A 121896-nucleotide genomic window follows, 5' to 3' on the forward strand; every position below is an offset into this window, starting at 1 on the left:
ACTGCTGGGGCACGGGTCTCCTTCCAATGAAGGAAGGGTTTTAGGCCTAGTCCACCACGCTGGCCTAATGCGGGTTGGTGGACGCTGGCCTAGTGCTGAGGAGGGTTACTAAAAAGTAATGAACAAGAGCTGTCATACAATTGGCATGTTTACTACAACCAGATTGAGTTGTGGCTTGCATAGCAGCACTCAAAAACTTTATTTTTCACATATACAGTGACTTCCCAGTCAGGGTGCCAAATGTATAAGCTATAGAAGTGGAATGGCCCAAAAGACAAAACCATGAGCAAGAATCAGGGAATTTATGTGGAACTTCTTCCATCAGTGGAAAACTATAAGGCATACCTACATTTATAGAGGTAGTTTCATTTAAACTGCCACAGATTTTAACACATGCCATACAAAGGAATCGAGATAAATGATACCTTTTTAGTGTGTTCAACTAATCTACATAGATCTGTTGACCTTGAACTATTAATAGGCCAACAAAACAAGTTTAAGATACTTAATAGTGATAGAATATGAACTCAAATTCTCTGAAGATTAACTACAATATCAGTTTTGGTTTTTAACCCTTGAACTAGCTGAATTGGTAATAATCTCAAGTTTTACACAATACCTGGCACTGGTCATACAGTCATGTCCATATGTACTATGGAATGAGGTATCTAGGAATCTGCCAGCTTAGAACTTAAGACTACAGAGAACAGACACACTTGCATGGCAATTTGCACAAGGATAATATTCCCCAGAAGGTAATCTATTGCATGGAAAGATATGACACAGCTGTTGGTAATAGATAATGTACGAAATACATTTCAATCAAAGTTAAGTAGTCCTGGGTCCAGTGTCCTGGGTTCAAATACCAAGCAGGCCATATAATATGTGGTAATATGATATCTGATAAAACACTTAAGAGAATCCAATAGGAATAATATGATACCTTTGTAGACTCTAAAAATACTATTTCTGGTGTGAAATCAATACAGCCCCCATGCAACCTTGAATAAGAATGCACTATGGTATTAAAACATCACAGGCGAGTTATTTCACGACCGTAAACATAAAATTGAGATGAAAAGGCAGCAAAACAGTACGTCGACGTAATCTGGTGATAACACAATCGTCTAACAACTAAACGTTGCATAGTAACCAGCTAAACCCAACTTTCTTATTTGAACGAGCGTTGAACGTAGTTTAATCGTATTTACACACGTTAAATCGACTTCCTGCGGGTAAAACACAAAGAATAGGTGCCCGCCGCGAATCCGAATGGTAAATAAATAAACCACTTACGAAATCCAGTGAAGTAACACACGGTAAGTGGCGCGATACCAGACAGAAATAGAACTCAGACACTACGACAATAAGACACGGTATGACCGACTTATTTGACATATAACGACATGGAATAGACCAAGCGAGACCGCCAGTGCAAAGTCCTGTCTCTCTATCGCGGCAATTGCGTACAAAATCAATCTAAAGAGAAAAATCAGAGGAATCCAGCACGTGTTACCTGCGTAAGCAGATGTTAACAACAAAATGTACTCACTTGTAAAACACTTTTTATGCTCAGTTGGGTTGAAACTATTTGTCAATGTCTTCCAGGCCCGTTTAGCCGATATTTGTCCACAAATAACTATTGAATCAACACTATAACCTCAATTTTCACAGTTCCACACAACGTTTCGGCCCCTTTCGTGGCTCTAATGGCGACCGACCTGAACTTCGTGCGGGCAACAAACGGACTTTTCGGATTTGTTTGAAAATAAACGAACTTCACGTGTATTGAAAAGCCGGCTTTTTGATTTCGCGGAAAAATATTTTATTATGCAGGTAAATATGAAAAATAATTACCTTTCTAAAAGACAGTCATATCTTGTTAATTTTGCTTTGCCAAATAAACATTGTCAATCAGAATTTATTCCTTTTTGCACGACGTTGTCAAGTTTAGTAAGAGGATTTTACTCTAAGTGGCCTGTGGCCTGAAACTATTTAATATGTCTAGGTATTCATATCGATTTTACTACTGAAATCATCTTTCTTTTCGACAGTAAAATAGTTTTATCAAATAAATCAATAAACCGAGACTTGGATTGTAAATCGGTATACTTATTGATACTTATTCTGAGATACAGAAGGCAGTAGCATAAATGACAGTTCTTTGTTCAAGTTACTCTGTGATCACTGAACCAAATGTCAAAATTACCAAAAATCAAAACAAAACACGATTTTGTAGCTGCAGTCGCCAGTAATTTATTAATTTTATCGAGGAATAATATAAATAAGTGATTAAAATGTCTGCAACAAGCTCTGGAGCAATGGAAATTGATCCCTTCTCGGTTATATGCCGCGGGTGCTTGGCTGTGGGCGGGAAAATGAAGAATATTTACGAGTGGGGCCTCTCCGATGATTTCTACAGATTTACAGAAGTTCCGGTAAGAATTTCCCTAGTAATATGCACAACAGGATACATATTATAATTTAACAGTCTGAGGAGATGCTCGTAGAGTTTCTGAGGACTCTTTTTAACCACCCAATAGTGCCGAAAGCTAGTTGAGAAACTAGTAAACACACACTAATTCAAAACATTCAGAAATCCATATTCACACTTATTGCTCATTATTTCTTCCTTTTTTCGAGCTTGGTATTCAAAATTACGTGTAAATTTCTTCCACCATACAAGTCATAACGTAATATTGCTAATTTGCACCTAAAATAAATGACCTTCAGTGCCATTTGCAACCTTGCCCTTGTGTGTCAAGGTGTTGGCTTTAAAAGCAGAGAGGGAAATTAATATTGCAATTATGATGAGCAGAAGTTTCATAATATTTGACTGCTATACCAATTTAGCACATCCTAGAGGATATGCACAATTGTTCCACTCAAGAAAGCCAGGTGCAGGTACTTACACCCCCACAGATAATAGAATAGAAAGAAAATAGAATATACCCAGGCTCTCCCAAGGATATATGTGTCGCAGGCAAATTGTATGATCTCGCCGTTTACATACGGCGTCGTCATTTTACAAACGCTCGCTGTTTTGTAATATGCCGAAGGCAAAATGTATATTGCCGTGTCATTTTATAATATGCCACAACATTCAATTGATAATTCATACGCCGTTTACAAAATACCGCGGCAAATTGAAGAATTTAGTTCTGGTTCTTACCACACGCGGCGCTGTTGATCACAACAACAGAAATGGCGTCAAGTAGTGGTTCTGTGTGAAAACAGTGCAAATATTACGTGTGTAGAGGAAATTTCACCAAATAATTGTGACTTTAAAGATATTTATTACACTGAATTAAAAACGTTTTACGATTCTCAAACGGGAGCAGTAAAAAAGCCGTGGACAAATGACAAAATTTTTGAGGTTGTCCAGCACCTAAAAACTGCTAGGGTAGCCATAGATTCCGGTGCACACGGAGGACTCCTGCAGAATATTATTGGTCAAAAAAATTGCAGTGTTATAAATCTTATTGTTCTGTATAAAGTTACTATGTTGGTTATTTAAATGGTGTTTTTATTACTTAAATATTTAATTTACTTACTTAGGAACCTACTTTAAGAAAACCAAAGTACAAGGTCTAACTTGAAATCTTGCAATAAAGTCTGATTTTGTTTTTTTTTCTAAACTGTGTTTTATTTATTGATTTATTCAGGTAATCAACAGCATGTTACAGTAAATTTAAACCTAATACATGTTTCAAATTGTATAGCCAATAATAGACTACCCCATTTATTATATAAACAAAAGATAAGTACTGAGTCTGAGACTTATCATGGTCACCCTAAAACTGGAACTAACGTCGAAATCAGAACGATTGAACGAGTTATCAATATGCCTTTGGCATATTACAAAACAGCGAGCGTTTGTAAAATGACGACGCCGTATGTAAACGGCGAGATCATACAATTTGCCTGCGACATATGTATAACATAATGCCATAGTTTTATGTAATTTTTAATCATTAGAACCATTAATCTGAATGATGAAGTAGAAATCATCAAGTTACAGCAATACTAGAATTCATTTGCAGTGGTAAATCTATTTACCTTTAATTACTAAGGCCTCTACACACCAAAGCCGCTGACCCGGCGGCTCGGGCCGCCGGCTCAACCCGCCGGCCTCATTTTGTACAATCATGCCTCATTTTGTACTATGTTAGCCCGCCCTAGGCCGCCGGGCTATGCCGCCGGGTCAGCGGCTTTGGTGTGTAGAGGCCCGTAGGTACAAATTATTTAATCAAAAGTAACAATTCAGTGTTTCAATGATAAAAGCTCTCAATGTGTAATTTGAGTTTTGGAGAAAATCTAAAAATTTTTTTTTTTTTTTTACCTCATGAATTCAATGAAAATTTTATTTAGATAATTTCAAAATACAATCATGCAAAAAAAAATAATATAAAGATTCAAACAATAAATAATCCACAACATGCTTCGTCAATATAAAAATAAAAACATAGATTTTTCTGTAATATACATCGTCAAATCACTAGAATAAAAACATCAGCAACGTGCTTCGTCAAAAATATTACATTAAATATAATAATAGATTCATCTATAAATTGTCTATTTGAATGAAAGTGTTGACTGTGTACAACATGATCAAGTGCACATGACAGATTTTTCACTAGAAAGTCTCACATTTAAAAAAGACCTGTAGCTCTTTACATTCTGCAATTATGCTAAAAGACTATTTCGGAAAAAAACTCCACCTAAGAGTTTATCTTTGCAACGACAAAGTAACATGTATGCTCTTCTTCTTCATCTCCAGGAAGCGCGAACAGAGCGCGTCTCAGAGCTGCTCTGCGCGCGCTGCGAGGAGACGCTGGAGGCGTGCCGCCGGTTCCGCCAGCGCTGCCGGCAGTCACACGACATCCTGGAGGCGAGCGCCAAGGTATGGTCAGGTGCAAAGAAACCTGACCCCCCTCTCATACTAACAATGCTTCTGAGGGGGGTCAGTCTGCCCCTTACTGTACCACCACTAGAATTTCATTTGTGCAAGTCTGGCAGGCTCTATTCTAGCTCCATGAAGATGCTGCTAAGAAGCGCTATGACCTCTCTCAAAGCATGCCACTGGATGCCACGGACAACGGTCATATGGTGCTTTTGATATGTCTAGGGCCACTTGCTAGGCCTTCTGGTGAATCTAATATCTGATCACTGTTTTACTTGTAATCAAGGCCGTCATTTTTATTTTATCGTATTTCCTTGATAGATGATTACATAGTAAATGAAATAAACGAGATTATGGCTACTCTTTCTGGCTCTCACATACTATTCTAAAGTAGTTACATAACCCTATCCCATCCATGTCCACATCAGGCATACCATAGATTTAGGATAAAAGGAGGAAGAATTTTATGTTAAACTTCTATTGCTTTTATTTCAGAAAATGGCCAAGGAAAAGGCCGATGCTGAATGTCTACAAGGTATCCACGTCTCAAATATTTACAGTGAAAACATGCTCATCATAAACATATGCACAGGAGACATGACTAGCAAGATCCACCTCAACTGCCCTTTCGACTGTTCATACCACTGCCTGAAACAAAAGGACCTCATGCTACATCTAGTGAAACAACATTCCATGAACGAAAAAACCTTCCTCATAGATGTCCAGTACTACTGTCCTTATAAAGACTGCAGTTACCACTTGCTATCGCGAAAAAAACATTTTACTGGCAGGAAATACCTCAATCAACACCTAAATAAGGTGCATAGAAGCAAAAACATTCAGTGTAAAACGTGCCGTTTAAACTTTAGCACGGAGTCAGAGTTTCTTAGGCACCAAGCAACGTGCAATGTTACTTACGTATGCGCTGTTTGCAATACAGAATATAAAACAAACGAACGCCTTCTTGTTCATCTGAAGCGGCGCCATCCGGACTTGCACGAGCAATATAAAGAGCAGAGAAAACTAAGCCGATCTCTCAAAAGAGTTTCCGAAACTATTACATGTGACACGAAAAAGTTTAAAAGTGATTGTTTTAAGGAATCGCACACAGAGTATGCTTGTGACAGTCCAAAGAGGTCGCTAGCGACACAGACCTTAAACGAAGCGAATATTAAAAACGATGTGGCGTTACCAATGTGGATGAAAACGGATAAATCAGAAGATATGGATAGGAATTTCAGCACAATAGAAACACAAACGGTTTTCGAAGACATGCTTTCGGTCAAATCACAGAATAGCGAAGATTCCTTATTTTTCTCTGAGACGGTTTCACTGTCAGACATTCAAACGCAGACTTTCCCCTTAGAATTCGGTCTTTCTAGAAAAGAAACCAACTCTTCTGAAACCCAAACTGGAGATAAATCACCAGATTTAAGCATCAAAGAGACCCAAACTTGTTTTTGCTTGTGCGATTCCCCGAAAATTAACTTCAAACTATTTGACAGTGTCACTTCTAGTCCCTTGACTTTGAGTCATCTTAATCTGACGTCTACCGAGACCCAGACTTTAGATGACAGATGTGTCGGCAAAAGCGATGTGATGTTAAGTTTTAATTCGGCGGAGACACAAACCTGTTTTGAAGATAACAGTTTGTGAGATTACGTTTCCTGGCAGTAACTTTACTAATAATGACGTTAAAATGGCGGAATGACTTTGCTGTACAGTGCAACAAACTTATCTGTACCGGTGAGAGCTCCCGTAAATGTCTAATGAAGAAATCTTCATTCTTTAAGATGTTAAGTTTTCCCGTAATGGTTATTTACCCTTGTGGTATTAATAAAGCCATCTAATCTATATCAATATACCTATAATTTATTAGTAAATAATGAGATATGGACCAATTTAGTTAACTGTCACCGGAACAGATAATGTCGCACTGTACCTACTTAAATACATTTTCGTCTTTCAATTTAAAGACGACGTTTTGATTTGTTGTTGTAATAGAAGCTATTTATTGCCAGGCAAGACACATGCCAATATACCAATGAATACTTCTTAAGCAGACGTATCATCTATCAAGTCCTTGTAAGTTATTTAATTATTTTGTATCTTCACCGTAAAGAAAGGATCCTCCGACACGGATTTTTTGCTTTTGTATAGAGGTACTTACTTAATTATAATATTTATTATGGACCTAATTGTACATGATCTTTTGATACCGCGATGTAGGATTGCGTAATGCTAGGAATCACTGCCATCTATGGGTAGTCTTCGGTACTTCACTACTGAGAAAGCTATGATTTTATTTCTGTATCTATAAATCAACTAGAATATTGTATATTGTTTCATTATCATTGTGATATATTAGGTAAGGGTGAATAATAGAACGCGACTGTCTTGTATGGCCGTTTATTCAAGAATGCAACACGACACAAAAACCTACCCTCTTATAATAGTCTCATAGTTTCTACAACTACCTGATATACAAACACCACATTCCTCCACACTAAATTAACCCTAACAACTACTAAACATTTCCTTAAATGACAAAGTAGATATATAAAATTCAACAGCAATTCACCTATCACAAGTCTAGGAAACAAGCTAAGCTTAACAGACTTTAATAGACAACAAAATTAACATCATATAACCTTTTAATGCTATCGCTACTTTGCAGAGACAAATAGGTACTTACTTAAATAACAACTCCAAAAAAATCTTACATCTTAAACCCCCATTAATGCAATTAGCGAGTACAACATCCTATCACTTTCGTTACATATTATTATTTCAATCCACTTTTTATAGTGTAATCGGCACTTATAATTTTATTTATACCTAATTATTAGTATTCCCATCACCCAACATCGTTTAACTTATAAGTACTTACTCAACTATGAATAACTAAATCTTATAATTTATTTTCTTATCTATTCTACATTTTCTAATTGGGCGCGGACTGGGCGGCGCCACGGACGGAGAGGCGAAGTGCCACTCCGGCGAGGATGGTGATGATGATGATGGTTCCGAGCGCGGGCTAGAGGCAGCGGCGGCCCGCGCGCCTGCGACCGCGGCCCGCGGCGACCCCGCCGAGCCCGCCGCACCCGAGGCAGGCGACCCCGGTGGCCCCAAGTCATTAGTCGTTTGGGGTTGAGAATTTAGGCCGATACTATTGGGTGTAGGACACGCGAGAGATCGCCTACTGTTCCGCACCTTTAACTGGTCTATGTGTTTATGAACAAGTACCCCATTCCTATCTCGAACCGTATAGTTACTAGGACCTACACAACTAACCACCTGACCTGGACACCACTTTTCCCCCTTTAGATATTGCCTATACCAGACTAGCTCATCTTGATTAACCTCTCTAACTACTCCCCCGGCGGCTATTTTTTGATTTTGTTGAGCCCTCTGTACACGACCTAACCTGTCCGGTTTCAACATATCTAACCGCGTACGTATCCGCCTGCCTAGCAACAAAGTAGCTGGAGTTTCCCCAGTCGTTGAGTGTTCGGTATTTCTATAGTACATCAGAAACGTCCTTAACGCCTTATCTATGTCTTGTTTTTCCTGCACCGCCTTTTTGATAACCGATTTTATTGTTTTAACAGCATTCTCCGCCGCCCCGTTAGACGCCGGGTGGTAGGGAGCCGTAAAAATATGTTCGATACCGTTGCTATTTGTAAATTGTTTAAATTCGCTACTAGTGAAAGGGGGCCCATTATCTGATACCAGTTGCCTAACTATGCCGAAGCGACTAAATAACTCGGATAACCTATCAATGGTACATTTTGCTACCGTGCTAGGTACATTAAACACCTCGATCCATTTACTCATAGCGTCCACCGCGACTAGATATAACTTCCCATATATAGGACCCAAAAAATCGACGTGTACCCTAGACCACGGGCTATGGGGCCACGGCCACGGGCGCGGAGCGTGCCGCGGCGGCGCGTCCGCCTGCGCCGCGCACACGGCGCACTGCCGGCACATGCGCTCCACGTCCTCGTCCACGCCGGCCCACCACACGTAGCTGCGCGCCAGTGCCTTCGACTTCACTATCCCCATGTGTGGTTCGTGCAGCATACCTAACACTCTAGCTTTGCATAGCTCTGGTATTACCACCCTGTGACCCCACATTACCGTACCTAATTCTTCGTATAGTTCCTTACGCCTATTGTAATATGGTTGCAAATTCCTGGACTCGCACGTGTCCGGCCAACCGTTCCTAATATACTCGATTACCTTTGATAAAATTGAATCCCGCCTAGTAAGACACCTAATCTCATTATGATTTAACAAAAGCGCATCCTGTACGAAATGAAAATATGTTTGTTCTGGAACCGTGTTTGTACGTTTTTCCGACAACTTAACCGGGAGTCTAGACAACCCGTCAGCCCCATTATCATTAGTGCGTACATATTCAATATCGTATGAGTAAGCTGACAAAATAATTGCCCATCTTTGCATACGGCTAGCTGCCATGGCCGGTATTCCCGTGTTAGGACCGAAGATTGATACTAATGGTTTATGATCGGTGCGCAAAACGAAACGCCTACCATAGATATACTGATGAAATTTACCCATACAGAAAATAATAGCCAGAGCCTCCCGATGAATCTGTGAATAATTTTTCTCGGCGTCGGTAAGTGTTCTCGACGCGTACGCGACCGGGCGCTCGCGGCCGTCCGGCCCGGGCTGGCTCAGCACGCCCCCCACCCCGCGCGCGCTCGCGTCGCACGTCACGATCAGCTGTTTGTGAGGATCGTAATGCGCTAGTACCTCCGCCCCGCTTAGCAACATCTTTATCTCATTAAATGCATTTTCACATTCAGCTGACCATACCCATTGTTTCCCCTTTTTCAACAGTTCGTATAAAGGTACCAACTTCGCGCTCATGTTTCGAACAAACTTGGCATAGAAATTAACTAAACCTAAGAACGACCGCACCTCGGAAACATTGTTAGGTCTAGGTATTTTAGTAATAGCTTCTACCTTTTCTGGATCTGTCCTAACCCCGAACCGTGACAATACATAGCCTAAATATTTGATTTCTTCTACCAAGAAAACGCATTTACTTCTTTTTAACTTAAATCCACTTTGATGCAACCTTTGGAAAACCGTTTCTAACGCGGATAAGTGTTCCTCTTTTGTTCTCCCGCCTATGATGACGTCATCCAAAAATATCTCGACATTAGGAATACCCTGCAATAAATTGCACATAATTCTTTGAAATATACCGGCACTAGACGCTAATCCGTATACGAGCCTATTGTACCTAAACAGACCCCTGTGCGTATTTATAACTGTATAGAATTTAGTCTCATCCAACTCAACCTGATTGTAGGCCTGTGATAAATCGATCTTAGAGAAGTACATTGACCCACTCATTCTGACAATCACATCATCTATTTTAGGTAACGGGTACCTATCTACCAGTAAGGCGGGGTTTAACGTGGCTTTATAATCGGCACAAATTCTCAACGCACCATCCGCTCTATTGACAGCGACCAGCGGTGACGCCCACTCGGAGCAGTCGACGGGCTCGATGACGCCGTCGCGGAGCATGGCGTCCAGCTCGCGGTCCACGCGCTCCCGCAGCGCGTAGGGCAGCGGCCGCGCGCGCTGGAACACGGGCACGGCGCCCTCGCGCACGCGCAGCCGCGCCGCGCCGCCCGTGAAGCGGCCCAGTCCGCCACTCAGCAGCTCCTTATATCTGTTGAGAATTTTACTTATTTCACTATTCAAGTGCGTTACATTTTCCACCCGGTTACAGTTTAAACTTTTGAAGTTGGGAACCTGTATGTTCATTTCAGCTAACCATTGTCTACCTAACAAAGAAGTAGTACCTTTATCAATCACAAACAATTCTAATTGTTTCTTTACATTGTTGTAACCTACCTCGGGCCTAATAACTCCTAAAGGTTTCACTTTTGAGCCGTCATAAAACTTTAGACTAACACCGATATCTTGAATTGGCTCCTGTTTAAAATAATTATCATAGGTCTGTTTGCTTATGCATGACACGGCTGACCCCGTGTCTACTTCCATGTGAATGACCTGACCATTTATAATAATTGGCAAACTCACCGCCCTATAATCGTTCAAGCACAACTGGTGCAGCTCCTGGTCCAAGTGCTGGTCCGCCTGGACCTCCACCTCCTCGTGGTCCTCAGCCGGCTCGCCGTAGTGCAGCGGGTAGCGAGCCGCCCGGCCCGCCGGCCCCGCCGCCCGCTCGTCACGCTCGGGGCACATGCGCCGCAGGTGACCCGTGCGCCTGCATCTACTGCACACGTAGCTCTGGAACCGGCAGCTGGCATATTCGTGGTCCACCGCGCCGCATCCGGCGCAGCGTCGGAGGTATGCGCCCCTGCCGCCGCCGCCCGCCGGCGCGCCACGTGGTCCGCGGCCGCGTGGTGCGCGCCCACGCCCGCGCCCTCGGCCGCCCTCGCTGCTCCCCCGCACGCTGACCGCGTGCACGTTGACGCTCTCTGCTGCTCCCGGCGCCTCCTCCCGTGGTGGCCCCATTGCCTCGACCGCGGCTGAGTCTCGCTCCGCCGCTTCTAGAGAAGTGGCGATCTTCACCGCCTCCGAGAACACTATTGCGTCATCTTCGGCAAATAGCCTTTGCCGTGTCACATCACTGCGAAGGCCGCATACGAACTGGTCCCTTAGGTTTTCGTTTAGTCCGTCTTTAAAACGACAATTCCGTGACAGCCTTTTTAACTCCGCCACGTACCCGGCTATATTCTCCCCCGCGTTCTGTCTCCTCTGACGAAACCGGTACCGTTCCGCTAGCACCGATGGGGCAGGTTGGAGGTGATTTTCCAACAGTTTCACCGCCTCTTCATATGTTATATCCGCTGGTACTTTAGGGCTCGCTAAATTTACCAGCAACTCATATGCCTCGTCCCCCATCACGGCAATTAAAGTCGGTAATTTCAAGTTCTCACCCACATTGTTCACTTTAAAGTACATATTTATCCGGTCCACGTATGACGACCACGTACCGTTTTTCACATCGAATTCACCGACTCGACCGATAGACATTGTGAATCTTGATAATGCACGCAATTAACACTGGTAATTATCCTCGTTAGCCACTGTGATATATTAGGTAAGGGTGAATAATAGAACGCGACTGTCTTGTATGGCCGTTTATTCAAGAATGCAACACGACACAAAAACCTACCCTCTTATAATAGTCTCATAGTTTCTACAACTACCTGATATACAAACACCACAATCATAATGATATGTCTAAGATTATATGAATAATAAAATATTTTACTGTGATTACACTACTTTCATTTTGTAAAGAGATTTTTAAATAACCGTTAGACTACCTTTAGGTCAAACGACGGACAGTAGGTTTAGTACAGAAACATAGTATCCTAACTAATATAAATGCGAAAGTAACCGTGTCTGTCTGTTACTCTTTTAAGCCAAAACTACTGAACGGATTTGAATGAAATTTGATATACATATGGTCTAACTCTAGACCCTGGGAAAGAACATAGGCTACTTTTTATCCCATAATTCCCACGGGAAAACTTAATAAGGCGAAGCGAAGCTTGCGGGAACAGCTAGTTAGTTATAAAATTCTTGATTGCACATTAAACAAACAAGCAGAAAGTTTAACTTAATGCTAGTAGCGATATCGCTTTTGGCCACCTTTTGTACCCTTATTATAATGTAAGTAGTTGTGGGTAGGTGACGTACCTTTCGGGTTAATAATAACTTAATTACTTCCGATAGGTACTCAAATGTTACGCAATAGAGCAGCAATAGTTGTGACATTTCAAGTTTACATAAGTTTCTGAACGTCAGCGAACGAAAACAATCTGTAGAAAAAAATAAAAATTGACGTCCAGGAGGGGTTGCTCTATACTGACGAAATATGAACTAACGAGAGCTGTCGTGCAATCGGCACGTTTAATACAACGGGATATAGTTGTGGCTCGCACAGTAGCGCTCTTAAACTTAGTTTTTGGTCATAAAGAGTAACCCCCAGTGTTGTATCGATTGCGCCTAGCGCGCAGGCGTCACAAATTCACTACGCTGTTACTCATTGCTAGTACAATCCCTCAGGCGCTCAGACGGTACTCTGGAGCGCTGAATTCACCAAAGAAAAGTCAATAAACTCTCCCATTTCCGCGTTCACTCTGCCAAAATCATAATAAAACCCGAGTGTATCTAAAACTTAACATTAAACAAAGATGTTGGTTCGCAACCGAAAATTGGGCCCGTAAATTTTCTACAAATATATTTTTCGTCTCACCAAAGAGTATTGACCGAAAAGGTTTAAGTACCTCACCTCTTCGATAAAGAAATAAGTTTTTACCAAAAAGGCGGTAAGGAAAGTCGTTAAAACGGCGCCCGCACGAGTCAACCGTTTAAACCCGATGTATTTGGGGGGCCAGGAGTATACGGATATAAAAATAAGTTCCAAGCTATTGGAGTCCACTGAATCTGAAGACCAGTGTCAGAGACCTTCGAAGCCGGCGCCTCCTGATATTGATCAGCGATGTCGCTGCCCCGAGAGTTTATGTTTAACGAGGTAAGTGCATAAAACCTTCGTGGCAAATAAAAAAAAATAAAAAAAATACAGCGAAACAAAAAATACTCCTCGTTTAGCTCTAAACTGCTACCATCGCATTAATTTAATGATTCACTTGAAAAGGCCACGTTATAAAGTGGTATTTCTCATAATGGGTGGGCAGTGAATGCTTATTCTGAGTTATTAAGGCGGTGCAAGTCATTTCCTGTCGATGCGCCATCCCTACACTGCACTGACCTACTTTACAGCCAGTTGAGTGCGGGCATCACTTGTTTTGTGTAACTCTTTCTGCATCTATCTTGCATCTATTGAAGTCATTGAGCACCTATCAGTATGATATCCTAGAAATATGTATAAGTAAGTACTTATACTTTGATGATTGCTACATAATTATCAAATGCTTTTATTGCATCTATTACAAAGTTCAATTCGGGATTCTAGAAAAGGGGGTTTAGTGACCTCAGAGCATTATTTATTCATAATACCGATATAGTTAATCATTTCGTTCCACTATGAACCATCTCTAACGTGACATATAAGTAGGAAATCCGATTTATTTATAAATAAAGTGCTTGAATCTTGCACTGCATGACCTTAGGGACAGATTAGTGACGTGACAGAGTGGGTTGCATCACAGCACAGCCAACAAAGAATTGCTTGAGATTATTATTCTTTGTAGCACCAGGAAATAAGGGAGTGGTGTGATAAGTTTGTTATTTTACCATGGCAATTGTTGCTTTGTTGTAGGATTTTGATGTATAACTATGGTGTCGAACCGATAACTTTAATAAGATAGAATAGATAGATAGATAGAATATTCTTTATTTGTACACAAGAATAGATTATACAAAGCTTAAAAATAAACACATAGGTACAAAAAAGGCGGTCTTATCACTAAAAGCGATTTTTTCAAGACAACCTTTAGGTGGAAGAATATTTATGTTCAGATAGGGTCAAGTGTACTAAAGAATTTATTAATTAACTATAAATACCTACAAACTAACAATATACTTACGTGAAATTATACTTATATACCCATAACAATCATATATATCATATAATAAACTACATATACCTACATAAATATAATTATCAGATTTTATAGGATTATATTAATTCTTGTCTGAGCTCCGATAATAAGACAACGGAAAAAAAAATTTACCTAAACACTAAGAAAATGATCCTTTACCATTCTTTTAAAAGAAGCCAATGACGGCGCTTTACGTATGTGTAGTGGGAGATCATTCCATAAGGTGATGGCTTGTATGGTAAAGGAATCACCGTAAAATTTTGTTGAATGGGGAGGGATATTGAGGCGAAGATTATGTGATGAGCGAAGTGTCCGAGTATGAGATTCGTACCGAAAGTTAAAGCGCTCTTTAAGGTACGCAGGGTATGCTGGGTTAAACAGTATTGAATGCAATAGTGAAAGGATATGGGTATTCCGGCGGAGGCGAATAGGGAGCCACTTGAGCTTGGTGCGAAATTCAGAAACATGGTCATATTTGCGTAAACCAAATATGAACCTTATACAGACATTTTGGAGGCGCTCAAGTTTGTTAAGTTGCTCCTCGGTAAGATCGGTGTAACAAGAGTCGGCATAATCTAGAATAGGAAGAAGTAAGGATTGAGAAAGAACAAGACAGAAGTTTCATTAAAATTAGTGCAGTCGTTCAAAGGATACCTATGCTTATATATTAAACATGGGAGTTATATCTACGTACACAAACAAAAACATCAATAGTAATAGTGCATCAATCATTTTTCAAAAACGCACAATAGAAAAATATGTTTAGCGTTTAAAAAAACCTATTATAGATATTATTATTTTAAGTTCTTTAGAAAAATATAAGAACCTACATTTAATTTGGTCCACTGCAGTAGGTATATTTCAAATTTTACTAGTTCCTTTGCATTTTTACGGCTACCGACCGTCGTAAAATTCTAACGCGAGGCAAAAACTAGGAAGGTATATGTATAACCAGTAGATGGTGTGTCACCAGCACTTACAAATGAATGAGTAACACAAAAAAATCTTGAAACGATGTTTAATCGAAGTTGAACACGGTAACATAAAATATTTATCATATGAAAGAAAGAAAGAATAAAGATACATTTATTTGACACACTGGGACAGAATAATTAAAAAAATTAAATTCATTTATTTCAGATAACTTGATCCATATTCAGTACATGTCATAAAATTCAATAAACAAAAAAGAAAGAATAAGAAGAAAATAGAATAAGACAGAAAAGAAACAATAACAAAATAACGAGAATACTTAATACAGAACAAACAAACAAAACAAACAAATAAAGGATGCTGTCCAGAGTGTCAAAACGGCACCAGCTCAGCATATGCTATGGACAGTGAGGTTTTCAGCTGGCCCTTGAGTTGACCTCAGTCACGAACGTCAAGTTCGAATATGCTCACGACTGTAATCCCCGAAGGGGTAGTCAGACCCGCTTTTCGCAGCACATTTGAACACGCTACCTAATTGGATGTAAAGAAGCAATAGATTTTGTTGTAAGACGTAAATGTTCCCTCAATGCGTGCAGATTTTAAAGGATTTTTAATATTCTGAATCGAACCATAGATCTATGTCAGTTTTCTTATTATTTCGTACAGTATAGCGTCGCTATAGGGAGCATAATAATGAAACCACTTACGCTATACCTACATATACAGGGTGTTGCAAAAAGGGTATACTAAGTCGAAACCTACATGTGCAGCATGTTATATCTAAGCCCGAAACTAAAATCAGAATTTGAAAATTCGCGAAAAAAAATTTTCATTTTCCATAGAAACTTTGTTGGTCACGTGACTTTTACTATGAAAAAAAAAATTTTTTTTCGCAAATTTCCAAATTCTGATTTCAGTTTCGGGCTTAGATATAACATGCTGCACATGTAGCTTTCGGCTTAGTATACCAATTTTGCAACACTTTGTATAATATACATATACATATTATGCACTCACGACTGTAATCCCCGAAGGGGTAGTCAGAGGTGGCTCACAAGCGAGCCACCCACTTTTCGCAGCACATTTGTACTAACGTGATAGGTTGATCGCATTTATACAAACAAATTAGGTAAGTTACACAACTAATAGGTATATATATCTACATATTACTAGTGTAAATTTAGAAACTTATGCTATTACAAGTTATTATTAAAGATTACATAGATGTACTTAATGAAGATATGCATTTAGTGTACTTATAATACTCATTGCAGGTAGCTTAATCTTGTAATAAATGATATTTTATTTTATTTTTTATAGTTTTTTTAGAACATCTTAGTTTTAATATCGCATACGGTATTACGGTATACATACATAGATATTTAACAGAGGTAGGTAAGACATTGTAAAACGTTGCTTTGGCTCTGGATTGCTACGCAGCCACCGTAGCATCGGTACAGCGTAGTAAGCTACGGCGTAGTGCTACGACGTATAAGCTACGACAGTCGTAGGCCAATTTTTACAAAAACTTTTTTTCGATTAGGTTCATTGAGATTATTATAAATTATGATAATATGATAGCAGGTTTTAAATCTAATTCAAATTTGGATAGATAAGGTAAGCGTCTACCTGTCGGCACCGCACGCATTACATCCTAACTAATATTATAAATGCGAAAGTAACTGTGTCTGTCTGTCTGGTATACTTTCACGCCAAAACTACTGAACGGATATGAATTATGTTGGTATACATATGGTCTGGACCCTGAGAAAGAACATAGGAATTTTTTATCCCGCAATTTCCACGGGAAAACTTTTTAAGGCGAAGTGAAGCTCGCGGGAACAGCTCACAAGTGCGTCCACTTCATCAGCATTGACGCCGTTTCTCCATATACAGGGTGTTGCAAAAAGGGTATACTAAGCCGAAACCTACGCCTATTGCCAAATTCTGATTTCAGTTTCGGGCTTAGATATAACATGCTGCACATGTAGGATTCGGCTTAGTATACCCTTTTTGCAACACCCTGTATACATATATGACAATCCATTTCGTGCGATACGTCATACGTACGATACAGATAGGTAGGTGTTTACCTTTATAGTCTTAGGTTGAATCTTTGATGAAAAATAGATAATATACTTGTTTAACTTCTAGTTTTTGCGATATCGAACGAATACTTATTTTATGAAATGTAGCTTATGTAGGTATAGTAGTTTTTCCGCGAAACAAACCTTCTACCTTAATAATATTATATAGTAAGTACCTTTGCATAGCATTGTTGTTGTTTCTAGAGCACACAGATTACCTAGCTCTTAGGCCTTGTCCTAGGTGACCTATATTGTTATTGCAGTGCGGCAATTCAGTGGAATTTTCTGCACAATTTTGCTGCCAAAATGTACCTGAGAACTAATATTACGTAACTAGGTCGCATTCTATACAACATTTGCTATACAGGGTGTTGCAAAAAGAGTAAGCCGAAAGGGGTGACCAGCTCATTGTGAACAATTTTTGACAAATAGCGATGACTAAACCTGAGACACCTACCTAAACAAGAGCGGTGGTAGCTCAGTCGAGTCAGTTCGAATCCCGGCGCTGACATGTACCAATGAGTTCTTTTCTGAATTTAAGTACAATGTATACTTACCATCGCTCTTACGGTGAAGGAAAACATCGTGAGGAAACCTGCATATCTAGATTTAGCACATCTAGATATGTGAACCCACCAACCCGCAGTGGACCAGCGTGGTGGGACATGGTCCAAGCTTAGGAAGGCAGATTAGACCTTGGGGATATGCACAAAGGTTCCACTCGAGAGAGCCAGGTGCAGGTACTGTTACCCCCACAGAGAATAGAATAGAATAGATGACTAAACCTAAAATCTGGTTTTTAATCTCAGATACTAAATTGACAGATTCTGAACGCTTCAGTCGATTGTGTCGGCAATAGAACGTCACTTAATCGCGGGACAATCGACTGTTGAAGAACCGCTCAGAATCTGAAAGAAAGAAATCAATTTAGTATCTGAGATTAAAAAACAAGTCAGGCCCCATTGTTGCGTTCCGTCACCGCAGGGTAATTTTTGGGACTACGACGCGACTGAATGTACCAATGGGGCCTCACGCTTCAGTCCAACGTATGCTGCTTTAAGCTAGCAATAATAAAACTTGAATTCCTATTTCAATGTTGTAAAAATTTGTACTTACATCTTACATGTTTGGAAGCTGTTTCGACCATTTTCAACGTTATATTAAGTATGTTGAATACATTTGGGTGGGCCATAGTAAGTTGGGAGTTTATCAGTGATCGGATTAAGTTATTACCTGTCGTCCAATCACATTCGGTTTGATGGAATTAAATTCGACACACAGCGTTTTTAACCGACTTCGAAAAAAGGAGGTACTCAATTCGTCTATACATATAATGTATATGTATGCTTTTGTCTCCTTTTCCGCAATATATAAGGTTGCCTGTAAGAGATCGATCTCAGCGATAAGGCCGCCTATTGTACCTGATTTATGTGGTGTTCAATAAAGCAATATTCTATTCTATTCTATACTGCATTTTTTTCAAGTAAGTGCCTAAATATAATGTACGAATTTTCCTTTAAATTTTTAAAGAGGCAGAGAGTGTCAGCTTGATTATTGAGAAATTTGTCTGTCCGGACCGAACACTGATAAACGCTTACCCCTGTATATGTAGCATGAAACTGCAGCGGTTACTACAAAATGTAAATTGAAGTCTCGTTTCAGGGTTCACCCTGTGCATAGCGTCTGAAATTCTGTAAAATGTTTAGGGCGATGAACCTTATTGTGTTTTTTACAGGGTGGAATTACTCTCACGAGCAATGAAAAAGTTCCAGTAACAGAAAAAGAAAATAATCCTATCACAGAATTTGATTCTATTTTCGAAACTACACAAACCTATGGAAAAAACAAATGTCACTTTTGGAACTAACAAATACATTTTCGTCTTACATTTTCGTCTTACATATTCTTTTTCCATATGTTTGTGTAGTATTGAAAATGGTATCATATCCTGTGATAGGCGTACAGAATATTATAAGACAAGCTAAGAAGAACTCCCACGGTGAACCTTCGTATAATTCTTTCAGTGTAACATACAACGTATACACGTATAAGTAATAAGTACATCCTAATCCTAACTTATATTATTATATTAATATTAATATTATAAATGTGAAAGTAACTGTGTCTGTCTGTCTGTCTGTCTGTCTGTCTGTTACTCTTTCACGCCAAAACTACTGAACGGATTTGAATGAAATTTGGTATACATACGGTCTAGACCCTGGGAAAGAACATAGGCTACTTTTTATCCCGGAATTCCTACGGGAAAACTTTTTAAGGCGAAGCGAAGCGCGCGGGGACAGCTAGTACTTAATAATACCTACTGAATGTTACATGCACATTCATTCTACTATGAGCAGACCCATAAAAGTAAAGCAGAAGGTAGATTTCAGTTAATTTAATAATTCAAAGGGTGTTAGACAATTTTCCTTGCACGGTTCGTTGTACCAGTAAATGTATTTATAAGGTTATCGCCGTCTTCTTTCCCCGAAGGAATAAGGGTTATTTCAGCAGATTTCGTTACAGGGACAAGCGAATGGTACAGTGTGTGTATGTATTTGTTTAGATATATCAGCGGTCCGATACCCATAACACAGGCTCTGCCTAGCTTGGGGTCGGATGGCCGTGTGTGAGATGTCCCCACATATTATTATTATTATTATTATAGTGTGTAAAGTGCCGTATAGCGCCCCAACTTAAACATTAATTGGTCCTGGGTTTGAATCAGCGGCAGCGCCGGCATAGGTACGGTCAGCTGCTTTCAAGGATTGCTCCAGTCATGTACACCTAGAGATTAAGTATGGTTATTGAAATAAAGAAATTAAAAAAAAAGATTTAGCTGCAAAAGTGATACACATACATTTGTACCTTGTCGAACTACCTACATAACAAATCGTCAATGTCAATGTTTGAATAGGCAGTTTGTGAGTTTGACAAGGTAGAAAAGTGTACAGCTACTTATGCAGCTGACTGTACTTTAGATATTTTTATACCCAGAGATATAATTATGGTATCGGGGTTTTTCGCCCGCCTTATTTTGAATGGTTGAATCCCATACATTTAAACATGTTCACCATTAAATTAATGTTGTGTCTCCGTCTGTTTCATATAGTAAGTACACAAAGAGTGACTGTACCTATCTATCTATCTGTACCTATCTATGTTTGTTTAACCTGTTATTTATTTTTATTAAACCTAGTCGAATACGATATTTAAGCAAACATCATAATGTATTTTTTTATAATTTTTATACTTAGCAGTATTAGAGTAGTCGTAGCTACTACGACTGCTCTAGAGCAAGCAAGCACCTTGAAGTTAAAATCCTAACTATCCTAATCCTAACTAATATTATAAATGCGAAATTAACTGTGTCTGTCTGTCTGTCTGTCTGTCTGTCTGTCTGTCTGTTACTCTTTCACGCCAAAACTACTGAACGGATTTGAATGAAATTTGGTATACATACGGTCTAGACCCTGGGAAAGAACATAGGCTACTTTTTATCCCGGAATTCCCACGGGAAAACTTTTTAAGGCGAAGCGAAGCGCGCGGGAACAGCTATTCAATATAAATTTAAGCTCAGTAAAATTGCAGAGATATTTGACACAGTAACATTTTGGCATTATAGCTGAACGCCAGCGCTCGCTCATGCCAAATAACTTGGTTCTGGCGACGCTTAAAGTTCAAAGTTCACATCTCAGCGCAAAACAATGGGAAGAGAAAAAACTTACCTAGGTATAGCATAGCAGGAATGAATAGGTTAATATACAGGGTGTTGCAAAAAGGGTATACTAAGCCGAAACCTACATGTGCAGCATGTTATATCTAAGCCCGAAACTAAAATCAGAATTTCAAAATTCGCGAAAAAAAAAAAATTTTTCCATAGAAACTATGTCGGTCACGTGACTTTTTAGTATGGAGAATAACTTTTTTTTTTCGCGAATTTTGAAATTCTGCTTTCAGTTTCGGGCTTAGATATACTATGCTGCACATGTAGGTTTCGGCTTACTATACCCTTTTTGCAACACCCTGTATTATATAAATAATACTTTGTTTGAGTTTAGTTATATGGGAGCTGGGGTGTGGCGTGTACGAAAGAAGAAGCCTTCTCGATACGACCAGAGCCGCGAGCACAGGATTCGATACAATTCTCGATACGGCGATCACGAAAAACAGAGCTAACGTATAGAATCGAATGCGAGTGCGAGAACTGTCAATTCTATAGGTAAAAAGTGTTCGAAAGTGCTGTCAAGTTGACAATAGTCGCACTTGCATTCGATTCTATATTTTTCGTGTTGCCCGAGCACAGAGGCGCGAGCACAGGATTCGATACTATTTTCGAATCTACACGAAGGGTCGTCGCTTTTACCAAACGCTAAACGTATTTAAATCAAATTTTAAATACATTTTGCACTAACTGACAGACGTATGACAGGCTACTAAATACGTTTAGCGTTTGGTGAAATTCCACCTAACATGGAACGTAAACGGAGGTTTCGAATCCTGTTGCCCGAGCACAGGATTCGAAACCTCCGTTTACGTTGCGTATCGTCAAATGTCACTGTCAAAATGTAAGACAAATTTGTTAGTTCCAAAAGTGACATTTGTTTTTTCCATGTTAGGTGGAATTTCACCAAACGCTAAACGTATTTAGTAGCCTGTCATACGTCTGTCAGTTAGTGCAAAATGTATTTAGAATTTGATTTAAATACGTTTAGCGTTTGGTAAAAGTGACCCTTCGTGTAGATTCGAAAATAGTATCGAATCCTATGCTCGCGCCTCACACGATCCCCTTCAGGATTCGAAACCTCCGTTTACGTTGCGTATCGTCAAATGTCACTGTCAAAATGTAAGGCAAATTTGTTAGTTCCAAAAGTGGCACTTGTTTTTTCCATATGTTTGTATAAGTAGATCATAGAACAACGCGGACTCGGGTGTGTGTAGATGTATTGTATATATTGATGAACCGTTCAGAATCTGTCAATTTAGTACCTACCTAACTGAGATTAAAAAGCAGACTTTAGAGGCCCTGTTGCTAATATGAAGAGCGCGCCCTGAGCTGTCAGTTGTACTCACAAAACATAAAATCTACAAACCAACACGATAAGTATTTACACAATTTTAAGACATAGTAACTACCTAGTACCTAGTCGTCTAACTGCTACACACGCACTCACGCCTTGTACTAATGTACTCCCTTGCGGGGTAGGCAGAGATGCATTGCTGCACCCACTTATCGCCAGAGTCCCAATGTAATAAGGGGCGGGCCTATTGCCAATTTACGGGCACATCCAAGACCCGAGAGCAAATATCTGTGTTTAAACAAATATCTGCCCCAGCCGGGAATCGAACCCGGGACCATCGGCTCAGTAGTCAGGGTCACTAACCACTACGCCATTCGGTCGTCTAACTGCTAGTGTCTAGACATATTAAATGTAGATATACCGTGACTGCAAGAGGAACCGGAATGGCTGGAGATCAATAGTCACGGGGGGTGCAGCATGGCGCGTCTTGGTGTCGTGGCGGTGACAAACACAAGCGCTAGACTAGATGGATAGGATATTAAAAAATTGTACACACACAAGAACAGAAGTTACAAAGCTTGTATAGAAAGACAAAGGTACAAGAATGTCTTGTCACTAAATGAGATATTTTCAAGACAATCATTGGGTGGAAGGACTTTTAGACTAGGATTTGTCACTGTGATGAAAGGATTCGCCAGTCAGATTTAATATAAGTTTTCCCGTGGGGAATTCGGGATACTTAAAAATAGTCTATGTTATGAATAAAAAAATATAAAACTTTACATACTAGGTATATTACAAAAAAATATACCTACCATATACCTAAGTGTACAAAGGGTAGAATTAGGTAATACTTAATTCTAAAAGCATTTTCTACCAGCCAACCTAGAGGAGGTACAGGAAAACTAGTACAGTGCCACAAACTTATCTGTTCCGGTGACCGCTCACGTAAATGTGTAATATTTCTTAATTCTATAAGATTTTAAGTTTGCCAGTAGTGGTAATGCGCTCTTGTAGTTTCAATAAACCCATCTAATCAATATCAATATATAATTCATTAGTAAATAATGAGATATGGATCAATTTAGTTCGCTCTCACTGGAACAGATAAGTTTGTCGCACTGTAGAAAGGTAGGATGACAATATTGTTTTCCATGTTAGATCCACATGTGTAGTGTTTTGTCTGAAGGGCACAGACCTTGGGGAGTTCACTCGAGAATACGATACACTATACGGGGTGTTCACTTTATGTTAGCTAATATAATACCTACTTATATATACACGTTCCCAAATGGGTAGGTACTTAGGTTTTATAGCTGTGAAAATTTTTAATATTTTAAAATCTAGTTTTATTCGTAAATGTTTAGGTGTCTTGGTGGAAGTCAGACAATAATAAGAGCTTAACCATCATAACAAAATGCCAAAAGCCTTAAAAATAAATGTGTGAAATTAGGATTTAAACACCCATTAAACAAGGTTTCATATATTTTTAAAGTAACACGGTAAAAACATGGATGCTTATTGGAGACGTAGCCTTATTTTACCTTCGCTGAAACTTTCAGTGCTAAGCCTTTTTCAAGGCAATCAATGTCGTCATCACTATCTACCTAATAATTCACGAATGGATCGATTACAATGTTATTTCAAAACGTTATTCTCTTAAATTTTATCAGTGAATGTACCCAACATAAGTACCTAACTATTTAACATTAAATATTTTTTTACGTTTTTAACTCTTTCACCACAAGGAAGCGGCTGAAACAATTTGGATGTAATTTGCCAGAAAACAAATGTAAATATTTAGCTAATTTTCATAGTATCATATGTATACCTATATAGGGTGTTGCAAAAAGGGTATACTAAGCCGAAACCTACATGTGCAGCATGGTATATCTAAGCCCGAAACTGAAATCAGAATTTAAAAAATTCGCGAAAAAAAATTTTCATTTTCCATAGAAACTTTGTTGGTCACGTGACTTTTTACTATGGAAAATGATTTTTTTTAAACCATGCTGCACATGTAGGTTTCGGCTTAGTATACCAATTTTGCAACACCCTGTATACCTATTTTGTTGGATGTCGAGTCGCCTTATCAAATGTAAGAATGTAGAAATGTAATACAATGTGTACGTACCTATTATAGTAGAATTATAGCCATGGTCATTAACATTCCCTTTGGACATGCTACTGTCATTTCCCTCAGTGGCAGAATAGTTATAGTGATAATCGTGTGATAAATCATTATTATGTCTGTAAGTCGGTATAGGTACCTTAAATTGACTATACTAACGCTACAATAGGTAAAGGTTTCATTTAGTTTTATTTAGGTATTTCAGTCTTATATTTGACCCAAAATCTACTTAATTTGAAGTAGGTAAGTACTATTAGGTACGCAATAATAAAATTAAACTTCAGTGAGCCAGATTTCCCAAAATATTTACAGTTTATAGCCGAGTAAAATGTTGAACGTCAATCCGTTACGGAATTCAAACGTGGAACAAATTAAAATGGCGTGAGTAACCGCAATCAAGAGACGGCACTGACAACAAATATCAATAAAAAGAGGATTAAAAATTAAAACTTTTTCATTGAAATCAACTCGGTACCATGCTGTGCCATTGCTTAACTATTTGCGTTCCTGTGGCCGCGGCACGGGTTTGTTATCGACGTCGGTAAACTCGTCTAATGCGCGTTCTTCCAATCACAGCGCTATATTTATGGTGAATCGCGATATAGTGACGTTTATCTCGTAGTTATATGTCTTGGACCCATATTATATACTTATACCTATCTGTGTTTAAACAAGTAGGTATTGGTGCTGGAATGGGATCAACCCCTTCACATAACAGTGGAAGTAATTATCCGACGTGCCATCCGGTCTTCCTAAAATCGGACATAGAAATTCACACAAGTGCGTCCACTTCATCGGCATTGCCGACGCCGTTTCTCCATACATTTTATGAAAATCCGTTAGATATTATACGTACGATACAGATACGTGAACGCTTACCTAAACGGGGTAACTAGGACAGAAATCATCTTTGGTTTTTGGTATGTTCCTCAAAGTTTTTACTCTTTTGTTCCTTACAAAATGCATTGTGGATGTCACGCGATAATTCCTTATCTGCGCACAAAACGCTGAAAACGAATTCAGTCCACAAATGATATGCTAATGGATTTTAAATTTATGGAAATCAGACTTTCTATCTATGTAGGTAAAATATAGTAGGGTTGTGTCTGTCTCTGTGGAAACCTAGGTAGTCTTGGTCATTTATTTATATGTATGTCTATAATACACGTATATATCTATCTATGTATCTGTGTTCATAATATCAGCTTTCCGATACCCATATATTACGGCAGGGTCTACATGGCTTGGGGTCGGATGGTCGTGTGAGAGATGTCCCCACATAATAATTACTATATTTTTATCATTGTGATGATGGATCTTCAAGATTTTCTAAGTTTTCTACCGCTTATGTTACATTATTAAGAAGAAAAGAGAGATTTGCGTATTAAACTCGCACACTCACTCCTGTTATTTCGTTTTTCTTGTTTAACTTATGCTCCACAAACTATGTACCTATATTCATATTAAGTAGTACTACTTGTAATTGTTCTCAGGCATTGTCTAAAATGGACACGACGGTGTTGGGCACGTCGGCCCCAGTGCAGTCCGCGCCGCTGTCCTGCTCCATCGACCTGCCGACTGACACTGTCGACTTCGCTGAGGTGAGAAATGAAATTCAATGAAATGAAACGCCTGTCAACCGTCTACCATATCCATACAAGTTACGTCAGATTTGACAAGCGAGCGACGCTGCTTAATGATTATTAAATGTTAACGTTCGGTGGTGGTAACCCCCGATTCCTCGAGGATAAAATTGTGACTCTTAGATAAATCAGTTTTCAGCAGTGCTCCAAACTGTACGACACTGGATATAAGCTACCACCATAGAATACTGGCCTTCTTCATCTGGCCACTTCTATAAGGTCTTTGGACAATGAAATAGAATATCTGAACTTAAGACTATACATCTTAAATGGTCTTATATTACCATAATATCATCCAAGTATACCACACTCAATTGACCATTTACACGGACCTTTAACGACTATTGCTCATACTGGCATTGTGTTTTCAGGGCCGGTTATCCCCAGAGCTGGGCGGCTCCATGCTGTCAGTGCAGTCGGCGCCGCCGGAGCAGTGCGAGAGACCACACAGCCTCATGCTCGAGCTGCCGTTAGCCACGGTCAGGGTCTAATGACATTATTCAGCCTATTTTATATTATTTTGCTAGCTTTTCCCCCGAGCTTCGGTTCTCTTTAATAAAGGCATAATAAAAGGAAAAACCGTAGAAATTCTTGGATCAAAATTTGCCTCCAGTTTACTACTTACATGCCAAATACCTTTCATGAAAAAATATCCAGCCGTCTAGTAGCCATCTCTATCCGTATCGTCTCTAGCCGTAGCCATCCGCCGCGCCGTGAAAGAGTAACAAAAATCAATCTATCCATAAGTACTTATAATAGAATGTAGATTATTGATACTATGGAAATGAATCGGCTGCGGTATTGATTCTATTTTCATCCACGATTTGATGTCCTTGATCATTTAATGTATAGTGACAGGGTTAATGTACTTTACTACCTATACAGGCTATGTAGTTACAAGACTTGCTTTTTATAGTTTGTCTATAATACCTATATATGTGGCAAAAAATTACGTGCTGCTGTTGGACTGTACAGCCATCAACGATGGTTTGGCCGTCTTAATTCATAACCCACGAGCGCTGCAACAATCATCTACAGGGTGTTGCAAAAAGGGTATACTAAGCCGAAACCTACATGTGCAGCATGGTATATCTAAGCCCGAAACTGAAATCAGAATTTGGAAATTCGCAAAAAAAAAAAAATCCATAGAAACTTTGTTGGTCACGTGACTTTTACTATGGTTTTTTTTTTTTTTTGCGAATTTCCAAATTCTTCCTTAGTATACCAATTTTGCAACACCCTGTATATGTGTAAGTAGGAAATGCTGAGGCCAATGAGGATTAACTTATCTCATATCCCTTCGTCCCTACAGCAAGTAGGCGCGTACCTATCAGCGCTGTCGCCGCCGGAGCAAGAGGAGGACTCCCTGCTCACGCTGTCGTCGGTGGCGGCGCGGCCCCTCATCGCCGCCTCCAGGCGTCTGCGCGACCCGCAGCCTAGTGCTAGTACTACCACGTGAGTACTCGTAGTCTTCATCATCGTCATTAGCTAAGAATTTGTTGATTACTTCATTACCTTAATTTTCGGGGACACCGACTTCCTAGAGAATGAAAAATTATACAAAGTTTTTACGTCACTGGTGGACGCTCCTATTGTGCACTATACTATGCTGTGATAGACCTATGTATCATTCTGACACTGCCAACCAGATAGTTTGTGCAATTTTGTATCTATTCCAGTTCCATCTTTGCTGTGTGATAGACCTATTTTGTCACTGTGAATTGGGTACATAGTGCAATTTTGTATCTATTCTACGTACTTCATAACATTTCTAAACATTCTATCTATATTCCAGCATTCCTCTCGCTTCTCGTTATTTCCCTCTCTAACCAACCCTCCCCCAGCCCGCAGACAGACGGCGGCTACGGCTGGGTGGTTGTCTTCGGCGCCTTCATGGTGCAGTTCTGGGTGGCGGGGCTGTTCAAGTCGTACGGCGTGCTGTACGTGGAGATCATGGAGACCTTCCCCGACTCCTCCGAGTCCGTGGCCAGCTGGATCCCGGCCGTGCTGTCCACGCTGTGCTTGGCTTTAGGTTAGTGGTGTGATTCTGTTGGAAGTTTTAGGGCTTCAATGAGTTGGTAAGTTACCAATTAATGTAAAAATCAACCAAAACAGTGGATCCGCAAAAGAAAACGGCAGCAAATTTAAAAATCTACCTGTGGCCGCATTGACTATACGCAGACTTGATACTTTTATGTCAAACAAGCTGTTCCCGCGAGCCTTCGCCTTAAAACGTTTTCTCGTGGGAATTCCGGGATAAAAAGTAGCCTATGGGTTAATCCAGGGTGTCGGCTAACTCCATACCAAATTTCATTAAAATAGGTTCAGCCGTTTTGACGTAGAGATGTAACAAACATACACACTTGGAAGTAGGATAAACCATGAGGGCAGAATCGATTAAAAAAAAAAAGTAAGTATCAACCCTGTGATGTGGTGGCGCCTCATGGTGCAGTTCTGGGTGGCGGGGCTGTTCAAGTCGTACGGCGTGCTGTACGTGGAGATCATGGAGACCTTCCCCGACTCCTCCGAGTCCGTGGCCAGCTGGATCCCTGCGGTGTTGTCTACGCTGTGCTTGGCTTTAGGTGAGGGGTGTGATTCTGTAGCAAGTTTTTTGGTTTTAGGGCTTCAATGAGTTGGTAAGTTGCCAAATTAATGTAAAAATCAACCGAAACAGTAGGTCCGCAAAAGAAAACGGCAGCAAATTTAAATATCTACCTGTGGCCGCATTGACTATACACAGACTTGATACTTTTATGTCAAACAAGGTGATCCCGCGAGCCTTCGCCTTAAATAGTTTTCCCGTGGGAATTCCGGGATAAAAAGTAGCCTATGGATTAATCCAGGGTGTCAGCTAACTCCATACCAAATTTCATTAATAGGTTCAGCCGTTTTGACGTAGAGATGTAACAAACATACACACTTGGAAGTAGGATAAACCATGAGGGCTGACTCGATTAAAAAAAATTAAAGTAAACGTAAGTATGAAACCTGTGATGTGGTGGAGCCTCATGGTGCAGTTCTGGGTGGCGGGGCTGTTCAAGTCGTACGGCGTGCTGTACGTGGAGATCATGGAGACCTTCCCCGACTCCTCCGAGTCCGTGGCCAGCTGGATCCCGGCCGTGCTGTCCACGCTGTGCTTGGCTTTAGGTGAGTGGTGTAGTTCTTTAGTAATGATAGCGATTCTGAAGGCCACACTTCCTAATTTTAAAATACGCTAAAATCTCTAAATTTAAATGACGAATAATGCGCATTTGATAATTTTAATTGCTTTATTAAGGTGTTACTTATGCAAAACAACCAAAAAAGTTATTGAAATATGTATATGGAAGTTTCTCAGCTACACTGCATTATATACAGAGCCCCAACGCTAGCCGCGTAGGGCAGCGGCCCGCCAGGCCACCCGGCCTAGTCGGAGGATCCTCCCTTTGCAGTACCACTCCAGCATCTCCAATAGGTCTTCAAAGTTTTAAGTAACAAAATTAACTATAAGGTACTCCTATCACGTCATAAAGTTCACACAAAACCCTCACCCCCCAGCCCCCGTCTCCTCCGCTCTCTGTGAGAAGTACTCGTGCCGCCTGGTGGTGTTCGTCGGAGGCTTGTTCTGCGCCACCGGGCTCGCGCTCTCCTTCTTCAGCACCGGGTTACTGCATCTGCTGCTCAGCTTCGGGGTTATGACTGGTGAGAGCGTAGTCTTGATTTAGGGCCTGTTTCACTATGTCTGGATAATGGCTACCTGTGGGTTAAAAGACTTACTGTCGGTGTCAGTATATCTTTTATCCCACGGGTAGTTACTATCCAGATAATGTGAAACAGTTCCTTAAAAATACTTAAATAGTAGTTAAGTATTTAACTACCGCTTATGTTTAAATATGACGACAGTGACATCGTAAACTTCGGTATTGAGATGCATGCAGATTTCTTCGGTAATATCTTTCTGCTCCTGAACCTCCTGCAGGTTAAACAAGATGCCCAGAGCTTTTGTCTAAAGCTGAATATTTATCTTTTCAGGCATCGGAGGAGGATTATCAACTACTCCAGGGATCGTTATCGTGTCGCAATACTTTGACAAGCACAGGTGAGTTCCAGTTAACTGTTTAAAAAATCAATGTAGGTAGGTTAGGTTGTTTTGATTTGATTTGATTTGACTATTCCCATAATTACGCAATGCTATGAGTCACAGTAATGCAGAGGACAATGAAACCCATTAGAGGTAGGTATAGCCATGGCCATGGTGTCATAACGTGACTAATGCTAGAAATAGACGTAGGTAATTATTATCGATCCTGAATGGATAGCTTTGTTTTTCTATGAAATTAATACTTAACTTCCAAATCCGTCACCGATCCACCGCGGGTTAGTGTTGGTTGGGTCCTTCTCCTTAATTTAGGTTTTTCTACATATGATTGTGTTGGTATCCTCACAAACTGACGACGCCGTATGTAAACGGCGAGATCTTACAAATTGCCTCCGACATCTTCACTGCACTTGATTCACATGAACATCGATCACGTTACCCGTTTGGCTACGACATGCCACGGCTCATGAGTCATATACCCTGCTTGAGATATCGAAGTACCTATAGGTAGGTACAGATTTTCTACATGGGAGTAAAAAATATAGCTTGACAAAAAACTGTCTTGTCACTTTTCAATTAGTTGTTGCCACTGTCTTTATTACAATTTAGATTCGTGTAAGTAGGTCGTTTTGGTTTCCTATCTATGTCACTTTTGCTACACCTTGCAATACAATCTCCTGTATTCCAGAGCGATGGCAAACGGCATCTGCGTGAGCGGCACGGCGGCCGGAAGCTTCGTGTTCCCCATGGCCATCGAGGCGCTGGTGCGCGCGTACGGCCTGCACGGGACCGTGCTGCTGCTGGGTATGACGATGATGATGATAATGATGATGTTGAGCAGCTTCGTCTTTCGCAAAAATCACGTCTCATCCAATGTGAACAGCTCCATATAAAGTGTATACCAGAGCATTCGACTTTTAGTCTTATGCGACTTACCACTAGTGTGAACGGGGGTTAAAATGGCGGCGTAAGATGGCGGACTACAGTAAGGCCCGGGTCTCCTATTTACTCCGTAGGTCGCGTCAAGTGTCACCGCCGTAGGCCGCGTCGCGATGCTCATACATCTACGCGCCAAACGTCGGCGTGTGAGGGAGACCGCATCAGTACATTTCTATAGTGAGCATCGTGACGCGGCCTACGGCGTGACGCTGGACGCGACCTACGGCGTAAATAGGAGACCAAGGCCATAATCCAAGATGGCGTCACAAGATGGCGGCCTAACCTAACCTCTATTCTATTCTATTCTGGGAGGGGGCGAAGTTCCTGTGCGTGGCTCTCTCGATTGGAACCTTTGTACATATCCCCTTAATTACAGCTCAGCTAGCCTAGCTCCCGAGTAAACTGGAGCAGCAAGCCTGGGTGTTGGTCCAAGTCCTGTAGAATTTGTAACCTTATCTCTTATCTTCCAGGCGGCGGCATGCTGCACGTGTGTGTAGCAGCCACACTGTACCGCGACCCCCCCGCGCACCCGGACCCCTCCCTCACCCCCGGGACCACGACTACGGAGAACACGATACTGCTGCCTGATTTGCATGAAGGTAAGTCACTAGACAACAAGGCTATATTAGTTAAGTGGAATTTGGTCGGTGTCGTTTCCGAAACCAGGTGAGGTGAATGTCAGATTTCAGCGTTGATTTCGTAATGAAAGTTTGTTGTTATGACGCTGCCGATTACCGCTGACATTGGTGTCCCAAAATGAGGGACTCGATGTCATGATCATGACTCTCATGAGGTTTATTATGGTGGTCTCTGCAGCAGTGGACGATTAATGGATGATTATGATGGTCACCATCCATACTGGTCACCGCACATGGGAAGAGACTTACTGCCAGTTTCTATATCTCTATCTATCTATAACTGGTAGTTACTTTCATACGATTTTGACAGATTTTTACTTTTGATTATGTCAAAATCGTATGAAAGTAACTACCAGTTATGGATAGATAGAGATATAGAAACTGGCAGTTAACGGTCTCAGCACATAATTATATAGGTATAAGCGTAACGTAAAGGGATCGCCTCTCTTTCTTCTTCTTCGTCAACTAGTAGAACGCGAGAAAAAGGTTATCCGTTTACATATCGCTTATATGTATGTGCTGAGACCGTATTAAGCGATATGTAAACAGATCACCTTTTTCTCGCGTTCTACTGGTTGACGAAGAAGAAGAAAGAGAGGCGATCCCTTTACGTTACACTTATACCTACTTATACCTAAATAATTATGTGCTGAGACCCTTAAGTCTCTTCCCAGGAGCACCTCAACACTATCTTCCACCAGCTATAACTATTTTATTAGTTTCCAAAAACCAACCTCAAACACAAGTAACACCATAACCTCTTACCCACCAGTGAAAGCACAAGCCGGCCAGAACAACCGCCTGGAGAAGCTGTTCTTCCCCGAGTCGGAGCTGATGATGAACCAGAGGAACCAGCTCGCGGCCGACGAGAAGCGCGCCGGGCTGCTGGCCGAGATCATACAGCCTAGCTTTGTGGAGGTGAGAGCTAGACAAGAGCTAGAGCTTGGCCAGCGAAAGATGTCCAAAGAATACGGCGGCAAATTTAATAATCTACCTGTGGCCACTTTGACTATATACACAGACTTGATACTTTTATGTCATAAAAACCATGAGGACTGATTTAACAGTAAAAAAACACTGCTTTTCTCAGATGGCGCGTCCGCCGATGCCGCAAGCCGTGTCGGACTCCGAGGACTCGGAGGGTCTCGATGTGCTCGGTGTCGCTGGTAAGATAACCCATTTATTTGTTCATGTAAATTTATAACTGAAGTAAGGGAATTTGTGAAAGATTTGTGTAACTTGTGGTGGTAGAGTGACATATCAATTTGTATAATTTTACGACGAACAAATAATGATTCAATTTAAAAGGGAGTGAGGACCTTAGGGAGCATGCACAATAGACCAAGAAGGAATATGCACAAGAGTGAAGACCTTCAGCACATATTTAAAGCGTAACGTAAAGGGATCGCCTCTTTTTCTTCTGTGAACCAGTAGGTAGAACGCGAGCTCCCGGACGCCTGGTTGACAGAAGAAAGAATACGTTTACGTTACGCTTATATGTGCTGTGAGTGCTGTGACCCATAGATTTTTCCAAAAATCTTGCCACTTTGATCTCGTGCCGTGCATGGATTATAATGTGTTAGTCTGTGTCTAGGTCTACCGCGCGAGGTGGCGAAGCTCCGTCTGCGGCCGACGCGCTCGTCCTCCATCCTGCACTCGGTCGAGGACCTCTCCACCGACAGCACCTGCGTCTACAAGGCCAGCCGGAGGAAGATCAGCAGGTACTGTACCCCCGCTTGAATTTTTCATACAAAAGGATTTTCGTTCCCGTGGGAATTTCGGGAATTCCTTTCTTAGTGCACCTCTACGGTACCTAAGCTACGTCCTTTCCAAGTTTCAAGTGCCTACGTTAAGCCGATTAGGCTGTGCGTTGATATGTTAGTCAGTCAGTTAGACGGTTAATTATTTTATACATATAGTTATTTAGATGACTCACCACTGTACAGGCACACCGGGACATCTTCAATCTTCGGCTCTCCTCATGACAGGAGCCTCCCCGAGTGATTCCCTAAATAGTATACGCATACCACACTTTCTAGGCAGTTCGAGACTAATCTGACTGTCCAAATCGCTGACTACGGTGGAAAACCATACCCTCTAGCTCTAGTGTTAGATATCGTCAATGATATCAAAGGCCTCAATTCCTGAAGCAGACCTCAATCTCCCCCCAGGTCACTGTACATCAAGCCGCCCCTACCACGCGCGCTCATCCAGAGCAAGCTCATCCACGAGGCCGCCAGGGAGAAGCAGGAGCAGAAGATACGAGAAGAGGAAGAAGAAGTGGTTGTCAAGAAGACTTGCGTTGAACGGATTTCGAGGTGGGGTTTTAAGTCTTGATTGTTGCCATAGGTTTTTATAAGATCGTACAGAGTGAGAGTAAAAGTACGTATTGTGGAATAAACTGAAGAGAAACCGGTTCGACAAACTAAGGCGCTGAAGCGAAGGTCTCGGGTTCAATTCCTAGACGGCTTATTCTCTTGGATGTCCTTGTATATTACGGGTACATGTATTGTGTACACACGGCAACGTCAAATGGTTGGCAGGGCACACTAACGTAGTGTATGTGTGTGTGTGTCGGCGAAGTCGACGTCAACGTAATCATTTAGTCCTCGGCACCAACACACGGATATTGTAAACATGTAGTTGTGCCAGTGACAATGATTCATTCTTTTTATGATATGAAGCAAAATTTTGCCGGGCATTGTAACAGATTGAATGGCCAAGTTGGTATGATACAAGACTGACTTAAACCGAGACGGTGGTTCAAATCCCGTTGAACCTTAATTATTCCTTTTTTGTTTTTTTATAGATTTAATTTATCTTTCAAGATGATTAATAATAGTATTGTAGTATATACGAATAAAAGCAACACAGAAAGTAAATGAAACAAGTTACTATGCGTTAAAATTACCAATTCTTTTTTTAAATGAAAACTTTAAGGTTGTTACGTTTTTGTTGTTTTTAGTTATAAAAAATAGTTCTAGTTTATATTATTAATGAAAATTTTCAATTTGCAGTTTTAAATCATAATAAACATCAGACAGTAAGTAAAATAAAAGAATTAAGTAAAATAAAAATACCCAACAGTGGACTCGAACACACGACCTATGTTTCATAAGTCTAACATTCTACCAATGAGCTACGAAGTGTATAGACACATGTAGTGAAATTTTGCATTTCGTCAATTTTATAACTATTTAAATTACACGACCGATTGATATGTTTATTTCAAAGCTGGTGTTCGGGCGTTTGCCTACGCGCAAACTCGTTTGAGTGCTGTTGTGTGTGTGCGGTTTGTTACTGGTGTGTAAACCGCTTTTATGCACACATAGACCACGTTAGTGTGCACACATACACTACGTTTGTGTGCCCTGCCAACCATTTGACGTTGCCGTGTGTACCTAGCTAGATTGTGTAGTCAGCCTTCTATAAGGTACCTAGTACCTACAGTGTAGGGCATACAAACTTTTTTAACCCCTCTAAAAGAAACCTCCGCGAGTGAAACGTCCGGCGCACTGGTTGACAGAAAAAAAGAGGCGATCTCTTACGGACGTTGCGGTTATATGTGCCGTGACCTTACAGTACAATGACTAACCCCCCCCCCCCCGTCTCCCTTTCAGATACCTGGACGTCTCTCTCCTCAAGTCCTGGCGCTTCGGCCTCCTCTGCGCCTCCGTGGCCCTCATGTCTTGCGGGTCCCCGTACGCGCTGTACTACTTGCCCGCGTATACTGTGTCCATGGGGCATAGCAAGGCTAATGCTGGTAAGATTATCTTTCTTATTCTTTATAACTGGGTGTTTTTGTAGTGGTATAGTATGCTGATAGAGGGTGAGTCGGGAGGTAATTTCGGTCAACTTTTGTTTTATGACTTTTGGAAATTAACGATTTAAAAAATGTACCTCACGTGATCAGCAAAGTTTCATCATGATTCTATTGCAAGGGTCATTGCAATTGCAACCTAGCTATAATTTTTTTAACAATAATAAATACTGAGCATCAGGTTAATTTAAGTTAGTTATTAGGGTTTGCCTACCTGTTAAGGTTCGTAACAAAAAATATATAAAAGTTATACATATTATTTAACTTTAAAAGGCATTTGAAATTGTATAACATGAAACCTGACTGGACTAAAAACATATTTCCTCCTATAGTACAGGCTAGACCTAGTTTAGGTGGATTAATCATTGTATCCTACATATTCTAACCATTACTCGTACCTACTTTACTTAAGACTTACTTAAGTCTTAAATTGTGTACTTATCAGCGTTTAATAAAATTTTGTTAGTAAGTACCTACCTATAGATTTTTAATTATTTAAAATTATGTTAATAACGCAGTATAAGGTAAATGTAAACTAACATAATTATGTGTAATATTAATATCTATAATTTTTTAAATAAATCAATTTTAAATACATTTTTTTGAACATCACTGATACAGTGCGTAAATATGAGTCCACTGCAGAAGATGTGCCTCCTGCAACCCTGAAATCGCAATAATCACCGGCGGATTGGAGATATAGTTTCTGCTAAAGGCATTTCGAGTCCATGTTGTTCTATGGCTAAAGAGTACACTATACTTTCTCCAGGTCGGCTGGTAGCTATCAGCGCGGTGCTGGACCTGTGCGGGCGGCTGGGGCTGGGCTGGCTGTGCGACCTGCATCTGTTCTGCAGGAGGAAGGCATACATCATCAGGTCAGGACTTAATGTTGTTACTAACTAGTTATGTATGTAGCTGTTCCCACTTGGTCTTAAAAGGTTATAAAGTGGAGATTCTGGGCAAATGCAGCGTGGGATCCAATCTTGACTATTGACCTTACAAAGGTATCTGGTAGAGAATACTTATGGAAGTACGACGACAGCTTATTGCATAGGACCTTAGCCTAGGTCCATATGCAATATTGGCTGAAGCTGATGACGGTTCTTATTGTATCGTGAGTTCTCTTTTCTCGGGGTTTTATGATACCTTTTGATCGTAACCAATAATGGATGGAGCCGAGGTTTGGTTAATGGTTCTGCTGTTTTGAGGGTCAGGTTCTTTCCCCTATGCTCTTATTATATTGTTCTTATTAATGAATTTAATGATTCTCCCTACTCCTCAGTATCCTGGTGGCGGGTCTGTCGGTGCTGACTCTACCTCTGTTGTCGTCGTGGTGGGCGCTCGCCATCGCTGCAGGTATTTTCACACTCGTGTAGATTATCACCCAAATAAGGTTAATAATCTACGAATAAATCTACCGCTAATGAAATAATCGCTTATTTGACCCTAGAAAAATTACCCTAGGCCATACTTTGAGGGAGAGTAAGGGGACTTATTCCTACTTCGACAGACTTGTTTTGCGTCCGATTCTGAGCAAAATTTCACATGTTTTATCCCTTCACACGTAAAATTCTCTTTCCACTCTTCAGGTAGCTACGGTCTCTGCCTCGGCTGCTGGTTCCTGCTGGTGCCGGTGCTGCTGGCGGACTCGTTCGGCACCGCGCGCATCGCCTCCAGCTACGGGCTCGTGCGCCTGTTCCAGAGCAGCGCCGCCATCTCCGTGCCGCCCGTCGCTGGTCCGTCTTCTACAGCAGATTTATCATTATCATCATAAGTGTCATCATCAGTATTATCATCCAGGGTTGCTATATCTGTGCCGCTTATTGCTGGTAACAATTAAAATGATGTTAGTATTTCCTTACTATCATTCATGGTCGCCAGTTGACGTATCAAACTGTCCAGAGCGACGATAGGTATATCCTGTGCCGCATATTGCAAATGAGATGCTGTTGAATCTGTATTTCATTTAGAGCATTGGTGCGTTGCGTCGTCAGAGAGCCGTCGCTCCCATTTTTTTAATGATCGTTTCATAGGGACAACACGTTGCAACGCACCAATAGAGAGTCTCTTGTTACTATCATGTGGGGGTCACCAGTAGGTATTTCAGCACTGTCTGCATCGCCTCCAGCTACGGGCTGCTCCAGAAAGTGTCCTCGGACAAGGAACAGCGTCAAATGAATGTCCCTTTATCTATATCATTATTAATAATCTGTTATCCCACCCCCAGGCTTAGTCCGCGACGTGACCGGCGGCTACTCGTGGTGTTTCTACGGCATGGGGTCCTGCATGGTACTCGGGACCATACCCGTCATCGCCTTCCACATCTGCAGCAAAAAAGAAGAGGAGGAAAACTCCTCCGCTGATTGAAGTTACAGACGAGAGAATTGAGGTATTAAAATTTAGGAGTTGGTTTCGATATTAACGTTGAGTTTCAGAAAGTAACTTTAAGATTATGTCGACTTTAAACGTAATGTCTTACTTTGGCAGTGTGTGGATAGAAAGAGATAGACATTGATTTAATGCCGACATTAGCTTAAAGTTCCTTCCTGAGACTCGGCATCAGTATTATAGAACTGTTTGAGGTTTGGAAGGGTTTTAAACGGATTTGAAGGTTGACTTTTGAGTTGTAGAGGAAGGGTTATGTTTAAATGACAGCTGGCCTCGCGACACGGTTGCGTAATCTACGACGATAAACTAGTTAAATGAGCGTTGCAACTATCACACAGCCGTATGTATGGCTAATCGCGATGTTGTGAGTTTTATCTACGTCGATATCGGACCCGTGCAGCGGGGACCGAATCAATCCGTTTAAAATATGTTTTCTAATATATCTAATAATAATATGTGTTTAATCGTCGTGGTGGTTATTGTAGAATGTTTCAAAATGGATTGGTAGTTTAAGAATGTGTCAATGTTTTTTTTTTATTTCGGTTTTTGTGTAATGGTTTTAAAAGACAAAACCAAGCTAAATAAATGTCAGCTTAGCAAGTGTTAAAAGTAAAATTGTAAAAGCACTTTTAGGACAGCTTATAATGTAATATTTCTCATGTTATCAGTTTTATTGAGAAAAATAAAACATATGAAAAAAGATCGAAGCACTCATTTATACGTGAGATGAAAGCCTAAAAGGTTTCAAGAAAAAAGTTGTAGTTGGATAAAAATAAGCATAAATTTTCATCTGATGAAGATATAAACTCCATAATCAGTTAAAAGTGATTGGTATGATGATCAACTGGAAGACGAGTTGTCAAAATTATATATATATATATATATATATATATATATATATATAAAATATAAAGCTGTGAATATTTTTAAGGCTTTAGTTGTTATGTATTAATTTAAAAACTGGTCACGCGCCATGACATTTTGTCGCGTCACGTAAAGTTTATTCTTTTATCTCAGACACTAAATTGACTAGTGCAAATTTCAAGTAGGGAAAAACTTCCTCTGATATCAGATTTTGTTCAACTTTACATATTTGTACTGGTCAATTTCGTATCCCTGATAACATAATAGACTTTACCAACCTAAGAAAACAGACCACAAATAAAAATTAATAAGGGCATCATTTTGTAAACATTTTCTAGGTTTCAAATGATCAAAAGGGCGAGAATAAAAAAAAACGGAAATGAAAACGACATTATGTCTGTACACGATGTAATACTAACGTAACGCTACGTAACGTAACTTCACGCATGCAATGTGATTGTAATGCAAAATGTATATTTTAGAAAAGCTTTAAAAGGCACTTAGTTGTATTATCTTGAAGTCACAAGTATAACACTATTATACACTTTTGACTTTGTATACCTATACTACTCTATATGTCCGACGAAATTATGACAAAATTGGAAGGTTATTAACAATCTGAACGGCTAGAATGATTTGACACTTGTCAATTCGTTGTCCTGAAAAACGTTTATAGTGCGACAAACTTATCTGTTCCGGTGAGATCAAACTAAATTGATCCATATCTCATAACTTACCAATGAATTATATATTCATATAGATTAGATGGGTTTATTAAAACCGCAAGGGTGAATTACCACTACAGGCAAACTTTAAATCTTATAGAATCAAGAAATATTAGACATTTACGTGAGCTCTCACCGGAACAGATAAGTTTGTGGCACTATAGAAGTTTAGATTGTCAAAATAGACAAGTGCCAAATCATTCTTAAGGTCTTCGCACATTATAACTCCACGCCAACGCGGCAGCAACTCTACTCACACTCCTTTAGTTTTTCTTGATATTTAGTGTACGATGCGTAGGCCACTCGTTGTACACTACTTTATAATCATTTTTTGAAATTAAACCTTGAACATATGACACAGGGCTTAAATATCAATGTCTAGCATAGAGTCGAGTCGCCGGCGAGTTGTTATGTGCGAAGACCTTTAAGAGATTTTCATAAAATAAAACACCTGAAACAAACAAAAGCTACCCTTAATCCAATGTATGTAATGGAAGAAACGGTCTCTACTTGCCATTCTGTATTGTTGTGAGCTTTCACATTTATCGTAATTTCCACGAGCATATCCTATTATATTTAAATGTGTTCATTCTTTACTAATGGAATATTTTCCCCTTTTTGGAAAGTAATTGTTGGATTTATTGTAACGTATCAAATGTTGGTAAAAGTTTGTAAAATATTTATAAACTAACCTTTACACTGTTACAAAAACCAAACATCATAAACTATAGCATGCTAAAAATATAAGTAACGTGGATGTGGAAACGGGATTCCGTCAAATGTACATGACGACAATTTATTTAGCAATGTTATGTAAACTTATGTTATTATGTAACAGTGTATTAGTTAGTGGTGCCAACGCAATAAAAATTATACTTAATGCAGAAAAAATAATTAAAAGGGTACAAGAGGTGCCTGGAACAAAATCTTCAACGATGTCTATGTCGACGATGTGGTCGTACTTTCCGATAATGTGAGGGATACTCTAAATAATGTATAGAATGGAATCTTATCCATTTATTTAGGGCTTTATGGTTTCGTTTCGTTCAATTTTATTTTTTTACATCATACGAGAAATAAATAATTATTTGCATCATTTGTTCATATTTTTATTAGTATTCTTAAAGAGCTATGTTTAAAATACTTTTCATGATTGAATCTGAAACATAACGCATACTTTGTTATATATTTAGAAGTGTTTTCGTGCGTTTTATTTGCGTATTGAAGCATAGTTTGATTTTATGAAAGTACCTATGTTTAATTTAAGCTTATTGTAGAATGTTTGTTTTAGAGAAGTACCTACCTGTTAATCGTTTTCGGACGAAAACGAGGATAATAAATTGGTATAATCAAAAAATCATAAAAATCATAGTTACTTAAATAACAAGTCAAACATTCAATGGTTATGAGGGAGATACATATTTATATACATTCATAATCTAAAAAGTTCTCAAATAAAAAAAAACACCAACATGTCATCTAAATACATTGATAGTTTTTACACCAAGACCAAAAACTTCAATAAATAATGTAGTTTTACTTTACGTAGGTAAATAAGATGATACATCATTCGAGGTTTCAATATATAATTTACTCGTATCATTATTATTAGATTAGATATACTGAAACAATGTTGTAACTGTATCTTTATTGTTCAATCAATTTTGATCAATATTCATTAGTTTTTTTGTTTTTATATTTCACTCATATGTCATGTTACCTTTATTTTTAGGGTTTTTCTCATAATGTTTTGATAATGGCTACCTATGGAATAAAAGACATGCTGTCACTGTCTACAACATAATTACAGAAAGTGGCAGGATGTATTTTATCCCACAGGCAGCCATTATCCAGACATTGTGAAACAGGGCGTTAGTTTCATATCTATAAATAATAATATAATATTATAATTATGAGTGAAGTGCATATTTTTTAAGAAAGTCATACAAACGTGGCCTTAAAAAAATATGTCAAATGTTTTGTTTTTATAGGCATATCTAACATATTTATATGAATTTTGGTTTATATATTTTCATATTTGATTTTAACTTTGAATATGATTTACCTTTCTTATTTGATATAATTATGTATTGATTTTAGAACAAAGTTAGCATAAATATTACGTTTAGACTACAAAAAAATATTATTGTTTTTAAATAAATTATTTATTTAATTTTGAAAATGCTGAGGAAGGATATACATTTATGTACAAGTATTTAATTTATGGTTTTGAGTAGATTTAGTGTAAGTATAGGACGCTAACCGACATTCCAATACTGGAAATAGGTCTTAAATTTTCGTGATCACAACAGTATTTAAATCTCGGGAAAAAAACACCACTACTTCTAATATTTTTACTAACTTCCACGGCAGACAATTGCATCTACGGGGCAAATGGGGCAAATCTTTATTCTAACGATAGGTACTATTGCCCCAGCCAGGAATCGAACCCCGGATCTTCGGCGCTTTAGTTAAGATACGAAAAGTTTCACATGACGTCTTATTTTTGGCAAATGAAAAATGTACAGGCTGTTACAAAAAAAAAGGTTTTGTGTGAGCTTTTAAAAACAATGCTATGACCTGTCAGAATAATCTCTATTAGTAGACGATGACTTTTTGTTGTATCTCGACTACATGTGCCTAAAATGTATAAGCGACCATCCAAGAACACCATTAGGCATTAGAACATTAGGCATTTCTTTATATAATTATGATTTTTTTCTTACACATAAAAAATAAACCATGTAGCATACTTCTGCAATAAAAATGCAGTGGTAATTGTAAGTTTATTTATTTATTTTTACATACATGTTGTGTGACATGAAGGTGTTACTAGCGCCATCTAGATTTTTTAAAATGAGCTGTCGAGAATCTTTTTTTACGTCTGGGTAATTTCTCAATAAAATTTCTCTTACTTTTTTTTACCCATAACTATAAAGGAAACTTGAGATCCAAATGTATCTAAGTACTTAATAATAACTGTTCGTCATTTTCATTCACTGTGTGTTAAAAAATAGTTTCGAAACTAGTAAAAAAAACAAAATGTACTGAAATATGTAAAAGTAATAAATAAAATGACTGGAATATGTAAAAAATACAATATTGATGTTTTATTTGAACCCTTTTGACCAACGATATTTTATATAATAAATAAAAAATATAAACACTTACACCTTATTTTAATTTTTCCTTTATTATTCTTTAGTACACTTTACCCCTCTTTAATCAAAATATCCTTCCACCCTAAGGTTGTCTTGAAAAAATCGCTTTAAGCGATAAGACCGCCATTTTTGTACATAGTTTATAGTATTTAAGTTATGTAAGTTTCTTTTATGTGTGTGTGTACAAATAAAGAATATTCTATCTATCTATTCTTGTACTAATGTACTCCCTTGCGGGGTAGGCAGAGGTGCATTGCTGCACCCACTTTTCGCCAGTGTTTATGTTAGTCCCAGTGTAATAGGGGGCGGGCCTATTGCCATTTTACGGGCACATCCACGACCCGAGAACAAATATCTGTGTTTAAACAAATATCTGCCCCAGTCGGGAATCGAACCCGAGACCTTCGGCTCAGTAGTCAGGGTCACTAACCACTACGCCATTCGGCCGTCAATGAAATTTTAATTCCAACTAGATGGTGTGTTAGTGCGAAGGAAATGCCAAAGTTTTATGTAAGTCTGTAGGTAATTATGATAAAAAGGGCATAGAAGAAAAAAATACGAAATTCTAGTAAGTACAAAAAATAGGTTTTATTTAAAACTTATTCACCATGCCATCTATCTATATGGCAACCAAATAGAATTAAATGTCCCTTCACCACATCAAATGATTTCTTTGGTATTAAAATTTTGAAACAAACACTGGAATGAATGATGATTGAATGTTATCAAAATTATGCCGTCGTACCTTAAATTTTACAATAAATAATATTTACACCAACTTGGTACGCAGATCATGTTAAAACAGTATACAGGATGTCGCAAAAATGGTATTGTAAGGCGAATTAGATTTTCTAAATATAATTAAAAAGGTTAGAAGGCAAGGTTACATCGAAAAAGCTATGCGATTATTATTCTGAGGTTTACATTAAAAATAATTCGACGACCACTGCAATAAATAAAATGCAGTTGTCATTATATGTAGGCATTACTAGCGCCATCTATGATTTAGTATTTTTATGAGCTATCAGAAACTTCCATTTTCATGTTGTTTTTCCAAAATTGCCACCCAACCCACCTCCTTTCACTTTCTATTCTATTCTCTGTGGGGGTGTAAGTACCTGCACCTGGCACTCTCGAGTGGAACTTTTGTGCATATCCCCAAGCAGTGGCGGATTAACGTATAAGCACGACAAGCACGTGCTTGGGGCCCCGGGCCTCTAGGGGCCCCCGTCTACTGCTGCTGTTTCATTTTAAACCTACATTTTATTCATCCACAATATGTCCTATGTAATGAGTTTGCTCTGATTAAAGGGCCTACCACACGTAAGTATCATCACAGTTTTGCCTGCGCAGGCCGGCTTAAACACGGAATACCGTGCGTGTAGTTGGTAAAGGGCCTACCACACGCGTATCACCACAGTTTTGCTTGCGCAGCCCCCCTACTCTTGAAAGGCAATGTATTGCGTCTGTCTTGCATTCTCAACATAAAAAAAATCATAACTTCTCTTCAGAGGCGTTTTTCCAAAAAGTAAAAATACTCATATGATCAGCTAGGTATAATGCCTATTTTTAGAACCTAGAAACAATAATATTATGCCTACAATTTAGAAGATACTTAGAAATAAGACCAAAAAAGGCTTTTTCGGCCAAAATCTAAAATAAATTCTACATTTGGTTCTTAGTGCTAGGTTCTAAAAAAAGGCTGAATGAACATTTATGTACTTTTTACTTTTTGTAAAATCAATTTTGAAGAAAAGTTATGATTTTTTTAATAAGAGTGGGGGGGCAGGCCGGCTCGTACTGTACATGGAATACTGTGCGAATGGGTGGTAAAACTGTCATATCTCGAGATTTAAACGCCCTACGGACATGAAATAAAATGCTTTTATCCGCAAAAAGTCATCTTTATCCAATAAAAATATCAAAATTTGCTAAAAAGTTACATAAAAAAGTTAAAAGCACCTAATCTAGTTTTTTTGACACTAAAAAACTTACATGAGCTCCGTTAGGTGTGTTTGAACTTTCAATAATTATTGACTGCCTCAACGTAGAGATGCGGTGTTGGTGTCATTGTTTAGCTTAACTCAAATACTTTTAAAATAATACATAAAAATACCATCAAAGGGGGGCTATTTTCAAAGTATTTCAAGTACCTACTTAAAATGAAATTTTTTGCTGTTTTTTATTGTAAAAAAAACTAGATTAGGTGCTTTTAACATATTTTATGTAACTTTTTAGCAAATGTTGATATTTTTATTGGATAAAGATTACTTTTTGCGGATAAAAGCATTTTATTTCATGTCCGTAGGGCGTTTAAATCTCGAGATATTGTTTTTATGAAGGAGAAGAAAAAACTAATTATCTAAAACTTTAAAATGGCCCCCATTTCTAGAATATTGAGATTTGACCCCACATATGGGGGTTTTTTTCGATGAAATTACTCGTAGAATCTACCCTTAAAGTTTGTCGGGTTCGAAAAACAACACATTGTATATTTCGCCGACAAAAATGAGGCTTGCGCGTACTTAACTGTGCCGTGTGGCCGAGTGATAGCTCGGCGTACCTGCGCAGTTGTAACTGTGGTGATACTTGCGCGTGTAAATTTTTTTAAAATGTTACATTTTTTTTTCTAGAAAAGTTATAGGACGTTTTAGCTATTGAACTGTTTTGTCACTCTTTGTCAAGGAACAAATTGTTCTAAATTAGGGGCCTACACAGGCTTTGTGCTTAGGGCCTCCGATGCTCTTAATCCGCCACTGTCCCCAAGGTCTAAACTGCCTTCCTAAGCTTGGACCATTTCCCACCACGCTGGTCCACTGCGGGTTGGTGGGTTCACATTAGATCTGCTAGATCTAGATCTCTTCTTTCACTTTACAATATCACTATAACCCCAAAAACGAATTCTACACAAAAAAATGATCACATTAAATCTTACTGCCACTTCTACTATCCTTCCCACTGACGCAGCACGCCTTCTCTTTCTGACAGCAGGGTTTAACTTGATCACACCAAAAATGAATTTTACACAAAAAAATGATCACATTAAATCTTACTGCCACTTCTACTGTCCTTCCCACTGTCTCCCTTTCACTTTAAAAAAAAGATCACATTAAATCTTACTCCCTCCCTTACTATCCCCACAGCACGCCTTCTCTTTCTGACAGCAGGGTTTAGCCTTATCTCTCCGTCCCTGTCCCGCTAATGGTCGGTCCCGCTCGTCCCACACGACCACGCCGTCGCACGCGCAGACTCGCTTGGGGTTTTGGAATATGCCGGCGGAGCGCGCGATTATGCCGCAGGCTATTCTGTGGGGGGAAATTGTAAAGATTAATATAAAATATATATAGGGAGTAAATGACATGCTCCCGAAAACTGAAACCACGTGATCTACTGGTCAAACTGAACAACTTTCCCCAAGAAACATACCCTGGTAAATAAACTTTTTTTATGGCCAGTAGATCACGAGGTTTGAGTTTTCGGGAGCATATCATTTACACTCTGTATAAGACAGATACATATAATGCTACTAACACACTTGGCTATTCGTATTTGGCTCTGGCTATATTTGCCAAATAGGCAACTTGTAGGCAAATACGGCATTAACTTTGCATTTAAGCATACATACATTAATACAGACAGACGCTCTGGAAGCGACTTTGCTTTATACACTTACGAGCAATGAAAAAGTTCCAGTGTCAATAGCACCAAATTACTCCTAAACGGAAAAGGCTCTATTAGTTTATCAATTTAAATATTTGGATAAAAAAAACATTTGATGTCGACATTTTGACGTCGCGTCTTTACGCAGAAAAGTTTTATATCTTAGAACTAAGTAGGTATATGTGGGTTGACGACCATTTTGTAATTTGAACTTTTTCATTGCTAGTGAGTGTAGTTCTATTCTATAGTATGTACTTACGCGGGCCCACTGTTCCCGTCAATCTTGGAACTGGCAGAGTCTCCTGTTCCGAAGTCATCAGGGCGCTCCGTCACTGCTATGGATCGACCGATTATGTCTGATATCTGGAAGAAAGAATAAAAGTAGGTAATGTTAAAAAAAATTGGATCAGCGGCATGGTTACAATAAGCAAGTAAGTATACACTTTTGTACCTTCTCAAACTACGCACTTAACAAATTGACAATATTTAAATGTATGAAAATTCAGTTTGTGAGTTTGAAAAGGTAAAAAAGTGTACATATGTATAGCTACTTATGAATTTGATTGCGTCTCATGTAAGTATGTCGCGAGTTTCTATGAAGATAGACTATTATTAAGTTAGTTATTCATGTTGATAATAGTAATTTTAAAGCTAGGAGCTATAAAATATTTAGATAATTTATTATTTGAGTTAAACATAATAGTTATGCATGCACTTTAGATCAAATTGTTTAATGGATGTTTAAATCATAATCTTGCCAATTTAAAAAATATAGTAAAGTTTTAAGGTAAACAAAATGATATTCTATTTTACACATACCTTCAACAAACTATCCACAACAGTGAACCTGGCGGTGCCTGTTTCATCAGCTGTAATGTTCCCGAGGTCCCCCGCGTGGCGCGCCGCCGCCGGGGCCGCGGGGGGCCCGTGGGGGGCGCCGTGCGGGTTGTAGTGGGGGCCTAGAGATGAGCAACCCTAGGGAGAATACGTAGGTATTTGAGATACAACTAGCGATATGCAACCCTAGGGACAAAAGGTATTTAATAGAAAGAACTTTAGATAGAACAAAATAAGTTACTGAAAATTGCATCAAAATGGGTTCAGCCAAACGCTACATAATCGCGCACAAACAAATCTACATACATGCATACAGGACTAACTAAGAACCTGCTTTTTTGAAGACAGCTAGAGACATGATGCAGTATCATCAATATTCATACACTAACTGGAACTGTATTAATTCATATACGCTGCATCATTGACTCACTCATACGTTCTTTCTTTCACTCATTCGCTCTTTCATTCACTCATTCATTCAACAGTAATATTCCCGAGGTCCCCCGCGTGTCGCGCCGCCGCCGGGGCCGCGGGGGCTCCGTGCGGGGCGGAGTAAGGGTTGTAGTGGGGACCTAGCGAGGCACAGCCCTAGGGGGGAAGGTAGCGAATAAGTTACTGAAAACCGCATCGAAATCGGTTAGGGCAAACGCTAGATATTCGCGTATAAGAATACGTACAGACTGTCTGTACCAGTAACAGACACATACTCGTACAGGTCAAAGTGAGAACCTACTTTTATGATGCCGGTTTAAGTTCCTAGTGACAGTCAACCCTAGTTGGTAAAAGTAAGGTCTTTAGATTATAATACAGCTATAGATAGAACAATTTTAGGTAATCTTGCTTGCTATGTGTAACGTTGCATCATTCACTCACTCAGTCATTCTTTCTTTCACTAATTCATCAGCAGTAATATTCCCGAGGTCCCCCGCGTGGCGCGCCGCCGCCGGGGCCGCGGGGGCTCCGTGCGGGGCGACGTTCGGGTTGTAGTGGGGGCCTAGCGAGGCACAGCCCTAGGAATAATAGGTATTTAAGATATAACAAAAGAGATGAGCAACCCTAGGCGGGGAAGGTGGCGAATAAGTTACTGAAAACCGCAGCGAAATCGGTTAGGTCAAACGCTAGATAATCGCGCAAATGCTTATAGTAGTTTGCAATAGAAACCAGCAATCATGTAAACAAATATGGCGGACTGACATTGACAGCGTATTGTTTATGCCCATAGTGATGTTATAGTGTTCTATAGATTAAATATATAAGCCATAGACTATAAAATAAAACTGATTATATATAAATAAAGTGTTTATTAAAACAAATTTAAATCTTCGTCTTCGTCATCATCACTATCAGAAGTCGCCGGTGACCGTAATTATAAATGGAACCACTGTGTCATCGCTTGCCGTGTCTAAAATGCCGTCGAGCTTTTTCATTACTTCCTCTTCCTTTTTTTGTTTTGGTTAATTATATTAAGCTCTTGAAAAATTTTTTTTATTGTATTCAAATAATATTAAATTAAAATAATTTATTGAATTAAAAATAAAAGATAACTTCAGATTACGAACAACACTAACTTTTCAATGACTTATAGAGTTCGATGAGTAAAAACCTAAGATGACAGCTTGTCAAATACTTCAAAATTTTTACGTTGCAAATGTTTTAACAAATTTAACTTATAAATACAAGTTAAATCGTGTTGAAGATAATGTAAAAACAATGGTGCGTTCGTTGAAATCAGACTATGTTCATAATTGATCGTCAAATGTATGTGATTACGGAGTAATCGTGACAATTTGGTTTGTTTACATGATTGCTGGTTTCTATTGCAAACTACTATACGCACAGACACATACAGGTCAAACTGAGGTCAACTTTACTGAGAACCTACTTTAGAAGCCGGTTCAAAAGAGTAGGTAGGCAAAGGCAACAGCGGTTGCGTTATTCAATCATTCATTCTTTCTTTCAGTCACTAGTTCATTCAACAATGAACGTGGCGGTTCCACTCTCGTCACTCGCTCACTCATACGTTCTTACTTTCATTCAATCGCTCTTTCATTCACTAATTCATCAGTTGTAATATTCCCGAGATCCCCCGCGTGGCGCGCCGCCGCCGGGGCCGCGGGGGCTCCGTGCGGGGCCGAGTGCGGGTTGTAGTGGGGACCTAGCGAGGCACAGCTCTAGAGGGGAAGGTAGGGAATAAGTTACTGAAAAACCGCGTCAAAATCGGTTCGGCGGAACGCTAGATAATGGCGCATAAGCATATGTACAGATACATACAGGTCAAACTGAGGTCAACTGGGAACCTACTTTTTAGAAGCCGGTTTAAAAGAGTAGGTAGGCTACAGCGGTTGTGTTATTCAATCATTCATTCTTTCTTTCAGTCACAACAGTGAACGTGGCGGTTCCACTCTCGTCACTCTCTCACTCTATCTTTCTTTCACTCACTCACTCATTCATCCAGCAGTAATGTTCCCGAGGTCCCCCGCGTGGCGCGCCGCCGCCGGGGCCGCGGGGGCTCCGTGCGGGGCCGAGTGGGGGTTGTAGTGGGGGCCTAGAGATGAGCAGCCCTAGGGGACAAAAGGTATTTAAGATATAACAAAGGAGATGAGCAACCCTAGGGGGAAAGGTAGCTAATAAGTAACTGAAAACCGCGTCGAAATCGGTTCAGTGGAACGCTAGATAATCACGCATAAGCTTACGTACAGACACATACAGGTCAATCTGATAATTCCTACTTTTTTGGAGCCGGTTAAAAAGATTATGTGCAGCTCTGTTGCATCATTCAATCATTCATTCTTTATTTCATTCACTCACTCACCTGGCTCAGGTCGCCTGTCTCCCTGACGTGCAGTCCGTGGGTGCCGCTGAGCCCGGCCACGGTGCCGTCCGCCAGCATGCCGTGGGCTGTCTCTGTGAACCTGGTGGTGGAGGTAGCATTATTAGCTAATCATTTCGAGGTTTCTATCAAACTTTTCTAGTTATTATTGAACAAAATAAATTGTTACAAAGGCGAACTTAATGCTAGCAGCATTTTCTACCAGTTAACCTTTGGTGATGTTGAAAAAGTGATTGGTAGTGCTTACGATAGAAGATGGTCTAAATTGAGTACCTAACCAAAAAATTTATATAACTATACCTATACAATATGAGTAAATAATTATATACAAAAAAAGAAAGCCTTTGGTCCAAGAGTGGAAAATCCAAACGAGGTCAACCTAATACATCAAAAACAGAATTATCAAAATCGGTCCCTAAATGCCTGAGTAATCGGTGAACAGACGAATTGAGAATTTTTTTTCGAAGTCTGTTAAAAAATGGTTTATCTCACTACGCCGAGAGGTGTGAGCAGTCGATTATTGTACTAGTTAGAAGAGGAGGGCAGTGCATCATCATCATCATCAGTCAGGAGTCCACTGCTGGACACAGGCCTCTCCCAAGGAGCGCCACAACACTCTATCCTCGGCCTTGTTCATCCAGCCACTACCAGCCACCTGCCAAGACATAATTATGTTGGCTATCTTAATTATAACAATTTCATACCTGATGACTCCCATGATGTTTGGTGCAGCACCCTGGCTGGATATCATGGCTACTGCAGACCGGGATGGGTCTGTGGAGAAACACTGTTGTTAATGGGATGTCTGACTAGCTGAGGCTATTTAATATCAATCAAACATCATATTGACCACCACCTGACATTACCAAATATCAATTGTGAAGCAGTGTCTATGCCTGGGCCTCACGTCTGCTAAGGAATTTCGGCTCAATGCTGTGTCGTCTGAATAGTTTTCCGAATTTAGGTATCCATTTTCTCTTTATTAGTGAGTCCCAGTAGTACAATATGAAATACTTAACACTTATTACTGTATATTAACTTAGTTCTTTAGAAAAGATGCAATAAATATTTCCTAAAACACCGATAATTAATACCTATGTACAATAATAAAGTTATACTACTCCTAATTTACGAAACCCATGCTGCCAACACACAACTGTGCCGCCATTCCTTAGCACACTTAAGGGCCTGGTAATAAAAATTGCAGAAGTCGACTTGTCAAAGAGTATAAAGGGACTATTACAGAGAATTAGAACAATATTTACCTCCGAACCCCTGTAGCACAGTCCGTCTTCCCGACACCTTACTAGCAATGTCCACCACCACGGCCGTGGGCAGGCTGCTCTCCACCATGATGGCGCCATCTTTGTACACCGCCTGCAACCATAGACAGATGATAAGTTTCTCTTAATGTACCTTTTCTAAGGCCTATGAATTATCATGGTGTCTACTTTTCCTTTAGTTTAGTTAGTTTTAAAGATTTACTAAGTGATTGATAATGATGACAGCTAGACTAGTATAGCAGTAGAAAATGGTATCCTCCTATTGCCCTGAAAAAACCTCTATCGCTAATCGCTACCTAATAGTAATTTTCTGGTCCAAATTACTGTGATAACTAAATATGAAGGGTTGCATTAAAAAGAGTTTTTTGTACTACCTTTAAAAATAGGCTGATTTCTGTGGAGGGTGGTAAAAATCTATTAAATCATTAGGTAAGTATAACCTTTCAGAGTCTCAGCCTTAGTTACTTAACATGCTTAGGAGGGAAAATTGATAACAAAGATCTTGGGTAATTAGCTATGATTATGCTTATGTATTTTAATACATGATTATAGATTGCATACCTCTTTAACACCTTCTTTGTCTTTCAGTGCCTGCACAGTTTTGTTCACTAGGGCTTGTTCAGGTTTATCACCAAAATCTACCAAAAGTTCCAGCTGAAATAAAAAAAATATTTTTTATAAATTAGAATAGATGTGTTGTTAGTAGATTTTGTGTCTTCTTTAACACCTATACGTCTTGACCAACTTTGAATAAATAGATTTGATGTTGTAGAGTGAAATAGGCTACTTTTTATGTATTACAGTATTATAAGTTTATATTAGGCTATTATAAGTAGGTATATAGTTAGTTATATTATTATTTTGTTATTGTTGGTACACTGCCCTCTAATTTGTCACTTTGTTTCTGCAATATATAAGGTTGCCTATAAGAGATCACTCTCAGCGATAAGGCCGCCTATTGTAAATTAGTTCTAGTCTATAAGTACCTATGTTTTTTTTTGTATGTCTCACTTATGTGGTGTTCAATAAAGCAATATTCTAATCTATTCTTTTTATTCCAGAGTCTTATCAGAAAACCTTTTGAGGTGATGCTAAGTTTGTCCAAAATAAAGAGACATAATTACTTATTCTTTCAGTACCTACTGTCCAACAGTGTGTGGTGCGATCAAAGTATGATTCACTTCAAGGATCTTAAACACTGTATAAAGTAATGTAAAGTATACTTTGTAATGTACACTTTCACACAAATAGGCTTATTAGTTTAGAACCTGGTTAGGTCGCTTAGTTGTTAAGATTCGCCAGCACATTCTGTGACTTAAAAGCTAAATTAAAGCATGCATGTTCTTTAACCAAAAGGCCAAGAGGTAACCTTAGTAAGTTACAGTGCCGAAAGATATATGAAATAATAGCTTACCTTGGTAGTAATCATGACTGTAAATAATTATATAGACAATTTAAAATGATAAGATGTCCGTATTACTCACTAAACCGATAGTTAAACCCGTAATTAATGTATTTTCTAGAATAATCGGAGAAATAAACAAACAAAATTACAGAAATTTTGATACCATTATAAATGTCAATGTCAACTTGACATTCTCAAGGACAGCTGATAAAGCATTTACGAGGACAGAAAAATATTTCAAGTTTGGGAATGTTGTCCGAGGCATTATTCTGAGGCGAAAATTGATCTGCAGAATATGCCCAAATATCGGTGAAGTGCAGTGGACGGCAGTGGTAGCTCAGTCAGTGCGGGTTGCAGTGCCTAGAGCAGAGCATAACCTTTTAGTTTACAGTAGCACACAGTAGGGTTAGTCAAAACCAACGAACGAGAGCTGTAATGCTATCTGTACGTTAAATACAACTTGTTTTTTTGTAAACTAGGGTTAAATCCAGGATCGGGAAAGTTGGGGTAGTTTTAAAGAGGCCTCTATCCAACAGTGGGTGATAGAAGGCTGATGATGATTATATAACGCTGTAAGCAACTGAGTTTGCGGCTTATTGCATATTTTTGAAATGGGGTGGTCACAGTCGGCTAGTTTGACTATCAGTAGATACCTCGCCGGCCTCGCCGCTAACAGTTTGCCTAGTGGGGACACGGCCTACGACAGCAAGAGTAACAACCAGACTGTTATGAGGTGAGAACGTTTAGTATAAGTACTTATCTATTAAAAATAAAACAAAAAAAGTGATTGGAAAAATATTTATTTCTTAAAACTAAATAACCTATGCTTACGTTTATAATACTCTTATAATAGCTATAAAAAATATCAATCGATTCTTATATCTACTGCAATAGTTTTTGCCATTTCTTTCAACCCTTATTATTTCGTAAAGTACATTTTTAAATTGATTTACCTTCCTTTTTAATAAACCTATCTAAGTTAAACATCAGTTTTATTATACAGAGTGTCCCAAAGATATTACTATTGTAAGCCAAGAATTTAGAACTAAACTTAGCTAGAATGTTTCGAATACACTTTCAGAATCACTCTGTATGTATAACAATACTTATAAGTTAAAACAATTTACAAACAAAACGCTTCCAAATCGGTTCATCAATTTCAAAGATACATCTCTATCAATGTGTTACAACAGTGGTATAGCAAGTCGAAAGGAAGTGGCTCTGAGCTCATTTTACAAAATTTTCCAAAAGTCATAGTACAAAACTTGTTTACAATGAGCCCCTGAGTCACCCCTTTCCGCTACTATACCACTTATGCAACACATGTAGACAAATATTATTTTATGTCGGCCGTTTAAAACTAAATCCAGAAAGACACGACTTAGACAACTGAGTAATACAACTATACATACAAAATGGGACAGCTCTACTGTGCTCAGTGTCACTGGGCGTTCAAGACGAAGTTCGGACTTGCCAGCCACATAAGAGCACATAACAGAGTGTAGCAAGAGTCGCTGTTGTCGGATACGACGAAGAGGACATCATCATCAATACAAAGAACTATAAGTAAGTAGGATATAAAATGTTTGATCAGACTTACGAATTTACCTTTAAAACAATTCATTTTAAAATACACTTCAATTCTACAATAATATAAAAAATTGGGCTTATTCATTTACAGCCCCATTCAAACACACATAAGAATCATACGAATATGTATATCCACCAACCCGCACTGGGCCAGCGTGGTGGACCTTCATTGGAAGGAGACCCGTGCCCCAGCAGTGGGGACGTGATGGGTCTTGATGAATATGTACCTATAAGTAGCTGCATAAGTAGCTGTACACTTCTGTACCTTGTCAAACTCACAAACTGCCTATTCAAACATTGACGGTTTGTTGTGTAGTCAATTTGACAAGGTACAAAAGTGTATAGCTTGTTATGCAGCTAACCGTACATTGTTTGTATAGATAGACCTTAAAAGGTTCTAAATTACCCGCTGTTTCCGACAAATAAACCATCGATCAATCACAAATATACAACTTCAATTATATCTTTACACATAAGCAGTCGTTAGCACTAACATAGTTATAAAAATTGCGATTATAACAAATCAAAGCGGAAATTTTACAATTAACTCTTAGTTTAGGTGTTAAAATGTATAGAAAAGTATGTATCACATAGATTTGAGGTGTAATTTTTGCCACTATTGCCAAATTAGACATAGCTACAAATACAAACGACTTATCTTAATTTTATTGTCTTTGCATGAAACTTTAAAGTAAGGTTGAAATGTATTGTGCATATGTATGTATTGCTGCCTTATTTTGATAGTAAACGGGCAGAAAGTGATAGTACATGCCTTTTAGTTTAAAGTTCATATGTGCAACTTGACATAAGGGTTATAGAGTCTAACAACGCTAACTTTGTAACGATAGTTTTTTTTCTACAGGTGTTGCCTTTTGGTGGCATCCTGTATATCTAGTAGCTATAAAAGAAAGAAGAAGAGGAAGACGTACCATGAAAGTTTTAGAAATTACAGAGAATAATAAATCATTTTTTTTTGTTTATGTTGCAAAGTAAACTCTGTTTTTAATCTCAGAACTAAATTGACAGATTCTGACCGGTTCATCAACAGTCGATTGTCCCGCCCTTAGAACGATACGCCACTTAATCGCGGGACAATCGACTGTTGATGAAGCGTTCAGAATCTGACAATTTAGTATCTGAGATTAAAAAACAAACTTTAGTAGTTCAAAAAGAATGAAGAAGAGGAAGACGTACCATGTCAGTGTCAGAAATTACAGAGAATAATAATTCTACATTATTTTTCTTATGTTTACGTTGCAAAGTTAGGTATATTGCCACAAACTTATCTGTTCCGGTGAGAGATCACGTAAATGTCTAATATTTTTTGATTCTATATGATTTTAAGTTAGCCTGTAGTGGTAATTCACCCTTTCGGTTTTAATAAATCCATCAAATCTATATCAATATATAATTCATAGGTAAGTTATGAGATATAGATCAATTTAGTTCGCTCTCACCGGAACAGATAAGTTTGTGGCACTGTAATCAGACTCTAGCTCTCCCCTGCTAGACAGTATCGCTCGTTAGTGTAAAAAGTGCAGTTATAAATAAGTTAAATATCGTAGTTGCTAGTTCAGTCTCTGGTTCGCAGGCCCCAGATGGAGGTGCGCCGACTGCCCACGGTCGGCCGGGCTATGGCACTGGAAATAGAAAAAAAAAATTAATTTCATCAGAGAACTAAAGGTTACCTTAATAGTTCTTAAAATCGGCAAGTTGAAGGGGGCCTAGAGACTAACCCCCTTATTCATAGAGAAGTTACAGAAGTTTATTAGTTAGAACGTCTTGTAACTTTTCTATTAAGGGTCTGCAATAGGGAATCGAGGGTTGGCATTGTCATAGAATTATGTAGTAAATGATGCTCTACAGCCTTGAAAAAAATCACACAGGTAGTTGAAGAGTCTAGCTAGGTGCTGAATCATTCGAATTTAAGTAAATGATTATGGATAACTGTAAATTAATTTCAGAATATCAAGAAAAACCAGTCAATCACACTCCCGTATTGTAACAACTGTGTCGTAATTATTAAGAATTTTCATATGATTTTTATCATATTATAAAGTTAAAGGCTTGGACTAGGCGCTAAATACCTTGTTTTTTAATAAACACAAACTTATTTTGTGTAAATTAATCCCAAACTTGAGCAATTTTTTTCCCTCAAATCTTCATACAAATATCTATGGCGGCTTTCTGTGTTATAAAATCATAAACACAACTGACGTTTGACTCAGTTGGCCGCTGGCCTCCAAAGAAGGGTCACGTCGGTTTAGGCAGCACTGACAGCTCGCGATCTTATCGTGTACAGATACAAAATCACTGCACATTGGTTGTCATTGCACTTTTTCAACTTTTATGACACCAACATAATTTGATTTGAAATTGAGGAAGCATAATTCTTCCAGTATATTCAATACATTAAATTAAATTAGATAGTGTGCAATATTCTCGTGATATTACAGTCTCGTAAAGGTCTGATGAGGAGCAGGAATATAGCGAATGGATCTCATCACGACCCATTACGTCCCCACTGCTGGGGCACGGGGTCTCCTTCCAATGAAGGAAGGGTTTAGGCCTAGTCCACCACGCTGGCCAAGTGCGGGTTGGTGGACCCCAACACAAGCAAGCTTGTGCTGAGAGAGTTGTCGGGTAAGTGGGCAACCCGACTGTCAGATGTTTTCAAGCCGCCCGAAGGCCTCTGACTAGGCTTAACGACTGCTGCCGAAGCAGCAACCGGGACCCACGGCTTAACGTGCCGTCCGAGCTTCGAATGGATCTAAGTGATGACAATACGCACGAACATTAGGTTAGGGATCAAAAATACAGTCTCTTGGTGCTGGTTGAGGTATGGTCTCGTGAGGATCTGATGAGGGCAGTAACACGGTGGCTCAATTTTATTTCAAAGATGTTAATAGCTAAAAGCATCGAGTTTGGGCTATTAAGTATGTTTTTCAGAGAGAGAGAAAGAGATTTTGTTTTTCCTCTGGATGTGTTAGGTTTACTGGGTTTACTAAGTTCATTCTGTTAATGGCATCAAGTTGTTATGTGTTCATAAGTAATAATTATTTATTAACAAAATGCTGTTGATTCTCCACGAAAATGTAAAAATAAAAATAAAATAAATAAAAATAAATTCGTAACGTAAAATTGTCAATGACGGAATTTCTTCTATAGACAGTAGCCACAAAAAAAACAAACGATAGATGGCGTGATTTGAAGATAAAGATACATTTTTTCGACACATAGACAGCAACAACAAAAAAATACAGATTTAAAGAAAAGAAACACATACTTTTTTATTTATTTTATTTTTATTTATTTATTTGGATAAACTACAACAATATGCTAAAGATATCTTAAATATAATATAACTAACATAGGTTAACATATTGCCTTAAATGTTCATCACCATGACACAATGAAATATTAATAATTTCGTGACACACAAAAAGGTTAGGTAGGTATTTATAATATAATTTCGTTTAACATTTTCTTAATTGCTCCTAGTTTCTTCTGAAAAATATCAACCGACAAAAACTTTTCATTATGTGAGTGGCATATTCTGTGTAAGGGTGCGCGTTGGCCAGAATTTGTGCGGGTAGTTGCAAGATAAAATAATTTGTTAGGATGGCGAGATGTGGTGGTACGTGGGGCTAAGTATTTGATCTCATTAACTAGATCGGGGCAGTCATAGAGATTGTTACAAATTTTGTACAACGTAATCTCGTCTGCTATTGCACGTCTACAAGACAATTTTTGTAATTTATAGAGTTCCAGGAGATTATCGTAGGATGATTTAGTGTAAGTGAGCCTGTAATGAATTGATTTTAGTGCTTTCTTCTGTATTGACTCAAGTTTGTCGGAGTAAACTGCGTAGAATGGGTTCCATACTACAGAAGCGTATTCCAGTTGTGATCGGACAAGTGTTTTGTAAAGCATTAGTAGAGTTTTCGGTTGTTTAAATGACTTACTTATTCTTAAAATAAAACCCAACATCTGATACGCTTTAGTACAAATGTTTTCTGTGTGTGCTTCGAAGGTTAATTTTTCATCAAATAGCACGCCGAGGTCTTTCATTGAGGATACTTTATCCAGTGTATGGCCGCCAATATTATAAGTATATTGTATTTTATTTATGTTTCTAGTGAATGTTATTTGTTTACATTTATTGTGGGCAAGCATCAGTTTGTTGGATGCACAGAATTCATTGAATCTATTTAAGTCAGTTTGAATTTGGATGCAGTCTTCTTGGGTAGTAATGGTTTTAAATATTTTTAGATCATCGGCAAACATAAGGATTTTACAATGTTGAAAACAATTTGCTATATCATTGATAAATAGTAAGTACTGAATTGGTCCCAGTATTGATCCTTGAACTACGCCTGAAGATACTAGCTTCTTGCCGGATTGATGCCCATTAATGGTCACCACCTGGTAACGGTTATGTAGATAAGACTTGAACCAGTGGAGAAGCCTGCCAGTAATGCCGTTTTGTCCCAACCTTTTAAGCAATAGTACATGGTCCACTTTGTCAAAAGCCTTTTGGAAGTCCGTATAAATAGCATCGACTTGAATACCTTTGTCCATTTTATTAAATAAAAAGCTGGAGTATAGAATGAGATTTGTAGTAGTGGACCTTGCTTTCATAAAGCCGTGTTGTTGCTGACAAATATTGTATTTTAGTTGAGAGTAAACTGATTCTTTAATTAAAGACTCAAATAATTTAGGAATTATTGAAAGAATGGATATTGGCCTGTAATTTGGAATGTTGTTTTTAGACCCAGACTTATGTAACGGTTTAATATATGCCAATTTCCAGAAATCGGGAAAGGTGCCTTCTTGTATACTTAGATTAAAAATTATGTAAAGTGGTTCTGATATCAGTTCAGCGGTATTTTTTAGAAATATGGGTCCTATTCCATCGGGACCTGCGCCTTTTGATAAATCTAGGTTTAAGATAGATGATTTAATTTGGCTTTTAGTTATGGTTATACTTGGTATGTTAGGAGCCTCAGGATATGTACTGATATTGTTTAAATCAATAGTATCCAGGGCAGTATCACTTGCTTCAAAGACCGAACCAAAGAACTCGTTAAACATATTGGCTATTTTCGGTGGACTGTCCGAGGTGCTATTACCTAACGTCATTTTGGACGGGTAACCATTATTATTTTTCTTTAAGGATGAAACATACTTCCAGAAGTGTTTTACATTTTCGGTTATGTCCGACTCAGTTTTTAAGATGTAAGTATTGAAATTTTGTTTTAGTAATATTTTAGTACGACTGCGAAGTAATGAAAATTCATTGTAATCAGATAAGTTGTGATATGTTTTCCACTTTCTCCATACAGTTTTCTTGCGAATGAGCGTGCTTGATAGCGCTTTAGAAAACCAAGACGGGAAATTACGAGATTTTGGTTTGTCTAAAGGAACATATTTTTTTATTATTTCATAAATAATTTCATAAAACCGAGAAACACTATCTGTTATATTTGTATAATTTAGCTCCTCTACCCAATTTATTTTTTCTAGTTCCTTTTTTATGACACTGTAATCGCATTTCCTAAAATTGTATTTATCAATTTGTTTTTGCTCGATGCACTTGAGTGGTTGAATTTTTTTAAAGGAGAACATTAATGGAGGATGATGTTTATAGTTAGGGCGAGAGAGCTCAAGATATGGTTTGGAACAAATGCAGTGATCACAATTGGTTAACATAAGATCTAATAAACGATTGTTTTCATTATAAATATTATTATACTGCTTAAGTTGCATGTAAACTAGAGTATTTTCTAATCCTTTGTGAAGGTCAGTTACTACTGCCGGGAGCATATAATTTTCCGGTGAATGAGGGGACCACTGTAGATCAGGAATATTATAATCGCCCAAAATTATAAAGGAGTGGGTAGGCAAGTCTGTATATAAGGTTTGTAGTTTTTTAAAATGCGATTCATAGATAATTTTACTTGTTTTCGGAGGTATATAAGATGCACATAACATGAGTTTATTATTATTACGTAAAGGTAGAGAAATAAATAATTCTTCCGCGTTATCATCTTCTAACTCAAAATGTCTTGTAGAGCTTAGTTTTTTGTTAATAGCAACCACCACGCCTCCACCATCTTTTTTATCAGATTTTTCCAAATTTCTGTCGCGACGAAAAATTATATATCTGTCATCTGCAATTTCAGAGTCAAATATGCCACTTAACAGCCAAGTTTCTGTCAATATGATTATATCATAATGAGAAGATTGAATATTCTGCCTAAGTTCGGTAAGTTTAGTTCTCAAACCGCCACAGTTTTGGTAATAAATGTCAAAGTTAGTGTTAGCCATTAGAATTTAAACATTTAATAATTGTTTTTGTTGTTTTATGTTTTAGATTACATATACAGTAACTAAGTACAAAAGGTAAAAGTATTACGTAGTGGCGGCATGCAATTTTTGGTATGATAAAGTTACATAGGGCGTTTTTATTATTTAAGGAGAGCAATAAGTGTGAATTTATGTTTATGAGAACTCTGTGGACAATTTGTACGATTAAAGTGAAGCAATGAATACACATTAATAAGATATACAGTCAGTTAAGTTTCTGGAGGTCTTCATCGCGACGGACTGTGATTACACGGGAGTTTTCATCTTTCCGAACTAAGATAGCCGCGTTCTTTACCCAAGTATACTTATACGATTTTTCAGCTGAACGAGCACGAGTTTTAGCGTATAGTATCTTGTTTCTCAGTGTCAAGTGTTCATTTATATAAATGCGAGACGATGGCGGCACACTGCCTTCAGTAGAAGAGTGGGCGGTAGCGCCCCCCGCGGCCGCGGCCTGCACTTGCGACGCTGTGAGCCCGCGCCGACTCCTACTCGCCGCGATCACATCGTCGCGCAGACGTTTAGTCGACAGGTGGACGATGAAATTCTTGGCTTTTTGGGTGGATTGGTTGTGAGCAACCCTGTGCACATCGGTAATACAGGAGGCCGGAATCGGGACTCCGATCACCTTCCCGATTGTCTCAACAACGTGAATCAAGTTTTCGGGCAGGTTTTGGATCTCGATATTGCATAATCTTGCCCTTTGATCCATTTCATCAAGTCCATCCTTAAGGGTACGGTTTTCCGAGCGGAGTTCCTCATTGGCTTGGTGGAGGTTGTTTGTGGCTTGAGTTTGTTCAGCGAGGTTGTCTTCCAAGGTAGATATTCTATTAGTTAGCTGACTGATTTTGTCAAGCATTTCCTCGGATTTTTTACCGAAAGATATCTCTAAGCCTTTTATGAGTGCCTTGACCTCATCAAACTTTGTATCGAAGCATTTGATCATTTGCTGTAAGTCGATGTTGACGATCGATGATTGAATATCAGAGGATATTGAGTGACTAATAACGGCAGGGCTTGCGGGTGATTTCTTGTTTTTACATGGAATACACTTCAACTTGGGCTTATTCATTGGAAGCACCTTTCTAAAATCCACTTCATTGTACTCGGCACAGTTGTAATGGAATGATTTTACGCATGTAGCGCATTTTAGCAACTCATCATTTTTTATAGCCAGGAAGCATTTTGCGCAATTCATTTTTATAAGATTAGTGCTGCCCTCTGTTATTTATAAACGCAAGCTTGTAAGCGCAAGGTAGTGTTAGATAGCTATCGGCTATTTCGCGTCGCCGCTCACCAGTTGCTTAGACCAGTTCGTCCAAGCGTCGGCCGCAGACACGAAGTGCGCCGGTTCAAGTCACGCAGCAGGCCAAATGTAATTTTTGAATTTAATAAAATTTCATGCAACTTAGCTGGTAGGTATCGGGGTCTATCTTCGGACTTGACAGCACAGCGTTCGGCGACGATCGGCAGAAATGACGTCGAGAAGCGAGAGGTCCGACCGTTTCCAGTATGGCCGCCAAGGTATATGGGACTTCCCACAAGATAGAACAGGAGGGACCGAGTTATTCGCAACAGATATTTAAATAGTAAATTAAATATTTAGGAGCAAAATTTACACACGTCCGCACCGATTCAAGTACCACGAGCGAGTCGAGTACTTATACAAAACAACAAAGAAAAAAAAAGGATACACATCAAAATAACTGGAAAAAATATAAGCCCCAATTTACTTGTGTGGGACAGGGAGTACCATAATATTTTTTTTGGGGTACTCCCCATCTATGCAAAATATAAGCTTGATATCTTTACCCGTTTCTGAGAAAAAGGGCGGTGACAGTCAGACAGACGGACAACAAAGAGATCCTATAACGGTTGCTTTTTTTCTTTTGACGTTCGAAACCCTAAAATTAAGTAAAAATATTATGCTGCCAAAAAATGTACTTACAGGTATTGAAAAAGCGGTATATAAACAAATTATACCAGCAGAGGGTTCACCATTTAGCTGAATGTTACTTAGAAAACGGCCTTGAGTGGCGGTCAAGTTGGTCCCCGCCTGCGATACTTTCCATTAACATTGGGACTCGTTTTCATGTTTTTAGCGTACAGTCAGGTTTTTAGTTTTTTATAATTGTATTTTTTTATTTGTAACTTTTAAGTTGTTTTTATTTTATGAAATTTTACGTCGGTAGGTAGTTCATGATCATTTTTTATTTCAATAATTTTGGTGTTGTTATTTAAATACCTTCAATATGCATATTTTTGTAATGTGAAAATCAAGTCCTTTCATTTGATACCTTACACGGCAAAGTTGAATTATTATTTTTTCGATCATCACGTTATGTCCTCAAGAGGGCGCTATGTACATTTTAATGGAACGTCACATAGCCTATAGCCATCGCGCCATCAATACGCTTCTAACAATACCTCATACATCAAAATCTATCAAGCCGTTTAGGCTACAGGAGGGAACAAAGAAACAGACAAACATACATATATACATACATACAATCAAAAAACATTACCCTCCTCCTTCGGCAGTCGGGTAAAAAGGAGTAAGACAGGGGGTCATTCTGAACTTTTGCTCTACGAGTTTTGGAAATTAACAAAAAAAAACCTTTTTCATAGAAACTTTGTTGGACATGTGACTTTTTACCATGGAAAACGAATATTTTTTTTCGCGAATTTGCAAATCTCGTAGAACAAAAGTTGTTCAGAATGACCCCTTGAGTCATCCCCTTTTGGCTTAGTATAGCCCTTTTGCGACACTATGTATTTACTTTGCTTTGTCGTCGGGGTTCAGTTGGCTGGAGGATGCCCGAAACTTATTATTTGTTTGAGAAAGCTAATCGGGTTCCGAGTATAGAGTAAAGTGGCACCCCTATTAATTTCTACTCTTTCCTGGTGCCTACCAGTGTAAGTAAGAATTATACTTACTTACCCTAAAATCACCCAAAATGTACTTGAACATAATTGTCAATAAAGTTGGCGAGTAAAAGTTTATCGACCCACTGTGCAAACTTACATGTGTGCGTGTCACTGCGTGTGCTGTGTGAAGAGCATTGAAAACCCAAAATTGGCGCGGCACGTCACCCTGTACGGGCCCTTAATAAGGGTAGTAATTTTTAAGTTTTTTGGGGTTTATTTTTGCTCGAGTGAATGTTTAAGCAAACGTAGCGTGGGACGCCCTGCTTCCCACTGTAGGTACTTTTTCGGCTTATGTCTAGTTTCACCATGGTCTGTTGGATCATTAACATCTATTTGTTTTGTTGTGTTGTGTTCATTGTAACATTGGCATTGTAATGTCATCAATTATACATTATACATCATCTCCATATTAAATTTTCCTTTCCATTAATTTCCCTTGTTATGATCTTACAGAGTATGGTGATACTGGGGCTTAATCTATTTTGTAACAGCCTGTATACACACCTGTGCATGAACTGGTTGAGCTGTATCCCTGGTAGCGCCGCCTTGAGCGCTTTCGGCTTACTATACCCATTTTGTAACACCCTGTATAGCTAGCTGTATATTTCTATGGAAAATGTTTTTTTTTTCGCGAATTTTCAAATTCTGATTTCTGTTTCAGGCTTAGATATACCATGCTGCACATGTAGGTTACGGCTTAGTATACCCTTTTTGCAACACCCTGTATAACACACCTGTGCATGAACTGGTTGAGCTGGATCCCGGGCAGCGCCGCCTTGAGAGCCGCTAGTGAGGAGTCCTGCAGCATGCCCCACACTTCCAGGTATTGGAGCGAGGGGAGGGCGCCTAGCTTACTGGAATAGAAAGGGAAATGGTTATTTAGTTGTTAGTTACTGGCAAGTTATTAAAAAAAACTTTTGTGGGAATCACTGGATAAAAAGTACGAAATATAACTTAACACAGTATCTATTTACAAATCTGCATCAAAATCCGTTGTGTACATAGTATACAATACATACTTATAATTATGTATTCAGACAGACGCAGAAAGCGTCTTTGCTTTATACAAGGATAGTGATACTGGCAGTTTATATTGTAGACAGTTTTCACTATGTTAGAGCAATAGAAAAGTAGCTACAGTCGAACTCTGACAATAAAGAGTGCGATTTTGTTAAGACTTTTTATCTTTGTCAGTTATTTACTTACTTTTACATACATTTTAAAAATAAAATACCGGTTGATAATGGCTTTTTAACGGATTTGTCCTTAAATAAATAGGATAGATCGATTAAATACGGTCTTTAACAATAGTTAGGATCCAATTCCGTTTTCAGGACTTTATAGTTTTACTGTAGGTCAGCCGCACTGTTTCAGCACCTTCAGCAATACATCGCGAGCGCGAGTGAGACGTGCGTAGTACAAGTGTGTTCCAGCGCAGCACTATATCAGCAATGGTATTACTATGTCAGCGCTGTAATTTTAGTACTGTCAGCAGCTGACAAATCCATCTTTCTCATCTACACTTACGTAAGTAACGGCGGCGGCATCAGATACACTCTACTAAGCGCCAAATGCTCCAATCTCCGCAGTGTCAGCAGCGGACGCAGCGAGGCGCCGGTGAGCCGCGCGCAGTCCGATATGTCTTATGAGCACTTTCAGCACTACGTCAGCGATTTTATAACTATGTCAGCGCCGACTCAGCGCTATAAGAACTTTGTCAGCGCTGTCAGCACTGTTTACTCGCTGTCAGCACTAAGACAGCGATGGAAGAACTATGTCAGCGCTGCCATCTAAGTACTGTCAGCAGCTGACACACTCATTTTTTTTAATGAATACGTAATACTTACATTAGCAACGGTGGAGGCATCAAATACACCCGACACAATGCTAGATGCTCGAGTTTCCGCAGTGTCAGCAGCGGACGCAGCGAGGCGCCGGTGAGCCGCGCGCAGTCCGATATGTCCAGCTCGGCGAGGCGCGGGCAGCGGAATGTCAGAACTATGTCAGCCGCTATCAGAACGTTGTCAGCGCTGTCAGCACTGTTTCCTCGCTGTCAGCAGTAAGACAGCGATGGTCTAACTATGTCAGCGCAGTCATTTAAGAACTGTCAGCAGCTGACAAACCTTTTTTTTAACATTAGTAAGTAGAAAACATACGTAAGCAACGGCGGAGGCATCAGATACACCCTGCAAAGCGCTAGATGCTCCAATCTCCGCAGTGTCAGCAGCGGACGCAGCGAGGCGCCGGTGAGCCGCGCGCAGTCCGAGATGTCCAGCTCGGCGAGGCGCGGGCAGCGGAATGTCAGACCTATGTCAGCGCTATCAGAACGTTGTCAGCGCTGTCAGCAGTGTGTCAGCGCTGTCAGCACTATGTCAGCTATGGTCTAACTATGTCAGCGCAGTCATTTAAGCACTTGTCAGCAGCTGACACCTCAGTTTTTTACAATCCTCAGTAGGTACTCACGTAAGTAAAGGCGGTGGCATCAGATACACCCTGCAAAGCGCCAGATGCTCCAATCTCCGCAGTGTCAGCAGCGGACGCAGCGAGGCGCCGGTGAGTCGCGCGCAGTCCGATATGTCCAGCTCGGCGAGGCGCGGGCAGCGGGCTGCTAGGGCGGATAGCACTGGAAAGGGAGAGGAGATTATTTGATTAGGATTTGTAGAAATGAACTCTAAGCTATTACGTCATTAAATCTATGTCTGTCTCTTTCTGTGCGTATACTGTCAAAGCAAGGCAATAACACATTTAAGGGGAACATTAGCATACAGTTTATTTCTGCAATTATGCGATAATTTAAAGATATTTTCGTTAAACTTTCGATAAATCCTTATGATATTTTAAATTCTCAAAAATGAATGTGTCTTTTTTGTCACGTTGGGGTCACTCACTCTTTCAGGACATAATATATCCCTCAGACCAGCCTGGGAGCTGGTTGTCAGACTTGTCAGCACTAATAAGTCGGCCGCTATGCGCTCGCTGTGTCATTACTATGTCAGCTGCATCAGCAATATGACAGCACATATACTACAGCTACTCACACTCATCAACCAGTGTAGGCCCAGCCACGTTCAGCTCTAGGCAGCAGTCTATGTCAGCATTTTATTTACCTCTATGGTCAGCACTAAAGCTACTCACGCTCATCGGTCAGCAGCCTGGCCCCAGCCACGTTGAGTCGTGTCAGCCGCTGTCAGCACTATGCCAACACTGTCAGCACGTATACTAAAGCTACTTACACTCATCTGTCAGCAGTCTAGCCCCGGCCACGTTGAGTCGCGTCAGCCGCTGCGGGGCTTTCTGTGTCAGGGCGGTGAGTGCGGGCGCGGACAGGCTGCACCACGATATGTTGAGGGATTGGAGGCTGGAATATAAATATTAATGATTTAATTAATAATAGGTATCTTGCATGAATGAAAATTCTCATATTATTTTTTACAAATATAGGTACTCTTCAACAATTATCATGATGCAAATTGTGTATATTTATACAACTTGCCTTGCTGAATAGTCAACGTATGGCAATAACTCTCCTTGAAGGAGACTCATGTCCTGCAGTGGAAAAGTACCACCTAATCTTCTTTTTTTCAGCGTGTCGGTGACAAACAAGAGATTGTCACCGTGATGAAAGGATTGGCCAGTCAGATTAATAGCATCAGTATCCGACATACATATACAATGTACATTTAGTAGATACGTCAATCGGGGAGGCTCCATTCGTGCTGATGATAATGTTATTAATCTATCTACCACTCACTTGGTGCACTGGTCCAGCAGGAGCGCCAGGCCTTCTGCGGTGATGCCGGTCGCCATTGTTAGATTCAGGGTGTCTAGCTTTGTGCTGAGAGCTGCAACAAAATTGTGTTCATTCATTACATTCAATAATAAACTCTAGGGCTGTGGGTCTAAAATGGCTATATTTTCCACACTGAAATCCTATTTATTTTTATGCACTTAAACAAAATCGTATTGTAGAGTTCATTCAACGGCAATAAACTTGCAATTAATAGGTAAAATGTGTTTTTTTGCTCTAATTTTTTTTTTGTTTTGTTTAATGTATTCCTAAAATTGACTTTTTTATTACACTAACATAGGTTAAGTTTAATTTTTGTAACTGTTTACCAAAAAACCACACCGTTCTGTGGCCTTAAGACTAATGATAAAATATGTAAAATGCCTAATCAAACTGTTCAATTTGTACCACACTCTCTGACAAACTAATTCGATTCAATTCTATGACATTAAATAAATCTCATAATTTCTGTTTATAACAATTTAATTTAATAATAATTTAATTTAATTGCTTACTTTATAATTGTAAATTAAGTAACAATGAATGTTAAATGTAAATTCTGATGTATTATGTATAACTATGGGACCTGTGCCTGAAATAAAATGATTTTATTTTTATTTTTTTTATTTTATTTAATTGTTACTAACAAAATATGGCTTTTGCTGAAATAAACGTTTATTATTATTATTAAATTATGAAGAATGAGTCAGTAACGATAATTATATGCCGATTAGTGTTGGCTTGGCACTTGCTTCTGTTGCGAAGTGAGCTTCATCGGACTTCTCAGAGGAGTACATCTATTCCTCTAGAAAATGATTCCGTGAGTCATCCGATTTTATCAAACCATACCACCTGTAGAAACCTTGCCACTCATGTGACTTTTTATCTTTTGAGTATGTAAAGCACCAGATATCCTCTGACAGACCTATAAACGGCGAGTGCGTCGTGATCCAGAGTAAAGCCTCGTATTCACTAGGCGACAAATTGTCGCAGAACCTGTCTAGGCACATGTCGTCTACGTGTCGCCGCGACGTCGCGCTCTGTTCTGCGACGTCGCACGCGACTATACAGCGACGTTTTCCTGCGACATCAGTCTAGCGACCGCTGTTGCAGAGTGTGGACGCGTGCGCGACTTCTAGCACGCAGCACTAACTGCCACGACTTCCTCGGGCGACATGTCGGCGGAGACTGCTTGTGTGGACAATCAAAATGTATCGCGACATGTTATCAAAATGTTCTGAGAACACGCACCGTAGTTGTTCTGTAACAGTCTCAGAACTTGTGCCCTAGTGAATTCGAGGCTTAACTAACCTATAGCTCTCAGGGCCTCTTCGTCCAGCGCGGCTGCCTCCAGACTGAGCTTGGTGAGCGCGCAGCTGGCCAGCAGGTGGTGTAGGGAGCGCCCGGCCCAGCTGCACATGGACGCGTCCAGGCATTGAACCCGGGACTGTAGGGGCGCGGGCGGGTCCCAGGCGCCTATCTGTGGACGAGGAGATTTTGAGGTTATTTTTTTGTTTACTGGAACAACTTTCTGCGCTCAGCCTTTATTGATATTTCCCGTGGGAATTCCGGGATAAATAGTAGAATATGTGTTGATCCAAGTTGTGTGCTTCTAAATGACAAATTTCATCGAAATCTGTTCAGTAGTTTTGGCGTGAAAGAGTAACAAACATAGTGCAACTTTCACGTTAATAATCTTACCACCGAAGTCATGGAGCTTAGACACTTTACAATAGGTTTAAAATTTACGTTGAGATATACGAATTTAAACTTTTTAACATCTTACGTCAAGAGTCTAAACTTGTGTATTTCAAAGTGAATTTGAACCCCGTTGTAAATTTACAATATGGTCTATGAATTTGAGGGTAAGTGTTATAGGATATTATTGTGGCATGATAGGATTATAATGTCGCTACACGTAAACTATACCAGATTTCTCGGCGCCATCAGAAATGGCAACATACCTCTGACCCCGCCAGCCATACGATGACGGGAGTGCCATCTGGATCTATACATAGACTTGGAATTTTACACGTAGAGGATCGATGTCGCTAGTATTATACTATAGCAAATTTTCTTATAGTTACAGTTTTTGCACCTTTCTACTTGTTTTTCTTTACCTCCTGTAGGTTGGCTGGTAGAAAATGCTTTTAACATTAAGTCCACCTTACATACCTCTGCCCCCGCCAGCCTCCCGCCGCCGGGTGTCCGTGCCCGGGTGTCGCCTCGCGCGCCCTGCTTGATGCCCCGGTTGCCCAGGTCCAGGCGCCGTCGGCACGCCTCGTCGCTGGCTATGCGGCGCCATCTGTCGGCGGCTGAGGTACCACTACAGATGGAGTTGGTAGTTCACGCGTGTGAGCGATAGATGTCGTCTACAATGTCTACAATCATATCTCATCACACTAAGATTGTAAACGTGTGTGTGTGGGTACATATATGTTTCTTACACATTCACGCCAAATTATTATACTTACTGTAAAAGCACAAACCTTAGACTGGTATTTGATGCCATCTGGCGGTGATTTTCGGTAGCTTTATGAATTATCTATGGCTAGACTTGGATTTGTTACTATAATGCTATAGATTACTATAATGCTATAGATTACTATAATGCTATAGATTACTATAATGCTATAGATTACTATAATGCTATAGATTACTATAATGCTATAGATTACTATAATGCTATAGATTACTATAATGCTATAGATTACTATAATGCTATAGATTACTATAATGCTATAGATTACTATAATGCTATAGATTACTATAATGCTATAGATTACTATAATGCTATAGATTACTATAATGCTATAGATTACTATAATGCTATAGATTACTATAATGCTATAGATTACTATAATGCTATAGATTACTATAATGCTATAGATTACTATAATGCTATAGGTTACTAAAATACTATCGCTGAGCTGGAAAAAGGAACTTCAAGCTAATGTCGACCTTAAATATATTGCTGCCTTGCTTTGACAGAATACGGACATAAAGAGACGGACATAGATTCAATGTCGCCATTAGCTTAAATTCCCATTCTGCAACTTGGCATATAGATAACATACCTTTGACCCCGCCAGCCTCACGACGACAGGTGTGCCATCTGTCGGTGGTTTTCGGTATCTCTACACAGGATCTATATCAGGGTTCGAATCCCATTCAAATATTTGTGTGAATGAGCACTTGCGTTTGTCATTTTTGAAGGATCTATAGCTACTGTTGGAAGTTTACACGTAAATAGAATAGATGTCACAACTACATTAACTAATAATATATTGTAATGAACATGCCTCTGACCCCGCCAGCCTCACGATGACGGGTTTCCTTGCGAGGATCTTCCCCAGGGCTCCCTTCTTGATGATCCGGTTGCCCAGGTCTAGGCGCTGCCAGAACGTCTCGTCGCTGGCTATGCGGTGCCATCTGTTGGTGGAGATGTTAAACATTATGTAAAAAAAGAAAGTTGAAGCTGCTGACTGATAATTTTACTTTATTTTAGGGCAACCCCTATCCCGTAAGGTTCAAAAACCCTCATATGGGTACTTATTACCGTAGGGAAAGAATTGTGGCCAGTCAGTTTCATGTGGTCTTCACTTGAGAACACGTTTGCCACACCTGTCATCGGTTCTTCGGCATCTTAGAGTAATAATAATTTTCGGCATACATGTCACCTACTGCCACTTTAGCTTGCCGACTTTGTTCCAGTCAAATTAGTGTCACATTTTGGAAAAAGCTTTATAAATGTTTAACATTTTTAGGTTTAGGCCAAGTTTAAGGGATCTCCAATGTAGCTTTTTCTATCCCAACATATTCTAACAGTGATAGATATAGAGTTTAACAGAAGGGCTAGTACGGGGCGCATTTAAGACTTGACAAAAATTTACATCGCGCTCACTCACATCGCGCAGCCTCATGAGCGAGTGCGACGGAGAACTTTTATCACATCTTAATAGCGCCCCGTGCTACTGTAACAGAAAGCCAGATTAAACCCACCTTTTACACACCAGCATGCAATGTGCCAGCGTCCTCTTCGGCAGCCACTTGAAGATGCTCAGCATCACCTCGTCCGACAGCGCTGCGAAGGCATCAGCTCCGACTGGGGAGAACCGGCCTTGGACTGATGGTTGTTCTTCCTCTATTACTGATAATGCTGTGGAGGGAGAAATTGGAGGGTTAGTTGAAAAGTGAACTGAAAGAATTTGTGGTTAGACCACCACCCTCTTGACTCTGACTGGTCTACCGATATAGGTTTCTCAGCTTACTATAGCTAGATGAATGCTAAGTTACAAATGCAGTAAGTCGTCAGAGAACTAAGGTAAACCAAGGTACAAAAGTGTACAGCTACTTATGCAGCTGACTGTACAATGTACATGCTAAAGTTATATCGCCGTATGTGCGAAAATCTGTTCTACAACGGAAACAAACACATCATGCAGTGATGATTTAGATAAAAGATATAAATATGTATAATCCTATGATGTGTTTTTTTCCAAAACTCCATGTAAGTGTGGCCAAAATCCACACCATAACCTCCTGATGATGACGTCACTACTACAAGTAACTCACTGGTGCTGGGCGGCGGCACCAGCTGCCCCTCCGGAGTCTCCTCGTCTAGCGGGGGAGGTGTCTGATGACGTCACTACAAGTAACTCACTGGTGCTGGGCGGCGGCACCAGCTGCCCCTCCGGAGTCTCCTCGTCTAGCGGGGGAGGTGTCTGATGACGTCACTACAAGTAACTCACTGGTGCTGGGCGGCGGCACCAGCTGCCCCTCCGGAGTCTCCTCGTCTAGCGGGGGAGGTGTCTGATGACGTCACTACAAGTAACTCACTGGTGCTGGGCGGCGGCACCAGCTGCCCCTCCGGAGTCTCCTCGTCTAGCGGGGGAGGTGTCTGATGACGTCACTACAAGTAACTCACTGGTGCTGGGCGGCGGCACCAGCTGCCCCTCCGGAGTCTCCTCGTCTAGCGGGGGAGGTGTCTGATGACGTCACTACAAGTAACTCACTGGTGCTGGGCGGCGGCACCAGCTGCCCCTCCGGAGTCTCCTCGTCTAGCGGGGGAGGTGTCTGATGACGTCACTACAAGTAACTCACTGGTGCTGGGCGGCGGCACCAGCTGCCCCTCCGGAGTCTCCTCGTCTAGCGGGGGAGGTGTCTGATGACGTCACTACTACAAGTAACTCACTGGTGCTGGGCGGCGGCGCGCGGCGCTGGGCGGGCGAGTAGCGGCGCGCGCGCACCAGCTGCCCCTCCGGAGTCTCCTCGTCTAGCGGGGGGCCCGTGTCGGGGAGGTCGGATTTACCTGTAGATAGAGTTTGTGATTAAGTTGAGGTAGAATCCTGCTAATAATAAGGGTCTGTTTCACAATGTCTGGTTAGTGGCTACCTGACGGATAAAATACATGCTGTCACTCTCTGTTATTATTTTTTAGACAGTGACAGCATGTATTTTATCCGACAGGTAGCGACTAACCAGACATTGTGAAACAGGGGCTAAATGTGAAACGATAACTATAGTAAGGATAGTGGGATGGATGGATGTTTGTTACTGAAAGTAAAAATTTGCTGCTGAGCCAATTTTTATGAAACTAAGCATGGAGCGAAGCTGTCATCCTGCATTAACACATAGTAGGCAACTTTTTATCCGGGAATTCCCGATCATGATTACAGTTTTGTTTAAAATTATAACATAATGTTAGATGAAGTTTAGAACAGAATAGACAAATGTAGTGTGGGATGTCGTCCAGAATCTACTCACTTACAGTCATCGAAATATATGTATTAGGCCCGTTTGGACAGCTACACAAATTTGCTATATTTACTCTTGATTTACTTGATGAAATACATAAAAAGACACATCATCTGGCTTATTATTTAATGGCCGAAAGAAAAAAGGACTTTTGAAGCACCAAAAGTTACTTAGGGCCCCTTGCACCAACAAATTAAATCTCGATTTAGTGTCAAATGTCGATTTATGAAACGACAGTTCATATAAAATTTGACACTAAATCGAGATTTAACACTAAATCTAGATTTAATATGTTGGTGCAAGTGGCTCTTATTGTTTAGATTTTTTATGATTTAGATTTGACACCAGCTGTCATCCCATACATTTTGGAGCTGTCCAAACGGATGAGGAAGGCCAAGCAAAGAGAGTTGTGGCGCTCCTTGGGCCTGTGCTCAGTAGTTAAGTTTTCAAACCACTTGAAACTACTGTTAGAATATCTGTTATCCTAACTAATATTATAAATGCGAAAGTAACTGTGTCTGTCTGTCTGTTACTCTTTCACGCCAAAAATACTGAACTGATTTGAATGAAATTTGGAATAGATACGGTCTAGACCCTGGGAAAGAACATAGGCTACTTTTTATCCCGGAATTCCCACGGGGAACAGCTAGTATTTTATAAGTACAAAGTATAAATATTTGAAGGATAGTCACGTTATACATATTATAACGTGCCTATCCTCTGAACATTATTATAACCGTGGCTATCCTCTAAACATGATTATCCTACAAATATTTATACTTTGTACTTCAGTACACAGGCTTTACTCTTAAAAGTAATATCAGTCCTCACCCATATCTTCGCTTCCAGGGCTGGACAGCATGGAGGGGCCGGGCACGGGGCTCCACAGCTTGCCTTTAGGGCTCCTCTTCGGGCTTGTCCTGTAAGCTTTATTAGCACTGTTGACGTTCGGGTTCACATTCTCAATGTCGCGTTTCCGTTTTGATCCTGATTTTATCTGCAATGTTAAAGTTTGTGTTGTTCTGGATTTGTGGTGTTAAGGTGTTAAGATGCATATTAAATTAACTCCTTGTACTAATACTAATGATTTCTACATTGCAGTGTTTTTTTTTTTTATGTAACCTGTGTAGAGTCCCACTGCTGGGCAAATGCAGAGTGAAATACCTAATAAAATGCTGACTGAAATATTTATACTTTGTAATATACTTAATCAAGATTTTTGAAGAATGTACAGTAAACAAATATGTATGCCACTCCAATGCAATCACTTCAATTTCATGATCTGCTGATGTGACAAAAAATAGAGATAGTTTGCTTTGATTCATCTATCTTTCACCAATGAGTCTTATGATCAAACTGTTTGTGTTGGGGTTGCATATAATATATCTCTGCTGACTGCAACATTACTAACTTTTTCTCTCTGTAGTTCTATAATTGTAGTTGTATTAACCCTTTATAAGAGCAGACAAGTTAAAATAATGTAATTTGTAATGTAAATTGTATTTTGACTTAACTTCATGGCATAAAGTTAAAATAAGGTGACATAATTGCCTCTACCTTCCAAAGGGTTAAAGTGGTGGTGATTTGTTACTTACAAGGCTAGCAGAGGTGGCAATGTCACACCCAGCCTCCAGCTCATCGGGGTCCAGGAGACTCACACCCATTTCAAGAAGAACCTAATAACAAGGAAAAAGTATTTTTTAATCTCCATCTTCATACTGCATATTGTAAGTTTAGAAAGGTTTACAAATTACTTTGAACACACAAATTTCTATGCTTAGTAAAGAGGCGAGAAATTCATATAATAATATCATAATGTAATAAATTGTAAACCTCTTTTATAGTGAGAAAAAGCTAAGTATTTTCTAGATTAATGTTTTCAATGTTTCACTCCCTCCATACTGCAGGGATTGAACGTGGATGCATTTGATATCCATCAAACATATTCATTGGTGCATATCATAGCATAGCACTGGTGGAAACTGATTATTCTCTTCTTTGCTGCATAGCAAATATCTGATGGAAAAGCACCCTAACACAGGTTATGTGGAGCTAGGTAGTGCCTATGATCATTACCAAAGTACCTGTAGTAGGTAAACTTCAAGAGGTACATAAAAAAATGCACAGAATTACGTCATGTGAAACGAAAATGTTAATGACCTCACAGGACATTCACCTTTTAACCGTTTATTGCATTAAAGTATGGTAAAAACCGCATAAATTCAACAAAAACTCATAGACTTCTCATTGCACTTAATATTGTAAGGATTTTCTGTAATTAGAAACATTTTTATAGCCGATTTTGACAGGTGAAATCAGAGTAACAGAAGCGGGAAAAACGTGGTAAAAACTTACATCCTCGTCATTTGTTTTCTCTGCTAAGCTCCAACTCGGTCGAGGGCCGTTGTCTAAACGCATACGCTTCCTAAAAAACACAATAACACTTTAATTTTCACTGAAAACTATGTGTATTTACCCTCTCTTGCCCGGTTTGGCGCCTTTTGATTTAACTTTGCCGCTTAAAAACAGCTGTCATGCAGATTTCTTGCAACGTATTTGCAGTCGATTCATGAGATAAACACTCAACTAACCGTGCACTTTCTGGCGCGTCCGCTTGTTTCGGTGAAAGAATTTCATCTTCGACATCATTCAGGTTCATATTGATGTGGTAAATTACAGAAGATTATAATTAATCTGCAGGTCAACTCCGCTCGCAGTATTTTCAGGGATTTGACAGTTTGTTTTTTTGACAGGAGTTATCTATTTGACAGTTGGCTAGAAAATGCAGTTGGCAGCGTGGATGAAGGAAGACATGCATAGAATCTGTGAAATAAAACAGAAACTCAGAATAATATATTTTTATGTAAGGAGCAGAGAATCCTGACCCTCTCAGAAGCATTATTATATTACTATGAGAGGGGGTCAGGTTTTTCTGCACCAGACCGTACCTTGGTCTCCGCGAATCGTATAATGATTACATAGAAGTAGTTTATGTCTGCGATTCGAATGATGCGATCAACTGTATGGACAAAAACAACCAACTATCACAGTGCCTTTCTTTCCTTCCCTTGCACAAATTTACACCCTGCTGGTATAAAGTTATATGCCACTATCCGCCGACATTGTGTAACAGTGAAGACGCCGACACACTAGCGGACGCGGCTTACGGACGCGGCTGTCAGCCGCGAGCAATCTGGCACGAACTGTCCCAAAAGACTTGCAAAAGACCGTGCACTGCACATTATCAGTCGCGGCTGACAGCCGCATCAGTAAGCCGCGTCCGCTTGTGTCGGCACCTTGACACACACAAGTAAATAACACAAGAATCCGTGTCGTTCTGACCTGACCACACGTTCTGAATGTACCATCTTTCCATTCAAATACTTATTTTTACCTACACCTGACGACGTCGATGTAAAAGATAATCGATCGATTGATATAATAAATTTAACCGGAAATACGTCCCTATGTAAAGTTTTCATTTGTTGGAGCAGTCGATTGTCAACCAATAAGAGCTACGCATTATGAATACCACTTACATCTCATTGGCCGGTCATAGTCACGTGATCAATAATCTGTGTAACAAACTACGCTATTTCCGGTTGTCATACGTCGTAAATTGACGACATTGTAGAGAAATCAAAACAGAAAACAAAGTGTGCTGGCGACTGGAAAAACTCCTCGCCTATCTCATCGACGCGAACTAAATCGTCAAAAGTGACTGTTTTGTGTAGTTAAAGACATACACAGTGAAGTGATCGCATCTTGAGTCCACGATGACCACTCGGAAACTGAATACGCTGGAAGATTTGAGCGGTATGTGGTTTCTGATTTGTAATACGTAAATAAACAATGAAAGGAAAACAAAGGCTCGTGGCGAAACTTGATTCAATTTTCAAGGATAACATGTTTATTGGACCGTTATACTGCAATACTAACTGTATAAATCCAAAGATTTATTCAGAATACTCCTAAAAGGCGTGAAATGCAGCAATCTGTTACCGTTCTTTGTTTATTTTGTTCCATTCAAGTTATCGATCTTTACACAAAAGTCTGAAATAAATTAATGAAGAGACAATATTGTATTCGTGCGTCGCTTTTATTAGCAAATCAATAATAACATAATATGCGTCATAATTTCAATCCGTGCATGTAAAATGTTAATTCTCATTACAACGATATTACGCGGCTAAATTAAAAGAGCCACTACGTTTCTCCATACAAAACGCCGTTTCCTACAATGTGATTCGGCCGGTTTATACCGTGTTTAGTAAACAAGTGACTTCCTTGGTCATTATGGTTTCCTGGTACTTTTACCTATTGATTGGAGGACATTTTGTTTACAAATAAAAAAACTATATCGACGGTGGAAAGGCAAAATGTATTATCCGCCACTTTTGGCGAATATGAGTTATATATACCGTTGGAATCGCCTGATTTTTCTCTTTCGAATGGTGCGGGTCTCGTTTCGATCTGAGCACTTTTTGGCGCTTAAGACAACGGTGATTTTGGAAATCTTAATACTTTTTTCTTGTATTAAGAGCCACTTTTTTTGTCATTTGTATGTTCAAACATACTTGATCAAAACTAAAGTTACATAAAACATTGTACCCTCACTAAAACAGTAAAACATTGTGACTTAATTCATTTTGAACTTATGTGAATTTGTATCATTAGTTACTTAAGCGACCTACCTGATTGCGTAATTGATATAAAACAATATGCCTTCTGGTCAAAAATAACATAAAATCACTTAATACATTTTACAATTTTGTAATTTGAAGCCATACTGGCACTTAAACCATTTTACCAGTCAGCCTTACTCGCGGCGTTTGGCGGTTAATACAACTTTACCTAAATCTGTTTAGTGGTACAATTGGCACTTAAACAGCTTTTTGCAATTTGTAGATAATTGATATAAGTGATATAAAACAATTCAAAAGAATCGCAATGAAGCGGTCTATGGTGTTTAAGCTGTTATATCCAGAAGGATATTGTGTGAAAACGCCAATAATATAAATAGGACCGGTTGGAAAGGTGTCGCTTCAGCACCCCGCCGGGACGTTCATTGGGAGAGGACGTGCGTCTATGCGACAGTTGGCGCCGCGTGCGCAGCGTAATTACGTAGGTACAAACTCAGATTCGTTCGCCAGTATAAAACTGTAAATATTTTTTGATTATATCACCGATAACTACATTAAATTATGATATCTATTATATTACTCTTTACACAGGTTCTAAATAATAGTGTTGCTATAATTAATATTTATTGAGTTATAAATATGCACTTGGATCCTTTCGCCTAAATTGCTGTTTGTTAAAAGGATCCAACCAAATATTTATTTTTTATAAAATATTTTTTCTATGACAATATGGTTCTTAATGTAAAATATTTGTATTGTATTAACATGACATTACTTTTTATACAAAATAATAATTATATATTTTATCATAAATAAACTTATTCATAAATAATTTATATCGAAATCTAGTCAGAAACAGGATTTCTTATCTATATAAAAATCTAACCGAAAATGTGTTCCCAAGCGCAAATCTCTGGATCAACTTAACCGATTTTGATAATTGTTAGGTAATTATACGAAATAGAAGACCAGTGACCACGAGTACCACGACCTGTTTGTATCCCATAATTTTCAGAATAAAGTATTTCAACGAAAAGCAAACCTTATAGGAAAAAGTTGGACATGAATTAAATTAACTTTTCTCTAACTTCACTTCATCATCCTCCATCGCTGAAGAGTGCAATATCTGGTATATTCCATCTATCCTGCTTTTTATGCCACCGTAGGAAATCCATCGTTCCCTGGTACTTTGCCACTCTTCAGCGATCGTATGGTCCGTATCAATTCGTCTTATTCGGGGGTTGGATATTTAAATTTCTGTCAAGATGCAGGATAGTCATAAATCTCATCACGAACCATTACGTCCCCACTCCTGGGGCACGGGTCTCCTTCCAATGAAGGAATGGTTTAGGCCTAGTCTACCACGTTGGCCTAGCGCGGGTTATTGGGCCCCAACACAAGCAATCTTGTGCTGAGAGAGTTTTCGGGTAAGTGGGCTACCCAACTGTCAGACGTTTTCAAGCCACCCGAAGGCCTCTGACTAGCCTGTAAGACCTGCCGATTTTATTAATCATAATGATTACGATTATGCATCAAGATACAAGATGCTCCTGGTATATTTGCATCTGCATCCAACTCCCCAGGTGGTGGTTAGGATCATTAAAAACTTCGGCAATGTGGCCATATCATCTTGAAAGTCAATCTTTCATAGTAACAAGGAGATATCCTGGGTTTTGTTGCAATGTTCTTCAAGATGCTTTGTATAGATCCTTCATGTTTCCTATGGCAGCCGATGAGACCATCGCTGGATATAGGGTTACCCCTAGCAGCGTTTGTCCTTTTATAAATTTCTTTTGATATTAAGTTCACAAAGAAAATACTCGTACGCAAGTGCTTCTTTAGAATGGTCGTCTAGTTCGACGTTAAGTCTTCCTTGATGGTTGATCATATCCCATGTTTCTTTAGACATCCATTCTTTCTTTAAGTGTTCCTTGTGCCTTATTATTTCTTCGCAAATTTTTAACAACACGTCTTTGATGCCAGTTGTTGCCGATCTGGATACTAAGTTTTCTTCTAACTTGTGGGTCCTGCAGCTTATTTACACGACACCTTTGGCAGATCTTGTGGCCTGCTCCTAAACTCCCGCTATCTTCAAGCACATTTTTCCATCGACTAAGTGGTGATCACTATTGACATCAGCAACCCTCTTATTCCTAACATCCAGAAGTGTCTCCATTTTCGACTAATCTAGCTAACTAAGTCGGTCGATTTGGTTCTCGGTCCGGCTGTCGGGTGAGACCCAACTCACATTGTGATAGTCTTTTGGGGTTACCACCACTAAAACTTAGCCATTAACAATCCTAAAGCATCGTCGCTTGCTTATCAAATCTAGCGTATCTTGTATGAATCTGACAGATAGTTTAAAGCGAGCGACGCTGCTTATGGATTGATAATTGCTTATGTGTCTTGCCCACACTAACATACGGTGCCGATACATGGACGCTGACCAAGGAAACTGTGCACCGAATCAGAGTTGCACAGAGAGCTATGGAGCGATCCATGTTAAGAATTTCGCTTACAGACCGTATTCCCAGCGTGGTAAATCACCAAAAGACAAAAGTCTTCGACGTCGGTATATATGCAGGTCACGGAACTGAAATGGGAGTCGGCAGGAAACTTGGCTCGAAGGCAGGACGGAAGGTGGACAAAGGCGGTGACAGAATGGTGGCATAGAGACGGACGAAGAAATGTCGGTTGGATTATGATTATTAATTAATGAATAAGTAAACCTGCTGATCACTTGGGTCTCAATCTCAAAGTGATTTCGCGGTGAACCATATGTTAATAAAGTTTATAATAAAATAATGCTTCGAGAAAAGGTACGGCCATGCCGCTTCTTTGCTCGACTTGGTGAGATATTATGTTTTTTTTGTTTTCAATCTAGCTGGCCCGCAGGTACCGCTTCTTACCCTACCCTACCCTATCCTACCCTACCCTACCCTACCCTACCCTACCCTACCCTACCCTACCCTACCCTACCCTACCCTACCCTACCCTACCCTACCTTACCCTACCCTACCCTACCCTACCCTTCTTACCTTTTATACCTTCCCTGGACTTCCACAAATGTTTCTAGACCAAAATCGGTTCAACCGTTCTCGAGTTCTGAGGTCCAATTATAAGTTCATTTATTCTTTAAGTCATTCATCTTAGATATAAATTGCCTTAGTCTGGCGGTTAATTCATTCTTATGGAATGTTTAAAGTAACATAAATTATTATAAAACATTATCCTGGTGTGATGGTTAAATCTCCTTGGTGTTTAAATTGTTTTTACTTGTATTTAATTAAAATGTTAATGTCGTTTAAGCCAATTTTACCTGACTGAGATTTCAGATGCCTATGTCTTATGTCCCCTATTTCAGTAAATAGAATATGTACATTCATTTTATATACAGAATAACATAGAAAACTATTTCAATTTAACGTATTTTAATTTTCAAAGCCATAGCTAGAATAATTACAGAGATATGATTTTTTTTCGAAAATTTCAAACTTTAAATCGCTCTGGTGAACATTTTATGTCATGGCGCTTAAACCATTTTGCCTTTCCACCGTCGATATGGTAAGTCGAACCGTTTAAGTAATTTGAACTTTTGCACTAATATCATGATAAAACCCTTAATCAAATGGATGATTTTTTTTGATAAAAATGTAAAACACGTATGGTTTTTAGGTAAGTTGGGTCCGTAGATTACGAAAAAAATGTTTTAAAATTTTTTTAGTGGGGGGAAAGGGGGGTTTTGCTATGGGAAATAATTTCCCACTATTCGTGATTGCTAAGCAAAATAATATCAAGTGGGAAACTATTTCCCACTATCCGGTACAGATCACAAATTTTAATTAATATTTACTACAGTTTCTATACAAGCTAGTTGCCGCTACTTTGCTTGTTTTTTTATAAATATTTTTTTGTTTTAGAAAAAAAACTATAAAATGATACAATAGTATTAAGAACAATATTTTAATAAGGAAATATGCAGTCGTTAAGTTGTTTGAGGTAACTATCGGAAGGAGAATTAATACTGTTGACATAGCATGAGTCGTCTTCCGAATCTGTGTCTGATAAATCAGAAATGTCAGCTATGTTTTCGACAGTCTCTTCTAAATTCTTCGTAGTAAGCGATATTACGTTTCTTTTTAATAATTGTTTCAAAATGCTGCAAATAAATAAGAAGAATCTGGAGTAATAAACCGCTTATACTTATCAAAAACCATACATATTAGTTCGTTCAATAAAGTAACATTATATTTTATATATAGATAAATTTAGTATATTTTTACTGCAGGAACAAACAGTGGGAAATAATTTCCCACTTATTTGAACCTACGAAAAAGCAAGAAACACCAGTTTTACCGTGCCAATCACCATAAAATCCATTTGTAAAACAAGTTAAGTTTACAATAGTATTGTGGTTAGGTACTTAGCAGATTTTTTTCTCCAAAAATTTTGAAATATCGTCACGAGAACCGGTTTTTGACACAGAAAAATTGAAATCGTGATTTTGACATTGACCTACGATGACAGCTTGCGGTTTTTTTAAAAGTGTTGGCATTAATAAAATTTAAAACTTAATCAAGATTATTTTGTTTCTAATGTTGATATTGATCAGAGTAACCAGTAAAAAAATAAAAATATTTTTTTCGATTCAGACCAAGTGGGAAATAATTTCCCTATATTTGATTAAGGGTTAAATGTAGTAGTCTTGAGTGTTAAATTTAATCTTTATACTAATTATTATTATTTTAAGCTGTTTGTTTCCCAAATAAATAAAACTAAAAATAAAACTAAAACTAAAATAAAACTAAAACTAAAACTAGTCTTGAGGGATGGCATTTTTCAATAGTCTGCTGGAGATAGGCCTCTCCCAAGTAGTGCCACAACATCTGTCTTTGGCCCTCCTCATCCAGCCTCTACTGGCTACCTGCAAGGTTGGTTAAAGGGCCAGAGGAAGTAACATACTATGCTGACCTTTTTGTGATTACTATTACTACTACTGTAAATTTTTTTATTGATTCTTCAAATCAATCAGTAAAAATATAATAATTATTATTTTATGTACAAATAAATATACCCCTTTCTACATTATAACAGGAACCAGCATACAATATCAATGAAATAACATAATAACTTTATAAACAGTTTAAGCATGGGAAATCACCCAGCATACTATCTCACTCTCAATTCAATTGGAACAAAACCAGACATTGGGACCTCCTGTATTTCAATCCACTTTGGACAATCTGAGATGAAGGGTCAAACATGCAGAGATTTAGATGTCTTGCTACACTGGCCGAACCCTCAATTGATATAACATAGGTTATCGTGTAAGTGTAAGGATGCATGTATAATAACAGTAAAAAGTTAAAACCACATCTTGGCAGATGTTTTTATAGAGGCTGAGTGTTTTGAGAGCCACATTGTATCCTGTGACTTGATAATAGGAAAATATGAGATAGAAAATATTGGATTTTGTTGAAACTATTTTCACCACAGGAAATATGTTAATGCTAAGAATTTATAAAGAGGTGTAAAGTGGATGTTAATGAATAATAATAATAACTTCTGAGGTACAGAATGTTAAGAAAATATTTTCTTAGCATCAACATTTTGTCAACTTATGTATGTATAGATCTGCCCGCAGCCTATCTATTTAAATTGCTGTCCATCAATTTATGCCCACACTCGATGTGACCACTTCAGTACATGAACCTTCTATTTTAAGCACTAATGTAGTTTGAGGCAATTGTCTGAGATATTTTGGTCTGTGATCTAGTCTTGTTGCTATGTTATATTTATGTTGCTTTGTTTTGATATTATTATTAGGATCTTCTTCTTCTTCCTTGCCTTATCCTTATTTAGGGTCGGCTTTGTTGGTCATGTCACGCCATTTTACCCTATCCTCTGTCATATCCTCATTCACTCCACACTCTCTCATATTTTCTTTCACACAATCAAGCCACGTCTTTCTTGGTCTTCCTCTCTTGCGCCTTCCTTTGGGTCTCATTTCCAACTTGATGGCCTTTTAGGATGTAGAGTTGTAAAGGCATATGAAATTGAATATAACTTAATGATTCAACGGCTGTAGTACTTAGTAAGGCAAGATCACATATCTTTTCCACGTGGACCATGCAACATAACAATATATGTATGTAGAATAGCAATCTCGTTATTTATGTAGAGACTGCATTCTACATATTGCTATGTTTATAAAGAATTTCACTGTAGGCAGTTTACTATTCAATCCATTTTGAAAACAATACAATATACCTACATTATGTTTATATATCTTAAAAGGTACAAAAAAATGTAGATGGCTGTTTCCGTACACCCTCATAGGACAATTAATTGCTGAAACCTCCCCTAACACCCTAGATATCGTTTGATCCATACTTTAACAACACTCACGGGCAATGAAAAGGTTCCACTGGGAAAAATACCAAATTACTCCTAAATGGAAAAAGCTAGCTTTATGACGCCTTCTGCAACATTAAAGTACATTTAACGGGGCATCAGGATATTACAAACTAAAAACAATCATATTTTATTCAAAATTTTAATTAAATGTTGGAAAAAATTGGGGTCGTTTGTTGTCAGCTTTTTGTGAGTGGATCTATTTGATTGCCCGTGAGTGTAATACACTGTATACTCTCTTTATCTGTTGACGACCCGCCTCGATTTAGCAATCGACAAATAACATAATGAATCTTATTAAATGAGCCGCAACATTCGGATCACTGCAAACACTTTGCGTATCATTTAGTCTCCTACTTTAATTAGATTTGTATTAATTAGGATCGGGTCTTTGACCGCATGTTTCATTTACAAAGATTCTTTATCGTCATCATAGAATAGAATATTACTTTCTTGAACACCACATAAATCAGACATACAAAAAAAACATACTTATAGACTAGAACTAATGTACAATTGGCGGCCTTATCGCTGAGAGCGATCTCTTACAGGCAACCATATATTGCGGAAACAATGTGACAAATTAGAGGACGGTGTACCAATAATAACAAAATAATAATATAACTAACTTTATACCTACTTATAATAGCCTAATATAAACTTATAATACTGTAATACAAACCATAAACAATACATACTATCATCATCATCAGCCGGCAATCATCCACTGCTGGCTTGTAAGCCTATCCCAAGAAGCGCCAAAACTTGTTGCTATGTCATAGACGGGTTCTCGAGTGGAGACCACGAACAGGCAAATGCAGCGTGGGACGCCCTCCTGCCGGCTGGACTGATCGACCTTAGGCGGGTAGCCGGTAGTTGGATGAGGAAGGCCGAGGACCGAGTGTTGTGGCGCTCCTTGGGAGAGGCCTCCTATGTCCAGCAGTGGATGATTATTGGCTAATGATGATGAAGATGAGGCCGTACTTCGTACGGGAGCTACGCTACCACACACAGACACACACACACACATACACAAACTTATAACACCCCTCTTTTATTGTCAAGGGTATAAAATTGTGCAATAAGCAGCTTGCCAAAACGCGATCAAATAAGGAAAACACTCCCAACCGTGACGATAGACATAATTATTAAACAATGATTAATGCTAAATCTGAAACGTCATCAGAACATACGATAGAAAGCAAACAACAGACCACTGCAAGCCAAAAAGACCCTTATTCTGATAGTAGTAGATGTACTGCAAGTACGTGCAGTTTACACGTGGATGCGTGACGTGGGAGTGGTTGGAAGAAATCCAGGTTTGTGGAAGAGTCAATGGAATTGTGAAGGTAAAGGAACTTTAGAGTGCATATGTATACTTGGTTATACCAATTTTGAAGTGAACCACCACCGATAGTACCGATACATTATGTTAGGGCCCACCTGTCGGTATCGTACGTATCAGTATTCTTTGTATATACAATTCACACAAGTGCGCAAATATATGTCTTAAAAAAAATATCTGATCCCTTCCAGGGATCGAACCAGCCCAACAAACAATCTACTCTTATAAAATTATATGTATAAGGTCTAATCTCTTATAGTTGTTTTAAAATAGCTTTCATTATAACAATGTTCCTTATAATCGCATGACATAAGAAGATTTGGCTAATATTACCTTTATTCTTATAATTTGGTTGGGTTAACCATAACAAGTCCAAATTACATGGTTACAATAAGGATTGAAAATGTGTTATACTTGTAAGAGCATTTACAATGCTTTTAAGCCATATAATATTCAAAAGCCATATAAAAGCTTTTTATTTGGCTAATTGTTCTTATAATAGTAATGCATAAGGTAACTATGATACTTTTAACCTCATAGGAGCATTTTATATAATGTCTACCCAACAAACTAGTCACAGCATTTTATATGATCTTTATAAGAATGAAAGTAATCCATATTAGCATAGCCATAGCTATTAAAAATGTATTATTCTCTAGATGGTCATATTAAAAGATACCCACCACTTCTACTGCTACGAGTATAATGCCACAAAATTACCAAGCTGATACCAACAAATCACTAGATGGTCCCGTAAATGATTTTATGGAACATGACTATGTCTAATCAGTGAGGAAGATTATAACAGTACTTAGCGGTAGTGAACTAGATATTATACATTTATGTAGGTGAATGAGATGGATTTGGATATTCATAGGGATATCAACTTTGGCCATTTCTGTCTGAAATTAAAAATGTATCGAAATATTTATGTACTCAACGTGGTGGGAATCTATGAAAGAAAATCTAATAAAACAAAAATTTGAGAATCACGTTTTTTTTTCGTCACCATATTGGTGATTATCAGTAGAAGCATTAATCAATACGAGGGCTGATTCAATGTTTACAAAAGGGTGTTTTAAGGGCCCTCTGATGATGATTGTGTGGTCTCCGATTTCCCAATTGCTTGGAACTGCAGATAGTTTTGATTTCCCCTTTTCAAATGTTTTTACTATTTTGTACGGCATTATTAAAAAATCTGAAAAAAGTAATAAAGTAAAGTATAATTTATTTCTGACGACCATTGCAATACTACCTAAAAAGTAATAAGTATAGCTAATAATTATTAATATAGCTACGGTAGGCATAATACTTTCGTCAAAGGAACCCTAACGATAGATAAAATGGCGATAGCTTATGAAACAAGTGTTGCCATTACAGAGCTTATAATCTTATAGATTTCTTATAGACGATGTGCGACTGCTGTTACCCTTGTAAAAGCGTTATAAAGAAACATGACTCAATAATTATTCACATTTTTACCGTAAAACTACTCAAATTCAAGGGCCCGTTGATATAATTACACTTTTTGTACCTCATTTTACCATACGTTTGAATTCCCACACAGTTTTCACATAAATGAGCAGAATATATACTCTCTAAAAAATAAATTGAATTAATTATAAGTACTTGGTTCTTGTCATCTGTCTTTATAATACTTGTTGACGCTGTCAAACTGTCAAAAATCACTCAGGAAAACACTTACTGTAGAATCTCATACACTGATTAGCTATCTAATAGAATTTATCTTACCGCTATAAGTTTTACTCCCTTGTTGCTCGCCATAATAAAACACGCATTAGGTTGGTTGGCTTTATTAACGCTTTTCAACATGTCTCTTACAAGTTTATTGGCTTCCTATGAGCAATCCTTTTGCTTTTATTAGTTTGACTCTCTTGTTGCTTGCTATAATAAAGCACGTATAAGAAAAATAAGCTAACAATAAAACAATTATAAGAGGGCTTTGAGGTTCTTTTCCTTGTAATTTGTGCCCAAACGCACGCTTATTAGCGATAATACGGCTTTTATAAGTAAATTATTTTTGGCATTATAAGCCACTATGAGAGTATTTTTTGTTTGTTGGGAGGCCAGGTTTGGCATAGCAGTTAGGGTCACTAAACACTACACCAAAAAGAGCTTCTAATATACTTGTTACACCTACCGAGTAGAGTGGCCGAGACAGTGTCCTCGGCCGAGCACTCGGTAAATTTCTGGCTTTTCATTGGTCGAGGATTGGCCGTGGATACTGTCTACTCTATTCTATTCTATTCTATTCTCTGTGGGGGTGTAAGTACCTGCACCTGGCTCTCTCGAATGGAACCTTTGTGCATATCCCCAAGGTCTAAACTGCCTTCCTAAGCTTGGACCATTTTTCCCACCACGCTGGTCCACTGCGGGTTGGTGGGTTCACATATCTAGATGTGCTAGATCTAGATATGCAGGTTTCCTCACGATGTTTTCCTTCACCGTAAGAGCGATGGTAAACATTGTACTTAAGTTAAAAGAACTCATTGGTACATGTCAGCTCCGGGATCGAACCCGCATCTCTGGCGTGAGAAGCGGGCGCTTACCCGACTTAGCTACCACCGCTCCCGTGGATACTGTCTTGCCACTCTACTCGGAAGGTGTAATCAGGGTATTACTTACAGTCATCGTGTCAATATAAGTGCATGGAGCGTGACGCAGGAGTTGACATTGGCACCCTGGCGTACTTCCAGGGTGAATGGTACACACGATATGGGCAGAGGAGTATTTGAATTGTAAGTATATTTATCACATTCATCGCCTTTTCCTTACATGTGTTTTATTATTTTTGTGTGTAATGCCACTTCTTTTACGATGTGTTTATGAAAGTTTACAGAAATAGTCTAACCAACGGTAAAAACACACACAGAAACGATAAACTTACTACACCCCGCTTTCGTCGGGAGTTAATCATGTGATATTTAACCAGGGAATCTTAAATTCCTCAACCACATACTAATGTTGATGATGATGATGACAACGGTGATCAACAAATGATGAATGCATGATAATAAATATTATTCCACTGTGATTCAGTCAACAAACCCATTGTGACACGTGCTGAAGGCATTTTTGATCACTTTCATTGGACGCCATCCACGCGCGTAGTTTCTATATTAGGCTATTAGTAAATATACTAGATTATTTATAGTGTTTACACGCTGTGACGGCTTATACACCAAGGTGTGTAGATATCTAATTCAGTCTGCTGTTTGGTAAACAAGTCAAGTCAATGATTGAAAAAATTGGGGTTGTTTGGTGTCGCCATTTTGTGGGTGGAACTTTTTCATTGCTCGTGACTCTCGTTAGCGTACTTACATAACGAATGGCTAGGACTAGGAGCGCAGTGTAAATTTGGGTTTTGAAGAGTTTAGTAAATGAGTTTCTTTTGGGATTTTGACCTGCTTTAGGAAATTCCACTGAGAAAATTACTCTTTGTTTTTAGTATGGGATGTTGCTACCGTATAAAGACAACAAACCTTTGGCTTTCGATAGCTATAATACAAGATATCTTATCATATGTGCGGTTAGCCTCGGCGGTTGGGTCGGACTGTGGTTTGACCAATACATACATCTATGTACTGACTATGTACATTTTGTGACTTGCCACACTTGCTATCACTCTTGCTCTCTCTTATAAATCATATATCCGTCACGTTTCGCCTCCATCCCTGTCTAACTTATAAGTTTCAGTAAACCTCTCGTCACTTGGCTTTGTTCACAACTGAAACTGAAAGCTTTAAGAGCGAAAATCGCATGGAAGCGTTGGACTAACCGCGCATATCCGTTACGCAGTCGAAGGTTGAGGTTTTAAGCCATTCCCGGCTTTAGGTTTCTATTTTGTTATTTTAGGGATTCGCCTAAAATATTTCAGACAAAGTCTAGACTTAACGCGTCGGGGAAAATAGATTTTTATGGTATTTATAGCTAGGTGTAGCTATACCTAACCTAGCCCAACAGAGAACGCCGTAAAATTTGTAAAACCCAGACAGAGTCAAAGACCTGAGCTCTGAGGTCTGACTTAGTGTCTATTTCGGCTAAAACTAGGTACCTTTTTTTCTCAAAATACTAGGCGGGCATGGGCTGTGCGGAGGTCAATCGATCTCGTGGGTCGTCGCCCTCGTCTCGCCGGCGGGTGCATGACCTCAGTTCCAAGGTTACCGCCCAAGGTTGGGTGTCCTTCGATCGATACGGCCGGAAGGCGAAGGTCCCGTCTGGACAGCAGGGAAGTCAAGGTCGTGCAGAGATTTAATTTTAGATTTTGTGGTGAATAATGTTTATGTGAAATTCAATAGGATTGTGAACTTTTTGCAGGTGTTATAGCCCAAACGTAATATTCCTCTTGGCGTTTTTTGAGGAGAATCCTAAGTATAGAAGTTCTTACTTACTTACTTACCTCGTTGCAACGACATTCAACCAATATACATATCATACGTCCAGATATGTTGTGATAGTTTATTATCATGGTACATGCAAATAACACCTGTAAATAAAAGACCCGTGTCCGGACTAAAATCATATTCAGGAATCAGTTTTCCATTTTCATGAGAAGTAAATATGTTATTTCAAATAAGGTAATACAGTATCAACGTTTACAAATTGTATAAAACATCCCAGAAATAGTTCACTTGAGGAAAGGTCTCTTCAAAGACTGGAGCGTTATTGCCATAATCTCCACGCTTGGAAGGCGGACTGGATATGGATGGATACACTGTTATTTTGGACTACGGCAACACTATCTTTGTCGTAGCAATACCGAGACTTCCTTCGGTGCCGTTGATGATAGTAGCTCATCAGTGTCATAATTATTAGCTACTGGCTGTTCCCGCGAACTTCGCTTCGCCTTAAAAAGTTTTCCCGTGGTAATTCCGGGATAAAAAGTAGCGTATGTTCTTTCTCAGGATCTAGACCATATGTAAACCAAATTTCATTTAAATCCGTTGAGTAGTTTTGGCGTGAAAGAGTAACAGACAGACACAGTTACTTTCGCATTTATAATATTAAGTTAGGATAGCCTATAACGTCTAAGTCCACTGCAGGACATAGGCCTCTCGCAAGGAGCGCCACAACACTCGGTCCTCGGCCCTCCTCATCCATAGCGGCTTTACCACGCTAAGTTCTAATTATAATATAAACACTTTGAATTTTGTTATGCTGTCACGGTAGGATAATTTTCCCTAGGTCATTTTTATTTATTCCCTCTGTCATCGATGTTATTATATCTTTGATATCAAATAACGCTTCCTTAAACATAATACATACGTAATATTATCTGGCAATGGCATATTTTTGATAAGTATCAAAAGCAACTTAGACTCCTAGCGAAGGTTGGCAATCATCCTGCTGATTTCCGTCTTGGAGGCCGCCGCATGGAACAATTCTCCAGTGCTCAGCTGGAACCACTGGCGTATTTTAAACACAGTCAGCGACTAATCTGACTGAAAAACCTCGAAGCACGGTGACAAACGATTGTCACCGACTAGTATTGACGCAGTCTCGATGTCAAAAAAGATCAAGTTTATATGGTGCCATGATCCAGACGTAAAAACGTATTCTAGAGTGCAGACCACGACTAGGCAAAGGACGCCTCCGGTCAGAAAGGGTGACGACTTGCGAAAGGTAGCTGGTAATGATTGAATACGGAAGATATAGATCGCAGTGGCGTGCTTTAGAAGAGGCCTCCCAGGTAGCACAAAATTGCTGCTTAAGCGCTGAACAAGTGCTGTATAAGAATACCAATGCTGCAATATAGTATTTAAATTGGCTGTATTGTAGCTGTAGTGGCTCTGTTTCAGCCAAAAAGGGCCCCAAATTAACCAGCCTTTGGTATTATAATGGCTGAAAATTGGCTGTGGTTTACGTTAAAAAAGGCTTAATTAAAGCTGCAATAAACTCTTCCTAAACGTTTCATTCTGCTTAAGATTCTCATATCCAGCCCTTGTGCAGCTTTTGACGTACGCGGTATCCAATTACAACTTTTTTGCAGCTTTCCATATGAAAATATTTATTATTTTTAAAATATTTCCAAAGACGTCACGTCATAACAAGAAAAAGGAAGAAGTTGATATTATTTAACAGTGCATCCATTTTGAATAAAATATTGTGTTTGGAGTTACGGTAAGTTGAACCAGTAAATATAATAATAAGTTCAGATTCTGATTGCGAGTGCAACTTTATCGTGTAGTTTATACTAATTTATAACAAATAATTAATGCGCCCTTAGAAGTATTTAAATATATTGAAAGAAATGTGTAAATAAATTTCGAGTGAAAAATTATTTGGTATTTTTTTACTTGTAATCATATAAAATACCCTTTTACGAACGTATTTTAAGTTGAGACATAGTTATTATTTGAAATAAATGTGTATTTTTGCAGAATTTAGGCTTTAAAATTTGATACAAACTATATTTTTTAGGTTAGTTATGGCGTCCATAAGGTTTTCAGCTTAATTCGTTGAAAAAAGATCTTGTGATTCTATTTGCCGAAAAGAATACCAATAATCAGCCACAGGCTGCTTATGTTCTGCATAAGATACTTACATTTACACTTTTAGTTTTTACAAGGTTTTGGGATACGCAGTTCTTATGACTAAGGAGGTATATCGTATTTCAGCAATTACTTTATGCAGCATATTGGGGCTCCTCTGGCAAATAATAAAATCCGTTTACTCGGTATTATTAAATATAAAGAAATACTAGCGTTACTAAAATATAACCTATAAAGAAATGTTTGATTGAACACAGAAACCGCCTTAATTTTAATTATTAAGAATAGTGTTACTTATAACAAAAAGCACAACTCGTATTTTGAATAAAACTTTTTTAATTTCTATAAAGCAGTGATAATGATGTACTCGTAAAAAGAATACAAATTAATTTACTATTTTTATTAAGTATTATTTAAATAAGTGTAACTTTCATGCCTAGTATGACGTTAACGGAATAATACATTACCTTACTAATTGCCTATTTTTTTCAGCTCACTCATGCGATGCCGATCAAAATTCTGAAAGCTTTTGAAGATAGTAAAGCTAAACTGTGTACTGTCCCCAACCAGTGAGAGAACAAAGGAATTTTAAAATATCCTGTGATATGCTTTGAATAATTACCGCTTAAGTACCCTAATTACATCATTTTTGAAATGTCGTTAATTAATAATAAAAGTGTTCATCAAAGTATAATTTTGTTTTATTTTAAAATAATTTAATTTAAATAGGTAGGTAGGTATGGAGAAGGGGTAAAAGAGGAACTTTAAAAACTATTTCTACGGAACACCCGTTATTAATATTTTCTGCTCGTGCTTGACCTAATATACAGTCTTAAAAAAAGATTATAGTAATGTTGGGAAGAAAAGCTGTAAAAGGGAGTCATCAAGAGCAACAAGTTTCATGGGGGTTTACCGGGATGTCAAAATCTTTATAATAGTACGCATAAATGACACTAAGTTTCTATAAGAATTATAAGCCACTTGTAAAATTACACAAAACAGCTTTGCAACCCAAGCTGTTAAAATAAACGATTCGATACACGTTTACAGCTTCAAGAGTAATAAGATTATACTTTGACGTATTTTAAGCAGCTGCAGGTTGTTTAAAGTATTTCTTTTACAGTTTTAACCAGACGTCTGGCTATTGGTTTTAAAATAAACCACAAGTAGTGTAAAGGCTTGATAGAAGATGCACTCAAGATGATACACCAGCTTTTAGCGTTAGAACACCACTGGTCCGTACTGTTAACCAGTTGGCGTTATAAAATAATATTTTTCAGCCATTCAACAGCAAAAAACGTTATAAAACACTAAATATGAACTCGTATACAGCCCATAGCTTAATTACGTATTTGAGATGTACCTTTTACCAACCATTTTTTAACTAACTTATTTCAAAGCGTTATAACAGCCTATGGAAGGCACGAAAACCATTAAACATCTTATATAACGTTTTTACACTTAAATAAGAGGCAGGTTCGACATCTAATCAGCCAGTGTGCTACCTGGGCTACGTCCAGCAGTGAACTGCTATAGGCTGATGAAGAAAAATATGATCCAGAGCAGCCATTGATGAATCATAAAGTTTGGATAGTCCTTGACTGAATTACACCTTGGTATTCATGTTATAATTATGAGGCATAGGAGAACAGTGGTGCTATAGCTATCCGCCTCCACCGCACTTTAACAGTTAACGAACTTTAAGCGGCATTGCTGCCAAAACTGACATAATTTGTATGGATCTGACATGTATTTGACACATAATAATTCATCATCATCATCATCAGCCAATAATCATCCACTGCTGGACATAGGCCTCTCCCAAGGAGCGCCACAACACTCGGTCCTCGGCCTTCCTCATCCAACCACTACCCATAATTGTCACTACATAATAATTGTTGATTGCTAATGTGTCGCTGGTGGTAGCCTCAAAGCATCTGATCACCGACCATGCCTGACCTAGCTCACTACGTTCTGACGGGAACGCGCCCGCTCGCTAGCAGTGCTTCCTAGCGTTTCATGCGAGCCTGGTACTTTCAGCTGAAAACTGTTGGGTAACGGAGTGAGGGAGACTGAGGGTTTTTTACCAATGGAAATGGCTACAGGGGTCTTGTAAGTTTCTAAGAGAGTTTTTACTGTGTGTTTGTAACTTTTGGTTTAGCCCGTAATTCTCTTTGATATGAAGTCTTTTTACTTGACGAAAATATAACATAGTAAATAAAGGTAGGTGCCTGAGTTTTGCAAGTCACTGATCTGTTTTGCATGCTTGTTTGTGATTTAAATATGATTTTATTATCGCTCATAAGTATATAAAAGTGCATTTTGCAATCTTAAAAGGATCTGAAGAATATTCCAAAGCAAATTGTATTTTTATACGTCTGAAACATAGATTGAAAAATCAGAGGAGGTAAGGTGTGGTTGACCTTTGAACAAAGAACTTTTGGTCTAGGATACATTAATGTATCTACATGGGTAGGTACATACATGTATATATATCTAAACAGCATCGTTTCGGGACTTTCGGGATAGTATTTATTATCAAATTAGGCTACATGCTTACTACTTTCTAAAACATATTTACAGAGAGCGACAGCATGTCTTGTACCCCACAGGTAGCCATTATCGAGACAACATGAAACAGGCCTTTACACTGACTATTTCTTGTAGTAAATACTTACCTTAAAATCCGATGAAAACATGAAAAGTTATTTCTACGAGTAGATAACGCTGACGACCGCCTAAAAATACTTACACTAAAAACGTCGATGTTTATAAAATAAACTGCCAGTTCCCACTTCCAGATAAAATATTTATTTCTGGCGTGTTTCCAAAAGTTCTAAATCTGGATAGCGATAATTCTCTGGATTATGGAGTTAGTTCTTTTCGATAGATTTCGTTTATGTTAAAATATTTTTATTTATTTACTTTATCGGCAGTTGGGCGGAAAAATGACGAATGTGTTTTTCGCACACTTGTTTTGGTCGAAGCGACCTTGAATCCCGCACCGGCATTTGGTGAATGTATAATTATTATTTAGGCCCGGGTCTCCTATTTACTCCGTAGGTCGCGTCAAGTGTCACCGTCGTAGGCCGCGTCACAATGTTCATTATGTCTACGCGCCAACGTCGGCGTGTGAGGGAGACCGCATCAGTACATTTCTATAGTGAGCATCGTGACGCGGCCTACGGCGTGACGCTAGACGCGACCTACGGCGTAAATAGGAGACCCAGGCCTTACTTATGTTGACGGATTCAGTGCATCAACAATAACAAGTAACTTCTATATGTATACTAGGTATTGGTAGTTAGGTAGGTTATAAAAATTGGAATTAACATGAAAATGGCAGTTTTGGGAAAACGCTTTCAAACGGTAGTTAGGTATGTTTTTTTTAATCGGTGGACCTAACTAGTTGGCACATTAAGATGAAGTCTATAATCTTATCGTCCTAATACTGACCTAAGACCAGTTTCCTCAGAACCAGAATCGAACCAGATACAGTCTCTTTACTGCCAGTTCCAACAATATCAATAACTTTATCTACTAAAACTAGTATTTAGTTATTTTCAAAATCATAGTACGATATACCGGTATATTGATATATTCATATCTTCCAATGGCAATATCACTGATAAATTTCCACTCCGTATAATTTAGATAAATGTGATAATGTCAAGGGCTCCTTAGTTTGTCTGTCTCCCATTCTTCATTGTTGCTATCTTAGTGAGAGTAAACGAGGGCATTGACATTGTGTGTTTATGTGTATCTGTTTGTGAGATGGTGAAGACCGAATGGTGTGGTGGTTAGTGACCCAGACTGCTACGCTGAAGGTCCCGGGTTCGATTCCTAGCCGGGGCAGATATTTGCCTAAATGTAAGTCGTAATTATGACAAGAACCCTCGAGTCTTTGAGAAGGCTTGTGTCCAGCAGTAGATCGTCCATTATCTCCCAAAAACTCTGTCAGATCCATACAAATTATGTCAGTTTTGAGGTAAGCAATGGATTGTTGAGTTGAGTTGGAGGCTCCTTTCGTCTACCCTATAGTTGGTTTTCTTCGTACATTTGATGGCCATTTTGGGTTCTACTTTGTTGCTGGGCTATTAATAAGCGATTACTAATACAATGTATTTAAATAGCTATCGTTATCAGTATACTTGTTTTGACCCAAGATGTGTAGGTAGGTACCTACCGCTATCCAAAAGCTAAACTTTTTGTACGCATACAGGTTATTGTTCTTCTTCTTTGCTATACGGTGGCATCATTTTATTAGGGATAGCTCCTTAAAAACATAGAGAAATGGTATTTCTATTCTTAGGGTGCTTACATAGAGAATCGGGTTCCCTGTATCTACCTGTACCGGTAACCTGATTATGCGAAAGCGCTCATGACATTTAAAAATCAGGAAAATGCTCCATGAGTGAGCGCTTTCGCATAATCAGGTTACCGGTACAGGTAGATACAGGTAACAAGTTCCTCTATGTAAGCACCCCTAGTCTTATCATTCACAAACGGTGATACGGCTTGCGACCTATCACGTGAGGACAAACGTACGGCAAAACGCGGATGGATCGCTTGCGAGTCACCTCTGACTGTTCCTTCAGGGATTACAGTAGTCGTGAGCAAAGTGAGCGAAGCTATTACGTTATGCCTTCTAGATGTCTACGTGACCCGCCGGTCGTATGTAGGCACAAAAGATCCGTCCACATCGATGTATGATTGCTCTCAATTACTTAATCTTCTGGTGACGCACTCTGGTATACCACCAGGTCATGGTCAGTGGTTATCACTTTGTAAGTAGATTTAGACGACCGAATGGCGTAGTGGTTAGTGACCCTGACTACTGAGCCGAAGGTCCCGGGTTCGATTCCCGGCTGGGGTAGATATTTTTTTTAAACACAGATATTTGTTCTCGGTTCTTGGATGTGCCCGTAAAATGGCAATAGGCCCGCCCCCTATTACATTGGGACTAACATAACACTGGCGAAAAGTGGGTGCAGCAATGCACATCTGCCTACCCCGCAAGGGAGTACATTAGTACAAGGTGTGAGTGTTTGTTTGTGTTTTTGTTGAGTAGCTTTAATCCACGGTTATGCAGTTGGGAAAGAGGTCTTAGCTGGATGTAGAAAATTGGCTACTTCCGAAATGGCCTCTCAAATAAACTCGGGTTTCCCTTTAAAACAAACAAATAACAAATAAAATGTATATTGTCAAATACAGCGGTCATAGGACTCATGCTGTGTTTTACAAAGTATAGATTTATTATTATTTTATTTATAAAAAACAGGCATATAGTCATTTTACAATTTTGTTTGACAGCGCCATTAAACCTGATAGATAGTATAGTTTTCCATTGTGGATGTCGATATCTAAAGCTAATAGTTTAATTGGGCCACTGGTGTGTGTTCAGTCGAATGTTTATAGTATGTAATGAATATTAATATCATTATTTACTCTAACATGTACTATTATTTATCAAACGCAGACGATACGTCTCATTCTAAAAATAGCGAAGAATATAATTTTATCCAAAGTTAAGTTTGAAAGTTTCAACTACTAGGCATTCTGATAAATTGAAATAAATGACTTTATAATTGAATGAGTTATGTACATTTAATTATATGAATTAAGTTTAAATATGTCTAGACATTAAATCAATCTACATTTTGTGAAAAATATATAAATGGATAGTAAAATAAACAAGTTGTTACTTAATTAGGGTACAAAAGGTGGTCTTATCACTTAGAGCCATCTCTGTAAGACAACTTTTGATAAAATATTACAATAATAGGTACATAACAAAACGAATATTTTTCTTAAAAAGTTTCTGTTTTCTATTTTGTGTGTGTGTGTGTCTTATAACTTCTATCTTTTGTCACTTTCACATTATTTCTCTCTTATACCTATTCCTCCGCAAGCGCACCACATCGATTCTCATTTTTTTTATTTATTTCCTCTCTGCACTCTCTTCCCCAGATATGTTTGATGAGCAGAAACAGAAGGATGAGCCTAGCGCACTGATATCAAGGAAGACCCTTAACGCTATCCAAGGTAGGTTCCATCACCAGCCTACAGGGTGTTACACGCGGAAAGCAACAGATCGCATCCAGTGGCGTGCTTTGGGGGAGGCCTACGTCAGCAGTGGACTGCTATACAGGGTGTTGCAAAAAGGGTGTACTAAGCCGAAACGGGGTGACTCAGGGGGTCATTCTGAACCACTTTTGTTCTACGAGTTTTGGAAATTCGCGAAAAAAATAATTCCTTTTCCAATTTCCAAAACTCGTAGAGAAAAAGTTGTTTAGAATGACCCCCTGAGTCACTCCCTTTCGGCTTAGTATACCCTTTTTGCAACACCTGTATAGCAGTCCACTGTCGGACGTAGGCTTCCCCCAAAGCACGCCACTGGATGCGATCTATAGCTTTCCGCATGCAATCATGACCAGCCACTGTTCGCTAGTCGTCCTATGTACAAGGTAGGTTATGTCATTTATTCTCGTGACACTTTCGCGTCGAGTTTAAGAGGTTCCCATGGAAATTCCGTGATTAAAAAAAAGGTTATTTAAGTGATTCTAGGTTGTCAGCTTCTTGCATACGAAATGAGAATGGCCAAATCTGACCCGCTTTGCGGCCACTAACCAAACCTATTTTTATTCAATGATAAAGGTGTTCTAAATGAGGGAAAAATATTTTAAAAAGTCTAAACCAAGTTAAAAAAAAAGTTAGTATGAGGGAAACATCTAGTCAGTACAAAAATTTGATCTTTAAGCACCTATATCTTCGTTATCTCTCCCATGCCTCATAATAAATAAAATTACACCAGTGTAACTGTTGTCTTTTATGTTTGCTTGTGTATGTGTACAATAAAGTGTATATAAATAAATAAAAATACTGTAGTCATGGGCTACACCATCAGTATATGTTTCATCAATGGCTGCTCTGGCGGGTCATGGCGCCTCAGAGAAATGGCCAATCTCATTTACTTCATATTTTGGATTGACAGTCAAAAACAACCTTATTTTTATGCTCATCATCATAATCATCGATCATTCGTGAATTTTATACATGACCGAAAACATAAACATGTGACGTATGGATAGTGTGTTGTTTGTTGTTTGCAAGCGTCGTCGCACCATTTCTTCTACGTATCAAGATATCAGATGCCTCTCTATCTATCGAAGGTCATTTGTGAGTGTGGTTAGGAATATATTATACATGTACTGTACATGCATGTATGTTTATGTTCTGAACAGCAAGTGTGTTTTTATAGATACATAATGGCAGCTATTCTGAAGGCTGAAATTTAAATTTTAACGCTGTCAAACTAAAATTTTTGCTAGCTAAAAATGACATTTACAGGAAGACTCATAGAGTCGCATTTTAATTAAAGAAATTTAAGTTTTGACAGCTCTAAAATTAGAATTTCTGCCTTCAGAATCGACATCAATATACCTATATCATGACAGAAAGAGCCCCCCTTATCCGAACGGAGAGTATTGTGTAAAAATTTACGTTCATCAGAAAATTTTATATTTATACGATGAATAAAAATATTTGACTTTGACTTTACATACATATACTTACGACTGTATATTCTTCAGTGCTTCTTACACAGTACGCGCTATCACTTTGTGGAATGATCTTCCTTCAAAAATCCGACAAGCACCAACTCTGGAAACCTTTAAGACTTAAGAGAATGGTGAAGGAACACTACCTTAAATCAACTGTTTAGCTGTTATCAGATCATTAAATATGTATTATAAAATCATGTATGTAGGTATAATATGTATGATATGTATGTGTATGTATATTATGTATGTATGTATATGTATATATGTGTTTGTATATATTTATATATGTATTATATTGTATATAATTGTGTATTATAATACATGTAGTAGGCGTATGTACTTGTGTGTATTTTTTTTTTCTTATATTTAGTGTGTAGTTAGATAATAATAACTTAAATTATACTACATTCCTTGAGTAAGTACACTGTACCCCTTTTATATCTCTAGTCCATCCATCCAAAGGTTGTCTGGAAGAGATCGCTATAAGCGATAAGACCGCCTTTTGTACCCTAGTTAAGTGTCTATGTAAAATTGTTAATCATTTCTTGGTGTACAAATAAAGAGTACTCTATCTATCTATCTATCTATATTACGAACGGATAGTCAGAGGTAACTCGCAAGCAAGTTTTATAGGTTTTGCAAAGATTTATGTTTAGTTTTTCTATAGGAACTAGACACAAGTTATATGAGTTTTAATAGCGCTGTCAAATTACCTTATGCACCTGTTTAAAACCATGTCAAACTCTTGTTATATGTCTATCTAACCGACCAGGGATTGGTACATCAATTATAAGTCATCTCCATATAAAATTCTTCACAGATGTGTCAAAAGTCAACCACTAATACCTGGTTATGCTCTAACCGACTATGGAGAAATTGGCACTAAACCTGGTTTAATTCTTAACAACATGTTACAACTGTAACGCTACAGAAATATCACTGCAACTTTCTTCCCTAGGGCATCACTGACTCATCTTCTTTGTCCACATTTAGCTGGCCTTGCGCAAGGCAACTTGCACTCTACGACCGCGGGAATAGGGTTGAAGGTCAAACACGGTGGATCACCTTGTGTGTACTGTCTTTGTTTGCGGAAACAGACAATGAATTTCAGAATAAATAAAAGAAATAATTTTGTATCTTACGCGTTTGGCGCCATCTTCTTTTCGCCAGGTATCAAGCGTTGGGTGGGACGCCCTCCGATCCGCTGGAGCGATGATCTTAGACAGGTGGCCGGTAGTGGAAATGAAATCGATTATTTTTTCGACGTAGAATATTAGAATTATTTGTCAAAGGTCATAATATTACTCTACCACCATTTCACAAAGGCCCCGTCATTAAGGAGGAAAGAAATGGCGAATGACACTCCTCGTGCATCTTTTTTTCAACTTTATGCTTAAGTATATCTAATACCATTTTTTACTTATTTCTAGTACAATTTTACTTAAGTATATCTATTTGTATTTAGTGGCTGGATGAGGAAGGCCGAAGACAGAGTGTTGTGGCGCTGCTTGGGAGAGTCCTATGTCCAGAGCAGTGGACGACTATTGGCTGATGATGAAATCTACCAACATTATCAGATACCTAAGCGAAATATAGTTAACATTCTGAGAATCAAAGGGACTTTAGACTTTCAACACTACTATCAAAGAGATTTTCATCACATACAATATTTATGAACAAGATATAAACTAATTGCAAATAATTACTTAATCATATGTGATCCAATTATAAGCAGCTGGTAGATCCAATGTCATCATCACAGTTGCATGTAGAGACGTTAACCTACTGATAACAGATATGTCTCCATATCTACACTATTAAGGTGCCTTTACACCAGAGATGTGCTATTTATGATTATTAGCCCAATCGTCCAACAAAACCCTCCCTTCATTGGAAGGAGATCCATCCATCCGTGCTCCCTTCATTATCAGTGGGGACGTGGTCGATTGTAATGTATCCCAATCGTCCACTGCTAGACATAGGTCTCTCCCAAGGAGCGCCACAACACTGTCCTTCTTCATTCCCGCTACTCCTCCGAGGAGTCTGGGGCTGACACCAGGCGCTTCCTTCCTTCTCTGTCGGTGGCCAGCAAGTTGAGCTCTGGCCACGACGTCCTTTTCTCTTGGACCTCGCTGACTACGGACCGCTTCCGCTTACACTCGCTGTCAAAATATGCAAGCTGAAGTGGCAGTGGGCTGGTCATATCTGCCGAAGAACCAATAACCGTTGGGGTAGACGTTCTCGAGTGGAGACCACGAACAGGCAAACGCAGCGTGAGACGCCCTCCTGCCCGCTGGACTGACGACCTTAGGCGGGTAGCCGGTAGTGGTTGGATGAGGAAGGCCGAGGACCGAGTGTTGTGGCGCTCCTTGGGAGAGGCCTATGTCCAGCAGTGGATGATTATTGGCTGATGATGATGACGCTTTCACTCTGTCCTCGTAACGCTAAACGTGAAAACCCAGTGCAAATTGATTCACATTTTATTACGATATCTTGATGCGTAGTAATCCGTGTGTATTGTGACGACGTAGTCATCGTCAGAACATGGGTCGTTAGTGCGTTGCATCTCCCCAACAAATGAGCATGAATAAGATATATTGTATGAAGACTCTGTAGAGGTCCCTTTGTTCTCCGGTGTCTGAAACACGTGTTTGTACGACCACTGTCATTGTAACTTCATATACAGGGTGTTCCAAAGTGTTATAGTATAGTTATCCGAAAGGAGGTGACTGAGGAAGTCAGGAGGGATGATTTTTCATGGTTTGCCTCCACACGGTAAAAAGTCACGTGACTATCAAAATTTCTATGCAGATGCATTTTCTTACATATTATCATTCCATTTAACTCGCCCATCCTTTCACCACGGTGACCATAATTGTTTAGCCCTAGGGTTTATCAAGAGCAAGATATGAAAAACGACCCGCATCTAGAATTTTGTGAAAAAAAAGTACCACAATCTTCAGAAGGCTACGTTTATTCTTGTCCCAACTTGAGATTACTATAATCCACAGCTCACTAGGCTAATCCTTGGCCTTCGCTTGAAGTGATAAATTTTATATTCCTTATCGCTTTGCTAATAGCAATCCCGTTTATCGGCCAACGGGTATCTTTGTGAATTTATCTCACGGAAGCTTCGTCGTATCGATAAGACAATAATTTGCTCATTCATGTATGTTTCTTGTTTGAGTACATTTACTTTGGTTCTTTGGCTCTTTGTCCTTATATAGATTCGAAATGTCCTTCAATTATAATATGTACAATGTACAATTGTATACACATACGAATTGCATTATTAAAAAGGTATAACTAACTTTACTACACTTTCATCTGTAAATAGACTGGGATGGGATGAGAGATGGGTCTTTGGTAGTGTCTGGTCTGGTGCCTTTTTGATATCTGTTGGCTCCGGTTCTACCTTTTTTGGCATAAGATTTTTTTGCCTAATCTCGTATTGCATAGTAACGTTTGGTCAAAGTCTCGTTACGCCGAAAATCGTATGGCATAAATCTCGTTTAGTAAAAAGTTATTTCGCATAACATTGTTTAGCCTAATAATGGTATGGCCAAATCTTGAATAGCCTAATAATGCTATGGCATAGGTTTATACAAAGTAATAATATTCGTTTGGCTTTAACTTTGACGGAGCATCTCCCTACATAGCGCAAACTAGTGCCTTGTATTGTTTCCGCTGTTTGGAAAACGCTCCGCTCCGCTTCGCTGCGCTCCGCTTTGGTTTTGATCAACATGTACACCTAACACGCTCCTCCTCGCTTTGCTCGTCGTCGCACCTATTTTTAGGTTTCGATCTCATGGGGTTTGTAATAATTATATTGGTCTTTAACTTTCGATTTTTTGATCATACAATATCGTGATTTTCGGGATGTAGGAGAAAAATACCACAATTTGTACATTTACTACATACTTAATATATTATTTATTAAGATAACATTAGGAGAAACAAGATTATACATAGGTATAGACGAACATAAATTTGAGCAAACGAATCTTAGGTGTTTAAAGATTGTGCCTAAAGAGTTTTAGACGAAACGAGCCTTATGCCACATAAGTCTTGGCAAAGTGATGGTTCGGCCAAAAAAGTTTAGACCATACGAGTTATGCAAAATGAGTTTTGGTCAATAAAGATTATGCCAGATGAGCGGAACCCGTTGGCTCCGACTGGTTTTTCCGACTGGACATTTCTAGCATTTCTATAATTTTATGTTTCCAATTTCACTGTGGATTGAAAAAGAAAATTACGACAGACAGTTGCATCGTCGCTATCAGCCATATATCCTAAGTTTTCCACAAGATGACGATACAAGTGCAACACATTGCACCGACAGATAACATACGTGATAGATGTCATGCCTTAACGGTAGGGTTACTCTATACTGAAAAAATACGAACTAACCAGAGCTGTCGTGCAATTTACACGTTTAATACAACGAGACAGAGTCGTGGCTCACGCAGCAGCCCTCCGAAAATTCATTTTTCGTCATGTAGAATGACCCCCCGGATACGTTGAACCGTGCGCCGTCCGCGTGCAATGTACCAAGTACCGAGCGCCGGCCAATCAGCGCCGCACATTGTTTACAATGTTCCATATTCAAATCAAATCAGTCAGTTCTGTACCGACGCTCGCGGCGAACGGTCGCGCGCGCCGTCGCTCTCGCTAAATCAATCGTAATAATTCGCTGTGAACACTTTTAGTGGATTTTTTGGTGCGAATAGATTTTTTCAAGTGCCGTGCTGGTGCTGTGGCTGTGATATAGTGTTGTGATAGTTTGTAAACATGATGGAATCGACGAAAGCGTCGCAGATCGCGATGGACGATCTCGGTACGTTTGTTTTGGTTGTGCGAGTGTTGCGTCTGCGATCGCTATTTGTTTTTGATGTGAATTTTCCGATCCAACTTCTGTGTTTGGAAATACAGGGTTTTTGGAACTGTTGATGAGCAGAATTTTAGGTAGGGTTAGGTATATAGATAGAAATCTTTATTTGTACATCAGCTTAATTAGGGTACAAAATGCGGTCTTATCGCTTATAGCGATCTCTTCCAGACAACCTTTGGATGGATGGACTGAAAGATATATAAGTAAATTTTAATATGGGTAATTAGATACTTTATTTATTTAATCCTTTATTGCATAAATATAAACATAATTGTATAGAGGGTGGACTTAATGCTATAGGCATTTTCTACCAGTCAATCCTCAGGAGGTGCAAGAAAATTTAATTATTAACTAGGTGTGCAAAAATAAAACTTTACTAGAACCTATCAGAATTCTTTCCAAAAATAAAAACATTCTACATTTAATAAGATACATTCTTATTTATGTTCAAACGTACGAAGATATCCCTTTGATCGCGCATGCAGGTTCATTCAATATTCCTTCACAGCTTCTATCGTCTGCAGTCTGCGGTCGCCGGGACTCAGACGCTGAAACTCCTGAAGGAATCCTTTGTGTTGCGACCCCGGCTCTTGAATATTTCAGGACAGAAATAAAGGACGGTTTTGCTCCGGAAGTTTCTGTGTAGGTTTTGTCTCTTTATACACTTGCGGGCAATGAAAAAGTTTCGCTTACAATAGAATTTGATCAAAATATTTTCGTTTATTACACTCACGGGCAATGAAAAAGTTCCAGCGAGTAAAGCACCAAATTACTACTAAAGAAAGAAAGAAAGAAAATACATTTATTTCACACACACTCGGAAACAACACAAAAAATAAATAATAAAAAAAGGTAAAGGAAAATGAGCAAGGGTGTTGCTTCCCGGTGCAGAAACGGGTTCTAGCTCAGCTTGGTGCTATGATAAACCACAGCGCTGGTTTTCAGCTAGAACCCTGGGTGAAGTCACGGACTGACTTGACATAAAATATTATTCAAAAAGTAAACAAATAAGAAACGGAAAAATCTAGCTTCATGCCGCTTTCTGCAACATTGAAGTACATTTAACGGAGCATCAGAACTAACAGAACCAACTATAAAAGTAAATATATTTAAATTGATAATGATGCCGATTCTGAAGGCGGAAATTCTAATTCTAATGCTGTCAAAACCTTAATTTCTTTGTTTAAAATTCGACTCTATGATTGTTTCCGTAAATGTCATTTTATGCTAGCAAATTTTTTAGTTTGACAGCGTTAAAATTAGAATTTCTGCCTTCAGAATCAACATCAATATAGTATTTAAATTAAATGTTTTTAAAAAAATGTGTCACTTTAAAAGTGGAACTTTTACCTATACATTGCTGTGTATAATATCGTACTCGTAATTTCTGGGGACTCCTGACTTGAACTTGTTTTATTTTAAGCAATTTTAGTCTTGTGTTTATTTACAGAACCGAGCGATATCTTTATTGATCTGTTTTAAGTTGATGCATTTATTATTGGACCTTTTGTATACTTGGGTACAGAAAATGACACCTATTTCATACATTTGATTTGATATTATGATATCAATACGATAATCCATTCTTTGATTCTATGAATCTAAATATGTAATGTAATGACACACAAAGTTAATAATTAATTTTAGCTCTTGCAGTAATAATACAACTAAAGGATGTTTCCAGAAACGATTAACTACTTTATTGTTCATGCGTGACTTTGAATTTCTCTGTCATCTCAGTAACTTATCGTATGCTCGTGTCAGTGGCATCGCATTGTTGTTTCGTCTTGAACTCTGCGCTGCGTAGATATATTATGTTTTTGAATCTCTTTGTGTATATCCTTATCACTTTGTTAGTTAGCGTAAACATGCTTCGCAGTGACTGACTGAGGCCACCTTTTATCATTGACGATGACGAATACTTTCTCTTGTCATCAGGTGATTAGTTGACTTGGTTTTATCTTTTGTCTAAAAGAAATAACTAATTTTAGGTATGCAAGAGTTTTGTCTACATGAAAAACCTGTTGGTACATTTTATATGAATTAGATGTGTTTTGTATTTTCGATATTGGAATAAGTACTCTATTCTATTATCTGTGGGACTGTAACTACCTGCTTCACATTCTCGAATGGAACCTTTGTGCATAATAATGTGTGCGTATAAATTTGTGCCCCTTAAGGTCTAAAATGCCTTCCTTAGCTCGGACCATTTCCCACCACGCTGTACCAACTAGTAAACTCGTAACACAGTAATATAGTGCGTTAGCAAGCAGTTCTTGTTTACTATGAATACATAATAGCGCGTGGGTATATTAACCCACATAACTTGTGCAATTCTGCAAGGCATGCCAGGGCATCCATTCCTGAGGTAATCCAATATAATCTCTATTGTAGCTTTTAAATTGCTATTCTGGCGATAGTTCGGTGGTAAATATAAGGTCATAGGTGGAGTATAAGCTTATTATGTCCACCAATGGGATATGACAGCGAAGATACATAAGATCGAGAGATAACCTCTTTAGACAGATTCGGTTACATTCAGATTCATCAGCATAATTAGGTATATTTCACTTACATTTTTCAATTATTTGTTGATTGTCTTCGACCATTTCGCAAAGGCTCGGCCACTGAGGAGAAGAAATGGCGAAAGAAACTCCTCGAGCATTGTTTCAACCGTTTGCTTATACCTAATAGTACAATTTCATTTCTCCAACAACCTTCGCTGAGGTGTACAAGAGGTAAGCTATTCAACCAAACGACAGGAAAGCAATTTATTGATCTGAATAAAATTTATCAATACATTTTATTTTATGTCTGTGTGGATGCCATTACATTACCAAAAGGATGCGACTCATATCACTACACACTACCACCTATTATGTAACATGTGGTTGAGCAACCGCGATTGAATTCTATTTATAGACAAAGCCTGTATTGTGTGTTAGTAATTCTTTAACATTATTGAGGCGAAAACTGGGGGCTTCAATCCACTGTCTGATAGTCGTTTTTGGGCTTGTACAAGTGTTTTTAGAGATTGTTAATTAGATTTTCCACACGCGGTGTACAGGTACTGAGGTTGTGAAATTTGGTTGAGCAAGGGCTTTTTGTTAGAGTGTGTTTCTTCAGATGTGTGAAATTTCGTCTATGTATGCCTCTAACATAAGATTGATGATGATTTTTTTACGTATGTTGGAAGTCCTTCTAAACTTGACTTTTCGGTCTTTGTCCTCGGCCTTCCTCATACAACGGCCACCAGTTATATGGCTTGTTATAAAGTTATTCTGATTGTTCTCATTGTATTATTGTTTCTCTGTTGACCCGATTTCAATTTAAAGAACGCAATTTCCCGTGCCAATTAGCTCTAACTACTAATTAATTAGCTCGGGCTAGAAAGAAAACACAATTTACTAGCTTACATGCCTTCTGCCAGCGTCTTATGCGCGCCTGGTACGTCTGAAGGTTTTTCGCAAGCCGTCGAATTCGCGAATCTTGTAATACGACTTCCCGCAAACTCCTAGTCTCCTAGTACTTGTTACAAATTGTAACGCTGGTTCGGCCACGTGTTTACATTGTAACTTGGCAGTTTGGCACGTCTTCGCAATTTCTTTAACCCTGGTGTTTTTGCAACATTTCTATTAAAGGCTTCCGGGGTGTATCGTCTTCTCATTCATGCGAGTAGTAACCTAGTAGTATCATCACAAAACGGCCTACAATCGGACAACATGCCAGAGATTCCCAAGCTCAGTGCCAGACAAATACGCGAGGGAAATTCGACCTTGTTACTTGGCTGCGTAGAGCGCCGTTACAATGAACACGTTTTGCCCAAAATTTACTTCCTATACGTTTCTCCGCGCCTGGTAATTCGCAGGCCTTGTCATTCAAATGTGACCTTAGTCGGAATCGGCCATTCACCTGACGAAATTTCGTCAGAGCCTAAACGAAGTTGCGTTCTACATTGTACTCTATTTAACCAATTGAGCTCTTTGGCATTCTTTATTGGGCAAATATGCATTAGTGTAATTTTATGAACAAGCATTTTTATCATGGCTATATCGAAGTTGATCCAACTAAATAAATAAACTACTAGCTACTAGTAGATTCTAACAATTTCGTAAATTCTAACAATATAATTATTAATATCACAATGCAGATTTTAATACTGTACTGACACAGAAAAGGTAATTTACAATATTATTTAGGGCGGATTCGACCAACGTCGAGTAACTTTTTACTCGAGAGTAAACTACCAGTTACTCGCGAGTAAGCAGATTTTGCATTCTACCAAACCTGAAACCAAGATAAGTAGCTTATCCCAAGAATAAAATGTTATACCGCCAAAATTTACCGTGTAACGAGCTTATCCGAGAGTAATTTTGTAATGGCGGCAGCACATCAGCTGATTAGAAAACCGTCATAATGACATATAAACACATCTGTCAAATCATAAACAAAAGTACGTTAAAAGGCAAATTCTCAGAATAACAACAGCGAATAAAATATTAAAACATAAACAATTTCCTACTATTATAATCCATTCAAACTAAGTTGGCATGTCATTTCTATTGCGTGCTTTGAAAACGCAGCTATTTTTATTTTAGTTGCAGTATAGTTTCGTTCCTCGTTCATTCAATTAATCATGGTATAACTTGGTAGAATGCAAATGTACTTATCCCAGATATTTACTCGCGTATAAATTTTATTCCGGTATAGTTATTCTCGTGTAACGAGATGTTTGGACGAATCCACCCTTACTGTGATAAATAGCTACTTTCCACGGCTAATTCAAACAAACAGCATGTACAGTAAATTTCTAATCGATTGTATGAACATATTTTTTTTACATGAAATGCAGTTTATATTTATGCATAACAAATCAATAGTTTTTAGAAAAAAACGTTAGCAATAGAACCATACACAAAGCAACACGTGGCATCGCTGAAGTCACCAATAAGGGTTCCGCTCATGTCGCATAATCTTTATTGACCAAAACTCATTTCGCATAACTCGTATGGTCTAAACTTTTTTGGCCGAACCATCACTTTGCCAAGACTTATGTGGCATAAGGCTCGTTTCGTCTAAAACTCTTTAGGCACAATCTTTAAACACCTAAGTTTCGTTTGCTCAAATTTATGTTCGTGTATACCTATGTATAATCTTGTTTCTCGTAATGTTATCTTAATAAATAATATATTAAGTATGTAGTAAATGTACAAATTGTGGTATTTTTCTCCTACATCTCGAAAATCACGATGTTGTATGATCAAAAAATCGAAAGTTAACGACCAATATAATTATTACAAACCCCATGAGATCGGAACCTAAAAATAGGTGCGACGACGAGCAAAGCGAGGAGGAGCGTGTTAGGTGCACATGTTCATGAAAACCAAAGCGGAGCGCAGCGAAGCGGAGCGGAGCGATTTCCAAACAGCGGAAACAATACAAGGCAACAGTTTGCGCTATGTAGGGAGACGCTCCGTCAAAGTTAAAGCCAAACGAATATTATTACTTTGTATAAACCTAATAAACCTATGCCATAGCATTATTAGGCTATTCAAGATTTGGCCATACCATTACTAGGCTAAACAATGTTATGCGAAATAACTTTTTACTAAACGAGATTTATGCCATACGATTTTCGGCGTAACGAGACTTTGACCAAACGTTACTATGCAATACGAGATTAGGCAAATAAATCTTATGCCAAAAAAGGTAGAACCCACCAATAATCATTACGTAAAGTGGAACGCTGATAAGAACTAGTGTTTTAGCCATGGGGTCTGCTATCGCTTGATAAACGGAGTGCCCCAAGGTCGCATACTGTTGCCTACCGTTTTTGTTATATTTCTCATTTTATTTTTGCGTTGGTGCATAAGCGTTATACTTTATAAAATACTCATTAGAAAAATTTATCACATTGTTGTAACAATAAGGTACATTTTACTAATGACTTAATTACACACGTGTTTATCAAATGACTATGTAACATTTAGCTAATTTGTTTGTGGAAATCAACACATAATATACTTATGCGAAATGTAACGATTATCTGCAAAAGTTAGATCTTAAATTTTTACAATTCTCCATGTCTTTTTAGACGATTCATTTTATGCAGTCCTTACCTTAATTGTACGTTGTGCGAATTTTGTTTCAATAAAGTAACTTGACACGTCAAAATCAGGCATCCGTATCGTTCAGCCAAACTGAAATCCAAACTCTCTTTTTTCAACATTTTGGCTAAAAACATTCAAGATCTAAAGTGACATACATGCCATTGGAAACACAATACATTTGCACCAAAAGTAAACAATACAAAAAACAACTTATAAAATAAAATAAAAACTGTAATAAAAGACAATCGGTACTAACATATTTACTTCTATAAAATAATACAGGTTTCCAGTCGTGCAAGTATCTTGTTACAATTGATATTATTGTTTCTACATTACTTTGACTTACCCGGAGTTCATACAGATATGGAAGGTCAAGTTAACTGTTCGCACAGATGAGTCAGCCACACTTGGATAGAGGTAGACATAGTAATAAGTAGAGATGCCACGAATATTCGGCAACTATTCGGTATTCGGCCTATTCAGCCAGTTTTTTCAGTATTCGGTATTCGGCCGAATAGTAAGTAGTATTCGGCCGAATACCGAATACTTAAAAAAGTAGCAAATATCTTACAAAAGGGAATAAAAAACTATTTGATCGAAACATTCAACTATCAAACAATCACTAATTGCAAAAACCTGAATACAACATATGTATTTTTAATATTTAAAATTAATTAAAGGCAAATTGTGATGAATATAGACAAGTTTTTCGGCATTTGTTAGTAAGAGACAATTGCGCTTTTTTCATAAAATAAAAATATACAATACCTACTACTGAGACACAGGTATTTTTTAACAAAATATATAAGGTTTGGCTACTGATTCGAGTTGGTTGACCACCAGTTGTACGGATCTGCCGTAAGATTAAGAAGAACACTCTTTAAATAAAACTTCAACTTATTGAATTATACTGGATCACCTGCCGAATATTCGGTGGCCGAATATTCGGTATTCGGCTGAGAGTGCCGGCCGAATATTCGGTATTTGGTATTCGGCCAAATCACTATTCGTGGCAACACTAGTATTGCACCTTGACAGTTGGTTAGTACTAAACATAGAATAGCGAGTACTAGGTAGTATAAAGTTGAAGTTGAAGTTGAACGAGTACTAGTACCAGTGTACTTGTTATTCTATGGTATCAAATCAAATGTAGGTACACAGAAGTCTGCTCTGTAATTAAGACCCAATAAATGTCGCATATTTTAAAATTCATTGTTTTTATGTAAAAATCTCATATAATAACAAAAACTGGCAGCCATTGTTTACGTTTAAAAATAGAACGACTGGCCGGAAGTCGGCCATGTTGAATGCTCCATATCTGCATCACAGATTACTTCTACGCCACACGAAAACAAATTAAACATACTCTGTGAATGTAATCAAATCGTTAATCAGAACATTTTCTGTGATGTAATCCATGTTGTATGCAATTTTGTAATTACTAAACGACCTGTTTTAAGTTTTTTTTATTGAAAGATGCACGAACAGCCATTTATAAGTTTGATAAGCGGAGTTCGCATAATTTTTTCCCACTGCCCTTGAAACTCAATATGTACTGAGATATGGCTTGATAGATAGTCTGGTCATCATCACAAGCAAGCCTACATATCCCACTGCATAGGCTTGGCCATTTATATCAGCCACCTATGATTCTTTAATACCGAGATGTAGGACTTGCTCGCTTTCATGCCATCTGTCGGTAGTCTAGGGTATCTCTCTGGACTCACACCGAGAAGACCCAAGGACATAACACCCGACACGCGATAGTGTGATGAGTTTCTCGCCTTCTCGTTGTCTCGCTCGGGTGTTCTCCGATCGGTGTCGGTCTTTTGGCCCGAGACAAAGGGATTTCACGAACACAATTAGTGAGAGTGTGGAAGTCTCGACGAAACTTCTCGGCGTGAGTCTGGATGAGGTATAACGGTATAACAAAAACCGTGACTGATCCTTATTGCTATAGTGTGATTTTGGTACGGTAGCTAGTGAATTCAGTAACCTCATATCCTATATCCTTCTTCTGCAGAGTCGTATGTGGAGCTGAACTCTCTCTTACATATATGGTGAATTCAGTAACCTCAGCTGCCAGCTGCGACCGCTGGAGTAGAAAGGTTCTGGAGTGGAGACCCCGTGTCGGCAAACGGCGTGTCGGTCGCCCCCCAACCCGTTGGTCTGATGATCTGCGGAAGGTAGCGGGAAGCCGCTGGATGCAGATGGCGGGTGACCGTTTGGGGTGGCGATCGTTAGGAGAGGCCTATGTCCAACAGTGGACTACAGAAGGCTGAGAGAGAGAGAGAGACAGTAACCTCATGTCCTATCCTCCTTCTGCAGAATCGTGGGTGGAGCTGAACTCGGCGGGCGGGCTGGCGGCGGAGAGCGAGTACCTGCGGCTGCTGCGAGAGGCGCAGCGAGAGAGCCGCGACTCGTCCGTGCGGCACTCGCGGGCTTCCAGCGTGAAGGGCAGGTGAGTCAACCAGACGCCGCCTGACTGAACAGGCGGCCCCCCGGACCCAGGTGCTGGATGGCCCTGGAGCTGAAGCCCGGGCAAAGAGGGGTTCCTCAAGGCCCGAAGACGACAACCAAACGATGATAGGCGCGGTGGGCGTGTTTACGTGTAACGCGGGTGGAGCTGAACTGTCTGACAGTCGGGTTGCTGCGGGAGAGAGCCGCGACTCGTCCGTGCGGCACTCGCGGGCGTCCAGCGTGAAGGGCAGGTGGGCGTGTTTACGTGTAACGTGGGTGGAGTTGTCGGGTTGCACATTTACCTGGCTACTCTCTCAAAACTAGCTTGCTGGTGTTGGAGTCGACCAACCCGCACTAGACCAGTGTAATGGACTCTTCCTTCATTGGAAGAAAACCCGTGCCCCAACAGTGGCGACGTGATGGGTTGTGATGGAAAATGTCGAGTGTTGAGAGGATGTCGATGGAGCGAAAATCAATATACAGGGTCTTGCTAAAAGAGTATACTATGTACACCCTTTTTTGCACATGTAGGTTTCGGCGGCATAGTATACCCTTGTTGCAACATCCTGAATATTGATTTTCGCTCCATCGACATCCTCTCAACAGTTGACATGTCTCGAGGGCTACATACAATATTTCACTTAATTTTTGAGATAAATGTCGTATGCTAGGGAATGTCGAGTAAGAGGAAAAGCCCCCCTGATCTCCTCAGGCCTAGGTCTAGCAGTGTGCCAGCGGCAGTATAAGCAATCATAGCCGTACGATTGAATAAATTCATAATACGTACTGTGGCTGATAAACATATTAGAAGTTCTGTCGCTTTAGATAGCATTTTCATCCTGTGCGACAAGTTTATTAGTATTAGGTCCCAGACACTCCCAGACTAGGTCTGTCCGATGCACTAACGACACTAAACACCAGGCGATCATAGCGTGCTAATGTATTAATCAATTCTAAACGTAATTAGTTGATAAACAGACCTGATGCTGTCATTAGCATGCAAAGTGCGAAATTTATTGTTTATACACAGGGTGAAATTTTGTGAGTGGGCTTCCCGTTAGCAGTTGATTCTACTCTTCATACCGAGCAACATTTAATTTTAAAAAGCTGTTTTATAGTATATCCAAATCAAATCAAAAACTCTTTATTTGCAAAAATGTGATTTTAACATCTCCATCATAATTATGAAAGGGACCGATTGTGTGAGATAGTTTTTTTATTAGAATTACAGTACATTTATCTACCAAAGGGAAACTCACTAATAATGTCCCACCCTGTATAAGTCGGTATTCCTATCCTCTTCTTGCATGTTGAATAAGTAATGAAGTCCTCTTTGTTATCTTGCGAATGTCTTTTGTTTATTAATTTCAGTCTTGTTGCAAGCGGTCCTGATAAATAAAATGTAGGGACATCTCACACACGGCTATCCGACCCCAAGCTTGGCAGAGCCTGTACCCATACTGGGTGTCGGACAGCTGATATATCTGATCAGCTGATACACAGATAGAGATACAATAAACACAACAAAAACATTTAATTTTATACCCAAGACCCTTACTGATTACCTATGGCCAGTTTCTATTGCTCGATCTATCGATGGCTATTATGGCTAGCAGTTAATCACTTCATTACAGTGTTGTTCACTGATGTACGGTTAATAAATTATTGGTTTTTAATTTACTAGTTTTGACACTCTGCCAAAAGCAGTTTCTTTTAGTAGGTCAGTCAGTCAGTAGTGTACTGCGGAAACTCACTAAACTCAGTTTATGACTTGTCGCCATTACCTATGTAATAAATTTTCTTTAGACTTCCTGTCTGGGGAAATACAGGGTCTGTGATTTGATTAACTCACGTTTACTTCTGGACATAGGCCTCTCAGGAGCGCCACAGCAGGTGGTGCAGGATCTAGATTGTAAATGTGAAGCCTAAATGCATTATACTCACTCCAAAGTGGAGATACGGCTCGCGACCTATCACGTGAGTACTAATGTGCAGCGAAAAGCGGGTGGCTCGCTTACGAGTCACTTCTGACTACCCCTTCGAGAATTACATTACAGTCGTGAGCATAATGTAGGTTTGTATGTGTATGGATGTTGGATGAGATAGATATACTTACGTTTTATTGTTGAATCAAGAAACTTGTGCGCAATTTGCACTACTGAATTGAATAGAAAAATAAACTGGTTCGTCCAAGAATAGCCTAAGTATCACACTCTAGCATTCCTTCTATCCTAGTACAATTTGACCAGATTTGCAGCTGGTATCTCGGTCGCCTCGTCCAATATTCGTCTGTATTCTCTGGACAGCAGAGCGCGTGTTTCATCAACACTAGGTCAGCAGAGTCGAGTTTTATTAATTTAAAACACAAGATGTCGATGCGATTTCCCTACTGGTTCTGGGCGCCTGGTACTTGTAGTTTCGAATGTAGATGTTCGCGCATTTTTTTCTACTCGTACTATTTTTATTTGCATCTCTTGTTTTTACTATAATGAGTTAAAATATTACTATTACAAATTCTTCAATTATTCTTGAAGTCATTCCACCAACCAGAGGTTGCCTGGAAAAGAGCTGTGAGCGATATGTAAATAACTTTAAAAAAATAAGTAGAAGTATTGACCAACCAATACCAATAGAACGGCACGATTCTGTCGGCTATTTTTATATTATTTCCTTATCTGCACGACTTATACATAGGAAACTCAATAAGGGCATAAAATACATAATGTATTAAGTTGCTGACCTATTTTATGCGAACAAAACATGTCGCCCCTTTTATAGGTCAAGGGCACACCTGCTCGTGACAGTTATAGTATAAATATCCTTTTATCATTATCATCACACGGGCTATAGATATAAAATAATATTAAAATGGTGGATACTGCTGCAATTGCCCTAAAACTGCTTGATGCGTGAGATATATTTTTTATTAAAATTAGTTTAAAATTTATCGATTTTTATATTTTATAGGCTTTTGTAGGTTTGGCTTACGTTTTTTATAAATATAACTAAGAAACTCAATGATTTTTGAAAGGAGTTGTATATTATCCAACTGAAGATATCTGAAATTAAACTGTTATCACTGACTGTTTAAAATAAAAAACTTGGTGCCAATTTCTCCATAGTCGGTTATCTAACCGACAGGGATTGATTTATAAATTAAACGTCATCTCCATATCAAATTCATGACAGACATGACACTACTCCCTGGTTATGCTGTAACTGACTATGCAGAAATTGGCACTTAATCAAACATAATATAGATAAATGTATCTACTAACGCCATCTGTAGTATATAGGTATCTACTAACTCCATCTATACGTTTCAGTAAATCCAATCTAAACTTTATGTTCGGTACACAAATTGTTTACATAAACATGCTATTTGTAAATTCTGATTAGCTCGCAAGAGGTTCTTCCACGAATGTGACAATACAGTCGTTTGCCTCAGTATTGTTCCATTTCTGCGTAGGTTTTGCATACACATGTAGGACTGTACATACATACATACATCCATCCTGACGTCCCTCAGCAGGGACAAAGGGCCTTGAGTAGATTTCTCCATCTGGCTCGATCTTGGGCAGCGGCTGCGAGATCCTCCCACTTCATTCCCACAACTTTTGCCTCATTCTCCACAGAACGTCGCCAGGTTGTTTTTGGGCGGCCCCGTTTACGTTTTCCGGTTGGCTGCCAGCTGAGCACTTGCTTCGACGGGAATTCTTCGGGTCTTCTGAGGGTATGACCCAGCCACCTCCATTTTCTTGTGAGGATTTCCTGTTCGATGGGTTTCTGCTTCGTCAACCTCATATAGGACTGTAGGTACATAAATTATAACCTCATGGTCACATTTTACGCTGATATTATACAATTTAAAGTACTTATGTATTTTACTCGATCACGGGTAAACGGCCGAATCTATTTTGATGAAATTTGGTAAGTAGGAAGCGTATAATATACTTATACCTACTATATTTTATCGCAGAATTCCCACGGGAAACCCTTTTAAAGGCAATGCAATTCTCGTGCGGAAAGCTACGCTGGACATAGGCCTCTCCCAAGGAGCGCTATAACACTCTTACATCGATCTTCCTTCATCCAGCCACTACTGGCTACCTGTCGATCCAGCGGGCCAGACGGCGTCCCACGCTATGCTGGCCTGTTCGTGGTCTACAGAACTCGTCTACTAATAATTACCTATGGTCAGGGTAAATCATGTGAACAATGACTGTGCGTTGGTTGCGTGACTGCTAATTGAGTTAGTGCAGCTGGATTATGATAACTGTGCCGGCCGCGTCATAATGTGGACGTTATTAGTAATTAGACTACCTATATACCTACCTACCTGTGAGCGGCGGCGGCGGTAGCTTAGTCCTGTGACCCCAGAGATTGCTTGTTCAAATCCTACCGTCGACAAAATATACAAATAAGTATGTGTAAGTAAACCCTCCAACTCCAACCCGCAGTGGATGAGCATAGGGACTTAGACCTTGATTATGCACAAAGGTCCCATTCGATTGAGCCAGGTGCAGGTACTTTCACCCCAATGGAGAATAGATTAGAATGATTATAGTTATCTTAACTGATAGGATGGATATAATATCTTGGTTTCGGACCCCAAGCCTACAGAATAATGTGAAAATATTTTGGTGGCCATATTTAGACCACTGCTGCTTATAAAAGGGTTAAAAGTGTTACATACATACATTTGCTCACGCCTGTCTCCTAGAGGGGTAGGAAGAGATTTTGGACCTCCACGGATCACGATCCTGACATACTTCTTTCGCTTCCTCAACATTAATAAATCTCTTCATACACGCTCGTCGGTTTCAGAAACTCCTTATTTGACTCCTCTTTTGAATTAAAAGTATTTCGTATAATAATGTGCTTTATCTGTCTGTTTCCAGCCCGAAGTCCCCTCCCAACAGTCCGAACCTAGAGCCCTCCACGGAAGACGAGCTCAAGGGAGTCTACATCAACTGCTGGCGGGTACGTTGCCTTTTACCACTATGGAATAAAGGGGAGTTGTAGGTTTGTCTGTGTGGTTTTGTGAGACTCTGCGGGACGATCTAGGTGTAGATAATCAGACCACTGTGTTGGTCGTCAGTTGTTGCTGGTCAGTTGTCAGTTGGCATGAATCGTGTCTTTCACAAATTAAGTAAATGTCTATAATTCTGGAGCTAAGCTACAAATGATCAAAAGATTCAAAAGTTCTTTAAAGTGCTCAAAAGAGTTATGTGACCTCACTTTATTATCGTTCGTGTTCGTGGTCCTCACTCGAGAACTCATTTACCCCAACGATTATCGGTTCTTCGGCAGATATGACCAGCCCACTGCCACTTCAGCTTGCATATTTTGACAGCTATGTCGGTTTAACCTACTGTATGTCCATGTTCCAGGATGACTCCAACGACTGGGTGTGGGAGTGGAGCAGTCGGCCCGACCAGCTGCCGCCCAAGTGAGTACACCTCAGTCCACGCAACTTGACCTAAAATACCAATTTGACACTGCTCAGTCGGTGTATTTCTACTTATTACTAGAATGTGTGTATGTCCACCAAACCGCACTAGGCCAGCGTGGCCTAAACCCTTCCTTCATTGAAAGGAGACCCGTGCCACAGCAGAGGGGACGTGATTGGTTGTAATGATGACTAGAATGTGGCTGGACGATGAAGCTACAGTAAAGTCCAGCAGAGGACGCTCAAGTGCTGATGATGATGATAATGGCCTAGGCTAGGTACTCTGCTAACAATGAAACGATGGTCTATGGTTCCTCCATTGCATAAAAGCCAGACCTTTTGATCATTTTCGCCAATAATTGAGTATGTCAAGGAATATCGCAACACACAAAGATTGTGATGAGTTTTTTTTTGACATGACTTCCAAGTTCCACCTTAGTATAAACTAAAAGGATGACAGGAAACAAACCACCCCTAAATTCATTGCAAACCGTTCAAGACCTTCTTTCCCCTACTCATCCACCTAAGGCTCCCGAACGCCTGGTTGACAGAATAAAAAGAGGCGATCCGTTCACATTACGCTTATATGAGCTGAGCTGTGACCTTAACTCCAACCTTCACTTCACCAGGGACTGGAGGTTCAAGCACCCGGCGAGCGCGCGCGGGCCGCCCTCCGCCACGTCCTCCATCGAGGTGCTGGAGCAGCCGGGCGCGCCCGCCATGATGCAGGTAACCTCCAAGACACTCGTGTGCGCCTGGTACTTAGATCTGCACCCGGTCGAGTTTAATAGGGGAATCTTTGCTACTCATGGTAGTCTGGTACTTACATCTGCACCCGGTAAGGATGAATAGGGGAATATCATCTCTACTGATACTACTAGCCTGGAACAGTCAGCAAAAGAGATGAGGATCCAGGATGGATTTACATTTCTTTTGCTCACATTACTTTTGCTGCCAATACAAACACCACTTAGGGACAAGTAAGTTAGTTGATACTACATCTATTTTTCACCTGTGATTTTTAGATTGAACTGTTTTACCAGATTTATTTATTTTATGCCTTGTGATTGCGATAGCATAATTGGTGAAGCCGACATGAAAAGTAAATACTTTTTTTTCTTCTGTCCGTCACAATGCAACGCAATTGGTGACCCCGACATGATAGATTGCTCTTTCTCTCTTTCCATCTGTCGACATCATCTTAATATTCCATTCTATCCTCTTCCAGAGCCACTGCCTGTCTGTCCGGCGCAGCTGCCTGTTCAGCCGCGGCGCGGTGGCGGCCGTGCTCGTCACCAACCTCGTCTCGCTGATACTGGGCGCCGGCATCGGGTACGTATTGTGTTGGAGATTGTTGAGATGAATAATCTATCTCTCTCTATCTTTATCCGAACGGAGAGTAATTTGTAAAAATTGACGTTCATCAGAAAATTTTATATTTGTACGATGAATAAAAAATTTTGACTTTGACTTTGACTTTGACTATTTTAATCCTGCCGTAAGAGCGTTTGTCTACCGTCGCCGTCACCGTCACGTTACCGAGAACGAGATGACGGCACTGAAGTATGAAGTGGCGGTACATAAATTTTACATAGCCTCGTGTCACGTCCCCGTCCAGTCATATTAAACTCGGCCTGAAATAATCTCATTCATGGTGACGTGACGGTGACGGCGGCGGTGGACAGACATACTTAATGCCACACTTCTATTATCGCCACCTTGACAAAATCTATTATTTAGTTATCTCCGAATTCCCCCGGAAAATAAACGTAAAACTAGTTATGAATAATTTAACCTTCTAGTTCCTTACGACACCCTGTATAACGTCTACCTATCTCTTACTCCACAGAGTATGGCTCAGCAAGCGAGGCATGCTGCCGCCGCGGCTCATCATCCTGCAGTAGACTGACAAGACTGACGCACGCCAGGCCACCCGGGGAACAAGGTCTATAGACCCGGTGTGCAAGGCCTATACACCCGGAGTACAAGGCCTATAAGACCTGGTAGACAAGGTTGATCAACCCGGTGTGCAAGGCCTTTAGACCCGGTAGACAAGGTTGATCAACCCGGTGTGCAAGGCCTGTAAATCTGGAGTGCAAGGCCGATCGACCCGGGGGAGTGTACTAGGGCACCATGAGACTGGAGGAGGCATGATAGGGTTAGCAGCTACCGTGCGGTTATCGCAGCACATTGGCAATCTAAGTAGCATTGCTTGTCTGTCAGATCCATACAAGTCTTCACAGATAAGCAATGCTATTAACAGTTTGCCATTCATAATTTTCGATATAACGCCGCCCAATCATGTTGGTTGTTTTCCTCCGATGGTCGCCGGCGATGTGGCCTGGGTGTTTATGGAGACTAAATAAACAAAACGGTCGTATATAGTATGGTAAATTTTGTATTTACGAATGTAAGGGCGAATTTCAACTAAAAATATGTAAAAAAGACCATCGCCATCTTGTTTTATGCATTTTTATATAATTAAAAAATTTATTAGTTTTGAAAAAGGTTTACTTTTATTTCAAGTGTCAGAAGTGTATGTTTTGAGTTTTATATTTTTATTTTCATATGAAAATGTGTAAAAACAATATGGCGGTGTAAGAGAGAAAAAACTTTCAATCTAAACTCGTATTTTTATGTAGCGTATATAAACAAATAATATAGACTACTTTTGTATTTTTCTTACTTGCGTAGTAGGTATGGTCTCTGCAGAATTAGATTTTAAGCGGAAAAAATATAAAACGCCGGATTTGAATTTTTTTTCGCAAAAAAAAATTTTGACGTTACGAAAAAATGTTTTTTTTACCAAAGTAGGAAATTGATTTCGTATTTTATTTGATTTAGGGACTTTTTTATGTTTATATTGCATTTAATTTAGGTTTCGCGATATAAATTTAGATGCGGTGTTTATAAAAAATAAAAGTAAAAAAAAAAACTTTTTCCTAAACATGTGATGTTTAGTTTTTTTTGCGATCATCTCATATCTACTTTAGGTAAACTTGGTATATATGTATAAAATAAATATATGTGTCGCCATGAATAGAACATAAAAACTTAGTCAAATGTCAAACACAAAAAAATTAAGCGTGATTGATTAATTTTAAAACTTTATTTATAATAGTAATCTAATATAATATTTGTTT

At 39.0% G+C, this 121896-nt stretch overlaps 7 protein-coding genes across 13 annotated transcripts in view; 3 read left to right on the forward strand and 4 right to left on the reverse strand.

The window, feature by feature from the left end:
* LOC105391426 (nucleolar protein dao-5) overlaps positions 1-1953 on the reverse strand; it is a 17136-nt gene extending 15183 nt beyond the window's left edge. Inside the window, exon 1 of one of the 3 annotated variants that reach the window (XM_048623871.1) lies at positions 1858-1953. The gene's annotated coding sequence lies outside the window, so the exon portion shown is untranslated. Of the gene's footprint in view, positions 1-1296; positions 1442-1552 lie in introns of those variants that run through there. The other 2 variants (XM_048623869.1, XM_048623870.1) reach the window with 2 other exon arrangements.
* Positions 1954-2191: 238 nt separating this feature from the next.
* On the forward strand, positions 2192-7260 carry LOC105385446. Its single transcript, XM_038116215.2, has 3 exons — positions 2192-2438; positions 4781-4903; positions 5399-7260. The coding sequence occupies exons 1-3, from the start codon at positions 2298-2300 to the stop codon at positions 6557-6559; spliced, it is 1425 nt and encodes a 474-aa protein (XP_037972143.2). The 5' UTR covers positions 2192-2297; the 3' UTR covers positions 6560-7260.
* A 3220-nt stretch (positions 7261-10480) lies between these two features.
* On the reverse strand, positions 10481-12155 carry LOC125489168. Its single transcript, XM_048624041.1, has 2 exons — positions 10994-12155; positions 10481-10619 (listed from the first exon to the last, which is right to left on the reverse strand). The coding sequence occupies exons 1-2, from the start codon at positions 11951-11953 to the stop codon at positions 10614-10616; spliced, it is 966 nt and encodes a 321-aa protein (XP_048479998.1). The 5' UTR covers positions 11954-12155; the 3' UTR covers positions 10481-10613.
* Positions 12156-12874: 719 nt separating this feature from the next.
* LOC105391427 (monocarboxylate transporter 12) lies at positions 12875-38920 on the forward strand. Of its 2 annotated transcripts, XM_048624102.1 has the most exons (19): positions 12875-13463; positions 26156-26263; positions 26677-26784; positions 27618-27760; positions 28150-28201; positions 28752-28887; positions 29843-29986; positions 30317-30383; positions 31072-31187; positions 31793-31921; positions 32733-32878; positions 33051-33126; positions 33555-33681; positions 34132-34278; positions 35581-35723; positions 36550-36655; positions 37063-37136; positions 37370-37516; positions 38008-38920. In XM_048624102.1, exons 1-19 carry the CDS (start codon positions 13431-13433, stop codon positions 38145-38147), a joined length of 2142 nt encoding a protein of 713 aa, XP_048480059.1. In that variant the 5' UTR covers positions 12875-13430; the 3' UTR covers positions 38148-38920. The 2 variants fall into 2 exon arrangements, with proteins under 2 accessions (XP_048480059.1, XP_048480060.1); XM_048624103.1 differs by lacking the exon at positions 28752-28887 and having other exon boundaries at positions 12888-13463; positions 28150-28337.
* A 6761-nt stretch (positions 38921-45681) lies between these two features.
* Positions 45682-53116, reverse strand: LOC105395352 (copper chaperone for superoxide dismutase). 2 transcript variants are annotated; one of them, XM_048624233.1, is made up of 9 exons: positions 52943-53116; positions 52090-52182; positions 51511-51622; positions 50950-51019; positions 50228-50327; positions 47398-47553; positions 46838-46941; positions 46012-46223; positions 45682-45945 (listed from the first exon to the last, which is right to left on the reverse strand). In XM_048624233.1, exons 1-8 carry the CDS (start codon positions 52955-52957, stop codon positions 46028-46030), a joined length of 846 nt encoding a protein of 281 aa, XP_048480190.1. In that variant the 5' UTR covers positions 52958-53116; the 3' UTR covers positions 45682-45945; positions 46012-46027. The 2 variants fall into 2 exon arrangements, with proteins under 2 accessions (XP_048480190.1, XP_048480189.1); XM_048624232.1 differs by having other exon boundaries at positions 45682-46223.
* A 2685-nt stretch (positions 53117-55801) lies between these two features.
* On the reverse strand, positions 55802-76131 carry LOC105391422 (S-phase kinase-associated protein 2). The gene is made up of 13 exons (XM_048624062.1): positions 75956-76131; positions 75720-75789; positions 74960-75040; positions 74196-74361; positions 72802-72918; positions 71610-71766; positions 70910-71039; positions 68919-69087; positions 67572-67662; positions 67054-67178; positions 66284-66443; positions 64555-64674; positions 55802-56163 (listed from the first exon to the last, which is right to left on the reverse strand). Exons 1-13 carry the CDS (start codon positions 76021-76023, stop codon positions 56097-56099), a joined length of 1521 nt encoding a protein of 506 aa, XP_048480019.1. The 5' UTR covers positions 76024-76131; the 3' UTR covers positions 55802-56096.
* An 827-nt stretch (positions 76132-76958) lies between these two features.
* On the forward strand, positions 76959-120742 carry LOC105394787 (BCL2/adenovirus E1B 19 kDa protein-interacting protein 3). Of its 3 annotated transcripts, XM_048623851.1 has the most exons (8): positions 76959-77180; positions 98249-98323; positions 113170-113302; positions 118203-118284; positions 118695-118753; positions 119383-119482; positions 119982-120085; positions 120603-120742. In XM_048623851.1, exons 1-8 carry the CDS (start codon positions 77141-77143, stop codon positions 120655-120657), a joined length of 648 nt encoding a protein of 215 aa, XP_048479808.1. In that variant the 5' UTR covers positions 76959-77140; the 3' UTR covers positions 120658-120742. The 3 variants fall into 3 exon arrangements, with proteins under 3 accessions (XP_048479808.1, XP_048479810.1, XP_048479809.1); XM_048623853.1 differs by lacking the exon at positions 98249-98323; XM_048623852.1 differs by lacking the exons at positions 76959-77180; positions 98249-98323 and adding an exon at positions 104450-104677.
* Positions 120743-121896: the final 1154 nt, after the last annotated feature.

Source organism: Plutella xylostella, chromosome 11, assembly GCF_932276165.1.
Source record: "Plutella xylostella chromosome 11, ilPluXylo3.1, whole genome shotgun sequence".
Classification (NCBI taxonomy): Eukaryota; Metazoa; Arthropoda; class Insecta; order Lepidoptera; family Plutellidae; genus Plutella; species Plutella xylostella.

Coding starts and splice junctions, on each gene's coding strand:
- LOC105395352 (XM_048624233.1), bottom strand. Junction 51,020..51,510: donor TGTGCTACAGGGGTTCGGAG/GTAAATATTGTT, acceptor GTTTCTCCACAG/ACCCATCCCGGTCTGCAGTA. Junction 47,554..50,227: donor AGACAGGCGACCTGAGCCAG/GTGAGTGAGTGA, acceptor TATTCTCCCTAG/GGTTGCTCATCTCTAGGCCC.
- LOC105391427 (XM_048624102.1), top strand. CDS start 13,431: ATGTCGCTGCCCCGAGAGTTTATGTTTAACGAG. Junction 33,127..33,554: donor CGATGTGCTCGGTGTCGCTG/GTAAGATAACCC, acceptor GTCTGTGTCTAG/GTCTACCGCGCGAGGTGGCG. Junction 35,724..36,549: donor GCATAGCAAGGCTAATGCTG/GTAAGATTATCT, acceptor TACTTTCTCCAG/GTCGGCTGGTAGCTATCAGC.
- LOC105394787 (XM_048623851.1), top strand. CDS start 77,141: ATGACCACTCGGAAACTGAATACGCTGGAAGATTTGAGCG. Junction 113,303..118,202: donor GCTTCCAGCGTGAAGGGCAG/GTGAGTCAACCA, acceptor GTCTGTTTCCAG/CCCGAAGTCCCCTCCCAACA. Junction 118,285..118,694: donor TCTACATCAACTGCTGGCGG/GTACGTTGCCTT, acceptor TCCATGTTCCAG/GATGACTCCAACGACTGGGT.
- LOC105385446 (XM_038116215.2), top strand. CDS start 2,298: ATGTCTGCAACAAGCTCTGGAGCAATGGAAATTGATCCCTTCTCGGTT. Junction 2,439..4,780: donor ACAGATTTACAGAAGTTCCG/GTAAGAATTTCC, acceptor CTTCATCTCCAG/GAAGCGCGAACAGAGCGCGT. Junction 4,904..5,398: donor TCCTGGAGGCGAGCGCCAAG/GTATGGTCAGGT, acceptor CTTTTATTTCAG/AAAATGGCCAAGGAAAAGGC.
- LOC125489168 (XM_048624041.1), bottom strand. CDS start 11,953: ATGTCTATCGGTCGAGTCGGTGAATTCGATGTGAAAAACGGTACGTGG.
- LOC105391422 (XM_048624062.1), bottom strand. CDS start 76,023: ATGAACCTGAATGATGTCGAAGATGAAATTCTTTCACCGAAACAAGCG. Junction 75,790..75,955: donor GACGCGCCAGAAAGTGCACG/GTTAGTTGAGTG, acceptor TGTGTTTTTTAG/GAAGCGTATGCGTTTAGACA. Junction 56,164..64,554: donor CTCAACCAGTTCATGCACAG/GTGTGTTATACA, acceptor TTCTATTTCCAG/TGCCATAGCCCGGCCGACCG.